This window comes from Lottia gigantea (assembly GCF_000327385.1).
Source record: "Lottia gigantea unplaced genomic scaffold LOTGIsca_75, whole genome shotgun sequence".
NCBI lineage: Eukaryota > Metazoa > Mollusca > Gastropoda > Lottiidae > Lottia > Lottia gigantea.
Genome location: NW_008710508.1, coordinates 434,006 through 578,184, shown reverse-complemented (window position 1 = coordinate 578,184; position 144,179 = coordinate 434,006). Strand labels below are relative to the sequence as shown.

Genomic DNA, 144,179 nt, shown 5'->3' with positions numbered 1-144,179 from the left:
ATAACTTTAAGGATAAAGTAAAAATTTGTCTTGAGAAGTAATCTATATTGTGATATTAGTTATTGCAGGTAAAAGCAAAATTTGATTCTCATTCTGAAAACACTACAAGTAACTGAAACAAAACTCTTTCAGATTATAAGATGAAACCTTAACTATCTGTTTAAATAATATATTTGGGAACAATGTGGATAATACAAACCCATTTTGCTGAATGTTTTTCTTCATACGTAGAAGATAGAGTACCACCAGCTGGAGTAACAGTTGGAACCCATGCTAAGTGATGTGTTAACACTGCTGATATCAATGTTGACACAAAACTGAAAGACAAAAATTCAAACATACAGTTATATTTCAAGCCATATTTTATCACTTATGGGTAATATATCATGTAGATATTGAATATATTACACAATAGTTAAGTATTCAATGAAATGTAAAGTTCTTGAGCAATATAGAATAGACTACTTACAATTTGGTATTTTTATTGTCATATTTAGCAGCTAAAGACATAAAGTCATTCATAAAATCTTTACATAAAGCATATCTATTGGTACTATAAGACATCATATTTAACCAGACTGGTTCTGACAGGCGTGGTGCCATGTATAAATCATATATACTGTTCCGTAACACTTCTAGTGCCTGAAACAAGATCAGATTACAGGATGTTTATCAGTGCATACATATCAGATGTCAACCTCAAGCTGTATTCAAACAATTTCATGACTTGCAAGGTATTATTATAGCAATATGGAAGACTTAGACTCACCAGTACCAATGAAAGTACACATTTGACACAAACAATTTTACAATTCTTTTTAACACTATATGGATGTCTAAATATTCTTACCTCCATCACCAATGGTACAAAATTTCTAGCATCAAAATAAGCCTTAGTAACCACACTCTGTAGTTTATTTATATGACTTTCAAATAAAGTAATATGGGAGAAGAAAAACTCTTGAAATAATCTGAAAAATAAAATGTTTACGTCAATATTTTGAATAAAGAAATAGTAGTATGATATATTTACAATATTTTCATTGTAAAGTCATTATATAAATCATTGTATAAAGCATACCTGTGAGCCTCTTCATCCTTTTCATCTGGTGTTTCTATAAGTACAGCTATTCCAACCTTACTTTTCTTTGTGACATGTAGATTTTTCTGATAAAAAAAAAGAGCATAAGTGAAGTTAATATCTATAATAAGCCTTTAGATTTCGTGAAGAATCCTGGATTGAGGTTGCTAGTCTTTTAAAAAGACATGGTTCACTAACCTTTTGACTGAACATACTCTACTCTAAGAAACATATTTTTTTGTGATAGTGCTCACAGTTCACCATTGAAATTTAAGCCTATAAATACATGTGTTTGAAAGTTAAAATCACGACACGTCTTTTTTTTAGATTGCCACATATAGTAAAGGCCTAAGCTCTTATATAGATATAGATAGTGAAATTCTTAGTTTGAGATATTTTTGAACGAATCTTGCAATTTCCGTACATTTCTAGTACCTCCGAAAACTATTTACTATTTACTAATTATCATTTCCTGAAAATGGCAAACCATGACCTTCAAATACTTATTTCCTTCAAAAAAAGTTATATCTTTAAACTGCTTTGAAACACAACAGACTGTTACTAACTAATTAACTGGATAAAAAGTAAATAAAAGTACTTACATCTAACATTTTATATTCTGTAGATTTTCTACCCAATGATGTAGTTTGTGTTCTCATCCAGCGCCTATGTAAGCTATTATAACTGCTTCCACTGTTGTTGCTAGGTGACGGGAAAGGAGCAGATAAACTTCCACTAGAAGTAACTATAGTAAACAATTGTACATGTTAATAATTATAAACATAAGCAATTGGTCTATACCAATTTTAGCCAAATCCACAATACTGCATTCTGAGTGCCTATTATTACGGCTGGGAGTCTAGGCCTTTTTAGTAAATAAGCACAAATGGAGAAATATGTTGATTAGCTCCTCATTAATATCCGAAGTTTTCGCAACTTTTTATAGGTTGCAGTATATATCATATAACTTACATGTAAGTTATATGATATATACTGCAAACTCAGTATCCTAATTATAAAAAAAAAGTATAAAACACTAGAATCTCGATGTAAGTTATATAATATTAACTACAAACTCAGTATCCTAATTATGAAAAACAGTATAAAACACTAGAATCTTGATGTAAGTTGTATAATATTAACTACAAACTCAGTATCCTAATTATGAAAAACAGTATAAAACACTAGAATCTCGATGTAAGTTGTATAATATTAACTACACACTCAGTATCCTAATTATGAAAAACAGTATAAAACACTAGAATCTCGATGTAAGTTGTATAATATTAACTACAAACTCAGTATCCTAATTATGAAAAACAGTATAAAACACTAGAATCTTGATGTAAGTTGTATAATATTAACTACAAACTCAGTATCCTAATTATGAAAAACAGTATAAAACACTAGAATCTCGATGTAAGTTGTATAATATTAACTACAAACTCAGTATCCTAATTTTGAAAAACAGTATAAAACACTAGAATCTTGATGTAAGTTGTATAATATTAACTACAAACTCAGTATCCTAATTTTGAAAAACAGTATAAAACACTAGAATCTCGATGTAAGTTGTATAATATTAACTACAAACTCAGTATCCTAATTATGAACAACAGTATAAAACACTAGAATCTTGATGTAAGTTGTATAATATTAACTACAAACTCAGTATCCTAATTTTGAAAAACAGTATAAAACACTAGAATTAGAATCTCGATGTAAGTTATATGATATATACTACAAACTCAGTATCCTAATTATAAAAAACAGTATAAAACACTAGAATCTCGATGTAAGTTGTATAATATTAACTACAAACTCAGTATTCTAATTATGAAAAACAGTATAAAACACTAGAATCTTGATGTAAGTTGTATAATATTAACTACAAACTCAGTATCCTAATTATGAAAAACAGTATAAAACACTAGAATCTTGATGTAAGTTGTATAATATTAACTACAAACTCAGTATCCTAATTATGAAAAACAGTATAAAACACTAGAATCTCGATGTAAGTTGTATAATATTAACTACAAACTCAGTATCCTAATTATGAAAAACAGTATAAAACACTAGAATCTTGATGTAAGTTGTATAATATTAACTACAAACTCAGTATTCTAATTTTGAAAAACAGTATAAAACACTAGAATTAGAATCTCGATGTAAGTTATATGATATATACTACAAACTCAGTATCCTAATTATGAAAAACAGTATAAAACACTAGAATCTCGATGTAAGTTGTATAATATTAACTACAAACTCAGTATTCTAATTATGTAAAACAGTATATAACACTAGAATCTCGATGTAAGTTATTTGGTATATACTATAACCAAAATATTTTAATTATGGAAAACAGTAAAAAAAAAACACGCCTTAAGACACTAAAGAGTTTAGTCAAGAACAGTAATCACTGCAACATTAGACTACAAAAAAATTCAGTCATCTTAATATTTGACCACAGAAATAACAAGTGGTTTCCTAGCAAGATACGCCCACTTTCCTGATACATTTTCAGTATATCAAGGGCGGTCACCTATCTGTGGCAAATCATACCAAAAATCTAATTTGTGCAAGATATTGTTGATTTAATCAAACACACAAAATCTAATAAAATTCTAGCATAAACTGTCACCTCTATCAAGTTCACAAGCCAACAAATTTTGCTGTCAAGGGTAATAATTCAAATTCTGTTGATCCAAAATTGTCCAATTCAAACTTGACCAAGATCTCATCATTAAATTTAAATGATCACACCAAATTTCATTTAGATAGGACAAAAACTGTACTCTTTATTGTGTTCACAAATAAATTTGTATGCTCATTTCCTTAGTAAATGGCAATAGCTCAAAAACCGTTCATCGAAAGATAGCCAAATTCAAACATTTTCCAAGATCTCATCATTAAAAATATTCACACCCAATTTCATTTAAATCGGATGAAAAGTGTAGTCTCCATTGTGTTCCACAAGCCAATTGCAGATGGACGGACAGATCGACAGACGACAATATGCAATATATAATGTTGGCGTATAAAAAACCACTTACATGATGCTAGACCACTATCTTCATCTAAAGTATCTAATGATGACCCATATATATCATTAGTAGAAGGTACATCAACTGGCATACTTTGAGCTGCAATTATCATGATCATCAGTTAGGCCATACAAAATAAATAGTCTGTTTTACAGGCCCAAAAATGACTGATTGTTGCCTTAATATTAATTGTACATTAAATTTGTGGTAATAAATAATAAATGCTTTCTCTCCCTCCGATTAATTCCAGTAGAAAATCTAAAAAAGCGCTTATAAATAATAAATTCGCCCTCTCGCTCAATTTTGGAAAAAAAAGGCCTGTAAAACAGACTATTTATTTTGTATGGCCTTAACATTTACAGACTTCATCCTATGACAATCATTGATATTGATTTTGCTGTATTAGCCATTGATGTCTTATTAGATTGACAAGTGGTTTTTGCAGACATTTCACAGTCGTTGAAGAATATATTGTTAATTAATAAAATCACACCATGTCCTTAAAGATGGGTTCCCTTATTTTCATTTATGAAAATGAAAATGCTTATTCTTATATGAATAGAAAGTAGAGATGTTCTAATGACTTGGAAAAATACCAGTCTCACTTCTCCACAATTCATTCATAAACAGATAAATTAGAAGAGAAACACCAGAATTCCAATGAGTGACCCATCAAGAAAGGTCAAAAAGTCTTTTTTTTTATCCAGACTGTACATTTCTGGACATTTATGATTGGCTTACGATAAATCATTAGTTTGTCTAATTTGACACTAAAAAATAAGGAAAACCATCTTTCAAGTATCAATATAACTAAATATAAGTTATCGGTATTTGAAAAAAAAAGGTTTGGAGTTTTAAGTCGTAAATATGTCTTAAAAGATGAATAATAGAAAACATTACCTATAGAAGTAGTTGATTTATGGGAAGATGAAATATGTTTAGGTGCTGAGAAATCACTTGTGTTGCTGGGTAAACTACTCGAATCATAGTCTAATTCACTGTAATTAATACAATTATATAGCTTAATTACATAAAATAACCTTCTGATACACAAAAATAACTACTACAGAACATCAGAAACAATACCACATCTTGGCATATTATAGTTCTTTTCAAACTTGTGATATTACTGTAATCTTACATATTCAGAGTTCACACTAATGGAATACAAGCAAATTTTAATCTAATGACAATGTAAATTATTGAAATACAAAAAGTACACAGTAGTATACAGTGTAAATGACCTCGATTATTTGATCTAAATCATTGTATTTAATTACAAAAAAAAATCTTACCATCCAGACTCCCTTTTAGGTTTTTCAGGGATATAAACTTTAGTCAACATCAGTTGTGATGGTGTCCTAAAATATATTGATTAACAAATAAAATTTCATTCTAGATAATATTATATGTTTGTCAAATTCTTTCTACAGTACATGTATCTAACATTACATCATTGAAAACTAGCTTGTTCAAAATTATTTGGAAAATACCTGATAAATGTTTAGTTACAGCACCGACTTCATCTGAAGATCACATAAATGGGCAAACAAAATTCACCCTTGACAATACCATACCTTATGTGATGAACTTTAAATAATGAACCTTTATAAGCCATAGCTACTGAACCAAACATCATTTCTTCAATAACTTTTACATCTGAACCCAATTTCTGTTATAGAAATATATGAATATATTAAGCATCATAAACTATATATTATATATCAGTTCCTGTTCATTATAGTGTAAATATTCAACATACAGTCAAGAAATATTAAACCTAAATTTATTTATAACCTTCACTCCCAATCCATTGATATAACTTTAGTTTAAATGCTTACTTAAAAGTATATAATAAGGGTATATGTATAAATCAATGTTTAGGGCTTACTTGATATTTCCATTTCTGTTCTGAATGTGGTTTTTGTATCAGTGAGGGATCTTTAGAAACTTTATGTCCATGATTAAAATAAGTTTTATTTGAAGAGATCCTTCTTGGTGGAACCTGAAATCAACACATAACAATAACTAAGTAAAAGATATTTTGTGGAGCTAATATCTAGTTACTCTAAGCTGAAACTCAATCAAGATATATTGGGTCTGTACACTATCAGCCTCTCAGTAGCAAAGATCAGGTGGAGATAAGTAGGAAATAAAACATCTATTAATTTCAAATGTTCATTGGGAATAATTGATATGCAGTAGCATTTCAACATGCTTTTCAGTTTAGTACATATACAGTCAAGTAACCTAATTTCGTGGAAACCTATTTTTCGTGGATTTCTGGAAAGGATTAATAATTTACATGTGTGACCTCCGCATTTGCTTGTTTTGTTAGACATGGGTTTTCTCTACAATATCAGCTTGTAGAATGAATCGAGTAGTTTCAAGCGAGGTAAAATGTATTAATGTATACTTTGACAAATACATAATGGCGGATTTCAGTTATTACCAAACGTCACCGAATTTCCTTATAATCCCAAGCAGTAATCGGAATTCCAGGTGTCGTCTGCTAGAATGTAGTCCAACAAATGAAGTCACGTGATCAACTAGCGGATTCCGTGTTAGCAGAAAATTTCTAATGGAACACAAAGTGGACCATATTCTTATGTTGTTTCAGTGACTTTTAGCAATATATCACGCTACGTATCTTATTTTGTCAGTCACTATTTTTTTTTAAAATCGTGGTTCGTTGAAGGAATTGTCACTAGTTATAATGAATTGATATTAAAGATAAATACTAAGAGAAGTTAATTATACCACTGGGTATCCATACAACGTGTTTTTCTAGACTTATTTATAGATCAAACATTGTACACGAAAATAGGTGACGCATTCTGCTGCCGTTGCCGAGTTGGTTGCTCATGAAATATTGGTCAAAGTGAAGGATTCATAAAGAAAATCTAAATAAACCAATTTTAATTATTTTGAGGAATATTTGAGGAAATACCAAAGGCATAAAAAAAAATTCCGTTTTTCTAACTTTGACGAAATTCGGTGTTGAATCCTTCTATCCACGAAAATAGGTTACACCACTGTACTATTTCAGGTCCAGACCGGTGTTTCATTATTTTTCGATTTGTTATAAATGGATAGAAAAGACGTCAATTTAATACCTATAATTGTGCAGCAGGAATTACTATCAATATCATCCTGCACTACATCTGGCTTTGAGAAAATATTGTCACAATAACCTATCATTACTTACTGGAGATACATCTTCTATAAGTTTTATACAGGTTGAGTCATATAACGGTGTTCTCCCTCTGTCTTCCTTATAAATCACTAACCTAATTTTCTCTTTATCAAATTTACAAAAGTCTTTCCTGAAAGTAATCAACCAACTTTGACTGAATATATAAAACCAACAAAACAATTCAGAAAAATCTATAATTATCAATTCCTCTATAGTGCAGTCTTCGCCTTTTCAAAATAACCCAAATTATTTCATTACATGTTGAATCGTATCTGAAAAGATAATGCAATGTAGGCCTATGTGATCATATCCTTACCCATTATTGTTCTTCCAAATATTCCATGATGCAAATATATTTTGATGCCCAAAATGAGAACTTAGAATCTGCACCATTCTGATCAGTAGACTTGTAGGATGTATGTACCAGTATCAGATCAAAAAGAGAGGTCTTAACTCAACCATATCATTAGTACTACACAAGTATAAACATAATCTATCACATGTCCTGCACCACCTTGTGATAAGGTGTCATAATCTGAACAATCATAGTAAAAAAAGGCGCGGTGACCCTTCATTACTACCTTTGAGAGGTATATTAATCAATTGATGAACTCGTGACACCACGTGCCGATCATATGAGAGTGAGTTAACTAAGCTACGGACTGTACGTCTGTCTCTGTGTAGAGTAGTAGTGTGATTAAATCAAAAGTTGATAGGCCTAATTCATGAGTCTAGATCTATCACAGAGAAACTAGTTACTACTACTATGAGTTACCTTGCGATTGCTAAATATCTTAAAAATAATCACCAAATCTTTATTATTTTATTCGAATAACATAAAATCAGACTTTGCCCTAATAAGTCATCTTTGTTTACATCGAAACTGTAATCACATGACCCTCGACCTCGTGATCACAATAACATGTTTACGTGTTTTTTTTAGAGTTTCTCCCACCGGTGTATTTTTCTTCATTAAAACAATCTCAAAACTTACTGAACAGATTGGTCTCCATTACTTCTACTTAAAAACGGGCTTCGGTTATTTTTCTTTCGATGAAATATTCGCTGTAGTAAAGCCATATTGACTCCATTGGCGTACAATCACATGACAAATGGCGTTAAAGGTTTGATTATCCAGACTCTCGTTACCTTTACTCTTTTTGAAATACCTTACATTCAAGACTACATATGTGTCGTGTTCGTTCCATGACCACATGTTAGGGGATATTTGATTGGATTGAAGACGTTGAATCAGCTAATTTCATTGGTTTGAACAATTAATTGGCTTCATGCCAAATTCCACATTTTCGCGCCATTATTAATGTGCTATATTTGTGTTAAAAGATGGGATTTCCAAAATTAAGATGTTTTTTTTGTGATTCATGAAATATACTTAACTGTCCTTTGAGAAAAATTAGAACATATATATGTAAATCATAGAGTTATACAATAGAAACTCTATGATGTAAATAGATCATGTACGCCTAGAATCTGTAATTAATGTAATAGAGATCGAGAAAAAAAATGTCGCTTTGATGTGGGAGGTTTTCATTTTTATACGCCCACACGTAAATATGGGCGTATATTGTAGTTGCCCCTGTCGGTCCACTCGTTCACATTTACCTCGTGCTTACTCTACAGGTTACAATTCTCCATGGATTCTTTTGATCTTTTGTATGTGTGTCAATATCATTATGAAGATGTGCACTGTTGAATTTGGTGATGATCCGATGATTTTCTTGAGAGATATCGCATAAAACTCGGATATCGCGTTCTTATTTTCTCTCTCTCACTTTTTTGCCTCGTGCTCACTCTACAGACTACAATTCTCCATGAATTCTTTTGATCTTTTGTATGTGTGTCAATATCATTATGAAGATGTGCAATATTGAATTTGGTGATGATTCGATGATTTTCTTGAGAGATATATCGCATAAAACTCGGATATCGCGTTCTTTTTTTTTCTCTCTCACTTTTTTGCCTCATGCTTACTGTACAGACTACAATTCTCTATTCATTCTTTTGATCTTTTGTATGTGTGTCAATATCATTATGAAGATGTGCAATATTGAATTTGGTGATGGTTCGATGATTTTCTTGAGAGATATTGCATAAAACTCTGATATCGCGTTTGTTGTTTTTTTTTTCTTCACTTTTTTGGCTCGTACTCACTCTACAGCCTACAATTCTCAATGGAATCTTTTGATCTTTTGTATGTGTGTCAATATCATTATGAAGATGTGCACTATTGAATTTGGTGGGGATCCGATGATTTTCTTGAGTGATATCGCATAAAACTCTGATATCGCGGTTTTTTTTTCACTTTTTGGCTCGTGCTCACTCTACAGGCTGCGATATAAGGTTTGTTTTACAGTTCACATTTAGCTCTTTATCAAGCTGCTGGTGGGCGTATTCGCCTATGTTTTCAGAATGATTTTCTACCTTTTAATCTGTTTTCCATCTGCATATATTAAGATGAAAACTAACAATGCATATCAAATCTTATAGCTATTTGGACTACGTTTGGCTGGTGTAGACGAAAAAAATAGGCCCTGTAAAATGGGGAGACTTTCCAAATCTTCAGATAATAATTGTCTTCTGATATGTCAAGATTGACGGAGATTGATCCATTCATCTTTCTTTAATCTGGAAGGGTTAAAATATCCAATTTTCATGACATGTTTGAAGAACAGTCAAAACATTTATAAAATTCAACTTTAAACTAAAGAGAAGGACTGTAACAATTCTTAAGAAATCAGTTTTTCATATTTTCATAACATGAAATAGACCCGTCAACGCCCTTAAATATGACTATCTTAAAGCATATTGCTGAACAGTCTACTAATGTACAAGAAAGTTCACTTTCAGTTAAAACAATGTTGCCACAACTTCAACGTATCACGAATACGGGTTTTGGTCTTATTTGAGGAAGTATTACGAATGGGGGTGTGGATTGGACACGATTCCATAACTTATGCTGGATATTACACAAAATTTTTCCTCAGTGGTTATAATGTATGAAAAAGGCACTTTTATTTTCTTATTCACCCTATTTAAAAGTAATAATATTTAACATACATGTATATTAAATGAAAATATTATATAAAAATTAAACATTTCTATGCTAATATCAAAAGTATTAACACACAAAACAGGTAACAAGACATGTCATTCCTGTCTTATTCTTCATTTATATCATGATAACAGTAAAGATGCATCTACCATTCCAGCATCACGTAAAGCCCTCTCTAAAATACTTCCTTTAGCTTGATGACCATCTCTTATTTTCCAATCTTTAAACATTTCTGAAACCTTCAATAAAAAAGTCATTTATAAATATTAAGGAACTCAAACACCCACACCAAACCTTTATTATGAATTTTTCAATTAATTGGTTTTAAGTTTTCCACATAACAAATTTGCATAGATTGTGGAATGTTCCATTTACCTGTTCTTTAGAATTTCCTGGATAGATCTTTCTGTAATTTTCTACATCTTTGGTATAAAAGCCTAATTTATTGGCCACCATATCCCAGTCCCTCCTATGAATTTTCTCAGCAATTTGTCTAAGGACAGAGTCTGTTGGTACTTGGCTCACAGGAGACATAGTGACAGGTCGATGACCTGATAATGGTGTTTGTATAGGTAATCTTGCAGTATTATTATTTTCTCCTTTAAACTGAAAAGAAATGGGCTTCATACAGCAGAAAATTATAAAGGGCAGTAACTCCTTAAAAAAACTTTAAATTTAATGAAATAGTCTTCCCATTCACATTCAAACAATTCTGATGTATTTTGGCTAAAACAAAGGTCAATTAAAAAATCATGAACCATTGGAAATCATGAATTCCAATTATTTGTCAGATACATGAAATTCAGTTTATAAAACCAAGCAATAATAATTAGGTTCTAACAACATGAACACTGTATTTCGCTCCATTTAAGCACTCATTATATCTAAGTTTTAGAATCCAAATTAGTCATTTGGAGCTAATTATTGCATATAAAAGTTTCTTTAGAACCAAATGTTTTCCAACAATATTACCTCTGGCAAATTCTTATAAACACCATCTCTTGTTTTTTCTGGTAATATATGGAAATTTAAGACTGATTCTACTGTATCTTTTGGTAATTTCAATACTCCAGCTACAAACTGATCTTCTTCAAGAACTCCTGCAAAATTATGACGTGCTTCATCAAATATAAAAAAAATTGTTCTACAGGGTAGTATTCATGAATTTAACATTATTCTGATTATTTAACTTAAAGTAATATCGAATAATTGTTATGTAAATTTGATAAGGTTATAAAAACATTTTGAATGCATCTACCTGTAGCATCAGCCCCCATCTGTTTATAAAAGATATCAGTTATTCTTTTAACATTTTCCTGAAATAAGATCAGTATCCTCTACATTTTCAAAACACTTCCCAAACTTTGTAAACGGAAAGACTGCTAAGGAAAAGTAGGACCGGGATGTTTTTGGTATGGTAAAGTTATGTTGAGTTATTTCAATCATTACTGAAGTATTTTACTTACTTGAGTATCATCTGTATATAATCTTTTAGCTATTTTAGAAAACATATCTTTGGTTATTGGACCACCATTATTCAACATTTTGAATATTGCTATAAAAAATATACATGTATATAAATACTGGAACACAAACATGCATTTCAAGTGTTCTAAAGATAGGAAGCGACAAACAACAATAATATATTTCCTCGTGATCCTGACAGTAAACCTCAGTCTTATAAGGAATGCTGGAATTGTTCTTATCTGCCGGTTCCCAATTGGAGGTGTACAATTTAATATAGAGTTTCATACTATAGAGACATGACAATTCATACTAACCTCTAATCTTAGTTTCTAAACCTTGAGATTCACACCATTTCAAGCCACGCAAAAATGTTTCAAAAGTCATTGAACCATCTTTACATTTAAAAGTTCTCAAAAACTAAAAATAACATTGTCATAAAATGGTGTTATTTGGTATTTATAGGTCAATATTTATCAAGACATCATTTGTAAATAGAAGTATTGTTAACTCAGCATCTCTTTATTCTCAAATATTTAATCAGCATTATATAAATCCAATGAATGTTAATTAGTTCTCAGTCAAAAATAATATAAACTTATATCATGACCTTACATTTCGTATAAAAGCATCATCATTTAATTTTGGTTCTTTTAGCGTGTCACTGGTCAAAATGCCATTAGAAGTACATCCTAACTGTTGAAAACGTAGCCATAGACGTTCCACTTCAGCTATAGTTACTGAAACAATACAGATTACATTTTAAACATTCAATTGGACTTCTCTTTATCTTATTTAAATTGAGTATTGTTTCATGTGTCATACCATATTTAAATCTAACAAGACATGTCTATCTAAACACAACCTGCTATAATTGCTGGAAATAAGGACAATCTAAGGTTACAGACTGTTACTATCATTGAATGACATTCTCTGCTATAGATATGTTGACCCACAAATTAACTTCATCAATAAATAATTATACACTGACCATTTACACTATAAAATATTAGACAACACATTAGTAGGCCTAATTGCAACAGCAAAAAAACTTACATTCAGTAGCAATGGCATGACTGGTAATCCAGTTAGCTTTCTGTGGATTGGTTGTTTTACTAACTGCATTCTCTCTTGATGGTTCAACAACAAAACTACTTGTATAAGCTCCCATTATTTTTCACTTTTTCATTTCATCTGTAAAACAAGATTTGCTCTCAGTAATACCCATATTAACAACTATAACAACTGATCAAAGCAACAAATAATCATATAATACTTCAATGATATAAAAATTAGCGATGACCCATTGTAATGGCAGCCAAGTCATTCAGGCGGTTGACAATGAGCTATCAAAAAATTAAATATTTTGAGAGTAACATTTTCATACTGCACAGCTTTTCAAAGACTCTTTTTTTAATTTTCAACAAGTTTCATCTAAATCAGTCAAGAATTTTGGCTTCTGGAGTTTAACGAGCTAAAGATTGAACAAATTTTTAATAACAAGGGTTTTCAATAAGGTTGGGTGATTCAACCAAGTTTCTTTAATATCTGTTGGGAATTGTGCCTTGAATGTGATTTCAAGAACAAGGGCAATAACTCATATTAAATACTTCTTAAGGTTTTTTTTTAATATCTAAATTGGGAAATAATTAATAATTTCACCACATTTTGCCTAAATCTGTCCAGAATTGTGCTTTCGAGACTACTCACAAGTTAAAAATTGAATTGGTTTTCAAGAACAAGGGCATTAACTCATATTAAATTCTGATTTTCAATAGGGTTCATCCTTAGGTGATAACAAACACCAAATTTTATCAAAATCCCTCAAGAAACCAGCTCACTATTGCAACCTCAACACATTTTCAATTAAAAATTGAATGTGTTTTCAAGAACAAGGGCAAGAACTCATATAAAAAAATTTTCAAATTGTCTGATTTTACAGGTTTCATCCTCAGGTGATAACAAAAATTGATACCAAATTTTATTAAAATCCATTAAGAAACCAGCTCTGTATCGTGTCCACAATAAATTTTCAAGAACAAGGGCAATAACTCATATTAAATATTTTTCAATTGGTCTGATTTTCAATACTGTTCATCCTTGGGTGATTACAAACACTCACACCAAGTTTCGTCAAAATCCATCAAGAAACCATTTCTTTATCGCGTCCACAACAATTAACGACAGACAGGGGCGCCGGCAATTTTATGAACTTAGACTCACTTTAGACATTCAGACAGACATAGGTGACAGCTATATACACAAACATTAATGTGTGGGCATATAAAAGAACACAAGAAATTAAAAATTTGGACATGATTTTATTAAGTATTTAGAAGAATTCTCATTTAAAATATGTCAATTAATAATCGATTATTGTTCAGTAGCATGCTGTTGATAATTGATCTCAATCGATACCCATCCTTAGTTTGTGATGAAAGCATCTTCATTATAACATGAGCCATCTTCACAATGTTAAGCTATTACGAACTTTGTACTTTTAGTTGACTGCAATAGTTATCCTTCTATCATGATGGGGTAAATGAGGGAATTTGATACAGACCAATACAGCCATTATGTTTACAGCCTTTCTTTCGAGGGCTCTGATTGGCTGTATTCGCTGTTGTAAAATCCAATCAAATCGCTGCATTTCGGGATACAAGAATAGTGATTTTTGCAGTCAAGGTAGAAGTACAAAGTTCATAATAGCTTGATATTGTGAAGATTGAAAGCATAACATAAATTTTTGTTACTAAACATGTAGACTCATCTTGTGTTTCCACTAGCTGTTAGTCTTGGAACGTCTTTGCATTAATGAAAATATAAACATGAGCATACTTAAATTTGTTTTTACAGAAGACAATTTTCTGCCAAAATTTAAGGTATTTTTGGGTTGAAATTTCTAGAGGGAAATGTGTTTCTTTTCAATATAAACTTAAAAAAAATTCTATTTTTATCAACGCAAATACGGTACATTCTAAAACAAACTTTTCAGAATTTATATTGTTGTAATTTCTCTATGAACGCAGTGCAGAACATTATAGTACCATTTCAATTTATTCTTTATTACTCAAATTGATAACTGATGTAAAAGAAGTATGTTCTCTTCTTGTGACCTCAGCCAGTGCTTCTATAGGAGAGAATTGTCTATAATACCCAACACTAACTAGTAACAGTACCATCTGACACTGACTGAGGCTGTTATTCCAAATCTAATTTGATACTACCGGTACCTCTTAGAATGAACATAAAATTTAAGTTCTGCAAAAGGTCAATATGATTTTATATTCATCAGTTAGCTTACCTGCTGTCATAAAGTTACAACAGAACCAATATTAGAAAAAAATATAAAAAAATTTTATTAACTTAGGTACATATAGATAGGTCAGGTTACAGGTTACTGATCTTTGGTCTATTATATTTTAAACATTATAATATATTACCAAATTAGGCAAATCGTTGTTAATGTAAGATTGACAAGTAACACGATTTACAACGTTTCCTGACACATTCTTTACTTTCGCTTTGTCAGGCTTCTGTAGCAACATGTTCTTTCGTCGTGATATGCAAACCAATCAGAATCACTGTATGAAACAGGTGCCCGACAGTCAGTGATTTGTTTATCAGAATTTGATTGGCTAGAAAATGTGACTTTGGATGACGTACTCCACCATTATCATTTCTACCCTCACGTCACGTTTACTCTTTAAAATCTAGAAAACATTTCTTCCTAATCTTAATTCGTGAGTAGCCTATTTATTTTTAATGTATGTTTATATATGCATGTACTTAAACTAGACACGTCCCAGCGTTTCCTTGTATTGAAATCTAGAAAATTCCGAGAACAGTCATTATTAATATAGCCTCGATTCCTTTTCTGGGATGTGGACGAGTTCATCTTGTAAAAAATTTGGTTGATTTGTGTTGAGTGAATTTCGTCTTCGGAGAACAAACGTACATACAATGATCAGAAAGGTGTTAGAAAGTTTCTGATTTTTTGGTACTATCTCTATTCAAAGGTTAATAAGTTTTTCGATAGTTTTGCTTGAGTATTTTTGGCAGCCTATGTCTCTTTCAGGAAGAGTTCATTGGTTTTCTCTTGTATAAATTCCATGAAATAACATTGTAACAGATTGTCAATATCTAATTATCTACAAATATTATTTCTCAGAATTATAGTTTTCTGTGGGTGGTTTTTATGCATTCTCTTTTAATTATATCATTTGTAATTCACAGAATTGAGTTTAACTATTATGTAGAGTTAAATCTGGAGAAACCACAACTTTTCAACTTCAGTTCAAGCCACTCTACTCCAACTAGGCTTTTTGTTATGTCTGCATAGTTGTCACTTTTGACAAAAAAATAATTTGAATCATATAATTTGTAAAATATATAGTTTATTATGTATTTGCTCTTAAGCTATAAAACCGTGTTTTACCCTTAAACCCGATATTTCTTGAATAGACTAGATCTATTCAGGCTACCTTTTGGTGAGATAATATGAACTTTTACAAACTACACCAAAGTAAACCAAATCAATTTCACCTACATCTTAAATTCCCAAATTTTTGAGAAATCATGACATCCATATGACATTTGAAATGGGTTGGTCAACCAAAGTATTTTTATGTAAATTTAAATGGTAGTTTATTGAAAATTAGTTAGTTGATATTTCAATATGCATAAAAATAGTAAGCAAAATGTTATTCTGACCACAGTGATTGTAGAGTAATTGGTTATTTTCCAAATTCTCAAGTCATTGATGAATGGGTTCTTGATAATGATGACTATGAAAGCGAACATTAATTTATTGGAAAAAAAATGTTGTCACCTTTATTTAGGTGATAACTGATAATTATATCATATATTTATTTCAGATTACAGCTACTGTATTATATAGAACTAACAAAATGGATTCCGATATAAATGATAAAATAGAACAGTTAGAAAAGGCTATCAAACAATTAGATGCTGTGAAACGTCATTTATTACATAATGCTACAGAGGTGAATATATATTTATCTATAGACCTAATAATATTATTATGTCACATCTGTCAACACAGTATGTTAACTAGGTGGTGGGAATAGTCATGTATGTATAAAATGTCTGTTTTCTATTTGTTTAATAACATTTATTCAATTACAGATTGATATAAATTGTGAACATTAGTGACTACTCTTTCTCCAATCACTATGTTCTATTCATGATGCAAACTTATAAATTAATTTTCTGGTTGCACCAGTTTCAGAAGAAAGATCTTGTTCAAATAAGAATAAATGAAATGAAATAAGATGTATCTTAAGAAAGTGAGATATAGAAAGAGAAATCAATTTCCTTTGTCTTCCATCATGGCATTAATCAATATTAATTAACTTATTACATGTTATATTTGGTTGTTCATCACAGATTAAAGGTCAAGTTCAAACTACAATGAGTCGTCATTTAGAATCATTAAGAAACCGTGAAGTTTGGTTGTTGAGTCAAGTTGATTTGGTTTTTAGTGCTAAAGAAGCAGTGTTACAGGCTCAACAAGCTAGATTAAACAAGATGTTAGGAGTATTACAGAGTACCATAGGTTTAACAGCTGATTCTAATTCGAACTCTAATTCTATCTTAGTAGAAACTCTCCAGAAGTAAGTATGATTTTAATAATCTTAATTTCTCTATCTTTTTGTATTATATATACTGGTACCAGTACATTTTTTATGAAAATTTCATCAGTTTGTTCTTAAGACAGAAAAATTATCACAAGCAGAATATTTTTCAATATGCAAATTTGATTGTTAAAATACTCCGTAGGTGTAATAAATTAATCTTGATCAGAGTTTATCACACTGATTGACTGTTTCCTTTTGATGGCTGCAATTTATTATCTTTATTTTGTATTTTATGAATTTATTGATATCTGTTTTAGGCTAGACATTAACCTCAATGATCTAAATCCAGAAGAAACAGCTTTCTTTACCTTTAGAGCTGATCCTAGTGATTTACGGAACACTATTCTAAATTATGGTCATGTTGATGCTAATGGTATGCCTTTAAGTGGTGCCTTCCATGAACCAGAATCACAGACATTGCCACGACATTTTGAGGATTATGAAGGTCCTGATCATCATATTTTCTATAAAACTGTCAGTGATAATAAACAGAATGAAGACTGTGGTGTAAGTAATTCAGTTAACCTTAGAAAATAAAGAGATGACCTAATGACATTATCTGGTAATTTTCGGGTTTGTCTTTGTGGTATTTCTTTTAGAGGGTCAATAAGAGTAATTATAGAGATTGGTATATTGGTTTCAAAGTGATTTTTTAAGAACACATTATGATATCATGTCTTTTTGGAATTCTTCAGGTATTCTCCTGACAGCCATTTTTACCTCTCCTAAATCCAAGATGCCAATGAACTGAAATGTCATGGTATCAAATGTTTGGAAACAGGACAAAAATTCATTTCTCATTCTTGTAGCAAAATTTTTGTCTTAAGGAAAGAGGTTATATAGGCGAAAGCCTGCTCCCCAATCCTTTTCATATTTATGTGAATAAAATATGGTTGAAAAAAACAAAAATTTTGTTTATTTTTACAATCAATAAAACATAAATGGTGATGTAACAATAGTGTAAATAAAAAACATGAAAATTGAATTTGAAAACAAAAATAAGAGTTTCAATTACAGGGACGGTTGCTGCATTTTTATACGCCCACATCTCTCTATGTGGACGTATATTGCCGGCATCTCTGTCCGTCCGTCAACATTTGCTTGTAAACGCTCTAAAAACTAGATTATTTTATGGAATCAAATGAAATTCGGTATGTGTATACACATTCATAAAACGAGGATCAAGTTCAAATTTGAGCTATTTTCGACCGTTTGAAGCAGGGTTATTGCCCTTGCCCCAAAATCTTGAATATACTATTACTCTCTTAGTTTTCAACCGATTTTGATGAAACTTAAAATGAATGTTTCGTTTTTACCATCCACATGCCGTGAAGGGTGAATATGACTGTGGTCCACTATCTTTGAGGGTTGACTTGAATGTTGAATAGTAAATAGTCTCCAGAAATATGAAGATGATCCCTATTGATTTTCATGATGATCAGATAATTTTTCACCGAAATATCGTGTCTGACTTGACGTTTTACTCTATTAGATATATTGTGCAACTCGAGCTTACTCTACAGGCTACAATTCTTTACAGATTCTTTTGATTTTGATTTTGTGTGTCAATGTCATTATGAAGATGATCCCTATCGATTTTCGTGATGATCGGATAATTTTTCACCGAAATATCATGTCTGACTTGACTTTTCACTGTATTAGCTATATTGTGAACACAATAGAGAGTACAGTTTCATGCAATTTAAATGAAATTTTGTGTTAATATTTTTAATGATGAAATCTTGGACAAGTTCAAATTTGGCTATCTTTCGAAGAACGGTTTTGGAGTTATTGCCCTTCACTTAGGAAAAACGCACAAAAGAGACCACAATTTTCATCCGATTTAAATGAAATTTGGTGTGATCAATCTTAGACATGTTTGAATTTGACAATCTTTCAATGAACGGTTTTGAGTTATTTATGATTTATGAAAAACGCGTCAAAATTTGTTTGTGAACACAATAGAGAGTACAGTTTCCATCTGTGGGTGTATCTTGCTAGGCAACCACTTGTTTTGTTTGATAAAATAAGATACACTTATTGACCAGTTGTACTTATTATTTACTTCCTGATAATAATATTTATCTTTCAAAAGAAATTATTCACCTAAACAAAATAACTACAAATGAATCAAACTGTGTTTAAGCTAATTTATATTGTTCTGAGAAGGAAGAGTTTATAATAATTATTATTTTACTACTTTAAAGATTTTGTGTGACCTTCCTCTAATTTAATTTCTAAATTACATTAAGTATATGGATTTACGGGGTATGTTCAAAATGGTAGGTTGTTGCCAATTTCTTAATACTTTTTCTTTGTATTAAACAATGTTTTTTCCCCATGCTATACATAGGTCATGTGTTTTGTAAATTATCTTTATGTTATAGATTCCTTAAAAAAATGTCTTTTAAGCAATATTAATTTTTAGTTATGTACCTAAAAACAAGTTTTATTCTTTTAATTGATATAAAACTTTTTTTAGGCTAGATAAAAGGACAGTAATCAGAGTTTTGCAAAAATTTCAAGTAATTCCTTCAAAAAGAGAATCCCTTATATTTGAATTTTACATTTTCAGATTTACGTGAATATACCAAAACTATCAACTAAAGCTGAGGATTGGTTGTTATATTCTACTAATACTACTACAACAACTACAAGTACAGATAGTACCCCAAGATTCTCTTTCCCTCCATTTAGTTCCAACTGGTTAGATTGGATACGTCAGAAATCTCCTAGTACACCGGGAATGTCTTCACCTACATTACGTACTATATCTAGTGATGCTAGTATTAAAGATTGGTTGTGTCAGATTAAACAGTATGCTGACCCAGAAGAAGAAGAAGATTTTGAAATTGTGGATAATTCTGGCCTAAGTACAGGTAAATAAGAACATTTTTTGTATTAACTATGTGTTGCTTAAGACATTTTTGACTAAAAATACTCCACTAAGGGGCTAGTGTTCACTCTCCCAATAAATTGAGCCCCAGCTTATTTAGAAAATAGAAATACCTTGACTGGTGTGGACCGTTATTTAAAGAAACTTGCATACCTTTAATGAAATCTGGCATCAACTTCAACCTTGTTGTATACTGTGTTTGACCTTTGTGGCGTGAATAAAAATTTAAAGTTGCGATGATTTGATATCAAGGTTTATTTTAACTTTCAGCATCCAGTGATAGTTATACTAGTATACCTGATAGTATACCAGTCAAACCAACAGTTACTAATCTAGATCTAATACATCTTGAGTTCCCTACTGCAGTACAATCATGGTTAAAAACTAACAGATCTACACCAGAAGATAAACCTTATGATTTTTTTCAACATGTACCATCTGATCCTGATGTATGGTTGATTCATCAAATAGAAAAGAAAAAGGTGAGATTTGTAATTCCATAATACAAAATATCCAGATTGTGTATAAACAATCCTGATCATTTGTAACAGATGTATCAAGTAGAGTCTATATTTTCTTATCAGCTGATTAAACAGTTAAAACTGATGAAGTCATAAAATCTGGATATTTATGATATTAATGGAAGAAATTTTAGAAAGTTGAAAAGATTTACAGAAAGTTAAAAGTTATCTGTAAGCTAGTATAGCAAACGATTGTGTCCCTTAAACAATGTGATCTCTGACTACAATATGCAGGATACTACCATATATCAGGATATGGCGATATTTCGTTATTTTTTTGTTCAATCAATATTACTACCCATATAAATTCCTATACGGTATTTTTTGTAAAAGCTATATATCTGTCAAAATGATTTTGTAGATCAAATTAAATTTAACATGGCCTTCATCAGTTAAAAATTTTAACATTAGGATTGTAGACTCTAATTGAATCATAGTTAATTTTATTAATAATGTGTGAACATCTATTTTGTAGGCATGTGAAGACTGTAAACCAGGATTAACAACTGATATAGAGAACCTTGGTGAGAGATTAAACAACCTTATATGTACAACTAATACATCTGGATATCAATCTTCTTGTTCAACAGAGGATAAACAACGTTGTTTACAATCAGAGACAGATTTGGAGATGCCACATGTTTTAGATGTTTGTAAGGCTAATGAGTTATGTGATGGTTTTGTAGATTGTGTTTGTAGCCCCCATTGTGGTTTTCAACATATTGGTATCACAGATAACAACCATTGGTTGATAACTAAAAACCAAGATGACAAAGACCCCTGCCAAAATAAAGCAATGGAAATTGATGAGAAATGGTTAAGTCCCAAAAAGGCACGTACTACCAATAACCAAGATTTCAAGGTGTCCTTTCCACTGTTCGAAGAAATCACCAGAGATCCCGAGTGTTGGTTAAATACAAATTGTATGGTTAAAGATATTAATTTTGAAGAAATTTTCAACAGTCAATGTTCCAATGATACCTGGTTAAAATCCCCAATGTTAAGAGAATGTAACGATAATGAGTCCAGAAGCTATGATATCAAAAACCATCATAAAGAAACAAATACATCTGATTGGTTACTTCAAACAAATTATGGCCAATCACATCCTAGTGATTCCAATAAACAGAAGTGGCTAATGAGCCATTGTTAGACCATAGTTATTGTTTGTAAGTTCTGATTAAAATAGATATCTTCTAATTTTGAAATTTTCTGTTGATCATATACAATTCTTATATAAATTAGGTTCAGCTGTACAGGACAAACACTGGCAAAGAGGATTGAATTGTAATCTCTTGAAATTTATCATTGCCGAGAATGTCTTTTATGATTCAGGGTCAGTGATTTCAGAGCAAAATTTGAATTTAAGATTGAATATGTTATTTGAATCAACATTTTTTAACAGATGTTTTATTTTTGTCTGTGAGGTGGTAATATAGGAAACTCTTATTAGACTGCAATATTTACAACTATCAAGGATGTTAGAGTGTTATTGATATTTTCTACTAAAGCACTGTTGATTTCTTATGTTTATGTATATCAAATCTTACCATTAAGAATATGTAAGATCACTTTTTACCTGCAAATATCACATGTGGATAAACATTTTACTCAGTGAAAATTTTCAAATTGTGCTGTTTCTTAGCTCAAAAATAAGACAATTTATAGACTAATTTTGACTAAATTTAGTTAAGTAAGAATAACTGAGTGCTTTTACAAGTATAAGTTTCAATGTCAGTTTCAACAGAAGATAAGAGTTATGTATACTATATAGCAGTGTTACATACAGGTTATATATATAATAGTGTTATAAAGTAACCTACTACTATTTTTACTACACAATGTATATAAAATATTATGTATGTAAGGACAAGAGAGACAATTAAATTTAATAGTATGCCCATCAATTGGAAGCTGGGAATTAAGTGCTTGTAGGTTTTGTTTTTATGTTGAAGTATTATGTCCATTATAATTTAATTTGGACTTTATTTATTATATAAGTTAAATTCAAATTTCAAGTTGCATGCAAATAGTTTTGGCTATGAAAATTCCTCAAATCTAAGTTAAATTTGAACGTTATAGACAAGCCTACTTCTACATTTAAAACATTAAAACATCTACGTTATTTATTTTTCATACCAGTCCAAGATGTTGAAAATATATGGGAATAGGCTTGACATGAGGGTTAAAATGGTGTTTGAGATAAAAGCTACCATATAAAACTGATGATAACAAACTGAGAACTAACTGATATACGTTGTAATAACATGACTGTGATAAAGCTATGTCAAAAACTTTAAATTTTAATTTTGATCCCAATAAATGGTTTTAAATCCACTTTTGTTTTAGCCTGAATATTAATGATTGATATCCTTATATTAGTGCACATTTACTTGAATGTTACCCAGATACAAAGGAATTATAGGGCAATTTATACACAATTCAAGAACAAGAGGTTCTTCTGTTACGGGTAACCCGCCAATCTACCATCATTCTGTATTCCTTTTAATCTATCATCATCTCATCTTCCATTTAATATATCATCCTCCAGTATTTCCTTAAATTCATCATCACCTTGTATTCTCTTTAATTCACCATTATCTTGTATTACCTTTAATACATCATCATCTTGTAGTTGTATTCACCTTAATCCATCATCGTCTTTTATTACTTGAAGTAAGTCATCATTTTGCATTCCCTTTAGTTCATCATTATCGCGTGGTCCCTTTTATTCTCCAGTGTCTTGTAGACAGTGGCTATTTACCGTAAGCGTAAGCGTACCCTTACAGCTATATACCACGGCGTGGTAACTTGTTAAATTAGGCCAATGTCACCATATTAGTCTATGGAGAAAAAATTTATTTAAATTTTTATTTGGTGGATTTTATCCAACTTTTTTTTAATATTTCAAAAAATCACACTGTTTAGGTTTCAAAAATATAAATATTGTGCACATTTCACATTGTTGGCACACTAAAATAAGTATTTTAATATCCGTAGCTAAGGAAAATATCCGCCATATTTAATATCGGTGACTGTGGTTTTCAGGCATACCGATACAGATATGGATAGTGTGTGACTGTTGTATGTAGTCGAGGTCAGTACTAATACAGATATTGATAGTGTTTGACTGTAGTATCTTGCTGAGGTGACTAATGATCATAGAGTTATATATAGAAACTATGCTAATGATACAGATATTAGTCAATTACTATCAAGATCTGTATCATTACTAAACTCTACTACAAACTACAGTTAAACACTATCAATATCTGTATCATTACTGGCCTAGACAACATGCTACAGTCAAATACTATCAATAGCTATATTTTACTGACTTTGACTACATAATAATCAAACAGTATCAATATCTGTATCATTACTAAACGTCTAAACTCTACTATATACTACAGTCCAACACTATCAAAATCTGTATTATTACTGACCTTTACTACAAACTACAGTCAAACACTATCAATATCTGTATCATTACTAACCTCTACTACATACTACAGTCCAACACTATCAATATCTGTATTATTACTGACCTCTACTACATACTACAGTCCAACACTGTCAATATCTGTATTATTACTGATCTCTTCTATATCATAATTTCCAACACGATAATTCTGGACACACGTGAGTTTGAAGGCTCAAATTTTGATTGTGAGCTGTGAACACTATTACTGATTGGCTTAGCCAAAAAAATCCCGTTTCTGAGACTAAAGTATGATTGGTTAAAAAATTGGCGTAACTGTCCCTTTAAAAAAAATTTATTTGTCCTGGTTGCAATAAAATTGTTCAATGCTGCATGAATCGAGTCGAAAAGTGGGCCATGTTTCCACTTTCTTGAGAATTTTAAGGAATTTTTGCGGTTTTTACATAATTCATTTCTTTGTTTCGAAGTTCATGTTAATATTGGACACTTCAAGGAATATAGAATCGTTTGGCGAAACAACATCTGTTAGTGAAGGCAAGTTTCTGGACGACAAATTGGAAATGGTTTGAATAAAAGACTAAAAGTCAGTATGTTTTTAAGTCACATGATAGCTTTTTTAATTCATAAGTGACAAACTTCGACAATATAACATATATAAACATTTTGTTCAAACCTTATGGATTATGGATTATTGTATCACAAAATATTGTGAAGCGAACGGACCCAGGGCGAATGAACTCGGGGCGAGCATTGCCTAGGCCTGCACTTTTATGAGATTTTTTTTCTCAAATCACCCTAACACCGATAGGACCCGACATTACAATTTTTATGGAAATATACATTATTTGGCTTAGCCAAGATTTCATTGACGGGGGTGAGGGGCACCTTTGTCCCCTTTTTGGGGCATTACCCTCTAAATATGCCACTGTAGTTACTTGAAAAAAAAGTAGTAATATAAGAAGACAAATTGGTTAAAATGCAGGAATTTATTTTCAAAAATTATTCTCAAACAAAATACCCTAAGGATCATTTGGGGAAGATAAGTACTGAATTGATTTTGAATAGATATACTTGTAATAAGCCTGCTTACCAATTCATTAACAAGGTTAAAAGTAAATTTTGACTAATTTGTAATTAAGATCTATTGCCGAAAGAGCAAATGAATGAACACTAAATTTCATACAACGCGGAACTTTTTAGATAGGTTTGAATTGAGAAGTATTAAGCCTTGAACCATGAACTCTTCAAAGCCGGCCTTGACATTTATTTGTAAACAATCACGACATTTTTTTTTCAAAAAGCCAATTTTTGATGAACATGATGAGTTTTTGAATTCGAAATTGTTATTTTGAATATTTAGGTAGTTTTAAGCAATTTTTGCAGAACGGAATATCAAATCATAACTAATTTTATTTAGCTGTAAGGGTACTTCAGGCTATTTACCACTCTTACCACGCTAGTGGTAAATAGCCACTGCCGTGTCTTGTATCATTATATTGTATTTCCTTTAATTCATTATCCTCTTGTATTTCTTTAGTTCATCATCACCTTGTATTCCTTTAATTCACCATCTTCTTATATTCTCTATTCTCTTTAATTCATCATTATCTTGTATACTCTTCAATCATCGTTTTGTATTCCCTTAATTCAACATCATCTTGTATTCCCTCTAATCTAGCATCATCTTTTATTCCTTTATAGTTTATCATCCTATGGAATTGAATTTAATGCATCATCGTCTTTTATTCTCTTTAATTTATCATCGTCTTGTAGATAACTTTAAGAGGGGAGATAATTTCATTCTAAGAAATAGACAGATTCATTGAAAAGTATAGAAAATAAAAGTGACTTGACTCACTGTGTTATTTTGATGCTAAACATTTCGTCTCAGATAATCGTATTTGTAAAATATTTTTTTAAAATTTAACATGGAAGATATATTTGATTTAAATCATCATCAACTCATTGGTCACTTAATAGTACTCCAACATGGCGGCCTCACCAAAAGGAAAAGGGGTAAGTAACTTCAAGAATCTTAGAACCAATGACTTACATGGAACCTATGTGCGTGAAGCTTTTAAATTCGAAAGCTTATCCAATCCGCATAATTCCCATTTACTTTGTAATAAAGTATTTTTAAAGAGGTATCTTGTATCAGGAGATACATGTAGCCTACGATTATATTATGTGTACAAAGTGTCGCTGGTTGAATCGATTCGTTTTGATCATAGATTTTCATACAATCTAACTTTATCTATAGCAACGTTAAACTTCAAAATCAAATTTTTTTTTCAAAATATAAAGAGATAAAGCCTCTTATGGAGTTTCAGCATTGTAGTCAAACTGCAGAACGGCCTTATAACCGGTAACGATAATCTTTAATACATGTCTTATAGTTATTATATTCCTGAATTAATTTTGAAGAAACTTAGAGCTTTGTTGAATATTATTTTTATCAATCATTATATTCTCTAGAACAAGTGAAATGATGATAATAACAACAAATCCAGATATTTAAGCATTCTCTTTTTCCAAATTATGACTCAAATATTTCTAAAGTTTTAACAATCTACATGGTAATCCAGGCAAAACTTTTCTACGAAAGATTTGTATTAGTTCTTTTCCTAGAAATTATATCATAGAAATTGAAAAAGAATTGACTTCTTGGAAGACCTACTACGCTTATGATGAAATCTCATTGATTTCTAGTTTAACAATCGTTGAGTTATGGTCCTTGGCGTAAATAATTTCGATGAATGAACGTTTATTACTCTTGACCAATTAGCCAAAATACGTCCAAATTGACATTTGAACGCAAAATATATTACAAATTTTTACAGAAATTACAGTTTTGATCGAATTCATTTATACAATTTATGTATTTTAGTGAGATCCTAAATTGGTTTGATTTTCCCGATTTTGAACTATTGCCTTGACATGTATTAAAATATACGTGAAAATTTTAGAAAGTGAATGCGATAGAGGCTGCATTTCAGCTCTTGATATCTCGAAAAAATTGGAAACAATTGGACTTAAACAGGATTTTTCATTTACCGTTAGCCTTTAATCCATCATAGTCTTGTATTTCCTTGAGTTCATTCACCATCATCTCGAATTATCTTATATACACCATCATCTTGAATTCTCTTAAATTCGCCATCATCTTGTATCCTCCTTATTTAATCATCGTCTTTTGAGTTCATTATCATCCTGTATTCCTTTTAATTCTACATCATCTTGTATTCATTTTAATTCTACATCATCTTGTATTTCTTTAATTCAACATCACCCTGTATCCCTTTAATTCAACATCATCTTGTATTCCTTTTAATTCAACATCATCTTTGTATTCCTTTAATTCTACATCATCTTGTATTTCTTTTAATTCTACATCACCCCGTATTCCTTTATTTCTACATCATCTTAGATTCCTTTTAATCCAACATCATCCCGTATTCCTTTAATTCTACATCATCTTGTATTCCTTTTAACTCAACATCATCCTGTATTCCTTTAATTCTACATCATCTTGTATTCCTTTTAATTCAACATCATCCTGTATTCCTTTAATTCTACATCATCTTGTATTCCTTTTAATTCAACATCATCTTGTATTCCTTTAATTCTACATCATCTTGTATTTCTTTTAATTCTACATCACCCCGTATTCCTTTATTTCTACATCATCTTGGATTTCTGTAATTCAACATCACCCTGTATTCCTTTAATTCAACATCATCCTGCATTCCTCTTATTCTACATCATCTTGTATTTCTTTAATTCAACATCACCCTGTATTCCTTTAATTCAACATCATCTTGTATTCCTTAATAATTCATCATCATCTTGTATTCCTTTAATTCGACATCATCTTGCATTCCTTTTAATTCAACATCATCCTGTATTCCTTTAATGCGACATCATCCTGTATTCTTATAATTCAACATCATCTTGTATTCTTTTTAATTCAACATTATCATATATTCCCTTAATTCAACATCATCTTGTATTCCTTTTAATTCATCATCATCTTGTATTACCTTCAAAATATCATAATCTTGTATTCCTCTAATTCAACATCATCTTGTATTCCTTTTAATTCAACATCATCTTGTATTTCTTTTAATTCTACATCATCTTGTATTCCTTTTAATTCTACATCATCTTGTATTCCTTTTAATCTATCATCGTCAGGTATTTCCTCAAATTCACCATCATTTTGCATTCTCTTTAATTCAACATCATCTTGTATTCCGTTTAATCCATCGGCATCCTGCATTCCTTTAATTCAACATCATCATGTATTCTCTTTAATTCACCATTATCTTGTATTCCCTTTAATTCACAATCATCTTGTATTACCTTTAATTCACCATCATTTTGTATCCTCCTTAATTCATCTTCACCTTGTATTTCCGTGTAGTTTATCATTATTTTCTATTCTCTTTAATTCTCTTTAATTCACCATTATCTTGCATTACCTTTCATTCATCTTCATCTTGTATTCCTTTTAATACATCATCATCTTGTATTCCTTTAATTCAACATCATAATGTACTATGTGTGTGAAGCTTTTAAATTGGTAAGGAAACGTGTTTATGATGAAGGTCGCTTTCATTATTTCTTACAGTATGTAAAAATATCTATAAACGATTGACAATGAGCTGTCAGGTTGGATGGTTGGTTGGTAGATTACAAGTTAACGTTCGCTTCCAGCGTTAGCTGATATTGCAAACTAGGTATTTGTTGGTATTTGGATGGTTCAATTGGATGGTTCTGTGCTGTTGGTTTGGTAATTCGAGATTTCTTGAGATTTGATCGGGTCGACAGGCGATGACATGGTGGGAGATTCGGCTCTGGTTAGTCGTCATGAATGTCGTAATTCAATACTTTAAATTTACTAATAAAACTATGATTCAGAAAAATATAATATAAAATATAAATTCTAAATATATTATTTCTGTAATGGTATGGTCAACATTAACTTAACTATTTTTGTCATAAACCTCCCAATCGAGCCAAATTCATAATCCAATGTTTGAATGTTGAATTCCACCTTGTAACCCTAATATGTACGTAAAGAAGAATTAAAATTTTGAAATGGACCTATACAAACTCTTGGTTAGCTTATTTGTATGTTCTGATGTTTATTTATTATATATATAATGATTGGCAAATGCAAATAATCATTCTCCTATTTTTAAATTAAATAAAATAAAATAAATAAGTAATGAATATTGTACGGGTTTTTTGACGTTGGGGGATTTGAATCGATTTTTTTTTAGATAGTAATTGACAAATTTCGAACCAAGCTAAAAGATTTCTGACTCGTACCTTTTATTTATTTATGCTGTGTAACATTAACTTAGCCTACATAAAAAAAGCGTTGTGTCATGTAGGTAATTCAGTTACGACGATTCTATATAGGATTATGTCTAATCAAGGCAAAATCTTTTTTGAATTTTTTGACCGATTTTTCTCGGGTTTTCTTTATTATTATATTGGAATAGAGGCCTCTTTGCGTTGATATAAATATTATTTTTTTTAATTCAATATTGGTAAGAAACACAAAATTTTGGCTGATGAAAATTGTCCTCTGTCCTGTTATGTTATAATTTCAACGTAAAGACATAAAAGACTAACTATTTTGAGGCTGCTATTCCAATCATCATCAAAATAATGGAAGCAAATCAGAAAACATTTTTACTTTGCTAAGACAATAGGCTTAAACATCTTGTATAAATTATAAAAACTTATTTATCTATTTCAAATATAGGCCTTGCTATTCATTCATTTTAAAACTTTACTTGATTAAAGTATTTATTCTTTCTATTTACTGGTATTTATTCATTCAATATATTATATTTTATCCACTGGACGCAGAGGTGTCTTAAAGAGGTGAGATACATGTAGCCTACGATTATATTATGTGTACAAAGTGTCGCTGGTTGAATCGATTCGTTTTGATCATAGATTTTCATACAATCTAACTTTATCTATAGCAACGTTAAACTTCAAAATCAAATTTTTTTTTCAAAATATAAAGACTCTTATGGAGTTTCAGTATTGTAGTCAAACTGCAGAACGGCCTTATAACCGGTAACGATAATCTTTAATACATGTCTTATAGTTATTATATTCCTGAATTAATTTTGAAGAAACTTAGAGCTTTGTTGAATATTATTTTTATCAATCATTATATTCTCTAGAACAAGTGAAATGATGATAATAACAACAAATCCAGATATTTAAGCATTCTCTTTTTCCAAATTATGACTCAAATATTTCTAAAGTTCTAACATTTAATTTCTAAATGTGAAATAATGATAATAACAACAAATTCCTATATTTAGGCATTTGCTTATACTCAATAATCTACTTGGTAATCCAGACAAAACTTTTTTTATAGGAAAGATTTTTATTTGTTTTTTTTTTTTTTTACGTTGAAATGATTTCGTAGAAAATAGAAAGACTATACTACGCATATGCCCATGCAATGTTTGAATTCTAGATTAACAGTCATTGAGTTCTTGGCTTTGACGTAAATAATTTCAATGAATGAATGTTTATTACTCATGACTTATTAGTGATAAACGTCCAAACGCACCATTTTGGGGACTTTGATTATGTAAATAGTCTTCAGTACTATAGAATTAATGTGTGAAATATTTCAAACTAGGAATTTTACTCACTATTTCTATAATATGTCTTTTCTATATATGACAAGTCGTCATTTTAAAATTCAAACGCGGATAATTCTGGACACACATGGATTTGAAGATGGATGGAGCTGTTACTGGTTGACTTAGCTAAAAAAAATCCCGTTTATTTAAAAAAAAAAACATAATAAAGCCAGCTGTGAATTTCGATGGAATTTGAATCTCTATAGAATTCTAGTGAGAACGCCACAATTTCGTCAAGAATATAACATATTGTGTTTATCATAGTCGTATTAAGCTTTTCTGACGAGTAAAGCTCAATTCAGCTATAATACATCCATGGAAGGATACATTGAATACTTTCGTCGACGTTTTTGTCTGACATATGGGACATTGGTGTACGTCCAACATCTTATTTTTCTTCTGAAATGCAAATTGAGTCAGATGTCATTGTGAATTATGTCTCTGGAAATTTCAGCGTCATCCCACATTGGGAATTCCAAATAGAATGGGAATTTTGCGTCTATAAATTACATCAATTAAGATAACTACGGTACTAGAATCTATCTCTGGAATTACCATTTCGTTAAGCAATGCAAAAAAACTTAAATCAAAGAATCCCTCCGAGTTTTAGAATGAAAATGTAATTTATGTAGCCTAAATAGGCCTTATATTCAATTGCGACTCAGTAACGTTTGAATAATTCATCAATAATTAAAGTTGCCTCCCCTACATAGTAATTCGTTACAATACCTACAATCAATTTTATAAGATTAGATGGTCACATTAGAAAAATGTTCTGCAATTAAATAGAACAATAATTCGTTGGACAAATGGGCCGAGGAATAGATTTAATATCTAGAATTTTATCCACCTCTTAGGCCTGTACTTGTACGCTACGGGGTTGGGTATAGCTAGGTTAGTCTGGCACATGCTTCTACTAGTACTAAATCCAATAAATACTAGTATACTTTCCATGTAAAAAATAGCCCTTAACTCAATACAATTTGACTCAATGTGTTTTAAACGAAGGACTTAATTTGTTGCATTTTCTCCGAAAAATTCTTTTTGCTCGCTTTACTCTTCAAGTTCGAGATGACCCAGTCTGTCTGTTGATAACAGTAGGTTGAGCTAAAAATAGCCTTCTTTGAAAGTTGGGTTTTCCAAGAAAGCTGGATTTCCCCTTAACGTCACGTGACAATAACTTTATAAAGGACCTAGCTGCTTACAAAGTCTGCAGATATTAAAATAATTAAAACTGCACTGAGCTGTGGATAAATTCAAAGTAAAACTAAAAGGCAATCTAGGAAGGTAGGCAAACTATGTCATTTACTGAAGAGTTAAAAGCAGTTTCAAACATTTTGCTTTCTTGCAGCATGGACCAATCGATGCTTGATAACTGATAAGTTGATGCAAGCAGCTCCGCAAACATATCTTCGTAGTTACTTGGAGCTATTACAGCTGGGGAGCTTTGTTTTGACTGGTCGATCGCGGTATAAATATACATATATATGGATATATTTACAAATATAACATTATAGTTTGCGATATCAGCATCCGCTGGAAGCGAACGTTAACTTGTCATCTACCTACCTACCTAATATAACATTATTTATATAGCTCCCTCGGTGACGATGTCTGCATTCTTAGACTAAGCTTAATTAATTGATAGGAGGAGACAGATAATAGATTGCCATTAATGCATTAAATTGAATCAAATTAATTACTAATCGATTTTTCAACGCTTTGGAAAAACGTCATAAATTTCATACAAATATATATATTGTGTTGTAGTCTTTGTAGACTGGAGAAAAGCGCTTTCAACTATATACATAATTGTCTCTTTAAACATGTCCAAAACTAAAACATATTTCTATTTATTAATAAGGCCTATGGTTAAAACGACCATGTACAGGAAGATGCGATATATTGCAATCATTATTTAGCAACATTATGACTCGTCTCACATGTCAAAAAGCTAAAGGGCATGTAATATATCATATAATAACACTCAGATAAAATATGGTTAGGCTAAAAATAAAAATGTTGAACCTCTTTGGAGATCTCATTAATCCACATGATAATCATTTAGTTCTATGACATAATGCATACCAAATTTATCCAAATCAGAGAAGAACTCCATCAGCATGCACAGAGCTATCTTTTTTATTTTTAGAAAATGGTTCAAAAACTATGTGAAAATGCCAACAGACGGGCTATAAGACCCATTGATAGAGAAAAGATGAGGCCTTGGTTAATGAAAAGATTAGATAAAAATTTGATAAAAGGTTTGGAATGGATTGATAGAAAAAATAAAATATTCCAAGTGACATGGCGACATGCTTCTCATCACGAGTATTCAGCCGACAGTGATTCTAGTATTTTCAAGTGCTGGGCTGAACATACAGGTATGCACTGAAATGAAACTGTTATGACATTATTGTTAAAAACCGCTTATGTCTAATATTATATCGGGATTCTACAAATCAAGTAATATTTGGCGAGAGTATAAACTATTGTTTATTGTAAATCATTCTGTTAACTATATTTTAAAATGATTGATAGTCTTAAACATAAACGATATAAATGTTAATGTTTATTATTAAAACTTAGCCTGTATCAACACAGTCACAATTCAATTTTCAATTCATATTTTCATTATGAATGCTGAAAGAACATGTTATTTATTTTAAAGGTAAATTTAAACCTGGTGATAAATGCAATGCCAAGAATTGGAAAGCTAATTTCAGATGTGCTTTAAATAGTCTGAAAAATGATATCATGGAATTAAAGGACCAAAGTGTCACAAAAGGTGGCAATGCTGTTAGAATTTACCAGTTTTTAGACGAGAAATATCAAGGTAGATTATTTGTATAAAAGTAATAATTATAAAATTATACATGGTTAAATTCACAAGAAATATTATGTATTAATCATAACAAATCATGTGATGCCAAATGGATGAGCTGTTCATGTAAAAAAAAAAAAAAAAACAAAAAAGCAAAAACAGTGAATTTAAGTCCAACAAAAGTGCATAAATCTTTTTTTCATTTTCAGATAAATCATCAAGAAGGTTAAGAATGAGAAATTCCTCATATCCTTCCTCAATTAAGGTTAGTGTCTAAATATAATCTTTCAGCTCATATTTGAAGCTTTTTTGAAACATTACCAATTAAGTTTAGTTGTCGTAAACATGTATTTCAAATCATACTTTTTTTTTGTATGCAGAAGGAAATCACCAGCGATGAAGATTCGTGTAGTTCAGGAGAAATGGATTATACAAGCTTTTCAAATGATATCAGTTCAAGATTTCCATATTCCATTCCAAATTTCAACATAATAGATTCAGGTATGTTACCAACATTTTAAAATTAGTCTATACCTGTATCATTGTCCTAATTAGGCACCTATGTTGATCTGAGTGTCATATACAAGGCAGCTGGTGCTGGTAGTTTACTCTGGCAGTCCTAAATTGTTAATCATTAAGTGTTAATCAAGGCTATTTTTTAAAAGTAGAAACAGAAGAAGCACAAAACAAAGTTTTAACACCCATTCCAGTACCAAATTTCAACCTTATAGCAAAAGCAAATTCAGAAGAAATTGATATTATTAACTTAGGTAAGCAAGGTTTTTTTGTTAGAACAATCCATAAAAATATCAACATTACAATTTATGCTCAGATATTATTTTTCTGCTCTAACAAAAATATTCTCACCAAAATTCAAAATCAAATGACAAAGATAAAAAAACACACTGAGCTTAATTATCAGCATTTTTTCTTTATAGGAATATATTATATAATAATGTTATTTTACAGATGGACCACAAGAAGGATGTATAGAAAAGGTTTTAACAGAGCCTATCAACATTAAGATGGATACACATACACACATACCAACACCCAATTTTGATTGTATTTTTGATGAAACCTGTGAAGATAGGGACGTAAAAATTAAGTCAGGTAACTTGATGTTTTTTATATGGCTGGAATCTATATAATGCACAAAGTGAAAGAGTTACTGAAATAACCTTCTTGTTGCAGGGTAGCATCATTTCATTCCAAAGCACTATCTTTTAATCACAATAGTACAAATTAAAAATGTATCAGGAAGATTTCCAACCAGTTGGTTTGATAGTATTTAGCATGTTTTTGAGAAAGTTATTACATATTATTAAAAAAAATATATCACAATATTAATGTTAATATTTTTAGCATCATTAACATAAATGAATCTTTTTTTCAGAATTTCCAGAAAGTCACTACTTTATGGACAGTTTGAGCAGAGAGGATGTCCAAGGTAAGAGAGGCTTCTCTTGTACATTCATGGCTTGTCTTGAACCTTTTACTTGATGTGGTGACATTTGAAGATTTTAGTTTCTTGTTTAATTTGGTGGCTGAATGAAGATCAAGAGTTCATCTTATGTTTATATTTATTATATTTCAACTATTTATGTTGTCTTTCATTTCAGAAGTTATCTGTACAACAACTTTAGATAATATATGTGATGAATTTTTAGTGGATGAGGACAACAATATAATTATGGTGTGTATTTACATTATCAATATATCAGACTTAAATCTCCTGTAGCACATGGTCATTCTTGACCATCTTTAAAGATCATTGATACCATTTCAAATTCATAGATCAATTTCAAGACCACACATACTGATGTTCTCAAGATAATGATTGATTTTTTGCAATATGCATAGAAGTTTGGATAAGTATTCATAATAATGCTGTCTTATGATTGTGATATTCCTTATATTCCTGGTATTGTGATTCTTACTTACCGACTTTGGTAAACAAGACATCAATTAGCTAGCAGATAGTACACCATTCTTAGAAAATGATGTATATATATATCAGCATTAATCACAAATCAAGTCAAATTATTATTATCTTTTTGCTACAGTTTAAATTATCTTTTCTTGTAGTCCACATTGGAGGAAGGACTTCTTTCACACACTACAAATTGAGCTAACATTTGATGCCATCATACTGGTGTGTGATGCCATATGATAAACTACAGTAATATCAGACAAGTTGATCATACTCAAGGATGTGAACAATGACAAAGTACTGAATATATGGAACATAGTTCCAGAAACAAACTGGATTATTTATAATTTATTTTTGTAGACAAAACTATAGTTGCTCCAAGTCTTTAAGAGGTTGTGATGAGTTTATGATATTGTTTGTGTGCAATCTGCTTTACTTAAATTGTCTGTTGCCTATTAATAAATGTGCACTACATGTAGTTTTTATTTTATTGATTAAGAATTTTTTTTTATCTATTATCTAACTGTTATGTTATGAATTTGAATATTCAGTAAACATTTTCTTATATTATTTTCTTCTCCAATATTGAACTTAAATGCTGTCCTGTTTTACAAAGTTGTAATGTGTACAGCAATTTTGTTTTGATGCATGTATTTTTCTTTCTGCCAAGGACTCAATCCACCATCCATGATAATCTTATACAGGCTAATATGAAAATTCTTGAAATGTATATCTCAATTTGAATATTAATCAGATAGTGTGTGAAATTTCATTTCTTTTGACTTTTCCTTTTATACAACTTGTAACTAGTAACTAAGCAATTTGAAAGATGAGTCATTTTCCAAAGAAACTGGAAATAAAAATCATAATCCAATGAAAGAAAGTATTTTTATTTCATTACTTTAAATTTTTTTTTAACCAAATTTAGTCCTTTTGGAACCGCCATGATCAGAAAACATTGGTTTTCTTTTGTATCCAAATCCACTGCTGCTACCACTACTTCCACGGAAATTATGTCTATTATTAGAATAGTTGTTAAAACCATTCCTACCACGATAACTCCCTCCTCCTCCTCCTCCACCCCAACTAGATCGTCCAATTGGTCTATTTTGTGTTTGTATTAAAGCTGGCATTTCACTAGCTTTAGATATTACTATACCATTACGTCCCTCATATTCATCACCTATTGTTGATTCAAATTCTGTTGGGATATCAAATGCACAGCCCTATAAAAACAATAAGAAAGATCATGTTATATTATTATCAAGTCAATTCACTATACAGCTAGTATATCTTTAAATGTCACGCTAATCACACAACAACTTGAAACATGACCCTGATAAATTGTCATCTGGCGGCATACTAAGTTTATCCTCAGGCTTGACATGTTATTTGATCCAGAAACAACTAGTTTAAAGATAAAAAAAAATAACATTTCTCACCAAAAAGATCTAGTTTGCTTACCATTTTATCTTTTAACAATGTCATTGATTGAGCTTTATCTTTCACTTCTGGAAAATTATCTTCTAAAAATCTCCAGATATAGCCTGGCCCAAATAATTCCACTGTGGTTCGACAAATATAAGTTGTATAGCCCTAAAATTATATATAACAATCACTGTAGTTATTATTTAATTATGTCTTTTCTGGAATGTGCATCTTATCAAGAACAGAAATTATAAGAACTAGCAACCACAAGTACCATGTACATTTTACATTTGAATTGCACTTTTTTAGCTGTTCATTAATGCTCTGTGGACAACCTATTTTGTAAAAACCAACAATATTGATATGATCTGCAATATTTGAAATGTAATTACATTCAGTCAAAATGAATATCAATTCTCATTTTATATTATCATGCAAAGTCAAATATCACAAAGTCTTAGGGCATTACATATTAAATAGTCAAATTTCATTGCATAATGAAGAATGATAAATCAACATTCTGGGAATGACACATGCAGCCTTCTTCTGTGTACCAGCTGTGGTGGAAATCTATTTATAGAATACTTGGAATTTCCAAGCCAATTATTATGCAATAATTTAAAGATATCAGACTATCACTGCTATGTGTTTCTTTATAAAATAAAACTAAATAAAGTTGATTTCTTATAAATTCAAATCAACAGAAGTTCTCATGAAGAAAGTTGACTTGAAAAAGCATTCAGTACAGAGATAGATATCTAATTTTGATTTGAAATTATAATACTGAAAATTTAACTAAAATGTTGTCAGTTTTCAGTCTATAGCAATTATTTATGCTAGAATATTATTCTCAATTACAGTATTTGAAAATATTGATCTAAATGTTATCTAAATGTTAGATGATATATATAATCAATGTTAAGTATAATATATCACGTGTACAGGGAAGTAAATAAATCTAGGTTACAGTATATAATATCATATCTATAAGTCCAGGTCTATTATACAAGCAGTAGGCAGTCAAGTTAACGCCCAGCAACCCAATTAATTTTCAATTTATCAAAGGCTGCCATCAATATCGCATAGTAGCCAAAATCTAACATGTCTACGATTTAGTGGATAATTTAATATAAACCTACACAGCAAATTTCCTATCATTATAACTGATAAACTTTTGCCTCAATCATATTCACAAACCACTTAGAAGTAATTTCAATGTATCAAGGATTGAAGCTTTGTTGTCATTTGTTAAATCATACCTAACTTCACAATGTCACAATATTACGAACTTCGTACTTGTACATTGTCTGCAATAGCTATAATCTTGTTAATATGATGGAATGCAGCCCTCTACAGAAAGACTGTAAACATTATGACTTTGTGTTCAGACTTTTTGTCTAGGCCCTTAATTAGCTGTATTCACTAATTTTATAATTGCAGTGTATCAAGGGTTGAAACTCAATCATTTGTTGTCGAATCATGATTACAAGATGAAGATCAAGAGCAATACCCTATTTCTGACAAGTCACATTTCATAGGCATTTGAAAAGAACAGGCTTAAGTCAATTTACCAATCTGAGTGCAAACACAGTAATGACTGACTATAAATATTTCCTTGGTTTCATAATAAACATTGGAGATATAACACATATAACACACTGTCTTCAGTCTAAGCCCACATATCACCAGAATCAATAACTTTAAGTAGTAACTAGAATTCACTTTATTGAGAAATGCATTCAAAATTGAACAAAGACAAAAATTAGCAAAACACAAGTCATTTTCCTTGAATTGAAATCTATTTGAATAACCTTAAAGGGATTGTAAAGAGGTTTTCAAGTCTTTGTATGTGTATCAGGTACACTTAGACTAACTTAGACTAAGACTCAAGCTTTCATTTGGCACTGATTCAAATTCTCTGAAAAAAGTATTTCTGAAGTAAGACACATATAAAGTTGCAATCCCATCAAGACTAATACCCTTTCAATTTCAGTGGGGCATTGGCAATGTTTACATCTACCCATATTGAAAAAAAAAACAATCCAAAACTATCCAAAAAAATGAACATTGATATTATCGTAATCAAATTAGAACCAATTTTAGACTAAATAATTATCTATTTATATGATGTATATGTAAGTAAAACTGAACTTGTAAATATTCCCTGCAAATTTCAGCCATGTGGCTTTGTGACATTTCAAGATAAAAATTTTGCAGGCTTCAAATAGTTGGTGTATAATTATTAGGAAAGGAAGAAAACTAGATTTTTTGGCGAAGTTGGGTATTGGTCAAAAATTATTTCCTATTCTATTTTTAGTTCTGTTTTTTCTGACATCTCTAGATAGTCTAGTTTCTTGACAATTTTTTATGTGTATCGGGGAACCCAATAGCATCAAGTTGCACCATTACAATTTTCAATCAGATATCTGTGGTTCCTACAAATCCACTAAAGCTAAGTTTTGATGACATCACTAATCGCATGTAACTAGTCATTTATTTTGCATTAAGTACTGTAATCAGACATTTAGTTTGCAATCCCTTTAAAGTCAATAGCGTTTCTATTTGAAGTTATTCAATGCATTGACACAAAGTTTAACTTCATATTGAAATTCCAGGAAATTTTTACTAATAACATTGACAAATGACAATGTGAGCATTTAAAATACAGGCTTAAAAAAGTTTTACATAATTTACAATTAAAATGTTATTGTACATGTACGTTATTTTATATTGTGTACAAGGTCAGGGACATCATAATATTATACAATGCAGTTCCTAGAAATTCAATTTCCTATCCTATATATCAACCCTACACCTTAGTTTCTCTTCATTTCAACTTGCAATGAACTATGTGATAGATGATTAAATATAACTTGTGCACTTATAATTATGTAGTGATGTCATCCTATTGTTGTGTTGTTAAATCTCTTTATATAAGATCATCCTTGGAAAATTGACAATAATATCCTTATAACAAGACCTACATTCCAACAAGACAACTATAAAGGTCTAGCTCACTGGTCGGTGGCTGAAGGCTCAATAAGCCCCTCTTTGTCAGAAATGTCTTTTCTGTAAAATCTAATGGACATAAAACACTAATGATTAGATCAAGATATTGCCAAATATTCTGCAATGTCCTTGTAACCCACATGGTGCCATAAATAAAGTCACTTTTTTTTCACCAGCTAGTACAACTCAGTAAATTAAGTCTACCCCTCGACTGTATTTTGGTAGCGTGTGGGGCACAGGGATATTGTAGAATATGAAGCAATCATTTCTTCTAGGAAAGATTGTTATTTAACTGAATTTCTGACCGTTAATATTGATAACAGAAGTCAAAGTCACCTGGGAATGTACAAAAAAATTTCAAATGTCCATCCCAATTTTTGGAGTTATTACAAGACTTGAGCAATGTCTTGATGGTCTCATTAATGGTTCAGCTTTTTACAGATACCAAAAGTTTTGCCAAATTGGGCTTTTGTTACGGTGAAAACTCTTAGTAACTAGCAACCCAAAAATTGGTCAAAGCAAACCCCATAAAAATTTGACATTATATGTCTTGTCCTTAACCCAGTTCCGATATTCTATATGAATATGAATATCAGGGGAACTGGGTAGGGCCCTCATTTGTCTGGCTAGTCCATATAAAGTATTATGGGTATACAAGACAGCTTGCCACGTAAGGTAATATACACCCACTGGCAGCTTTGATTTTGAATAAAAATATTTGACAGTACAGTAACAATCACCAGTAAGAAATATTCAATCTTAAGTCATACACTTCTTCTGATCTTTAAGGGTTGATAATGAACACTATTACCTAATTTCGTCAAAATCCATCTTCTAATTGTGCCTTCCAGAGTGTTTACGAGCAATTGGTGACTGACCAGCATAATATATGTTCCACATTTAAGTTGATTATTTACATCCTCTACATATATTCAATGAAAACCAAACAAAGTTTTGCCAATAAAAAAGGATGTAACTTTTTTGGAAGATTTAATTTTCTGATCTAGGAGATAAGGTCATGAAATAGCAAGAGTTTGTTCTACAATATTTCATAAAAATGATAAATAGCTTACCTTCTTTGCTGTTAATAGTGATCTTCTTTCTATAGATGTATTATTAGAAATGACTGCTAGGGCTGCAGCTAATGCTTCACAAGCACCCTTTTCTTCAATCAAGCTTTCTGCTTTTTCCATAAAATGTTGAATTGTTTCTTTAGGTACATCATCTAATGCTCTAAAATAAAAACAATATGTATTGTAAGATATTTCAAGTATTTTCAAGGATTTGGCATCACTTAAACACAATGACATTTGATTGAAATATTTGACAGATGTCAAATATCATCATGAATGTAAATAAAATCGATAATCACAACCTGTAAAATACAATTTTTCGAAAATGGCGACTTTACTAAAAAAAGATTTTTCTCCCATCAAATGAATTCAGACCAGACTAATTTCTCAAATGACGGTTCAGGTAGATATCTTCAATGTTATGTTAAGTGATGAGAAACTTGAATTTGTCATATTTATTCCTGTGACATTGAATCTAAATTTTCATGGTCGCACGGGTATGATGGGAAAAGCTAACCGATAATAGTTTAATCTGGGAGTTGCGGTATTTCCTACGACAATGGATATTTAAAAGTTGGTCAAATATTTTGTTACAAATAGGGATATTATATATCGATCGTTAAATGATGAGGCATTAGTTATTGCCAGTATATATTTCTCAAAAAGGTCATATCCATGCTATTCTAATCTACATCACCAGATATGTCGTCTACTATCACCTCCTTATGATATTCCTTATTCAGCAAAATCTGTAACTACGGTACTATTTATAGTAACAAACACGCCTCCTATGATTCTGTGCTGAATCTGATCCTCCAGATATTCAATAAAAAGTGTGACAAATCAAAGAGATCTCAGTATTTTAGGTACCAAAATTACATAACCATCTATCGCTTGAGTTTTGAAATGTTATTAATTGATAGAGACGTATATATACTGGAGACATGCATCCTAACTCGTCATAACATGTAGCCTATTGGAATTTCAAAAATTACCTTTTAACTACAGAATGGAATCGTCCATATATAAACAGATGTGCCAAATGGGGACAGTCCATCTTAAAAATAGGAATAATCTTCCCAACGCATTACTTAAATCAAAAACGAAATCATGCATTTTTGAACTTATCAAATGATTCTAAAATAAAACTTTCAGCTTTAAAAAAACAAAGGATTTTCAAGAATATTTCTCAAAATTGCGCTATTCAAGAATATTCCAGGCCTTGAAAACCCATTTTCATATTCCATGATAATCCAGGAATTTCAAGGACTGCGGGAACCATGTTAGACTAAGACATAAATATTTCAAAATGTGAAATGCAAATCGGCACAAACTGTCATAAAGAAATGTTTATAAGATTTACCTGTATGCATCATCAGATGCTGCTTTTATAATGTCTTCTGGTGTAGGTGGTCCTGTTCTTTTGAATTTTATACCCTACAAGATGAATTGATTTGTTTACTGTGTATAATTGAACATACTATGAGCACTTTAATTAAGTCTGATGAGATTCAAATTGACCCTTTCAGAGCCTAAGCCTAAGCAAGCCTAATATACATGTATTTTGTGGAACACAGGCAAGTATTCAAATATTTTTCCTCCTTGGTTAATTAATCAGAACCAGGTGAAAAATTCTATTCCTGATGGTAATTTTGCAATTCTACTACTATAAGTTCATTTAAAATGATACATTTTCTAAATGAAGATTCCACAGCTTATAAATGGAAGTATGAATGGTAAATATTGGGGCCTACAATTTACTTTTACATACACAGATGTTGGTATATAAATATCATCACAACTTACAGCTTTATATTCTAGGGCTCGTAATGAATGTTCTTCTCTGGCACTATATAAACATACACATACACCTGATCTACCTGCTCGACCTGTTCTACCAGATCTATGAATGTAAGCATCAGCATACTGAAATAAATATAAACAAAATAATTACAGGGATAATAAAACGATTCTTAAGCAAATCATTTTGTTTCACAGCAAGTATATAATCTTTTAATGGCATTTAGTAAAGGTGTTGGAAATAATAAAACAATTCTTATGGATTACTATTACGAACTTTATTTGAGCGACGTTTCAACCAGCATTCTCTGGTCTTTATCAAACAATTAAAAATATTATAAAGGTTAACAAGTATATATAGTAGTTTCACCAGAAACAAAGAAATGGAAAATGTCTGCTTCATATTTTTTTTTTGCTGTCCATTTCAGAGTTAAGTTTTTACTGATATTGACTGAAGGTCAATGAAATAAAGAAAGATTAGGCAACAAGAAACCTTGAAAATTATAACCTCTCAATGGCTTCATATTCATATTTCCAAAAAAAATTTAGAATACATATTTCTTACCTTTGAAGGTTCACATTGTATAACTATATCCACTTCAGGTATATCTAATCCTCTAGCAGCAACATCAGTTGTTATTAACACTTTATATTTACCTTCTCTAAATCCCTGGTGATCAATAATATTCAATATTATATAATGCTATCTAAGATAATCACTTTATGTACAAATCAAATGCATCAGCTGCCTCCTTGAGTGTTTATAAACTTGATAAGACAGGCATGATCAACTCCCAATTTCAAATGGGACAAACTCTTCATCAATTAGGGAGTCCAAAGTCTACTTGTTATTTGGCTTAGATTAATAAGAATAATTTGCTGAATATAACTTGTCTATAAGGGGGTATATTTTGAATAAGTACATTTACATCGTCAGGGTTCATACAGCACTTTGCCTCAAAAATTCAAAAGTTATTCAAGGACTCCGAGCTTTGAAATTTAAGGACTTTTCAAAGAAATTAGTCTGACAGAATACACATGTACCCAACTTCTGAACTGTGAAATTAATAAAGATAGTTAATTCCCATTTCGCATTGGGCCCAGCTCTGAAACATTACTTTTTTTTGAACAGGTCATTCTGCCAAATTAGCGAAAAAATTCACTAAAATTCTCGTATAATTGGGAACTGATCAAATACAGTAAAAAATAAAAGCATGTTATTAATCTAAGTTGACAGACATCGCGAGACGTGACCTTATAATTTATATAAAGTAACATAATAGTCACTGACTCGATCATCGTGGTGTGTGGAAATGAAATGAATGGAGTTTTACGTCCTATTCTTCTGCACCATGGTGTGTGGAGAGAGTAGATATTATAGATGGCAACCCTACGATGTAATCTATATTGAATACTTCCAAGTCAACGTTTATTATTTTCAGTATTGGCTAGTCTGTTGATAAATCTTACTCAGACAAAAATGTTCACTTATTAAATTGTTAAAAGTATACTCAATTTCACTCAACTCAAAATTCAAGGACTTTTCAAGAGAAAATAGGTTTTTTATGTTGTTTTCAAAGACTTTTTTGATATCAAGGTTTTTAAAAGCAACGGACGGAATTCAAGGGTTTTTCAAGACTGTGCGAACCCTGATCATATACATAAAAATAGGTGAATAAAATACCTTTAACACAGATTCTCTTTTCTCTTGGGCAATATCACCGTGTAACACATGACCTTCTACTTTTATACAAGGACTTATAGCAAGTTCATCGGCTTCCTTTTTAGTTTGACAGAAAATCATTGCTCGTCCATGATTACCACTATATACAGATACAATATCACCTAATATAGATGCCCTCTCACTGTGATTACATTTGATAGCTAAATGCTGGAAATTAAAGCACATTTAGGAAGATTCTTTAAACATCATTACTTTTAAGATATGAAGCAGAAGCCTACATCCAGTCAAGGTTGCTTCACATACAGTAAAACTTTTACTTTTTGTACTAATTTAGATATTAATCCAAAGATAAAACAATAATTTCAAAAAATATTCTTATGTATTAAACTTGCCTCAACTGTTTTAGAAGTTTTATTAAAATCTTTGCCAATTAAATCTATAGTTTTGACATCTTCTCTCATATATTTATTAGCTGTTTTTCTGACCCATGGTGGTAGAGTAGCAGTAAATAACATAGTTTGAGGTTTCTCATCTCTCTCTGAAATTATAGCATGAACTGTTATTTCTTTATCTATTAAGGCTTGGTGTAGTCATTTCATGAAGAATAAGACAAGTATGACATACTTACGGATTGAAATATATATAGCTCAGTGAACATCATTTGAAAACACACAAATTTTAATATTTGGAGAAATGATCTTTGGGGAAAATATTTGCATAGATAGCTCTCAAAAGTCAAGGCTTGAAATAACTCCAGATTGCGCCAGACATTTTGTCAGTCACAATTCAATTTGTATTGGTCATTTGAAATTTTGTACCAGACAGAAAAAAATACAATATTTTAAATTAAATCGGAAGTAGTAAGATGTCTATTTATATCATACAATGAATTTATTACTTTCTTTAATTTTCTACTTTCGGTTTTAAGAATCCTCGTGCTTATCATAACATTCGGCGGTGTTTATTTAACATGGTGCTTGAAAATTTTCTTCGGCTCAGAGACAAAAAACTTTTTTTGAGAACACACAACTCTGACTTCTGTTCGCAATATCGGCCAAAACAGCTGATAATTCATGATCTTTTCAACAAGAAAAACATATTTTTTTATGAAATTTGGTACATGACAAAAATGTCCAGCACAAACTAGATTGTTTGGGACATTTCCCGAAACCGTACCGGACAATGTCCGTGTCCAGACGCTTATTTCAAGCCTTGCAATAAATATATGTAATAAGAAAACTTAATGCTTAAACCAAGATAAAACAAAGTTTTCAGCGTACCAACTATCTGGAATGCCACCTTCTCCATCACACTCCATACTAATTCTATCCATATAATACTGTACCAAAGTACTAACCTTTGTAAGCATAAGCTAGAATCTGTTCCACAATCTCCACAAAACCCATATCTAACATATTGTCAACCTCATCTAGTATAACATGTTTAATCTGTGAAAGATTAATATTGCCTTTCTCTATATGATCATTGATACGTCCTGGTGTACCAACTATAACATCTACACCAGATCTTAATACTCGCTCTGAAATAAACAATCACATAACACTTTTATATCAACTATATTGACTTGACAAAAAGGGATCCTCAGCAGATAAACCCAAACAAATCAATAAAATGGTAGTTGTTCACAAGATAATATAAGATACTGCACAAAACAAATCCCTTTCTGGCACATATATTACTGTAATATGGTAATTTCATCTGTAGGAAAATTGCTAATACCTTGAGGACCATAGGGTGTTCCACCATAAATACACAGTACAACTAGTGATGATGAGTAGGATTCAAAATCTTCACAGACTTGTTTAGCTAATTCTCTTGTTGGTGCCATGACCAGTACCTGCAACCAATATCAATATCATCAATCAACATTACAAAACAGAACTTATCACACAACAGTACAGTTCTCAGGTTCATAACACGAATTCATAAAAACTGGTAGCACAGATTAATAACTATGCAAAGAAGGTCATGTATTCATGCACCAAGTAACCAGAACAACTATCATTCCGTGAGGTATAAAAGAACCAAAGAAATTAAAGGTGAAGGGCATGAAATTCTTCCTAACAACATAACTTTCAGTTCCATTCAATTCACTTGATCTAGATCTTATCAAGGACATTTTGCAAAAAGGTAGTCCTAAAAAGGAAGGCTCTATACAGAAAACATGCAAGGAATTAAAGGAAAACATGAATTCATTGACAGATGTGTGTTTAATAGAATATTTCGCTAAGATCCTCTATACAACTTATCTGTAAGCTTAATTCAAATGGTTATTTTATGTGAAGAAAGTAACAAGTATTTACCTTTGGAGGCCGTCCTCTTTGTGGTGGTGATTTATCTAACTGTAATTTCTCAATTATAGGCAGTGAAAAGGCCAACTAAAGAAAAGAATTGCAATTGAAACAATTGGTTGCCTAGCAAGATGCGCCCACTTTCCCCGATACATTTTCAGTATATCAAGGGCTGTGTCAAATCATACCAAAAATCTAATTTGTGCAAAATATTGTTGATTTAATCAAACACACAAAATCTAATAAAATTCTAGCATAAACTGTCACCTCTATCGCATTAACAAGCCAACAAATTTTTATGCATTTTTACTAACTCAAATTCCATTGATCGAAAAATCATCAAATTTAATCTTGACTAAGATCTCATCATTATAAATACATTATAATGTGGGCGTATAAAAACAATTGAAATAAAGCTAATCTATATAAAATGGTGACAATAATGCTTAGATATTTCATTAAAGCCTATAAAGTCTATTAGTGCATGATTACATGAGCAATTGTGGCTGCCGAATTTCATTAATGTACAAAAGAATAATTGTAAATATACTTACAGTTTTTCCTGTTCCAGTTCCTGTAAAGAGACAAATCACAGGATTAAATACACTTTCAGAACGAATTGAGCAAAATTAGAATGTTACTGGTATCATAACACCTATTAAATAGTATATAAGTTGTAATGCTAAATACTTACTGGCTTGTGTGATAATATCAGATCCACTATAAACAATATCAAAGGTTTCTGATTGAACTGGAAATAAATATGTAATCCCATTTTCTGAAATAAAAAACAACTTAGTTACAATGCGAAATTTACTACAGACTGTGAGGCCAAATGGACTCAACACTCAATACCCTTTATAACAACATTTGATTCTACAGCTACCAAAGCCTCCATAATAGTCAAACGCCATTACTCGGAACTTCAGAACAAATTTCCCCATGTATACACAAAACGTTTGGTTGTAGCTTACAAAAGAAATCAGAATCTTAGCAATTTCCTCTTTCTCGGTAGACTTGAACCATTGAACAATGCCCATTCATCCTAGGAGCAGACATTTCTTCATGTTATATCAATAGATTAATCAATATCAGGGAATACTTATTTCAGGATTGGTGCCATGGCTATATACAGTAAATTATATAACATGCAGTGTATGTTTGTGTGTGTGTCATTACCCTTTTTAACTAAAATCATACTAATGACTAACTAATTTTCACATAATTAATAATAATAACAGACTTATCTATTGCTCTGTAATCTAGGCCAGTGCTTTCAGTGCTTTCTTAATACACCCTAACACCAAAAACTGTTACCTTCATTATATCTGACACCAACAATTTGTTACAAAAAAATTTTGGTAGAATCGGTATACAAAACATAAGTCTATAAGTATAGTAAAGCATTATCCATCCTTTGATAAAGTAAAACATATTTCCCCTAAGACTTACTTTGTAGTTTTTTGACAGTGTTTGGGCTAATTCTGAAGTTTGAAAATGCCCCAGCCTTTTGTTGTGGTGACAATTCTTCCTCTTGTTTCCCATTGGAAATGATCTCTCCATTTGTTTCTGATTTTAAACCATTTGTTTCAGCTTTAGCTCCATTTACTTTAGATTTTTTCTCCTTTTTATCTTTTCTCTCAACATTACTTGGTGTTTCAGCTTCTTCTATCTTTACTTTTTTCTCTTTTTTCAATTTCTTCCCTGGCTCCTCAGTGTCTTTAGATTTCTTTTCTTTTTTCTTTTTTATTTTGACTGGAGTTTCTTCTTCTTCAACCTAAAATTACAAGTCAATATAATAAAAAGCAACTACTGTCTGCAATAATATTACCCCAAATATTTTTCATTGTATTAAAGGGACAGATAGGCCATTCTTTTTGACCAATTATACTTTAATAACCAAAGTTTAGTCAAAGAGAACTGAATTACTTTAGCGGAGCTAATCAGTAATAGTGTTCACAGCTCACCGTCGAAATTTGAGCCTTCAGGTCTAGGATTATCTGCGTCTGAATTCTAAAATGACGACTCATCAAGTCAAGATACTCTGTGTTTTGTTAGAAAACTGCGGTACGGATTTAAGTACAATAAATGCCTACTTGTAGAGAAATATGTCTCCTACGTGTTCTGGAGGTTTCAACTATTAATATCGAGCCATTACAAAGGCAAACACCAACGCTAGGTCAAAGTGGAATGCCCCTTTACAGGAATTATGTGATTTTCGTACATTTCTAGTACTTCTGATGACTATTTACATATATTCAAGACTAAAATCAACTCCCATAATGTCACACCTGGCCATCAAGTTCCTTGAGAATCTAGAACAAACCCCAAAGAAGACCTGGCCCAAAATGCTAAAGGAACTTAAAAACCTTGTTTAAAAATATTTTTGGCGTTAAAAAAACAAATGGATCTTTCTAGTTAAAAACTTTCAGATATGTTAAAGGGCACATTTTTCTAGATGAATACCAGTTAAGCCCAACGCAGACGAGGAACATTTTAAGCGAACAATCGTAATAATTTTGTTTCGATCATTTTTTTCACCGTCTGCGGATTACAGAAACACGAACAAAAATGTGAGAATTGTTCGTGAAATCAAACATGTTTGATTTTTTAAAATTGTTCGCATCCCGAACAATTCTTTGTTCGTCATTGACGCAGACGGCGAACAAAGAATTGTTCGGGAGGCGAACAATTTTTAAAAATCTGCGTCTGCGTTAACGACGAATATTAGCACTGAACATTCATCGACGAAAGACCAATCAGCAATCGAAGCCAGACCACATGACACTCAAACTGGCGACATCCTGTGAATCCACCAACACAAAATTTTGGACTATGGAGAAGGAGCAGATTTTAGTAGATATGTGGTCGCAATCTGCCTGTTTGTTTATGATTTATTCGCCGGACTATTCCTGCGATGCAAGAAATAGCACAAGCCCTGGAAACAACCGGTAACTTTACCTCCTTTCGTCCGTCCTCGTGTGACTGTAGTGTATTCTGTGCCAACATCGATATAAACTTAAAATCTTTAGACTTCCAATAAAGGGAGATATTTTTCAATAACGCAATTTTATATTTTCTTCTGGACGTCGCCATTTTGAGGTCATGTGATTTTCCGTTGCACTGTTGCGTATTGTTCGAGCTAATGTTTCTGTAATGTAATCTGCGGATAACGGAAAACAAATATATTTGTTCGATGTTTTTGTTCGTCGACAGAAATGTTCCTCGTCTGCGTTGGGCTTTAAATCTAAAACGGTACAATGTCAAAATGGTAACGTTGTGTATAGTTTTCACTATTTTCGTCTGAAAATTCCCCTCTTTGTGTAAAATCATATTTACAATTAATAACTTTTCCAACCCAATGGTTTACATTTTCAACAACTCAAAGACAATCTAAGCCTCTCTGTAGTATTTTCAAAGTTGATATTTAAAATCATATTGAAATGATAGTCAAATTTCAATTCCGTAAACATTGTAGTATTTGTTGTCACAGAGTAGGAGAGGCCTAATATGCCTATTGCAGTATTGACAATCACACTGAATATTGAAACAGACTAGACTTACTTCTTCAACTTCATTCTTGATCTTTTTCTTCTTTTCAATCTTCATTTTCTTTGTCGCTGGATCCACGGATGATTCTTGTAACTTCATATTGAGATTTCGATGTCAATAAATAAATAATTCATTAAATGAATAAAAAATTTGTAGAGATCATTTCCCTAAACACGTGTTTTGGTGTAAGGGATTTACTGAAAAGGAAGTGCGTCATAGAATTCGGTCAAACATCTCTTTTGTCCAGTCTCTTTAACACACAAACAATTCATACTGGAAATTCTGACTACAAATTTATTAGCTAGTCGAACTTTTCCAGTGCACGTTATATTATTGAAGCTTGATAATCGAGTTTGTTTTGTAAACATTGCACAATCAACATTACCCACGGTTTGTAAAATTACAAATTCCACCAATTTAACAACCTTTGCTGTTCTGTAAGTTTAACTGACACCAGTGAGTTAACTCACACAACTAATCATTACATCGAGGATTAGGAAATACTGACTAATTATGCATGAAATATATTTTAGTTCCGGTCAAATAGTAGCCATGAATAAAATATAAATACATGCCTACTTTTTTTTATAAAGAAGGAATTTCTTTATGCCTTTTTAAATTATGATCTGTGTTCTTCCAGGATTCCAAATGATCCAAAAGAATAACCTTGATCTTGAGCTTAAAGGGACAGATGCACAGATTAAACGGCATGAAGTGGTTTCGTCCCTAGTGGTTTTTCCCCCAGTGCCACCTCTTTTTAATCCTAGTGGTTTCCTCCCCTAATTAATTTGTAATAAACTCATTGAAAGCATGTTAATCTTTGTTATTCTATGGGAGGAAATTTTCAAGCGGGGAAACCACTGTAAGCCGATTAAATATAGCTTCAGAAGTACTAGAAATATACTAATTCCTTTTAAAATATCTCAAAGTAGTAATTTCTTTTCATATTTCTGTATAATTATGTCTTTTCTACACATTGCAGTGTCTCAAAAAGAGACGACTCATCTTTTTAACTTTCAAACACAGATAATTCTGGATACACATGGATCAAATTTCGACGGTGAGCTGTAAACACTATTACTGATTGGTTTAGCTAAAAAAATTTTAAATAGTTTCTGTGAGTGATAAATGACTATAGTCTGTATTATTAGGTAATCGTCAAATTATATAGATTTATTTCAGCAATACCGGTATATACTGATCCAGAATGCCAAAGAGGAAGGTTTTAAAAGATACAGGAGATGGGAGTCTAGTGAAGCAATCCAAATCATCAGAAATACAGACAAGTAAATATTTCTCACCAAAATGTTTAGATAAAAGTTTCTATAATCAGCCTGGAGAAGATTTAGCTAAAGCCCTACTTGGTAAAAAGTTAGTGAGAATGCAGGATGGTAAAAGATTATCTGCAATGATTGTTGAAACAGAAGCTTACTTAGGACTGACAGATAAAGCAGCACATTCTTATAAAAATAAACGCACAGAGAGAACAGAAGCTATGTTTATGAAACCTGGAACAGCCTATGTTTATCATATTTATGGTTTATATTGTTGTATGAATATTTCAAGTCAAGGTAAGATTAGTGGATACATTATGATATATCAAATATTGTTATGATTTTGTACCATGGTTTATGTTAAAAAAATCTCTCTGGAAATGCACATATCTTTGCTCCACTACACCCATAGCAACTGGATTTGGATCAAATGTTCATTATGGGTTAAACCCTATATCCAACTGCCCTATCAAACCCAACAATTGTTCACATACTAGGCCAAGTTGAATTATTCACTGAGTTTACATGTAAAGTTAAGTCTCATTTTATTTATTCAGGGGAAGGATGTGCTGTATTATTACGAGCTGTTGAACCAATAGATGGTAAAGACACAATGAATTTATTAAGGTGGAAAAAAGGTGACGTACCAACAATAGATACTGGTAAAACTAAATTAACCAAGAAAGAAAGGGATATAACTAATGGACCATCTAAGATGTGTCAAGCCTTAGATATTACCAAAAAAGATATCAATAAAGTTGATTTAACTGACAATAAAAATATTTGGTTAGAAGATGGAAACTCAATACCAGATTCTCAAATTGTTACAAGTAAAAGAATTAACATAGCGTATGCTGAGGATTGGACTGATAAACCTTTACGTTTCTATATCTTAAATAATCCTTTTGTTAGTGTTCGAGATAAAGAGGCAGAAAAATAATTTATTATTACCTTTATTCAATTTGTTGGCAAATTTTATTCATGTAAAAATTTTAATGATTTTTAACAAAGGAAATAAAGATATTGCACATTTTTTTCTCTTAAAGGCTTTTTTCCAATCTCTGCATAGCACATTCACATACATTTGTTTAAAGGTATCTTTTATCTGACTTTCATTGGGCTACTTATTATTTTATCTGTACAGAACATAACATGCTATTTCCATTACATTTGGTAATTAACAGATATGTCAAGCTTACAATTCAGTTTTTCATATCTGTACAGCTCCCAATACAAATAAAGAGTCATAATTCCACACATTCTGACATTTTACTTTCAATCACAGTATGTCAATTACTTATTAATAATTTATATAAAGAAAGTTGTAGCAGGATCTTCATGAGTACATAGTAATAATATATCTTTAAATTTATCTAGTACAGTTGTTATTTGTGACCGTGATAAATTCTCATAAAACATAATTTCTTCTATATGACAATTACCATTAAAATAAGGACATAATCTGAAAAAGAACACATCCATATTTAAATGACTGTTTCAAATCTGTTAAATATTATTTTTTGAATTATTTCAAATGATCAAAAAAAGTGGACTTTAAAAGAATAAGCAGTAAGTACCTTAAAAAGAAATTGAGATCCTCAGTATTACTAGCTGACGGTGACATTTTAATAGCCCTTCTTATTTCTGGTGTCAGTTCTGACATCACTGAGGAATTCCACTGTAACTTACTATCTTCAGAAACCATATAATCTGAATGTAATAAATGGAAGGAAGGTGACAATATAAGATATACCGTATATTTCCGAATATAATGCGCATCCCCTCCTTTTCCCATTAAAATCGGGTAAAATCCATTTACCCGTATATAATGCGCACCCCTTGTTTACGAAAAATTTGAAGTCAGACTTGGCACATCACAGACACCATTATCATCCCGTATATTTGACACGATGTCATCTATAATATAAACGCATTTGTTTGTACAATTGAGTCGTTGGCCTATAGAGAATTGAGAAGTGATGTTGTTTTAAAAGGCTAAACAAATCGATAAATATAAAAACACACTTTCATTGAAGGTATCGCATTATTCAATTACGGTAGGTTAACTCAAACTCAAAGATTGACAGAGCTCAATGATATATATAGCAAGGGTTAGAATACATACGATCGTCCTCACATTCTTATTTGATTTCTAAGTCACACACGTATGAATCTCGATTCATTAGACAAAACTAACCATTAAATGATTGAGGTTTAGATATATTTATATGTTAAATAATCAAAAACTGTATTTACATAAATTAATATTTCTGTCTTCTTTTTATTACGATTCCGTTAAAAAAAGTGTTGTATTTCTATCTTCAAATGATGAAGTGTTAAAATTCTCAAAGGAATGTCGTCAATAAATATGGTCCAGATCAAGTAAGAACACAGGCACTTGTTTCTATCATTGGTACTCAATGGCAATGTCTGTTATATTAAGCAGAACTTAATATGGATAGAAACAAGTGCCTGTGATCCATCCAATTCACCATTCACTGATCACGTGGACAACAGGTGATCATAGTATTCTTTTATCTTTCTTTGATCTCAATGCCTCTTGTTTCCATTCAGAATGTACTTATAACATTAATCAGTGATGTTAAAATTAACTCGATCTTGTTGTTTTTAGACACCTAATCTTATAATAAGTTTATTCAAGTAGGTTTGGATTACTGTGAATAATAGATTTACAAAAACTCTACTGCTGTCCTCAATTCTGTGTTCAGAACTTTTTCCCGCTCAATTATATAGGCGCGAAAATACCACATGGATTCTGTAAGCTATTGTGAGAGTATTAAAAGTATTGGTTTTTACAAACTACATTACAGTCTATTAAGTTGTTATAACTCCCGAAACGATCTTAAAAACATAACAACATGGCATTGAAGGAAGACAAACTGGCGGATCCTCAATATCGATTCGCGGTATTTTCGAAGGGGAAAAAAACTCAAAAATTATTTAACCATGTATAGTGCGCACCCCTTCTGTGTGTATCCCTTTTCAGGGTAAAAACCTGCGCATTATACACGGAAATATACGGTAATATATAATAAGCATTCAATTATTGGCAAGGATGTGGCAAGAATTACACACAAATTTATTGAATATTTGACATAATTAAATCTCATTCCTGAATACAAGAATACAAGAAATTATTAGCAGGCCTCTCTGATTGATGTATATCAAAATTTGACAAAACTTTTTTATTGTGGCATCAGGTGTTCCTGGAAGGTCAGGATACCCTCAGTAACTTGCACAACAGTGGTAAATGAACATTTTTTTGATTTTGAAGTAAAAAATTTAAGGTTTGAGAGAGAAACAATTCATATTATTGGATTGTATTAAGCTGCAATAACATACCTGAAGTTATATCTGTAAAACTTGGTGATTTAACTAAATCATGTGGTACTAGGTGGTATAAAATATCATCATCTGTTGTTGGTGGTATTATTGATATATATTGATGTAGTTGCATTAATAACTGATGTTGTAATAACCATATTACCATCTTTATTCTATGATTCTATTATATCAAAACATTTCAATATAGATCAACCTAGATTCTTAAAGTTTCTTACCTAGTCGTTTATTAGACACTCTTAAGAGTGTTAGTTGGTTGTTGGTTGTTAGTAGCCTTTAAATACAATCTTTGATTTTATATTCTATATGGAGTTTGGATGATTATTTTGAAATATGTATAATTAGATTAAAGGGATTCAGCTATTGTATGTGTATCTGTAATATCTCTTGTTTCTATTTGCACTGTTTAGATATCCCATCTAACACCTACTAACAGTTTTTGTAATTCCAAATATGGTAAAAAAAAAACAACACACATTTGATTGGTGGGTATAAATAATAGACACTACATTGTCTGATAAAGTTTGACATTAAAATAAATATCTCTTGAGGTAATGTCTTGAATGCTGCAAACATAAACTAGTACCTGTTGATATTTCTGCTCAAATATACTACCATCATGTAACTGTTTTGGTAATGAAAATTCAGCTAATTCTACATGAAGATTTTTACCTGGATATTCTACAACAAATTCTTGAACTAGGGGAGAATTCCTAAAATAATAATAAGCTAAGCGATTATGAGATGTCACTAACTACTAGTTTAACTAACCCTTTGAACCCTGAGTGTAAATGAAATACAACGTCATATACCCTGAACTCCAAGTAATAAAAGTAAAAGCGTATGACGTTACTTAGCAACAGTCAGTATATCGGCTGCTCGGACATATATTGCGTTAGTGTGTCGCCGATAAACTGGCCGCTAGGGTTGAAAGGGTTAAGTTCTTATGTCTTAAAAGGACATTCTACTTTTTTTGTAAAATGTTTTCATAATGAAAAGCCTTGTATATCATACCTGAAAATATTTCTGAAATATGCTATTTATATCTATGTATCTTGGTCAAAGTGAATTTGTGAAGGGTTAATAAAAAATGGGAGTACTAATTGTTAATTAAGCAGTTTAATCTAGTTTTGGAGTTATATTTAGTTGAAACCATTAGAATCCGAGACACGTTTCTTTACAACTAGATGTTTATTTTACTCAAATTCTTACATTAGTTTTCTAAGTGCTTCCAAAAAGCATAACAAACGGCTGGATTTTTTTAGTTTAAAGTTTCAAATATGTTAAAGGTCTACAGTTTTCATAAATTTGAGCCAAAAAATTTCGACCTACAAAAAAGTGGAATGTACCTTTAAGTATCTGACTCATATCTTTCCCCCTTTCATAATTTTATATAATTTAAGCTACAAATGCTATTATTTGTACATGAAAGGGAAAACATGTATCATTTATGATGTTTTACCCATACTGACAAGGATAAAATTTTAAACTTACACAAATAGATTAGCATGTGGTGATATAATATAGGTATTCATTTCACATAGTGGATAAATTATTACAGCTTTAGCCCAATATACTAAATGACATACCAGTTGAAATACCTGCCAATAAACCATTGAAAGCAGTTTGTGAAAGAGATATATTTCTCTCAGCATATGATGTTTACCTTTGTGAAATTTAATATCTCATTATGTTTTTCAGGTCAGAATGTAGCAAAGGTTAGAGCATGGGAATGACATCATGTTCTTGGTTATGTCAAACAAACAAATGATGGTTATGGGTTCTAATCTTGGTTGGAATATAAAGTCTGATGACCTTGATTCAGTCATTCCTCATTATTCCAACCTGTTATTCTTGTTATCAATAGTCTTATAGGAAACTACATGATTCTAACATGGAATAACACACACGAATATAGTTCACAACCATTTCAAATCTCTTCCTTGACTCATTTGGTGGAATTTTTAAAAAAGTCTTAATATTTCAACCAAGCCTTTAAAACACATTTAATGTTAATGTTTAATGCATTGTTGAAATATAAGATCCTTTTTAAAAGTTGTGAAGTACATTTATGTGTGTTATTTTCAAGTAAAAACCATACGTACTTTCATATGAAATAGTCTTTCTCTCTTTGTTTATCAAAATTTGGTTACTTGAAGATTTATATTTCAAAACACCATTCTGACCGCAAAGAAAAACAAATATTTTGCACTGCATGTAAATCAGTAAATTTACCTGAGAAAGACTGAGATCTGCATCCAGTGCTAATGTTTGTATATTTTTTAAGGGACTAGCAACTTTAATTAGCCTGGTTAGTGCAGGTGTACTATCCATTGGTAATGAATCAAACAGAACTTGTTCATCTTCCTTCAACAACATACCATGATAGGGCCTGGAATAACCAACAATAGAGAAACAAGTCTTACATAAAAATGTTTTAACCAAAATCAGATATAAGAATATTAATAAAACAAGCAAGATACACTCACTTTGATAACAAAGTCTGTAGTGGTTTAATATGGTTTAAACCAATCATCCTATTTTTACTAATTTCAAGCTTTACTGAGATCTCATACCAAGTTTCATCAAGATCGGATAAAATATGTAGTCTCTATCATGCTTACAAGTTAAACTAGACACATTGAATCAATTCAAGGGCACTAACTCCAAAACAGTTCATCCAATTGTTACCAATTTCGAATGTCATTGAGATCATCAATATATACATGCATACCAAGTTTCATTGAGATCAGATAAAAACTGCACCTGTATCATGATTACAAGCCAAATTTGAAGCGTTTTTACTAAGTCAAGGGCAATAACTCCAAAACCATTCATCCGATTAAGACCAAATTCAAACTTGACCGAGATCTCATCAATATATTTTCAAGTTTCATCAAGATCTGATAAAAACTGTAGTCTATAGAATGCCTACAAGCCAAATTTGACCTGCTTTTTACTAAGTCAAGGGCAATATAATCCTGAAATAGATCATCCAATTATTACCAATTTCAAACTTGTCCAAAATCTCATCATTATATACATGTATACTAAGTTTCATCAAGATGGGATCAAATTAGTAGCCTTTATCGGGCATACAAGGCAAATTTAACTCATTTTTACTAAGTCAAGGGCAATAACTCTGAAATTGTTCATCCGATTATTACCAATATCGAATTTGACTGAGTCAAATATCTACAAGCATACTAAGTTTCATCAAGATCAGATAAAAATTTTAGCCTTTAGCATGCATACAAGCCAAAATTAAAGTGTTTTTGCTAAGTCAAGGGCGATAACTCTTATTACAAATTTCGAATTTGACCGAGATCTTATCAATACATACATGCATACCAAGTTTCATCAAGATCAGATAAAAGCTGTAGCCTCTATCGAGTATACAACAAATTGGATGGATGGATGGACGGACGGACAGGGGCCACGACAATATACGTCCACATTTCCATGTGGGCGTAAAAAATGGACCATTGAGAAATAGTTTGTGTGTCTTTTATTTTATTGAACACTTTCTTAAACCTTCTTAGTTTAGGCTATTGAACGATCATTATTTTTTACCATGAGAGGAATGTTGAAATGTCACTTAGCTCCTACCATGGAAAGTGACATCATGGAACTTCAACTGACATTTCATGTGTGTCTGTCTCTGAGGAAGGGGGCCTCTGTGTTCATGAACCAAGGACTTTAGGACTAATAAGTTTTCCTATGCAAATTATTTTTTTTTTGAATGTTTACACATTATAATGTGGGCATATAAAAATTGACTTGAAACCTGGACTGAAGTTTTAAATCTACTTACCGTAAAGATGATAGACATTTCTCTATTGCTGCATACTGCAAAAAATAGTTATCAAGTTTATCAATTGTACTTTTAAAGATTGATTAATTTGATCTCTTAAAAGCTAAAAAAAATTTATGGAGAAAATCTATGGAACAAATGATTCAGTCCAGATACTAGAGCTCTAGTGAACATCATAAAAATTATAAAACATATTTAGTAATCAATAGAGAGCCTCTATCTATGATAGATTATGACTACTGTGTTGGAAGAGTCACTATTTTATTGTGTAGAAATACTCACATTATTTTTAGCTGAAGACGAAGGTAGAAAATCTTTATATATACTTGGTAAACAAACATTAATTTCTATCCAATTATTGATATACAATAATATTGCACCAGATTTACATAAACTACAAAATAATCATACAAATTTGGTGATATATAGAACTTATATTGACAGTTATGTATTGTACTAACTGTAATGCTAAAATTTCAGGTAAAATAGCATGCAATTAGTATTTATGGCAGAGCTGCAAGACCATAACAATTGATTTGTAGATAAAAACAAATTAATTATTCCATTCTCATCCTACCTTTCATATACTTGTTTCAATTCACTAGCTAACTGACTTTTCTGCAGAATAAGTTTATAGGGTGATTCTATACAGTCTACAAAGAAATAAAAGAAACAAAACCAAAATGTATTTCAATTGTGAATCAATGTATTTATTTTTGAATGTTTTAAGCAGTTTTACTAGAACTTCAATTTGCCTATCAAATATAGCCAATCAGCCATATTCACAATATATGGACCAGTTATTATACAAGTGCAGGCCACAAAAAACTGAACAGGACAATTTTGGCATCATTAGTGTATGAAGTAGGTCAAAAAATATTGAGCTCATCTCATGATTAGGTAACTTAATCTACCATATTATATTTATACTTTAAGAATGTGAACTGATAATAAAAACAATAACAATACTTTACAGTTAAAGAGAATAATTTTTGAAAAATATACCTTCCGTTCTTGTAGTCATTTCATCCTGGGCACCCATCATTATTTTAGCTTGTATAGATAGGTACTGACATCTTCTTTCTTCATGTTGTATAGCTATAGTAATCTGTTTACATATTGTATAATATCTTTCTTTTATACAGTTTTCAATATTAGCCTGTAAAATATAATGATTCACAATTCCCCTTATCTATGTCAAAAAAAGCAATTCATTTTCATGTCACCAAAGTGCCATTTAAATTGAAGTGTATATAATAGATGTATTACTAGAGTATCATGTAACACTTTCAAAATAAGATTCTACAATGCAACAAAAACATACCATGAAGGTGTAGAGAGTTGACAATGCCACAACCAAGATATTATTACCACTATCATTCCGTATTAAGAGTGGAGAAGTTCATAAAAACTCCCATGTAAAGCACTGGCAGAGGTCACAAATAAAGAGATCTGCTAAAAAATAGGTGACGTTACAGTTAACATAGTTAGTATTCATAAAACATAAAATTGTAGTGTAATTTCTATTAAGCAGAACTGACCTTTAAAGTAAAGACAACATTAACAGTAGTTATTCTGTGACCAGTTTGTTTACCAGTAGTAACAGGAACATGTAATATAACTGGAAACCCAATAAATCGAACATCATCAATTTTCAAATCAAAATTCTGGTTACATAGAGAAGACTTGGCAGCAAGTAAAGTAGCTAGTGTACTGTTGCTGATTCTAGAAAACACAATTATACAAAATATTATTATTTATTTTGTTGTAGCTCAATGTTTAGACTATTAAATACCAATTCAAAACCAACAAACATAATTTGGCATAGATAAAAATAGAAGTTGAAGAACACTCTGTTTTCAATACCACTTACAATAAAGTGTTAATATTTTGAATGATATCTAGGCTTATCAATATATTTGAGTGATTAAACTTTCTAGTTCATACTTACTTATATTTATCTGTAGCTGTAATATCTTCTCCATACCTTTTACAGAAGAATTAAATATAGAACAGTAGATTGTATTATATAAAAGAGGGTATGTACATCCTTTTCAATTCCAGTAACTTTAGTTACAGATATGCCAATTTGCTTGTTAGATCATATATTTTCATTATCATGATTCTGACAAAAATTTTTCTACTTGGCAACTTGTTTCAGAAAATAACACATTATATTTTTTGGAGAATTTCTTTTAATAATATATATCAATAATATTTGGAATCCACTATGTATTTTGTATAAAGTTAATGACAATTTATAGCTAATGCTTTTTACTTTTATAGAACATTCTCAGGCTTACATAACATAATATCAACAAGGTAATAAGAATAATTTTACCTATAACAAATTAAATAATTTTACCTATGACTTTTAATATCCTCAGCTATTTTGATTGCATATGGGTTTCTATTTCTACCTAAAAAAGAAAATCATTTAAATATGGGTTCCCTTATTTTCATTTATGAAAATGAAAATGCTAATACCTATATCAATAGAAAGTAGAGGTGTTCTAATGACTTGAAAAAATACCAGTTTGTTTCAAATGTCCATAATTAATTCATAATTAGCTCAATTAGTGGAAAATTACTACCAGAATTCCAATGTGTGACCGATTAAAAAAGGTCAAAAAGTATTTTTGAATTTAGTTTCATCAACTGATTGAATATAATCAACACTATTCATTACCTCTAGCACATTTCAAATTCTTTTCATCTGATTCATATGGATATCTAAACAAAAGTCGTTCCCCTCTTGTACCAGATGTCACCAGGATTATTTCTAATGGATTCATAATTCTACTCTCAGAAAGTCAGCAACTGTAATAATAAAACTTGAAGCTCAGATCTACTAAATATCCCGTAGCTGACATTAAAATGGATAACAAAAAACTTTCTTACAAATCTATATTTGAAATTTTTGAAAAATAAAATCATTTCTAGATAGCCAACACATTTAGAGTTTCCCTGTAAAAATGTACTACCTATTACTGGACTACTAGACCTATTGTCTGAGCAAAGTAAAAAAAATGTTTTTTAAGTTTCTCATTTTTTTGCATTATTTTTATGAGATTTTGAATAGCAGCCTCCAAATTGTAAACTACTGTTAGTCATTGTATTAATAAAAATATTACTATGAAGTATGAGCGCATGTTTGGCCTTTGTCTCCAAATTAGATTTTAAACAGGAAAATTTTCAGCCAAAATTTCAGACTTTTTTGGTTAACATTTATAGAAATGAAATGAAATGAATGAATGGAGTTTTACGTCCTACTTTTCAGCACCATGTGGGCTAATGAAGACGGGCAACGCTTTGCAAAGAGAATACTGGTAGGCCTACTTCTAATAATGTTTTAGGCAAGACGGCAAACTACATCTACCTCATGTAAAAAAAAAAACAACTAAGAATAGCTTAGTGTTATTAGTAAGAAGGTATGTTTTACTTTTCTTGACTTTGCAGGCAGGCCTGTTAAAACTTCATCGTGTGCGTTTTTAATACGAACACTATATTATACGATTATGTATATAATGTGTAATGCAGGTTTTCATTAAGGACTTTTTGTTGATACAGCCCGACAGCTTCGGGTGGTATAAAACTTGTTAATAGACTGATCAACTAGCAGATTTCAATTTTTATTGTTTAAATTATGCAGGCTACTAATACAAGCCATTCTTTCACAATATTATTCACAAATAAATATTCAATAAAGACTCTTCCTTCGAGAAATTGAATTAATACCTCACACAATAAAATAATATAGTCCTACTGGTACTCCAAATCCAGATTTTCTATGTCTATAGTCTATGGTATTTTTTCTTCCAGACGTAAAGTTGATATGAAGGCATGCCAATCTCGTCTATAGAAAAAACAAAGTAGATGTCGAAGTCTTTTATGATGAAATCGATGCTGGTTGATTTCAATACTATTGGGATATTGTGAGCAATATTTCTACTTATAAAAGTTGTCATCTTCAAAATCTTTTATACAACCTAATCTTCCGGTAGAAAGAAAGACGATATATTTGACAACTAAGTTTACTAAGGTGGGTGTGATATGATAAAAGTGTTTACATTTGGAAATATTATACAGTCAAATAATCTAATTTCGTGCTAACCTATTTTTCGTGCATCTCCGGAAATGGTTAATAATTTACATTTGCGACCTTTCGTGACCTCCGCATTTGCTTGTTTTGATAAACACGTGTTATCTGTACAATATCAGCTAGTAGAATGATTCCAGTAGTTTCAAGCAAGGTAAAATGTATTAATGTATACTTTGACAAATACAAAATGGCGGATTTCAGTTATTACCAAACGTCGCAATTTTTTATCAGCCAAATTTCCTTATAATCCGTAGCTGTAATCGGAATTCCAAGTGTCGTCTGCTAGAATGTTTTCCTACGAATGAAGCCACGTGATCAACTAGCAGATTCCGTGTCAGCAGAAAAATTCTATGGAACACAATATGGGCCATATTCTTACTGTTTCATTTTTTATCATCTTTTCTTTATGAATCTCTCACTTTGACCCATATTTCATGATTAACCAACTCGACAACGGCGGCAAAATGTGTCGCCTACTTTCGTGTACAATGTTTGATCTATAGTCAGGAAAAACACGTTGTTTAGTGGTATAAATATCATTTCTGAGTACATGTATTTATCTTTTATATCAATTCATTATAACTAATGAATTTCCTTCAAACATTAAAAATATATATTGACGGACAAAATAAGATTAGAGTGATTTATTACTAAAAGTCATTGAAACAACATAAGAATATGGCCCACATTGTGTTCCATAGGATTTTTCTGCTGACACAAAATCTGCTAGTTTGTCTGATGTTGTACACTGGAATATATTCTAGAAAATGACGCTTGGAATTCCGATTACAGCTTGGGATTATAAGGAAATTCGGCCTATAAAAAATTGTGATAATTGGTAATAACTGAAATCTGCCATTTTGATTATATCAAAGTATACATTAATACATGATACTACTGGATTCATTCTATTAGCTGACATTGTACAGACAACTCATGTTTATCAAAACAAACAAATGCCTAGGTCACATGAGGTCGCGCATGTAAATTAGTAATCTTTTCCAGATATGCACAAAAAATAGGTTAGCACAAAATTAGTTACTTGACTGTATATTTGTAGTTTTAACGTTTCTACCAGTAATTATTAACTATTAACTTACTTTCAGATGGAGGGTTTATCAAATACAGGAAGAGGCAATGATAGTTGGACAGTTTTTATAAATCATAAACTAGTGGATGATAATGCTAATGGTTATCTATATGGAACAGTGAACAATGTAAATAATTCAATCTGTGTTCTAGTTCTAAAACAATCAAGAAAAATAAATCCAAATGACCTTAAACTAGTTGGAACATGGAAATCATTAAACAGGGAAAATGTCACAGACTTGACACTACTAGAATTAAGTGATATAGGTGTTGAATTAAAATTATCAACTTGTAATGATGATTCTATTAAATGTGAATTACTTATTCATAACGACCCAGTAGATTGTACATGTGTTTTATACAGTCCATCAGATTTTCAACAATCTTATATTTTTATGCAGAAAGCAATTGAAAATCAAATTAAAGAAGGAAGCTCTGTTTTACAACATGTTTATAAGTCTCTCGCCTACATTCCTAAACCAAAGCCGAATCTGTTATCCTGTATATTCCATGTGATATTTTCTGTGATATTGTTATGTCTAAAACTAACTGGTGTTATATTTCTATCTGATTTGTTTGTCGGTGCATCAAAGTATTTATTAAAAAAGTAAGTCAAATACTGGTACTTTTTATGAAGTATATTATTTGTTATTAAGCTTGAATTTCATCAAAAATGCATTAGTTTGAATGAACAAAATTAATGAGTATTATACTGGTATTGTATAATGTTATATTTTATCTTCATTTCAGAAGTCCCTGGTTACATAAATATCTACAGAATGTTGCTTGTTTATCACAGCTTTATGAAAGAATGGATTTTATTATATCTGTAAAAAATTATAATCAGCTGAATCCTTTAGAGAAATTAAGGTAACAATTGATTAACATAAGTAATGTATACTAGTATTTTGAAATTTTCATGGAATATTTCTTATTGCAATATTTTATCTATCTGCTTTATAAGTTCTAAAACTTTTGGATATACACAGAACAAAGTCTGAGACCACCTTGACATGATTTACAATTGATTTATTTTGTAGATGTCAGAATAGAATATGGAGTCAGATATCAGATTGTGTATTTGGTGTGTTATTTCTATTATTATTTTGGTATTATGATGTTCATAATCAACTCTTGGTGTTCACGGTTTATTGGACAAGTGTAAGTTAATTAGATTTGCCCCTTCAAAAAGGTTATTGTAGGATTCCTGATTTTATTTAGAAAAAGCCAAATAATTGAGCATCATAAAGGCAAAGAAATGCAAATATAAAATGCTTTTCACTTTCATATAATTATAACTGTGAAAATCTTAGAAAATAGTTCTCCAAATATCTAAAATGGATGCTCATAGCTATAGAAAACTGTCAAATTGAAGTCAATCACTTTTATTATAAAAAAATTACATTACTTATTACATTATTGTGATGTATAATTGTAGGATATTGCAACCAAGTTAACTGAATTGATTAATTTGTTAATGGGAGCACCAGCTGGATTAAAGCTCAACTATCTTCTAACACAGTTTTTAGGACAGTTTTTTTTATATCATGTTTATATTTGGACAGGTAAGGTATTTTTTATGATACATTGTAATGTGTGTCCAACTTGAAATCTATGGTTATTTTGTTTTTAAGGGATTGTAAAGAGGTTTTATATATGTACAGCAGCGATATGCACCATTTCACGTTTCAGTCTGGTGCCTGTGATTCTTGCATTTCCATTAAAATGTAGTATTTTTGACATCCCTATCACAAAAGCTGCAATATTTAAGGATCTTTGCAAAAAAGAAATCGTAAAATACTTCAACCTCTTCCAATCCCTTAAAAAAGAGTCATTGTTGACAGCTTTGTAATGAGTAAGTAATGGGAAAATGTCCTGTTGGTCAACAAAAAGATATATTTTATGACTATATGTATGAGTATATATATAACATAATGTGTTCCTTTTATATTACAGGATATGTGCAACTAATACAACCATTATTATCATGGATAGTATATTTATCATTACCAATCAGTATACTGGGTTTATCATTTCAAATCAGTTTATTACAAGATCTTTTATTCTTATTAACTATACATATTTATTGTTTTTATGTCTATGCAGCAAGGTACGTTCATTTTCATTATTACTTCTTCTGCTTATCTTTTAATTTGATCATTAATGCAATATACGAAGGTCTATATTATATTTTGAATGAAATCCATGAATTTTATCATTAAAATATTATGTTTCGCATTATATCAGTTTATACAATCTTATTTTATGAACAATGGACATGTATATTTGATATATATTTTGCTGACTAATTAAAGGTAGTATTTATTAATATGCAAATTCCAGATTTCACTTTGAGCTTATTGTAATTTAAAAAATTATTATTCTTTATTTTAGAGTCTACAATTTGGAGGTATCAACATTAGCAGCCCTATGGCGATTATTTCGTGGTAAAAAATGGAATGTACTAAGAGAACGTGTTGATACAGCAGCCTATGATATTGATCAGTTATTTTTTGGAACTCTTATATTTACTATTTTATTGTTTTTATTACCAACAATTTTATTATATTATACAGTATTTGTTTTAGTAAGTGACTAATTATTCTCTAGTTTGACAGAAATTCAAAATAAAAACAGTATAACCAATGGTTTGAATAAAACAGATTAAGACTGGTATGGTTAATCAATATGACTAGCTATACATATAATCCTGATATAACAAGAAAACAGTGTTCAGAATGCATGTCATTCTTATAATCCTAATGTCTTAAATTAGATTTGTTAATTTCAGTTTCGCATTATAATACTGGGAGTGCAAGGAATACTATCTTGGCTGGTCAATCTTATCAACACAGTACAGATCTTTTCCATAGCTGGCTGGTTGATCAAATCTAACATTGTAGCAGGTGAGATGCCCAATTTAGAACCTACAAGTTTATTGAGACACAATTAAATAGTTAAATTCTCAGAATTTTAAATTTGGACATTTTTGGCAGTACTATGTTTGGCATTAAAGGCAGTGGTAAATCTAAATTCTTACAACTTTAAGACTTTGAATGTATGAATAGAAGAGAATAAAAACGTGATTCAGTGTCATATTCCTGTTGAAACTTAATTTTGTTACTCTTTGGTCACAAACAATGATTCATACAAGTTAAGTTTCATCTTTTCTATTTTCCAGGTGATGTTTTATTCGATGTGGTGCCTGAAAAAGCAAATAAAAACTATCTTCTAGTCACCTTACAGGTAAATCAAGTAAATCGCAGTCTGCTGTGAGATAATCAGTAAACTGATGTGGTCTCGCTATCATTTAATTTCTGTAGTTACCCCCCTTGATGTGTTTATTTTTAATAGAGCCAAGTTACGTTTCCTTGTATTAGAAATATTAAAACAACTTGAATCATGTTTGTTACGCAATTTCTATGCGATCTTCGGTGAATCTCTGAGTAACAACATGATTCAAGTTCTGTTCTAATATTTCTATATCGCTCTACAATTGATGAATTGAGCACTATTATAAGAGTGAAAATATATTATTATTGTCAGTTACGCATCATAATTCTTTCATGTTGCTTTTTCATCTATTTCAGGCTTCACATTTACCATTAAGATCGTTATTTGATGTTCTGAAATCAAATACTGAAGACGAATTGAACAATTTCGAGCTGTCAATGTTTTTATCAAAAATATTTTATGGCAATCTTTTATATCCATGGATATCTCCGTCTCAATTGAAAACAAATTTTGTCTGATTTAACATTGATGAACATATTGAACAGAACTCAACATTTTGAATAACTTTTAATAACAATTCTCCATCACATTTTAGTTGACACTTTGTCGTAAGATTTCACAGAACAGATCTGTTGCTTTGAGTTTATGCTGAATCTGGATTTAAAATATAGATTTCTTTGATACACATGGATTGATTGCTCAATTCCACAATTCATGACCAAGTTTAATTGGTAATTAGAAAAGATCAATTGCATAGATAATTATCTGAACATATTTTCACTAGAAGCGTTCGATTTTCCGACTTGCCGATATTGCAATTTGCAGTTGCCACTCACTAAATGCTCAAAATTAATATCAGACCATCTGAAATCCGTTCACTTCCAGGGGGCCTCTGGCATAACTGTGTATGTTTTAATCAATTGATAATATATAATAATGGGCATATGAATTCATTAAATTCTCTCAAAATTGTACCTGTGTTGCTGACCTTACCTTACATCCATACAACGGCAAACAACGTTACAGATGAATAATTTTCACAAATTGTAATCAATTAATCAAAACTTTACTGTTTTGCCCTCTTTAATTCAAACCTTCACAAAGAGTAGATATAGATATTAATCAAGGCATTATCAAGATACATAGAATCTTTAACGAAAGGCTTTGTACTCTCCGTTTTATCACCCCTTTTAAAACAAATTCAGGTTGATCAAGTGTTTACATATAATTAAATACATATTTCAGAAGTTTTTTCATGTAGGCTTTTGATTTATAATGTTTCGATGTAAGCTACACACTGCAGTTTATTGCCGTTGACTGGAATAAATCACGTCAAAATTGCAATATAACCCTTTATTCGGTAGCGTACACAGTCCAATCAAATCGCTGTATTTACAAACTTCCGAAATGCAAGAAGGTGGCTATTGCAATCAAGTTTGTAATACCTTGATATTTTGTTTGGCTGAAGATATAAGCAACGTATAATACAATATGTTTGAAATCGATACTTTCTAAACTGCTGTCTCATTTATTTAATACATAAGAATAATATGAGTTATGTTACCCTGACTTGGATGCTATAACGTGTGTCGTCTTCGCATTTCGAATTTTTCGATATATTGAACTCTTGAGCACCAGAGAGACTTGCTAAATGAAGTATGTCACTCGGCTAAATCAATGGTGGTTGAATAATACCTATTTCACATAATCATGTTCATATGGGATATATGAATAAATAAATGAATGAATAATATATAAATAAAGAGAAGGAAGATTAAAACAGTTTTAACAAGGATACCGGTAGTAACTTACAGGGACAGATTCAACATCCGTTCGATCAATTGTACGGGAATTTTTTTGGCTAAGCTTATCAGTAATATAAACTCACCGTCGAATTTAATAGCATGTGTCGAGAATTAACCCGTTTGAATGACAAAATGACGACTCGTCATTTCGTAAGACTCTTGCCATATATGGAAAAGGCATATTTATAGAAATAGATTGTACATTTGTAGTATTTTTGAAGTTTATTAACAAATTACAAATTATTCAAGACCCATATCAAACCCTGATTATTAGTAATGTAGAACTTGACCGAGATCTCATCAATATATACATGCATACCAAGTTTCATCAAGATCGGATCAAAACTGTAGCCTCTATCGTATGGAAGGGGTTTTAGGTCTGAATACGATGATATGCTAATTTGTCTAATCAATTGTTGAAATGTTCAGAATGTCAAAATACTTATTATGATACCGTCAACTTTGTCATATTGCTTTAGTAGATTGTGATAAAACAAATGTGTTTTGTCATTTCCTCACTAATTACACGTTTACAGATCATTTTGGTATTATCATTTTAAACATATCATTTGGTATCATTTTGGTATTATCATTTTAAACATATCATTTTGGTATTATCATTTTAAACATATCATTTTCGACATATCATTTTGGTATTATCATTTTCGACATATCATTTTCAACATTTCTCTTAGCAATATGCAAATGAGGTCAAAAGGCGTGGCTTCCAGAAAAAAAATGTTTTCACACACACTAATGCAAAGTTTCCGTGGTAAATAGCCTTAAGAATTTGCCACGCAGTGTAGTAATGTTGTAGACGTGCCGTCTCTTGTCACTCTTGAACATTATATGCAGAACATTATAGTATACTCACCTCTAGAGCAGAGCTTTACTGTTGTTTGTTTGTTTGTTTTTTTTTTTGCTGAAAATGTATGACGATGAGCGGTTAATACCGAGTTATCTTTCCTTGGGAGGTTTTAGCGTGTGTTAAAACTTTTTTTTTTGGAAGCCACGCCTTTTGACCTCATTTGCATATTGCTAAGAGATGATAATACCAAAATGATATGTAGAAAATGATATGTTTAAAATGATAATACCAAAATGACCTGTAAACGTGTAATTAGTGAGGAAATGACAAAACACATTTGTTTTAACACAATTTACTAAAGCAATATGACAAAGTTTCCAAACGTATGAGTCAAAAATCAGCTGAAAGTTTCCAGACGTTAACTGTCACATACAGCTCTAAGTTTAATATGTTTACGTAAACAGCTAGGCCACTTAGCGCGTGCTTCAAGGATAACATTGGATTATCAAAGCTGTATTTTGAATGGCCCAATAAGTTTTATACACCAATCAGTGATAATTTAACATTCTTCCGTACCGAAATCGGGTAAATAATTAAAATCAACCTTTGCATCAGTATTTTTCATTTTTATTTTACCGAACTTTGTAAGCATTATGGAGGGCCTTAAGAAACGTTTACGACAAAGAAGGGTTACTGAATCTATGAATAAGAGTAAGATGAAACACTATATGCGTGGATACAGGGCCAAAAAGAAAGCAGAAACGATTTGTATTGGTGAAGAAATGATGAGATGGCAAGCGTTCAGACGTAATTATAATTGCAGTGATGACGAAGAAGCTGTTCAATTATTGCTCGATTTTATTGATAGGTAAGTTGTAATATTAAAAATATACAAATGTAGTTGTAAATAAAACCTTTTGAGCATGTCAGTCTCGAAATTCCTTTTCCGGGATGAAACTATATTGTATAGAAGCCAGGCCTATACATTATGTGTTTATAAAACGTTTAAACCTTTTTCACCCGACTATCACTTTTAAATGTTGCCTATCTAGCCAATACTTTATAATCCACAAAATCACAAAAGCTATATGTCAATACTATTCTTCGTGAATAATTATGCGCGTTCAATCATCGTTTTCTCTAGTGTCTATATACTTAACAAAAACTATAGTAGATCGATCTATGTAGGCCAGCAATTACGTGTGCACAATATTGCGATATTTTCTAGTTTAAAAATAGCTCAACCACATAGCTTGTTGACTTGGACTATTCTAAAAGTGTGTTAAATTGTATGGTGGCTAAATATTGACATGATAAACACAAGCCTTATTGATAAAATTTAGGGTTTCAAACCGAGGCTTACATACTGATTTCGATGTACAGGTATGCAAGTTCAAATTCAACTGTCACTAAAATTATAAGTATATCTTAAACGGTCTTGAAATGCTGGCAATTTGTTATATATAGTTAAAAGAGTGACAATTCATAGGCCTATTTATTATGGACCAGTCCATTTTCTATCTTAGATGTTGGCCTAATCGTCCTAATCGTCTGGAAAAAAATTGTGGTAAACCAAATTGAGATGGATGAAGATAGGGTTAGGGGTACCAAGCAATTTAATGTGATAGGGAAAATTTAATACCGCTATATATTTCTTTTTAAAAAAAGGCTGATGAGATAATTAACTACAAAACAGCAGACGATGAAAAAATTACAATAGCATAGCCATGAGTCATATTTTACAATGATCACGTGATCAGAAAAGGCCAATGTGTAAAGTCTGGAAAAGCACGTATTTACTATGGATGTAACATTAGTTCTTTTTAAAAGTGAGGGATATGCGAGTCTCTGTGGCTTCGAATAAACAGTCGAAACCAAAGTCCTTTGGTGGAATATTCGATGCAACTTCTTTTTTACTGTTCTTGCTGCAGGCCCGTCACGCCAGCTTTTAGTCGTAAACTCATAATCCACATCTTTCCCAAACAAAAAATATTGAACAGGCCAAAGTAGGCAAACGTTTTTTTTTTTGCTAAGAAAGTAGGTAAGACAGCCAATCAGGGTTCTTCTCATTTACATAATGCTATTTTGGGGCATGCGCAGCTCCGATGTGATGAGGCGGCCATTTTGTTTACCAAAATTATGTTAACGTCTTGTTATAAAATCCATCCAAAAAACTGAACTCATGTATTCAAAAGTAAGTAATATTCAAGATATTTGTCAATCTAACTGTTATTTGAAGCGTCACGAACAATTGTCATGTTGATTGAACCGTAAATTCTTCTCCACAACGCCACCCTTTGTTTGCTTCGAACTGAACAGGACTTTGTGGAGATAGCAATTTTAGCTTTGTTGTTGCTTCGACTTTTATTATAGAGAGTGTGATTTACAACTAATTATGATCTTACTTGACTAACACCTTTGGTTTAAACAAGAAATAACCAATTTCGTTGAAGTTAATATCACCAACAAAGACATCCAAATTTTACATTTTGTTATTTTGAGCCGACCCCTTCAATTATCTTTGTCTGTTACAGTTATCACGTGATCGGGTAGTGAGCTTATGGTTATTAAGTGGTGTGCGATGATAGCCGAGTTGTTTGCGTATCTGCGAATCTAGTTTGCGAATCGATACGGTGGTAAATCATAACAAATTGAACTTTTTATCCAATTTCTTTGAAAATTTTACTCTCAGTTGGCATTCAAGTAGTGTATTTAAGGTTCAGAAGTTTTTGAAAATGATAGATATTATATTTTATACATGTATGAATATGAGTATTTACGTTGTAGAAGTACACTTTATAGCGGATAGTTTGTGTTGAGGCATTGCAATTCAGTAGATAATACGGCTATTATTATAACGGCCACGGTCTAGTATTCTTCTTCCGTTATAGAGTAGTCTACCAATTACTTTCATATTACGATTACGTGAGTATTGAATGCCCGAATGGATTTTTGTCCTTTCTCAAGCCGAATAAGGTATTCGCTTTAGACTGTTTACAGTGCTCGTGTAAAGCTCATCCTTCATCAATTCTATGCCTGTACTATACGTCTATAGGTCCTGACTATTGCTTCTAGATACTTGTATGAATGTCTAGATTAGAATATTCATGCTTCTCCGATAAACTTATTAAAGACATTTCTCTTATGTTCAATTCACGAAGATCGATATTTTATTTTTTTCAGACATCTAACTTTAACTTAAATTAGATGTCAAATTCGTGTTCACTGAAAAATTTAGGTCAAGGACATAATGGCAGAGTGTTAATTTACAACCAGTTATTCTGAAATCTTCCCCATGGAAATGCTAAGCATGACCTGCACATTGTGTTCTTTCTCATTAACCGATCAAAGTTTGCAATTTAATCAACTTAGAACGACATGGGCGTGGAAATCGCCCCTATATACTAAAACAATTTAAATCATTGTTCTTTGTCAGGTTCGAGTTGGCCAGGTTGTAGGCCTAGTGAACTGATCTCGTGCTCTTCGTCTTCAATCTATTTATAGCATTTCCCCATTGTCTATAGTCGATGTCCAGACAGTAGATGTAGGCCTCTATAAAATTCAGATATTTTTTATCTTGCCTGATTAAAGATACAAAATCTTATTAGTACAAGTTTTCTTTCATGCAAGCCTGAAACATAAATGTTTGAATGTGTGATTTTCGACCTTGAACTTGCTCTAGTTGTTGCGCTGAAGCACTGACGATTAAGGGGAGACAACAAAATTTTTCTCTGGGGAAACCAACAACAACTATTTCAATAACTAAGGCGTTCAAAAGAAGTACAAAATTATTTTCTTTCCTTTTTAGACAGTTTCTAAGTCAAGTCGGTATGCCAGTGGTGGAGAAAGAAGGTATGCAATGTAAGTAGGCCCAGTATCTAATCAATTTGTTTGCTTTCCGTGGATCAATAAGTCTGAAGGATGAATTGATAGATTGAAAAGGAAACATCTTGGACATGATTGAGTTTGATCAGATAGACCAAAGTAGGCCCCTTGAGACCTTGTCTCCAGCCTGTAAGAATTTTTATAGTACATATCCTCTCAGACATCATTTACAGTAATTAGTATTTTCATCTTTTCAGCAAAAATTAAAAATGTTGCTAAAAAATCCACAACAAAAAGGCCACACTCACAGTTCAGGAACTATACAGGTATTCGATATTTGAAAGAAAGGGACACATCAACAGTTGCAATTGACGCCATGGATTCAACAGATACTACAAATGTTTATGAAGAAACTCTGGACAATTTAAAGTCATTGAATGGTGCTTCGGTGAAGGAAACTTGGGACAATAGTGATACAGAATTAAAAATATTGAGTACAGAAAGTGTACAGGACAATGGCTTATTGGATAAAATTCCTTCAGAAGATGCTGTAGAACATGTTTCAACTGATGAGGAAGATAATCTTCTTAATCTATCAGATGCAGAATCACAAGACAATAATTTGAATAATGATCAAAATATGGAAAAAAATACTGACTCAGCCTCCCATCAATTTGCTATCGGTGTTCAAGTGAGAAACTCTGTCAGAGATATTATGTCCAAACTTGTTAAAGATGGAAGCCCAGAGGTTAATAAGATCTTAGCAAAGCCAAAAGGAGATGATAGCTCAAGAACAAATTCACCAAAAACTATAAAACCGTATTGTGAAAACAAATCTGATTTAAATGCCGGTAGCAAAATAGTAAAGGGGAATTTATTTGAGATTATGTCAGCTGAATCTGTAACGGACGATGCGATTCTAGACTCAAGTTCTAAACCATCCAACAGTAAGTACTTATTGCTGTGGTTCACCTATGTACACATGTTGACACAAGATTTCTTCATAATTTTTGTTCATTGAGGAATGAGCATGCTAGTTATTCAACTGTAGTTAAAAGCTATTTTTCATGGCACAAGATTTCTACTTTGGTTACATTCTTGGCTATTTTATGTGCCATCTATTGGCATTTTTTTATTCTGAATGATAATTGGTCTTCATCTTGAAGAAACATTGAAAGTAACATACATCAAGAAAACTCAATTACTATTGAAATTTTTTGTATTACTGTAATTAACTCTCAGAGAAATTCTTGGAGAAAATTCCAAATTTTCGTTCTGAATGCTATAATTTATAGATAACCCCTGAACTGCAAAAATCGCTTAATCCTTTCAAATATACTCCAAACTAGAAATTGATTGCACTTTCTTTTTACGGTATATATAATGTCTTTTCGTATATGGTGATGTTTCAAGTAAAGACCACTCGTCCTTTTAATTTATCAAATACAGATAATTCTGTACACACCTGACACATTGATTCAAAGGTATCAAACATTGAAGGTAAGCTGTGAACGATAATATTTACTGATTAGCTTAGCTTAAAAAAAATTCTGTTTATGAGACTAAGTATGATTTTTCAAACGAATTTAAAACATGTCCTTTTAAGCTTAACTTTTCTTGGATGCTCTTTCATATTGACTAGGTTGGCTACCACATTATGTACCGATAAACAATGCTCCATAGTTTGTTGCAAGATTATTTAATTTCTTCAACCTGCACTGACTTTCCTTCCTAGCTTTAATAAGCTTATATGTATGCTAATGTCTTGTGTGTATATTTTGCTTGTGTTGTGTTATTTTTTCTTTTCTTTTTTTCTAGCTTTATTTGGCTTTTGCACAGCTGATAAAACAATTTTATTTGTTTGATGAAATTATCTCCCCTTTTAAAAAATAAAACTAATCTTCAAATCAACTTTTATTTATGCTTTCTTAACTTATTAACTGGCTTTACCACTTTATTCAAGATATGCTTTGGAATTTAATGGGAGATTTTTTCTTATTTTAGTTTTAAGTGTGGAAGTGGGTGAAGATACCAACAATTTTTCTGTTTCCATCAAAACTAAACCACAATCCAATACAAACACACAAGACAATACCATCTCATCACTGTTTTTATCTGATCAAATTTCTGTGATTAATAGTGCTGTTGGTGCTCTAAGTGCTGATAATTCTGATATTATCAATAATTCAGTCAGTGCTACAAATTCTATAGGCAGTTTAGATTCTTCAGACAAAGTCTCTTATATTCTGGAGTCTGTTAATGAGGATTGTTCCAATTTAAGTACACTTCAGAAATTAGAAAGTAATCAGGATAAGGTATTAAATAGAACGAATAGAGAAAATTCACATGAGAATAAGACTTCAAATTTAAGACATTCTAACCTTTTCTCCAATTTTGAAACTCCTTCAGATAACCTTATTTCAAACACAAACATTAATAAATCAAATATAATTGAATTTTCGGAAAATAAATTAAAATTTGCTGAAAATGTAGAAAGAAATAATTTGGAGACAGTTGATATGGATGTCTCTAATGATATAGAGCAATGGGATAGAATAGAAAATTCAGACAGTTTTAAAGATGAAGTTTGTGAAATTCCCCTTAAAACTGTTCAGCCTTATGATGATATCTCTGATTCCAATGATAGTGGTAATAATAAACCAGGCAGCTTACAATTAGTATCAAAACAAGGCACTTACTCTGATAATGATATTTTAGATTTGAATGAAAACTTAGATTCCCCTAAACCGGAATATTCTAAACCTGTAGATGTCAAAGTAGGTAAGGTCTTAAATGAAAAGGACAACCCTAAAATATTTTCTGAGGAGAAAACAGATTTTAAATCTAATTCTTTTGACAATAAGGAAGACACAATAAAGGTAGACAGTAATAAAAGTGTGAATCCATTCCAGTTCTCTGTGGATGATGATGATAATAATAGTAATAGTAATATATTTGCTAAAATTAATATTGATGAAATATGTGATAATTTGCTAATGGATGAACCAAAACCTGATGTTTCAGTGAGTAATAAAGGTAAAGATGATAAAGTGCAGGATGAAAAAGGCGGCAATGACAGTAACCTGATGAAGAAATCAAAAGATGTTGGTGTTGGAATGAAGATTGAATCATTAGACATGGCATCAAATGAAAAAGTAGAATCCTTAAAAGAACCTAACACCATTGGAGTTTCTGATGAAGAAAAAATTAACAAGACAGACCTCAACTTAGATGATGGTAAGATTCAGAAACCTGAGGGTATGGATATTGACGATACCATTGTTGATAAGCCAGAAAGTGAAAGCAATGTTGAAAGTCACATAGAATCAAATTGCAGCACCTCTTCAAAGCTTCAAAGCATGGATATTGACAACTCCAATGACTTTAAATCAGAAATAAAGACTGAAATGAAAAAAGTAGTTAAAATCGATTTTAGCTGTAGATCTGATGAAAAATGTAACATAGACCAAGATAACAAGGTGAAACAAGATGACAAATCTGATATTAAGGTTGATTTGGACAAAAAGAAAAGTGTGAAAGATGAAAAGACTGAATCCATGGGCATGGATAATGACAATATCAGATTTAATTCTTTGTCAAAAATTGACCCCCCTACTACTTTTAGAAACATAGATAGTAAATCTATTATGAATCTGGATATAGAAACCAAGATTGAAGAAAATATTGACAAAAAGTCAGAAATTGTTGCTGAAAGAAAACGGTCTGGAGAAAGTCCAAACACTGAAAGCCAGGCACCACCAAAACGATCTAGATTAGACATCATGATTGGTAAATTAGGTAGTCAGATTGGTATAGCTCCTGAATCTGTGCCAGATCCAATAGATTGTGACACTCTATCTGACTCAGAAACAGAATCTAAAGAAGGTAGTGAGGATGCTAAGTCAGAAGATGAAGAATCAAAATCCATGATGGAAGATGATGATGCAAAGACAATATATGAAGAGATGAAGAAGAAAGACTGTTTAGAAGATTCTACAGATGGAGCAACAGTAAAAGAAAAGGCAAGCACAGTGAAGACAGTCAAAGATGAGAAAGATAAACAAGAAGCTAGAAAAGAGATGATAAAAGAATCTGAACCTGCAATATCAGAACCAAAGAAGATTGAATCTTTAAAAGAGCCAGAAGAAGTGAACTATTCAGCTACCACTATCAGCGATGATGAAGATGATGATGTAAAAGTTATTGAGGAGCCAATAAAATCATCTGATACCATTCAGTCACTTAAGAACCAAGATATATCATATGACTCGGTAAGATTGTTTTCGTAATATTAATTGACATTAATTAAATATTTTTTGCTTTATTATTTTTTTGTAATCAAGGAGTAAACAGCTAAAGATGCCTGGTCCTGCTCTAAGTCAAACACTAGCAAATAACACAGAGAACTTTGTTTGGCATAATTGTAGCTGACTGTGCTGCTTGTTTTTGAGGTTCTGAAGTACAGTCAGAGTGTTGGTTCTTTACATGCTGTGGATTCTAATCCTGTGTTATAGTCATCTTCACTCATAATTCCAGTCGACCAAGTGTATTGATAATCCAGGAAAAATCAATGCCAAAATGTTTGGCAAAGGACCAGCTGGTGGAAAGGATCCATAATTGTGAACCTAATTTGTTATCCTTGTAAAATATATATGTTATTTTCTCTTTCTTTCTCTATATTTATTAAGATCACAAATAATCTATTTATAACTTATTTTATGTATGGTAATAGGAAGTAAATCTAGACCAAGTCATCAGAAAGAGAGTGTTGCAACTAATAAAATCTTATAGAGATGAAACTATAGCAGCTTTACAAACCAAAGTTAATTTTTTAACAAAAACAACCGAACAATGGAAGAACACTTCTAAAGAATTACAAAAACAAGTGGTAGATTTAACTATAGTACAACAACGATTAGATAAACGTAAAGCTGCTACTGCTGCCCTCAAGGTATTTTTTACTTTAGATTAGTAAAGTCCATATGAACAATCTTGTCTAAATGAAAATATCAATCCTTATTCCTTTTCAATAGCTGTCTTCCAAAAAAGCTTGAATATACTATGTAACATAACTAGGGATACTATAGGTCTAAACAACACTTTGTCATTTAAGTTGTTTACTCTACATGTATTCTATCATTTAAGAGTATAACAAGTCGCTCCATAGGATGTCAAGTCGATACCACTAAAGTAAGTACAAGTTACAATGTCCCATACTATCTCATTGCATTTCATTTACATCTTTATGTAAGGTACACAATGTAGACAGTAGATTTGTGAAATAGAAGGATGTCAAAGAACAGATACTTGCAGCATACATTTTTTAGAATTTGTTTGATGTGATCTGGTTATTGTAGCAGTTGAATTTATTTCTTCAAACACATTCAATTTCAAGGTTGTTTTTATACACCCACATGAATTGGGGGGCAAATATGGTTGTCACCCTTGTCCGTCCGTCTATTGGTCTGTCAGTCCGTTTGTCCACAATTGCTTGTAAATACTCTACAAGACACAATTCTTAACTGATTTCGACAAAACTTGGTTTGGTTGTTTGTTATCACCCAAGGATGAACCCTTTTTAAAATCAGAAAGATCAAAAAATAATAAGTAGGCCTATGAGTTATTGTTCGCGTTCAATTTTAGCTTGTAAACACTCTAGTAGGCACAATTCTGGACGGATTTTGACGAAACTTGGTGTGTGTGTGTGTGTAATCATAAGGATAAACCCCACTAAAAATCAGAAAAATTAAAAAATATTAAGTATGAGTTATTGCCCTTGTTCTTGAAACTGCATTCAATTTTTAGCTCGTAAACATTCCAGAAGGCACAAATTTAGACGGATTTTGATCAAACTTGGTATAAGTGTTAGTAATCACCCAAGGATGAATCCTATTGAAAATCACAATAATCGAAAAATAATTAGTATAAGTTATTGCCCTTGTTTTTGAAAACACGTTCAATTTTTAGCTCATAAACGCTTTAGATGGTTCAATTATTGACAGATTTTGGCGAAACTTGTTGCGAGTGTTTGTTGTCATCTAAGGATGAACCCTAACGAAAGTCAGAAAAATCAAAAAATATTATTGCAGTTGTTCTTAAAAATGCGTTTAAGTTTTAGTCTGTAAACACTCTACAAGGTTCAATTCTTGACAGATTTTGATGAAACTTGGATATTATTCAGTATCACCTAAAAAAGTTCAAAAGAAGTTTATAACTGAAGGTTGAATATTTCATATATCATATTGTTACTGTACTGCCAAATATTTTATTTTAAAAATGGGCGTATATTACCTTGCCTGGCAAGCTATCTTTTAGCAAGAAGGCACAATTCTTGACAGATTGAAGAAACCTGGTCAGTGGTCAAATTTATTTCATACTGGAGATTGATACTGTTCTGCCAAATACTCATAAGCCTATGTCCACTGTAAAATAAAATCTATGAAATATTTGTCTAAAACATAATAATTTTTCCAAGCTACAAAATGGAAGTGATATGCTTAAATCTCCACCTAAACCTGTTAAATATACATCATATACTACTGTACCTCCCAATACTGGTCAAAATATGGTTTCTATGATAAAACAACAACCACGTCCAACACCATCAGTTACTACTCCTGTTGTAAATAACATGTCTCAGGTAAGCTTTTAACTCATAGAAAGTCTGTGATTAAAATTATAAACTATGTAAGGATTGGTACATACCTCCATAAAGAAAGGGAATTCTGAAATAATTTTGTGTATGTTTTGTTGTTGAATAGGAATTTTTCATGAATGGATATGCAATCCAAGACCTACAATGATATTTTACAGTACAAATTTCAATTTTAACAGTAAAATGTTAATCTACCAGTGGTTTTAGTTTTAACTTTAAAGGCAATTCTTGTTATTTTTGTTCTTGAAACAATTCATGACTCATTAAGAATTCAAAAGTAATTTGAATGACTTAGTTGTCTAATTTTTAAAATATCTTTTTTAGTTATTATCAGCGACAGCAGAATCAAGAAATACCAACATAAATAATGTAAGACAGGGAGCTGGTGTGAGTTCTGTAAGAAATCTACTAGAAACAACAGGACGTGCCAATATTACTCAAACTTCTTTGAGCACTTCTGCTAAGAATGTGTCATATTCAGGAAAAGTGATTGACTTAACTGCTGATGAAGAAAATACAAAAAAACTTTCCAATTCTCAGGTTAAACCTCCAATTATGGTACCAGTGTCGAATATACCTATAGGTTCAAGTCAATTGCCGGGTCTTCCTCCTGGTGCTTCAATTTTACTCAGTGGACCTTCTGGTACTCAAATAGTGAACCATCAATTTAACAAAATGAGTGGTGCATTACAAGTAGTGACAGTAAGTTCTGGAAGTCAGATACGACCTGGACAATTTTTAACAGTCTTGCCATCAACTGCTGTAACTAGTGGTAATATACGACCACAACCTGTTACCATGACAACAACAGTTCCCTCAGTTACCTCAATCGGTACAACGCCTGTCCGTCAAGCGCCACCTACCAGTACACCTGCACCCACAGTCAAAAAGGTAAGTAAAGGATATGTAGTGAAATAGTTATTTACATTGTTCAATAAAATACATGCATAATTGTTTTATCTAAGTCTTCAAAAATAGATCAGATAAAATCTGTATCATTGAATTTACAGAATGCTTTCTTGGCTTTTGCCAACTTCAATTCAATAATTCACATTGAGTCTGTTTTAGAATTAATGTTTGTTTTTTACTAAATCCTTGTTACACAAACGCAATAGATTTATATTGAGTCTAAGACCAAGGAAGCAAAAAATATGTTACAGTGGCCATTGCTTTTGTAAAAACTATGTCACACATTGCGTACATTTTATTGGAAATTGTCAAATGAGTAAACATTTTGATATATTTTAGACATTAGCATCTAATCATCCAGCCCCCCTACCCCCACAACCTATCAATAGAACACCTAATGGTGGTGTGAAAGGACTAGTACCACCTAAACCAGATCTAAAAATATCTCGAGTTAGTCAGGGTAAGAAAATATGTACATAAATTAAAGTTTACGGATTCACAGCTTTTATTTGAAAAAGGTGAAATTAATTCACAAAATAAGCAATAGACTCATAGATTGCTTTACAATGGCAGGAAAGATTTTGTGACAGAAAAAGTGCAAAGTTTGATTTATGTCATGGGAGGGGAGATAAATCATTCTCTTGGCAAACCTAATTCTTTTCTGCGATTTTGTCAATTCCAACTTCATAGCTAATATTGCTTGTTCGGTATAGGCCAATGACTGTTTGTGGGCAAACATTCCTGGAGGTCATCCTATTGGCTTTAAGGTCTTGAGTCCCTATACATTATATTGGTTTGTTCCAGTGCTATATTCTTTATGGCATGTATAGTTTCTATTACAATCTTTTTAACTTAAACACGGTAGTCATGAAAAAGTTTGTCCATCTTTACATCAAGTCTAAAACTGATCATGTTTATTGTAGGTATTGTTCTATCATGGACTATCACACAAAATTTAAGTTTATATTCTGAAATAGCTTCATATCAACTGTTTGCTTATCAAGAAGGTTCAACACCACCACACTCAAATCTGTGGAAAAAGGTATGTTTTATATCTAATGTTTAGGCATCTCCTCCTCAGGAATAAAAATATTTTTTTCCACTTTGTAGACAAATAAGAGGCATACATGTTCATCAAAATATTTAGCGATAAGAATAAGGCATATTACTTTTACCTCTCTTATTATATAAATACTATATTTTTTATAGGTTGGAGATGTAAAAGCCTTACCCTTACCAATGGCTTGCACATTAACACAGTTTCAAGAAGGAAATAAATACCATTTTGCTGTTCGTGCTATAGATGTTTATCAAAGAATCAGTGATTTTAGTGAACCAAGCTCTATTCATCTATTTGCTCTGTAATTTGTGTCCCTACTCATTTCTATGAAGCTTATGTTTGTCATCATATATTCAAGGACCAAAGAAGGCATTTAGGTATTATCGTTTTCAGTTAGAGTTACTTTATCATTATGAACAAATCAGTTATTTAAAGGACAACAGTCCGGAAATTTCATCATAGTGTAAGATATTATTTTGGGTCTAAATCTTCAATTGTAAAGTTTTCATGGAGAGTACACCAGCAAAACATATTGCCATTGAATATGGGACAGCAATGGTTGTTGAAGGTTATTTTATTACTTATGTTAAATGTCTAAACGGTTTTCTGAAATTATAGAGGTTGATTTTAACAAAAAATCAAGAATTGTAATTTTATGATATTATTTGCTTCATTTCATGAGATTGGTGCATTAAGTTACTGTCATAATCATATAATTGCAGTGAAATGCTTGGCCGGTAAAAAGTCATAAAAGGGCATTATTCCATTATGATTCATGATGTGTTTCTAGTTCAGTATATGTTTCAAGTTCATGTTGAAAATGTTTCAAAAGTTATGTGCTATTATTTTTGTTGAAATGTGTATTTGTTGTACATTATTGAACACATATTATTCAAGTAAATTAACAATTTTTATAATGTTCATGTATGCTCATTGTGTGAGGTAAACTCTCTTATATGTATGTCAGCTGGGATAACAGACATCGTACATGAAAGACACACTGAATATGTTCATCAAAACAAGACTGTAGTCAGTAAATTATAGATAAGACAATTTTGTCTATTGTCTTAAAAACTCCATCACCACTACCCCACACAATGCTTTACTTATTCAGTGATTCATGTAATACTGAAACTAGTTCCACAAGCAAACTGTCCAGAACAATTAAACCTTTCTCTGTAGCTCGTAAACCTCTGTAAAGATAAAAGAACACAAGATCTTTTGAAATATCTTACATGCAAGGACATTTGTAGGCATATGAATCTTTTACATAAATTTTAATATCAACAAATAAATGTTTTAATGAAGGGACGTAATTATTCACTAAATTACTAAAATTACCCTTTAAAATAGTCTACACTACTGAATTAATTTATAGCAGTTTAATAACACACCAATACTGGTAAGACAATTAAAAAACTTCATAATAATTAAGCTCTAAAATTATAAATATTGTCTCTATTGTTGATTGTCAAAGAAAATATCTTCTGAACCACCTTATGACAACCTGTGATTAAGTATGTTAACTTTGCATGATTACTCTATATATTACCTTTTATCTAAGATTAATAAATCTGAAGATTGTAGCAGATTGATAGTATCTGATGATCCAAACAATTTACTTAAACCAATAGGATTCACTTTCCTCCAGTTCTATAATGAATTTCAATTGAATTTGTTATTCAACAATGTGACACATTTCCATTTTTCATGGCATCAAAATCAGCATTCAATAGCAGACCACAATAGATCATCCCCTTATGTGAACCAACAAGTTAAAAAACTATTTCATATCTTATAAGTTTTACTTACTGGATGTGATATTCCCCATTTTGTTCTTAAACTACTTGAAAGTGTCTCTACACACCTAGAATTAAAACATTACAAATTTTACCATATATCTCTGTTGTGAGGTCTAAGTCCAGTTATCTTCAGAGACGTTTTTGTAGGCCAATTCTATATGATAGACAAGCTATTTTGTGCATTTATGAGCCAAGAAGTTTAGGCTAATTGGTACATATGTGAGAAAGTTTACCTGAACTGATAATCATCCTAATCGTCCCAGGGGGTTGTTAAGCGATTAGATGGTGTCATGTGGAAGTTCACCAATAATAATAATCAAAATTATTGACTAATTGATCCTGAAGATTATGTATTATAAATTTCAATAAATAATATTAAATTATACCTATCATAAATACCCTGTTTAACACTTCTTGTAGTACCATGACCATATTTCTCTACTGCGTACATCCAGTTATATGGTTCTAATGTTTGAGTTCTAGCCTCCCTTATATATTTTCCATTATCTTTAACTGTTAATCTACCATGAGCTCCTAGTGACAAAAAAATATACCAACGATAAAAAGATATTTCTGAGGGCACAGGGTCAGCTGATGGTAAAGAAAGTTTCAATCAGGTTTAATTTGCTTGAGCGCCAACCTTGAATTTCTCAGACCTTATCCACTAAACCATTAGAGGTAAATATTGAGGTTGCTAAAATAACATACCTGGACCAATACCTATATAATCACCTCCAGTCCAATATGTTAAATTATGGTGACTGTAACACGCCTGAAAATATATCATATAGATAGAGAAAATAACCTCAAAAAAATACACCTCACTTGGTAACAGATCTGTAGATAAAAAAAAGTTGGATCTGGAAAAAAGTTACTTTCATTAATATCATTCAGTTCCAGCGTTTTTTGTATGTAAATCAAAATGTTGGGAAGTTACTTTGTTTCCATGAGCTGAATATTGAAAGGAACGTGAAGTTATGAGCTGAGCCATGTATACTTACATCTTTTGCATAGTTAGAAACTTCATAATGCTCAAAACCTCTTCCTTCCAATAACTAAAAATAGAACAAAGGTAGTTATGTGTTTAAGATAGTAATCACCGAATGATTTGAAATAACAATTACTATGGTACAAATGAATAAGTTAATGAACCCAAATACTTAATAGGCGTGCCAAAAATATTGTTGCCATAGGTCCGAACAATGTACGGTATATACACATAGAGAGGTGTTAAACAGATAGAAATAAATAGTTACCTTTACAGCACATTTATATAGATTAGCCATTTCATTATTAGATGGTAATAGCTAAAACAAAGACATTCAGCTAAATTACATTACATTACAACTGCAATTAAATTTTCTTATAGTAATATAAGATTCTAACACGAAAAAAGTATTGGTGAAAAAAGGCAGTAAAACTCTTCAATATTCATCAAATTTAAGACATTAAGACCATATAAAATGTGATACATACCACTTTATCTGATTTAACTTGTTTATATAGTTCAGTACCACGTTCTACAGTTAACTGATACAAAGATATATGGTTGTCACAAACTGATAGTAACTGAAAGTACAGAAAATAGTATTAGAAGTATAAATTTCATTATAGCAATAACTAAATGATGAATAGATCTCATTTTAAACTGGAGTGGAAAATTTCATTGTGCTCATAAACTAATTCTTTTGCAGAAAATAATACGGATCATGGTTAAAATTGAAATTTTCTGTAATGTCATTACAACAATTAAAAGAATTCAACATTAATATAAGCATACAAAGTTACAAAGAAATCTATCACATCCTCATGCCTAAAATTCACCATGCAGATAAAGATAAAGTCTAGCTACTAAGACACAATAAAAGATAGAACTAACAAACCTGTTCCAGTTCTTCAACCCATTGTGCCATTGTTTGATTTGGTCGACCAAACATTATGTCAACAGATACTTGTCCTGGTAGTAAGGATCTTGCTTCTGATAAACACCTAGAAAATCAGAAGACATAGTTGTCTACAAGTTGTCATTCCTTACACTACAACAAGTAAGTAAGTAAATCAGGAATATCTATTCAGTATTAAGCATCTAATTCTCACAAAATCATACTCCTTTATTTTAAATCCAAAATGGTTGCACAATGATAAAATTTTATTGAAAGCTTAACAGTCAAGATTAAATAAAAAAATTGACTATTTATAGGTAATGGAAAATGTAGAAACCATACCTCAAACCATCCTCAACACTGTGATCTCTTCCCAGAAATATCAAATCTCTTAAATTTAAACTCTGCAAATATATTGATAAGTCATCAGTTTCATATAATTTATATATAATAGCATTTATATCTTATTAGATCTATTCCAAAAAGACCAAAAATATCAAAAAATATAAAATTGGAAAAATAGCTGACCTGTAATCCAATTGACATTCTATTGATACCAGCATCTTTAAACTCTCTACAATTAATAGTAATTAAAAACAATCAACAATACTGTAAGATCAGTGACAGTTATGAATATTTGGGTGAGGAGGGCAAGAAGGAGCCACAGCATCGTTAATAGGGGCTCAAAGTCAATTATTTCAGTTATGTAGTGATAAAAAGCTTCTTTTCTGGGGGAACCTGACATTATTGCTATTGTCAGGAAATCTGTAGGACAGGGGTTTTTTCAATTTTTTCTTTATCTTTATACTCACTTCAACTTCTTAGCCTCTATTTCTGTAGGGTTGACTTCTATAGTTATTTCAGCTGAAGAAGTTAGGTTCCCAACACTTTTGGCTTTTTCTATTACACTATTTATAGTGTTTGGACTAGCTAGACTTGGTGTGCCTATCAATTATCACACAAATGCTAACATAAGGGAAGTACTGTATATATTATAACAAAATGTATTTTCCTTTTTTTATTTTCTAACAATATGCAATAATTGTCATGTTCAAAAACCTGTTTTCCCAATTGGTGACTCCAGGACTCCATTTTTGAAAAAACAATCTACTGAACTTATGTCATGCACAATTTGGAAGACATATCCAGTCCATATCAATTGAGTTATTGGATGAATTTTTGTTATTTGGATGGGTTTTTCAATTATACCAATGAATTGATTTGATAATTTGATAAATATCACCAAGGTTATCAATCGTTATTTAATCATTATAGCGTTTTAATTGAACATACAAAGTTAACTTAAAGACATGTTATTTAAATACTAAACTTAAACTATCCATCACAAAAACACCAATGAACTATATAGACCTAATACATAAAAGATTTATTATATTGAAAACAATTCTATTAACTATAATAACTTTTATCAACCTACCTCCACCAAAAAATAACGTTGTTATGTTTTCAACACAACTTTTATGTACCAAAGTCTCTAATTCTTGAATCAAACATTTTTTCATTCTTTCTTCATCAACTTCTTTACTGTCAACAATAAATAATATGTTATTTATTGCAATCTTAAATTCAAATTAGAATATTATGTTTACAGAAAACAAATAATATAACTATCAGTACTCACCATATATATTTATTATAATTACAATATGGACATCTTCTCTTGCAGTATGGCCACTGAAATAATTTTTTTAAAAAAATGCCATTTAGTAGAAGTTCAGACATCCACAAAATCTATCATTGGGTTTAAGTTTCTGCATACTTTTTAATTAACACAAGGATAACATTAAATTTGAATTGTATGATGTATTAAACTTGAACGGATTGTAAAGAGACTTTTAAAAAAAAAATTATGTGTATCTGAGACACTGATAACATAGATTTGCAACATTCCATTTTGAAATTCTACTAAAACTATCACTATCACAAAAGCTACTAATAGTCATAATATCTAAGGGCCTTTGCAATAGTGATGTCATAAAATTCTTAGTTTTAGTGAAACTGGGCAATAACCACATGCAATTATTTATCTGAAAATCATCACAAATACTTTATCACTTACATGAACATAGAGAGCAGCATTTTGATCTCCTTCAGCTTTTGGAACTGTGTCAATGTGGTATAAGGTCTTATATCTAACACTTTTATACCATTGATTTATAACGCTTCTTTTCACAGCTCTTAAACTAAGCATTTTACTGGAACTTTAGCATACACTATCTAATGTGATCCACTAGGCCGGTCAACTAAATATGAACAAGGTTATGTGACTATTTAGGCCAGTATATTTCAAATACCGGTAAGATCAAAATTTTGTCCAATACTAATTAGACTCTGTGTAAGCCTACTGTTTTTTCACTTTCATTGAAAAAAAAACAATTGTACAAATGTCCAATGTGAATTTAATATCAGCTTCAAAATAGTATTGAAGTCTTACAATAACTCTGCATTGACAAAAATATCAAAATGGGCACATACTATTGCTTTGAACGTTGTTGTTTTGTTTGCATAGAGCAATTTCTGCCAAAATTTTGAACCTAGAAAATTTTCACAGGCAGTCAGGAAAGTAAATTTTCTAGCATGGCATACATATACTTTACTTATATATGTACATATATAGTGGTGTAACCTATATTCATGCATATAAGGATTCAACACCGAATTTCGTCAAAATTAAAAAACGCACATTTTTTTTTTATGTCTTTGATGTTTCCTCAGATATTCTATAAAATAATTAAAATTGTTTTTCTTCGATTTTCTTTATGAATATCTCACCTTGACCCATATTTCATGAGCAATCAACTCTGCCAAATGCTTCACCTATTTTCGTGTACAATGTTTGATCTATAATTAAGTCAGGAAAAACATGTATTACAGTGGTGTAACCTATTTTCGTGGATATAAGGATTCAACACCGAATTTCGTCAAAGATAAAAAAAAATTTTTTTATGTCTTAGATGTTTCCTCAGATATTCTACAAAATAATTAAAACTAGATCCACAGGCTTCGCGAGGTTCTGATGCAGTGCGTAACAGTTTTGATTTTACGCTTAAAACTGTACCGCAAAGTATCGTAACATAATTAACTGGATATAGATCGCCCAAACGCAAAGCATATTCGACAGATCGCTTCAACTCACATTGCATTCAACAACAGTTGAAGGGAGCAAACTACCTTTATCGTTTAGACCACAAAAAAAACTTACAAGCGGAAAACCGACAAAATCGGAAGTAAACACCGTACAATAAACGTTAATATACCATTGGAAAGATCTCGTCGAAAGCTATCAAAATTGTTCTGGTCACATGATCACCAAAGGTCAAGGTCACAATATACGACCCTTTAAAGTATTCATATTTTTCAACCGGAAATAAATAAAAAGCAAAATCAAAATTCAAAAATCGGTTCTCAAATATTATTTAGCAATCGATATTAGATACCATAAATATCAAATTTACACAAATTGGATTACACCCTGAGGCCTCATTTCCATATATTGAAAATTACGCACAGTTACTATAGAAGAAAGTACAAAATTTTTAAATATTAAAAAGCGCAATTTTGATTGAAATATCTAGTGTTATATATCATTACAAAGGGCAGATGAACACTAGTAAGATTCAATAAGAATTTTTGGTGTATGTAAATTAGGTCACATGTCAGAGCTCTTTGAAGATAAAAATCGTAATTTTCAATCCGCTATAAAACCGGAAGTAAACATTGCACAGCACAAATGAGCATATCACTGGATAGATATCATCAAGAGCAACAAATTTTGTTCAGGCCACAAGGTAACCAAAGCCTTTGAAGTTTTGGACATTACCGAAGAAATTTAACCGGAAATAAAAGAAAAGATTTATTTTCGCAATCGATTGTGATATCCAGATATACCAAAATTATGAAAAGGGGCTCAATACCCTGAGGCCCCATTTTGAATTTTACAGAAGTTTGACATATCAATATGGCGGCTACTCTGTTTTTTGATTTGAAGTTTTTTGTATGGCTATTTGTAACATATTGCAAAAAGAATTTTTGAAATATCTTCAAAATTCCGGAAGTTGAATTTTATATTTTAGAAGCGAATAGCATCAAAACCGGAAGTGATATCAAAATTTTGAAAATTAGTTTATATTCGCAATGAAAGTGTCTATCACTCTGTAAGTTTTCAGATTGATCGAAATAGAATTGCAGAAGTTAGAAAAAAGGTTAAAAAACTCAAAAATTGGAACTCAAAAAGTCAGCGACAAAAGTCAAAATTGTCAATTTTTTCAATTGCTATCTTGTAGTCATTAGCGCGTAGTAATAAACAGTAAAGTTTGAGCAAATTCAGCATATAATAAAGCTGATTAATGGAAAAAATTGAAAAAGAGCCATTGTCCACGGCTCATTTCCGGTTGGTCAAAATGGTGCCAATTTACATTTAAAAAATAATTGTCCACTATTTTGACCAGAAAACAACAACAGACAGTCTGTGGCATGTTGCCTTCTTAGAAAACAAACATTTGCAAAACAAAGCAAAGAACGCACTGCAAAAAAAATAGTCATTTGCAAAACAACGCACTGCAATTGGTTTATTTCGATTTCCTTTATGAATCCTTCACTTTGACCCATATTTCATGAGCAACCAACTCAGCAACGGCGGCAAAATGCTTCACCTATTTTCGTGTACAATGTTTGATTTATAATTAAGTCAAGAAAAACATGTTGTATGGATACCCAGTATTATAATTAAATTCTCTTAGACGATTCCTTAAACGAAATTGGTAATAATTGAAATCAGCCATTTTTTATTTGTCAAAGTAAACATCAATACATTTTACCATGCTTGAAACTACTGGATTCATTCTACTAGCTGACATTAACCCATGTTTATCAAAACAAGCAAATACAGAGGTCACACATGTAAATTATTAATCATTTCCGGAGATGCACGAAAAATAGGTTAGCACGAAATTAGGTTACATGACTGTACACAAAATGATGAGTGATGTTAAAAGATTAAAATCGATGTTCTAATTGACAAAATTTGTTCGGTATTCAATTACTCTCTACTCCACTACAATGATTTCTGAATTTAATTTTGCCAATCATTTTGGAATTTGACTACAAAATACTACTGAGAGTCTTTGGGTTGATGAAAATGTTAACCAATGGAAAAATTATTATTTGTAAACATGATTTTACAGAGTGAAATTTTCGAAAAGTAGGTCATTCAAGTGAATTTAAAATTGTAAAATCACTGAGCCTTATAATTCTATGGACATGAAGACATTTATTGACAAATGGCATACAATTGAACATTTTCTTTTAAATATTTATGAAATGAGAGAAGAAATTCAATTCAGTCTCAGAGCTCAATCAATATAGTAACTAGTAAGGGAGTAGGTCTATTTTATTTACAAAATGGTCCGACTTTGTTTCGGTCGGATTTCTGTGCCAATATTTTCATCAATTTTCACAAATATTCATTAACGTTTGGATTGTCTGTTACTACCAATATACAATGACAACTTTCCACAATAAGGATTCTCAAAGTCTATTCATCTATCTTCGCAGTTTTGTTTACTTTTTTCTCCACACGGAGTTACTTCCCTTGAAAAATGGAACCAGACCACCAATATAACTCATTGATAGATGTATAATAATGATCAGAACATAGATATATCTTGGATTTATAACTCTATGGATATATCCTATCATATATAAGGATCAGAACATAAGAATTATATCTCCTATAGGATGGGGTCTGGGGCCAATTCGTCATAATTGGTACTCACGATTGTTGATTAAAAGAAATCTACCGACCAAGCTAACGGCTTCGTTCCATTTGGGTATAGGTGATCATAATTTGATCAGATCTGTTTAACTTAAATATCTTTTTAGTGTGTTACCGTTTTGGCAGATCTGTTACCGTTTTGACTTGTTACTGTTATAACTGGTATTCTGCCCACAGTGGTCTTCAGAATTTAGATGGGTTGAGATGAATTTTGAGCATTACTACCATAGGCAGGTGGCAGTTTTCGTTCAGCTATAGAGCGCTAGCGGAACTTTCACGGAAGACCCAACTCTCTCATTATTATTCGACAATCCTCGAAGAATGAAGAAGCTGAATCTGCCTCGAAAATAAATGGTAGCCTAGATTTCGTTAAATCATCTGGGTTGAAACTCTTTGCTTCTGGCTTTTGTCAATGATATGTCAAGTGATCTGTGTGGTGCCAATATAGCTTTATTCATTTAAACGACTGTCATTCATTACCGTGATTATATGTTGCAGAACAAGCGGAACTTTCGCGATAGATGGCGTCTCTCAAAAGGCGGTGATAGGGCCTATCAAATTTTCATTTTCTTTCAAATAAGAAAAATACATGTAGCGTACATGAAGGCTTAGTTAGTTTAAGTCTAATATTTATAACCTTTATATAAAATATCGACCGATTTTGTCTGGCGTAGTGATATCACTGAAGTCGTTTTAGCCTAACCATGTCCGTTTCTTTGCCTAACATTATAAAATGTTTGATGATTCCGTAAGTTTATGTAGGCCCTATAGCAAGTAAGCCATTTTCCCAATAACACAGAAATATAACGAGCAAAATTTACCTTTTCAATTGCCCTTTTTTGGATGAGAGAGCAAGGGTTTGTGTGAGTGCTGACAGAGGTTTCCATTTCAAATTTGATATGTATATTAAATGAAATGTCATTACCATAAGTATCATTTTACACAAAAATAAATAAATTGCGACGATTTGTAGCGGTCTGTTTTCTGATTTGTCAATGTGACGTATCACTCGATGACTGCTGTTCCGGATCTCGATCTGACACGATCACTACGATATATCTTGGAAATCGTGTTAACGTCGTTTTACACTCTTCTCTAAAAGGGTATTTCGGGCAGGATGTATAACATCCTCTTCAACATTTATCAGATTTTGAGTGTTTCTCTCATGCGTCAAGCAAGGCTGTACACTTAGCCCATGGCTCAATGGTATGTATACTAATGAACTGGTACTTCAAATCTAAATGCTATTCTGGCATGTTCAAGCAATTCGTGACATTTTCCTTTTGTTGTTTGCGGATGACTGATCGTTAGTGGTAGACTCTGAAGATGGTTTACAGGATAGACTTATTGTTTTAGATGAATACTTCCTAAAATGGAACATGAAAGTGAATCTCGAGAAAACAAAAGTAATGGTATTCAAGAATGGTGGTGTGCTGTCAAAACGGTAGAAATGGTATTATAGGGGGAAGTTTTCAGTCATTATAAATACCTAGATGTGTTTTTTTTTCTTACAGACTGAATTGTTGCAAAAATCTAATACTTCAGGCAATAAGGCACTCAACTGCATTAAGGCTTGATTAGTGAAACTTGAGCAAAGAAATGTTAAAATGACTTTTAAATTATCAGACTATGGTGGTACCTATACTGAACTATAGTGCAGAGGTGTGGGGCACTATGTTTAAACCTGGCATAGAGAATGTCCAGAATAAATTCTGTAAGTGACTTCTCTGCACTGGAACCAAAACAACAAATTCGATAGCGATAGCAGAATGTGGAAGACTTGAGCTCTGTACAAATTATTACTAAAAACCCGTTTCATACTCCTTAAGAATTCAAAATATGCATAAAGCTAGGTTACCTAAACTATGGTTTCGAACGTTATTTGAACAAGGCATAAATGGAAGCTCAAACTGGTGCACATCAATCAAATCAATATTGTTTAATTATGGATTTGATCATGTCTGGCTAAACCAGGGAGTAGGTGATATTCCACAGTTTTTATCCTGCTTCAAACAACGTCTAAGAGATATCAATTTACAGACTTGGAATACCCTAGTTTCAAACTCTACATTTATTGTAAGAATTATCTCAATAGTCCTCTGTCGCATAAGCTGCGCTTTTATTTGGCTAATTTGCGATGCTCAACGCACCTTCTCTACATCGAACAAGGTCGACGTTCAAAAATCCCCACAGAACAACGAATTTGAAGAATAGCAATCAAGTTGAAGATGAGATGCATTTCATCCTGTACTGTCCGATTCTTGCAGATCTCAGACGAAATTTTCTACCGTCCTGGTTTGATAATATTATCCCAACGAAAGAGGTTAGAAAAGGTTATCTTATTATATCAGTGTGACGAACCCTTTATTACACGCTCATTATCACTGATATAATTAAGGCGATGAAAATTTTAAAAATCTGTTATAATCACAGGTTAATCTAATTGAATAATTTTATTGTCATTGTATTTATTGTACATTGTATTTATATTGTGTAGATTTATTTTGTATATACGTATGTTTATAATACTGTAGGCTAAAGCCTTATAGTTCTGAATAAATGAATTGAATTGAATTAAATAGAATCGTTTGAAACGATTCAAAAATTTTATAACACGATCAATTAATTGTCGATTCTATATCAACTTCAAGCGACCCGTAATATGACTTATCAGACAAGACAACTGTTAGGTTGTCGTGCGATCCGATTTGCCATTTGTAGCAGATCCCCATAGATACGAAAACATACGTGTCGATTACTTTGATGTTTGGTGTTTTTCTTGTCTTTCCTACCATCTCGATCATTGCGATTTTTAGGCACGATTAGATCAGTCGCGCTATATTACGAGTCACGATGTAATACGATCTTATACCCATGATCCCTTTTGATCGAGTTGAGTTTAGGAAAAATGTGAATTGTTTCTACTATTTAAACGATTACCAAACTATCTGGTGATTCTAATTGTGATGCTAAGCGTGATAGTGGGAACCTAGCATTACCTGTAACTCACTGTCCTATGTTAAAACGTTTTGACTGGTGTGCTTGTGAGACAATGCTTTGTGGTGCAGAGGATAAGGGGGTTATTATTATTTCAATATCAATGTTGACGTTTTACACTTTAAGACAAAGAATTACAAATCAAAAAGAACTGTACATATGTTATATTGAAAATTATATAAGTTTGCAGGGTCGTAACTAGGGTCTTTGGTCTATGAGGCAAAAATCCTGTTGTCTTTTGAGACAGTTATGTTTTCATAGCAACGCTTCCGATAGATTTCAAACAGTACCCACTTTCACTGTAAATAACCAATAGGCGATATCTTTAGTGGATATCATATTTGTATTTATAATTTTTTTTAAAAATCTATTCTTGTCAAATTCTGCAAGAGGCAGCTGCCTCATTTGCCCTGATGTAGTTACGACCCTGGTTTGAATACATCATTTAAAGAGATATACAATCAAAAAGCATTCGAGCTTTATTCAGATTTACGGAAACCCAAGAATACCTTAACGCAAATTGATTTTGCCATTTTAATGCTTCCATCATTCAAGTTTGTTGCCCTATTCTGGCTATACGCCTATCTCGATGCAATTCAACCAGAGGCAGATTGATGATATTATTACACTAGCAAAGCGCTTGAAGGTTGTAGCTTTCGATTTCACCCTGTATGTATTGTGGTCGTTAACGTTGTCCTAGCAAGTCTCCACCCGAGACACAAAGTCATTATTTTAGACCTGCTTCACTGACAGGCAAAATCCGTTCAGAACCAAATATTTATCTGAGAGGATTGAACGACCGAGCATTCTGGCTTTGGGAAAAGAGCGCTGAGTATCGCTGATTATTCACCACTGAATTATGAAATTCATTTTATTCTCAAATAATTTTGTGTTTGTCATTGAATGACTTGGGGTTCATAGAAAAATACGCAAAATTACTAATGTATTTGAATGAAAATCTTCAGAGACAAATTTTTCAAATCAATTGATTATCTTTAATTTTTTTTTAAGTGGTTACGATTATCAATTATGCCCCTTTTACCACACGTATTTACCATGACATGTGCAAAGAGGGTGTAACGTATAATACCCAAGATATAATATGATTATATGCATGAATGTAAAGTATAATTATATAATATATAATATTGTGTATCTATGTTTATTGTATAAGATATGCCTTATATAGACAGCATTTAAGAATGCACTATTAGGGAAGTAAATTATTTGGTCACATGATCAGGATGTCCGGAAACTTGTATGACTAGGAATAGATAAGGCTATCGTTACTTAACACATTTGAGCAGAGAACAGAGAATAGACGAGGTTTGTCTTGCTTTTTTTTAATTCCTTGGATTTTTCATAATTTAACACGTATTTAATGCATTATAATATAGACCTTTCGTCTATTGTAACAGGAAGTGTGAAGGTATCGTTATATTCGTTTGCATATATTAATATTCATACTTTTATTTTAAGAGTTCTAAAGTTATTTGGATTTTGTTATAAATTAGTCCCCAAAGAAACACACTTTTAAACGAATTGAATATTTTTAGTATATATTCATTCTTAGATATATAGGAAGCCTTCATAAAGTTGTAGCTGCATGATGTGTGTTATACAGAGACTTGGCTATTAGGGAGGAAGGTGGTGGGAACGGTGGGTGTGTGTGTATGTGGGGGGTAGTATAAAAGTAGGGGAAGGGGAGTCTGTTCTTACAATAGTTACTTATTTTGAATAAGCTATGCAAACGGGAAGGATATTAAAAAGGCGTTGACACAATTATTTAACTTCCTGTTTGATTTAATACGAAGACGATTCGTGAGACCAATAGAGATACAAGGCAAGTGAGAACAAGTACGCAATTGAATCAGAATGCGATATTGTTAGTGTTAGTGTCATATCGACATTTTCACGTTCAAGTTAGGAATTCTATTCAGTGTCAAGGTATAATTTATATTGGAGCAGCACGATACGATTTATTGCTATTTATTTAAGATAGTTCTGTGCATTTTTTATAACAATCCTTTCTAGACATTGTTTTGAACATACAAATTTATTTTCAGATCAAATATGGGGCTGTATACAGCGTTTCGTACAAATGGAGCTCCGACATTCTACGAACCAAATAAAACACCATTTAAAGCTGATCTTGTGGAATCAGGATTAATTTTCTGTATTGTGATATTACTTGTGTCGTTTTTGGCCATCTTGCCCGGTATAAGAGGAAAAGAGGTATACATATAGCCTGTTTTATTGAAAAGCTATATTATATAATAATGAATGATTTCAGGTTAAATTCTGTCAATACTTATACCTCAAGAGTTCACGTTTCCAAAGAATGCATTGTATAAAAATCGTTGAAATTTTGTTTTATTGCGAACCATAACATAAATCCGGCGTTTAATGGATTAGAGGGTATATAGTATCCCCCATATTACAATTATTACAATTTTTCGATATTTTTTCCAGAAATTATTTACATTTATTCGTTTGATGGTTAGTTTATATATTGGATCAGTCATACTGTGTAAGTATTGCTGTTTTTTAGGGGTTTGATTTTATATATTAGTCTAAATAATATAATACGTTAATACACCATTTATTACAATAATCAAAATTCTCCTTTAAAATAATATTTTCTGATTTATAATTTTTAAAGTATGCTGTTATTCCATTTCAGTGACCAATTTTGCTCAAACTTGGGAAGTAGCCAGTGTCCATACAGAAACAAAATATAAAGCTGGTACAGGGAAAGAGATTACTGCTGATATTACGGTGGATATTGGACTAAGAGGAATCAACATTACTTTGAAAGGTTTGCACATGACAACCTTTTTGATAAGTTTTTAGCAAAGTATGTAAATACAATGGTGTGAAACTACTTGCTGAACGCTGAAAGCCAGATGGGTTGCCGTTGGCATTGAACTTGTACTTCTGCAATATATAATAGTATTATATCTGTGTATCACAAGTTAGCTACTGCACGAGCGTGTTTGAAAACCGAGAATTTTCTGTTTAAGAAACACTGAGTATGTATATATATATATATGCTATGCTATCCTATTGGGAAATCCTTTTAACACAAGTTTTTTCCTGCCAGGTGTACCAGAACAGCAACTGAATGAAACCATAAATTACAACGAACATTTCAGTTGGAGATGGAGGCAGGGACGATTGGGATTTGGTCCATTCGGTAAATATAAGCCCCGAGTTCTATTTTAGATAAGCTTTGTCAATTTCAATTATTTGAAATATTTTTACAGGCTTGCTCATACACGTTTATTTATGTGCCCTGTGGTGGTCTTTTATATCTATTCGACTGTATTTCAGCTGGTAGATTCAGTCAGGAGTATAGAGCGGCCCAGTTTCGTGGATTACCACTACCTATTTTATGGATTGCTGAATATTTTACTTTTGATGGTGAAGGTATTCGTTGGGGAAGACATTATAGACAAGCAGGATGGTACAGTCATATAGCCTTATGGTAAATAGTCGTAAATATTTAAATTGTAATTCTATGTTTTGGTTTGGCAAATCTACATACATATTTATGACAAAAAAAAATACCTTTAGCCTTGATTGTCATCTGAAAGGCTCAAAGGTAACATAGTACTTATGATGAAAATTGAATATATTTCAGGTTGGCTTTCCCCATGTGGATATTGGCTAATGTGTTGTTCTTTGTATTGTTACGATATGGTGCCTATTTCCTGGGAATGACCGGCATGTGTATGATAGGATCGAATATCATCTGGGCTTCCATTAGAAACTTCAATGATCCGCTGATAATACCATTCACAGACCAAAACAAATTAGTTTTTACATTTGGCCCTTCGTATTGGGTTTGCTTAATCACGGGTAAGATGGAATATAAATTGTAAAACTTTTAAATAGTATGAATTTTAAAATTGTAAATCGTAACAGATTTGAAACTAAACTAAAATTTTAAGTCATTGGACTCAGTTCGTGGTTTCAATTAGAATTATACTACCAAATTTTTATTTATTTTTTAGGTATAATCTGTGTTATTTTAGCAATAATAATATTCATACTGGACTTAAGATTTCCTGCAGCAATTGCTACATTCTTTAATGTTGATGTTCTTCAAGATTCGGAGGATATTCAGGTGGAAGGTTAGATTCAATTTTGTATATATTCTAAAGGCGTTTTGTTATGTGTATTTATCAATTTGTAGTTAACTTAACAATATAATTTAAAGTGTCCATCAAAGTCCAAATTGTTGGAAACTCTGACCAAAAACAACATGAAGATACTGTATTTGTTTATTCTATTTAAGATGATGATCAAGTTATTGAAGATAAAAAAGCGGAAAGTGATGATGAAAACGAGGCAGGACCTTCAACTGAAAAACGAAACAATGGAGCAACGTCAGAACCGCGACCTGAATCTGCTGTCGATGAAGAAATTTACGAAGTTCAAGTAGGTTTTCTTTTTTGGTTAAAATTGTTTCTATACAATTTAGGTATTACCCACACGTACAAAATAATAGGCTTCCTATAGACTGTTTCCTTGTTGCTGGCGACTTCCTGTGGTAAGATTTCTTAAAGATATTTTAACGTTTCTTTGACATGACACTGCATGGGAATCTCTTTGCCAGTTTCAGTTAATCTTTGAGCAGATAGCTAGGAAATTAATTTAAAGTTCTGTTTTTAAAAATCCTTCTCCAATAGCCTATATCATTTGTTTTTTTTTTAATTATCTCAGATGCCGAAACAAACCAAGAGAAGTGAAAGAAGATTCACTCAGAAATTCCAGAAGAAACGACGGCACGGAAATCGTCCACCACCACCGCCAACACCAGCAGTTGATGAAGAAGACTATGAGAATGCTGATCACATTAGGTAAGCTATCGTCCTGGATCTCTTCATAGTTATTTGTCCTGTCTTTTCCATAATTTTCATACTGGCCCAGTTGAATGTATAGATGTTTTTTGATACAGGTAACTACCATTTTTCGAGCACAGTTTGCACACCAGCTTCTGCTATAAATAATACGTGTATCATAATGCATGCAATAAGTGTCTCTTAACTGTATAATGCATTCTTATGTCACCGACTTACATTCTACATTTAAATTATTTATATTTCTGTCTTTTCAGAAATCTACGTGATATACAGCTGAATCCCATGTAAACTTCCTTTTGTCTTCACTGTATATTTCACTTATGTACTTTCATTTATACTAATAAACTTAGCCATCATCAGCATAGCCTAATTATTATGACAAATGAATACATAAGCTAAAGTTACCGTAACACTTTCACAATTTTGTATCCAATCATTAGATATTGTAAATTTATATTTCAGTTTGTAAATTACATATGAAATAGAAGAAAATGTAAATAAAGATATATCACATCAAACCAAGGTGATCTAAATCCCTTCCCAATTTGCTAAGCTTTTTTACATCTATTATTCACATATAGGATTAAAGATGAAACGAAATTCAGTTCTATAACTCCAGTGCACTACAAGGCAAATTATTAGCGATTTAAAAATTTGCTTTACCAGAACCCCCCAAGCTGAAAAAGCACAGCTTATCTATCTTTAAATCACTCATTGAAAATGAACTTAAAACCATTTGTGATAGGAACATCTATGAAACCAAAGTGTTTTTCAAAAGCAAAGGATATTAATCAATTACTAGCAAATTGCTGACCATCGTATGTCTTTTGTGTAAAATTTTACCAAAGGAGCACTTTTCTGACCAACTAGACAAGATAAATTCTGGCAGTTTTCAAGTAATTTTTGCATCTTTTTCTGAATAATATAGGCTAAAATTCACCTATCAATTTGCAAATTTTAGTTTACTAGATTCTATAGGCCTACGCGCGTATAAATAGTGATAATTAGGACCTAAATCAAAATTGTTCCATAGAGCTTCTCATCGGAAAACTTTGAACAACTAGATGACCTTGCATGGACTCGGTGCCATTTCGATAGGATGTCAGATTATCATCCATAAGGTTTTGTGTTACTGGTAATATAGAAACCTCTCCAGTGCGCATGTGCATAGAGATCATTCCCGGTTGAGAGGGCAATACGAACGAATATTGGTTATACAAATAGAATGTATGGATGAAGAGACAAGAGGCAAGATTTTCCTGATCTGACAATTTAGACAGTGACATGTAGATGTGCTTTGTTACAATACGGTATCTGTGAGTCGATTCCTTTTTGTTGGTTAAACGCAGAATGATGGAAAACATGGCTAGTATGAGATTTGCGAGTGGCTTTTTTTCCTATTAAAGGGAAGCAACTCCGTTTTTTTATCATATCAGACTACAATTGTATAATGATTAATTCATGCTGTGCTTCCCTTGAAAAATACATTTTAAACATAAAGTGCAGAAATTCTGGTCGTATCAGAAAAATTATTTGTGTTCCACAGTCATACCTGTAACCTAATTGGTTTGATTGATTGATGCTGGTTATGATATGAATGAATAAATTGGATTAACTGATGATCTTCGAACGGTATTTACCTTGACTGCAATATCCACCTTTTATGGAAGTTTGTAAATGATGCAATTTGATCAGATTCTACATCAGTGAATACAGTTAATTAGAGACAGAGGCCTTGACAGAGAGTCTGTGAACACAAAGCCATAATGTTTACAGCCTTTGTGTTGATAGATCTGATTTTGCTGGCATACAATCGAATCAAATCGCTGCATTCCGTAGTAAAAGAAAGGTGGCTTTTGATGCTTTTGCAGTCAAGGTATAAGTACGAAGTTGGTAACACCTTGATATTGTGAAGATGAGGTCCTGTGTGCTACAGTTTGTGAATGATACAGGTCCTTTCAAAAAAAAATAAATAAATACACTACATGGTGGCAAGTGCTGAAGGCATTTTAGACTAGTCTGCTTGGCTAATCTACTGGAAGTGGCATTGTACTCTCATAGTTTATTTCTTACCTGAAAGTAATCATAGTATTAAATATAGTTAATGAAATATGAAATATAACATTGACATTGTAATTTTTTCCATTATTTAAATGATAAATCAATACATTCGTTAGTTATAATGTTGAAATGTTAGATGAAGTGTTTAAAACATTAATATGAGGCAAGTTTGTAGGTAAACGTTCCAGTTTATCTTATTGATGACTTACTTCTGCTTTCATTGTTATAATGACATCAATTCCTTTAGAATGTTTCTGTTGTCAATTCTTCTTGGTATTTTGTTTAAAAATATACATATACCTATACTTAAACTATTGATTAATGGCCAGTAGATTAAGATTATCATTTTGAAATTCCAGTTGACTTATTGACCCTTTGATGTATTGAAACTTTTAGTTTAGTTAGAAAATATTATAACTCAGTTTGACACATTGAAACTTCAGTTTGACATGTTGAAACCTCAGTTTGACATGTTCAAACCTCAGTTTGACATGTTGAAAACTCAGTTGAACATGTTGAAAACTCAGTTTGACATTTTGAAACCTCAGTTTGACAAGTTTAAACCTCAGTTTGACAAGTTTAAACTCCAGACACTGTTTGTGAAGTATTGAAACATAATTTGCAGTCAGAGATCAAAACCAGTTGATTCCTTATAAGTTTGAGCCAAATACATGTAACCTTTAGGTTGTTTAATGCTTTTCTGTTGTAAAAATTTGCTGAATAAGTAAACTAGTCAAAAGAATAATGTTACATAAAGCAGCTATGTAGGTTGGTTACTTTAATATTGATTTGATCTATATTATGAAATATATTTTGTGTTGATAATAAAATAAGGTTAGTTCCGATATTGATATTGTTTGTGTCTTATCATTCTTGTCTAATCATTGTTGATTGATTCAAGTAGTCTGAACATAGATTTTTTATCATTATAATTATTATTCAATGTCCTTTATCATCATTGAACTCTCTTCAGTATAATAACCTTGACAGCATTTTACTGCACATTGGAAATGTCAAGTGTGATACAAGTAATTAAAAGTTATTATGATTGCCATTGTTAATTATTTTGTGGTTTAAATAATATTTCTTATTGTTATATTATTATGACTAAATATCAATTAAATATGAATTATATAATGTAATGAATGTCAATGTCAATTGATGACAATTTCGTTACAATGATAGTTTTGAATTCTATACACAATACCATGACTGACCATAAATATGATTGTTTACTGTATTATAACATTTTCCAAGTACTTCTACTAAAGAACTGGATTCCAAATGCTTTTGTAGGTTGATATAATCTGAATACAAGAATTATTCATAAGTACGCCAAAGAGATAACTTTTAATAATTTTACTAATGTGGGGACACATCTTTAGAGATGCTGGTGATAAACCTTGTTTTTATATGCCCACATGGAATTGTGGACATATAGTACCACTGCCCCTGTTCATCCGTCTGCCCATATTTCTTGTAGATATGAAAGAGACTACAGATTTTATCTGATCTTGATGAAGTTCGAAATTGACATGATAGGTTTTATCTTATCTTGATGAAACTTGGTATGCTTGTATATATTGATGAGATCACGGTCAAGTTTGAAATGGACAAAATTGGATAAACGGTTTCATGGGTATTGCCATTTTGTGTATGTCATGGTTGAATTTGATGATAATTTGATCAACTGTTTTGAAAATTCATTATTAAAGGGACAGGTGCGTCATTTTGGGAGGTTGATTGTAATCTTGAATATATGTAAAAAGTCTTCAGAAGTACTAGAATTGTGTGAAAATCACATAATTCCTTTAAAACGTCTTCAAAATAAGAATTTTACTCCCTTTTCCTATGTACGTCTTTCTATATATCATAGAGTATCTTGATGAGTTGTCATTTTAACATTTTATTTTAACATTTTAATCTGGACACAAGTATTTGAAAGTTCAATTTTCGACGGTAAGCATTGAACACTACAACTGATCCCGTTTCTGAGACTAAAGTATGATTGGTGACAAAAATGGCCTACCTGTCCCTCTGAAGACTTTGTTATCCTTTCTGACAGCTGGAAGTAGGCGTATGTTACCTTGTGTGGCAAGTATCTATATATCTTACTTTTAAAGATGTATGGCATGTAGAGTCAAATCAGACCTAATCAGCAAAACTTTTAGTTTAAGATTACTTTTTAACCTTGAGATCTTTTGTTTTTGCATGATTGCATGTCTTGTTAATCAGTTACAAGATGTAGCAATATTTAAAGGTAGTTTGTTGTTAGATCTAGGGAAGTTCTATTGATTTTTGTCCATTAAATGAGAGACCTGTCATCAACATATCAGTTAATTAAACTACATACTTCAAGTACAAATAGCCACTCAATGGTCCTGCGTCTTTCTTCTCTTCACACTTCTTGTCAACCAAATTGAAGTAACAGTAATTTACAAATAGTATTATAAATAGCTAACGAACTTAGTTTAATGAAATCTAATGGAAGTTTATGAGTTTCGTAATACTCTTCACTCAATCACAGCTAAGAGGTTTGTTTAGTTAGTGTTAGTGGAATAGATTAATGGAACCAATCTTATCTGGTTTCTACAGACTTTAGCTTAGATTTCTTATTACCAATAATATAATAGGTGGGACATTATTCATTTTGTAAAGAAACTATAATATATGGTACTTTAACTGGCTGTTCAATTACAATTTTCACATGTCGTCATTAGAGTATGTGAGCAAGTTTTGTTTGTAAAATGTATAGTATGTGAATATGTAAAATGTTGTTTGTATGATTAATAATCAGCTTGTAGACTACCCACATCACAATATGTGTTTTAATTAGCTAATTTGAGATGGCTGACATATTAGTAGAGCACTGAAAACAGTGGTGGTGGCAGGGGAGTAAATTACCTATATTACTTTGAGATGGGGTGATGCAGGCAAGCAGTGCCTGTGAGATTGAAGAGAGGTTTGAGGTTTGTCAAGTTAAAAATTATGTTTGACTTGAAAGTCAGTTCCTGGTTTTGTCTTATTTGTGTGTTGGTGAAATTTGTATTGATCTATTATGAGGTGTGGTCTGCTATTATGATGACTGATTATTTTAAAGGATTGTTTTTAGTATTCTTCTGAATGAGACCCCCTGTGAAGTTGTAATTGACTTGTATAAGATTGGTGTTGACAGATTATTGAATATTAAGACTAAAGAAGAAAAGTTTTTTATATTTTGTCTAATTGTCAATGAATCAATAGTAATATAGTGTAGAAAGGTGGAATGATTGAAAATATAGATTTTCAAATATTATCTATACTTATTCTTTATAAACTACGTACTTGCTAACATTCAATATTATTATAAAGTATTGAATGATGTTATGATTATTTCCCCTTCAAGCTATAACATAGAAAGTTCAATTGACAGAGAACAATGGATTAATTAATATTTCTTATTCTACTTATAGTCTATAAAAACTTAAATAGAGTATATAATATAGAGTAGGAGGTACAAAAAATAACTTTCTTTCAATAACAAATTCTGATTTTTATCTTCAAAGAAACTATGGGAGCTGCAGTGGCTCAGTTAGTCAAACGCTTGCATAGGCATAGGTTGAGATGATACCTTTGGACTTTTCAACCCGGTTTCCCCATGTCAGTGATGCAGGACATAAAACTACATTCATTTCATTTCAAAGATACTGTGGCTTTATGGGTTATCCACTTTCCTAGTCTGCCATTATGACTTACTCTCAATTGGTTGCTACAAATGTAAAAATTGGATGACTGAGGCTTGGGTCAGTGGGTGTACTATGTCCTAAATCATACCTGATTCTTTATTGTTCATTGTTTATGGATGAAATAATATAAATTAGTACATCAAAAATTTGTTTCTATTTTGTCTATAAATCCTTTGCCGATCCCCCTTCCCCCACTATGAAATATCTTATCATTGAGTTCTTAAAGGACAGGTATTATTTTGATCTGATTTAGGTGTCAAGTCTTCTGAACATTAACAAGTGCAAAGAGCACATGAAAACATGTTGGTTTACAGTGTCCAAAGAAAAATAAAGTTAAAGTTTTATAATGAATGTAAGTGAGCACACTTATCACAACCTGGTTTATTGTGGCCTGGTGTAAAAGAGGCTTAAGAAATATGTATACAAGTATCCAAAACTGATTAAGATGATATATATGTTTGATGTTTCTATGTTTTTATAACTGTTAGTTAAAGATGAAACGTTTGAATTCTTCATTTATTTCTTGTTTGTGTCCATTTTGATCAAGACATGAGACAAGTCTATCAGCTTCTCCAATTCAATAATGTGTTTGATCATCAATAGTTAGTCAATCGATACAGAAACCTGTTTCACTAATGGTATTTACCAGATGGCGGAATAGCCTTATATAATACTATTGTCTGTTAGTACTCTATAGTACTAGGTGTTATTCCTCTCAGTTCTACAGATTATCAGGAATATTATATCAGATAGGTAGTGTTTTTCACTTTTTTTATTTCATCATTTTACAAGTTCAACAATTAGACTGTTTTACCCATTTGTTTTGCATAGTCTGATAATTGAATGAGCAATAGGTGCAAAGTAAATAAATGGTTGAATTCTATACAGTCAAGTAACCTAATTTCGTGGAAACCTATTATTCGTAGATTTCCGGAAATAATTAATAATTTACATGAGCGACCTCACGCGACCTCCGCATTAGTTTTTTTTGATAAACATGGGTTTTCTGTACAATATCAGCTAGTAGAATGAATCCAGTAATTTCAAGCAAGGTAAAATGTATTAATGTATACTTTGACAAATACAAAATGGCGGATTTCAGTTATTACCAAACGTCACCATTTTTTATCGGCCGAATTTCCTAATAATCACAAGCGGTAATCGGAATTGCCGTGTTGGTTGCTCATGAAATATGGGTTAAAGTGAAGGATTCATAAAGCAAATCGAAATAAACCAATTTTAATTATTTTGTAGAATATCTGAGGAGACATCTTTTTTTAACTTTGACGAAATTCGGTGTTGAATCCTTATATCCACGAAAATAGGTTACACCACTGTACATGTTTATATGTAAATTTAACTTTTGATTTTAAGGTCTGTATATTGTGTATTTATCACAGTAATTCTTCCTTTAGGAGACTCTATATTTTGTAACTTAAAATAATTTGTAAATGTTATAGTAAGCATTAGAATTAGAATGTTTGGACTAATTGATATGGTGTTAAATTTTGGAAAATGTGTGATTATTTTAGAAAATAGAGAAATGTTGAAAACTGTTATAATGTAAATAAGGTTTTTTATTCCAGTCAAATGATTTTTGAATTTTTGGCAACATGTATGACACATAACAAAGCTAATAAAATAACAGCCTACATTTTGTTCAACCTATTATTACAAAGTGGATTGCTGCCATACCCCTCAAACTAAAGTTCAGTTTTGACGCTCAGTTATGGAAATAGAAAGGGATCATTTTTACTGACATCAGGCTTTTCATTGAGAACAGAGTGTGGCATTGCCATAGAGTAATATAGAGAAACTAGAGTGTACACTTGTCACATGACTGCATGCCGATACTGAGCCTTGTCAGCCATCATGACGTTATACATAGTGATTGGTCCGATAATTGGTGATTTCTCTGGTGTTTTAAGAATAAAAAGGATGGAAATAGCTTAGCATTGTAAACATTTTGCTACTCTTCTCACACAGAATAGGGTTAACAAGCGCAGTAAACTAGGTCTAGTGAGTTCTGTACGGTAGTCTGTAGCGATGATTGATGTGTTTGAGTTTAAGGAGATCTGCATGGTTTTTAAAAGTAAATTTTTTTTAAAGAGAAACAAATAAAATTTGACATATTCATGCCCTAGATAATAATTCAAAAAACCTTGAGTAGCTTTTATAACAACCCTTTTCAGTAACTTGGACATGTAGATCTACTATAGTCTATAGGCCCTAGCCATCATTATAGTATCCCAAAATGCAACCCTAAGACAGATGAAACAGTTTTGACATCCTCCGAACATGAGTTCCCCCCCAACAATCACCAACAATTAAAAAGACAATACAGTATTTGAAATTGTTATATTCATGGGAGCATACATTAGGCTATGCCATGTGGGTGTTAAATTTAGTTTTAAATCAGATACCCACTGTCTATCACTCAACTAAAGCCCAAAACTTTATTTTTCCTTAATTGATATTATTCAAAAGTCCGTGTGCAGCCCTGTTCAAATTCCGAACTCAACTCTGAAGGCCTAGATGTAGACACACATTGAACGTACACAGAGCTGGAATTTTCGAGTTTAGCTCAAACAGAATCTGTTCAAACAAACCTATTGTTTATTTATTTTATATGGTCAAATGGGTCACAAATATTATTCTCAAACAAACTCTTCTAGGTTTTTTTTTTTTAATCAAATAGGCCCATCATTAATATCATTATCAGCTGTAATATTATGCCTAAGCCTATCTAGCATACGGCTGACTTGCCAAGATTTAGTTTTATACATTAACTTAAAATGAATAATCAGCTTTGCACATCAAAAATATGGAATTATGTAACTCAACATCATTCTTTTTATGTCGAAAAGGGTTTAGACGCAAAATAAGTTTGTGTCATTGTTAACAAATATTCACTGTAAAACTCCTCGGAATGGCTGACGTTTCTCCATTCCTGCACAAATCTTTAACGTTGATCCAATAGGAGTCACGTGACAAGTTTGGACCCAGTTCTATATATAACTCTGTGGGCATTGCCTGTCTTCTTTTATCCATGACATCGTAGGATATAGTAGAAAGCAAAACTCCAATCCATTTCAAAAGCTTGTTGAAAGAATTTCATCTTAGTTGTATTTTAGTTGTATTTATTGATTTCTTAAGTTGGTGTCCAATCTTTTCCCCTATATCATTGTAGTAACTGTATTCAGTTTGTGTTATTCAGCAAAATAGGTTGTTTACAGGATGTTAGCATGTAATGTTTTTGTTGACTATATACAAGTGTAAGCTAGTAATTATCATTTACTGGTAATACATGTTTATAGTTGTTGTCATTACCATTTAAAAACAGAATCAATGGTTCCTACTTCGATAACATCCCTTTAACATTGCATTTTGTATACTTACAGAGAACATTTTTTTCTATTTGGATGTATATATGGTCAACACACATATCCATCTGTCTATGTCTTTGTGTGTCTGTTCACTTTTCGAAGTTTGAATTTATGCACTTTCTGAACACTCAGTGATATTGACCTCTGTGATGTCATGTATTAAAACTAAGATAACACCTTCAGCTTTCAACTCATTTTCCAAAAAAAGTGATATTTATTATGTATGAGCATGTTTTTTTCATGAATAAACATTCAAGAAGCAATCTGATTTTCATGTCATTAATTTTGAATGAATTGGCTATATAAAGGTAGTGTCAAAGGAGGTAATTAGGCATGAATAACAGGCATATTGAATTCAGCAGGTAACACTGAACAGTATAGTGAGAAAGTAAGGGGCATCATCTCTGATGTGGACTCTTACGTCAGCAAGTATCTGTGCTAGAGTTAGTCCTTACAGTTTCAGGACCTTGAACAGTGCCATGCAGATTTTTGTCCATGTTTTGTTAATGATCTTGTACAAAGACATCAATTGCAGTTCTTATGTTCTATGATTGAAATTGATGGTGGTAAAAGGTTGTTTCAATCTGATTAAGATGTTGTATCCCACTTTGGCTTAGAACCTTAATGCTAACCCTTGTATATATGTGATACGAAAATATATTAAGTCAAATAAAAGCTTTAACAGTTTGTGTCAGTCTAGAATTATAACCCTTGTGTAAACCCTATTTTGAAAAAACACAATATTTTTTTGCTTTTCAACTGATTTCTTGAAAGTAGATTGTTGCATCAATTCGATACTTATATTTGATTGTATTCTATTTTATATTATCTATTTGTCTGTTCAAAAAACGATAATCTTTATGTACAAAAATATAACCATTGCTATTCATTTAACATCAGGTTCTAGCAAACATGTTTTCTACATTTTTGACATTTAAGAGAATGAGTAATACTGAGTAGACAGAAAGGTGATGATTTCTTCACTGATTTCTTTCTCATTAACCTCAGGTAAAATGATGTACAGTTTAATAGTTTTTTCTCTAGAGTAAAAGATTTCTCTTGTCATTCCTGCGATAATGCTCTATCAAGGTCTATTGTGATAGGTGTTACCATGATAATAACATCTTTTGATCTATCATACAGTCATTCTCAATTACCATGTAACCACTGTCAGCAAATTTATTTGAAAATGTCTTTTGACACTTAACTTTTATTGCATCATTCATATTGTTCATGTCCTATTTCAACTTACTTCAGGCTGTAGGTCATCTTTTTCCAAGTTTTTTTTATGTAGTGATGAATCTGAAGTATTACATAACAAGTCAACAGTACAGAAAAGTTTAGGAATATATCCGTCTGGTAAATTGTAATCCAAAAGAATTTCACTATATTATATGTTACAAAAATTTTCATTAACGTTATGCTGGAACTGTTTTGGTTTGATTTTGTTAAGGTGGGTTTCTAGGATTTGTGTGGTTTTTTCTGATGTTATTTATGGAAAGGTGACTTTGAAATAAGATCTTTGTGGGTAATTGTGAAGTTAAAAGATTTTGGGCAGACTTTCAATATATCTTATAGGCAAATTAAAGGTCAACAAAATACTATTGATTTATTTTTGATTATTTTGCCTTTTGGCATATCTCAAATAGTTGGGGCGTTGTTTACAGTAAAAAATATAGGCATTGATGTCATAATTCATAACTACACCTACTCACTAATAATTTCTAAGTTCAAATCAACTATAGAGTTGCTGGCAATCAGAGAACTGGAACCATGGAACAAAAGCTTATTCATTTCACACAATTGTATTATGAGAGGTTTTGTAGCACAGAACTTTGAAAATGATGTCATTCTAAAAAGTTTGGCCAAGGACCAGCTGGTATAAAGGATCATTAGTGAAGCTAAGTTGTATAAAATGGTTGTTTCTTTCTTTTTTAACCTTTCACAATATAGGACTACCACAGAATCAAATTATAATCAGTTGCTCAAGAAATGTTACAGTAATTTTCTCAGAGTTAAATTTTATTTTAGTTTTTAATGCTAGTTTGATATGTTTAAAACAACAAAGATTGCAGCATAATAGACCCAGCAAATAGTTATTTCATCATACTTGGTACAGTTCCAATGAATGATTAGACTAATGTAGATAACTTTTGATAAAACTTTAAGTTTATCCACCAGACACCTAATTAAGTAAATATATGACTGTTATTGAATGTAACTTATTAGTTCCTCCTGTCTGGTACTCAGGTGAAATTTATCCATGCTCTCATTGCCAATAATTTCTTGAAAAGGTAATTTAACTCAGATTATTTATCATATAGGTTTTATACCCAAGTACAAGTAATCTGTACATAGAGAGTTATTTAAAGTTTTTATCATAGGTTGCTTTGATTGTTGAAGGGATTGAGGGTATTCTACACTAACCATTCTATGAACCACATTAGTGCTGGCTTGGTGTCTGTTTAAGTACATTGATGACGTCATGTTTTGACGGCTGGCTAATATTTTCTTCACCAAATAATTTAGAATAACTTGGCACTTGTTGTGTTTTGGTGATAGAAATTCAAATTCAAGTTATATGAAGTATGTTTTCAAAGGTTTTAATTAAATTGTTGTTAGAATGAAAAAAAATGGTTGCATTTTGAGGAGTTTAAATTATGCCATTTAAAAGATATTGACAAATAGTAATGACTCTTTTAATGGTTCAGAAAGAAAATTATCATGAAAATGAAAACTCTACTTCTTGTTTTTATAAGGTTGGAATGTAAGATAGTAAAAATGAAAAGGTGTTACTTTTAAATTAACTATTTCCCTTCTAGTGTTAATTATTTTATCTGATTTCTATAAGGCTTTGTCTTTTTAATTCATGTGAAAAGTCTCTGGAATGCTGCTGATTGTTATGCTTTTACAACAAAATTTCTGAAAGTCATAGTTGATCAGTTAATTTTGCCGAAGAGGTTTCTGAAAGGAGAGTTGATCAATATAGCTTTGACAAGGAGGTTTCTGAAAGTGGTGGTTTATCATCATTGTTTTACTAGAAAGTTTCTAAAAAAGTTATATATCATTATAGCTCTACTTAGTGTTGAAACGGTTAGTGAATTATACGAACTGGGTAATCGTCGGCAATAACCGTTTGTTACCCGGTTAATAATTACTAACTCATCGTTACCTAAACTAGAGAAAGTGTAAATGAGATTTTGGCTAGTTCCCGTGAATTGTCGGTACAAATCGACAGATACCAAACAACCCATTGAAGCGTCTGCTTCAATGTAAGATTACGAGCGGGCCTGACAGAGTTCAGACAGATTGGTACCGTTGTCACTCATTGCTACAGTCTCTAACAGATCAAAGGTTTTTATACCAGTTATTGTGGGGTCAGTGTAATGAGTGTATCTCATTGAAGTCGCTGTGAATCAGTGTACTGGTTCCACAACTGGTATAAAACTATTGTCTCAATGAACCCGTACTCATGAATATTAATAAGCTTGAAGCTGATTGACAGGCAAAAAGAGACAAATAGCCAATTAGAGGAGAGTTATAAAAAGTAATACGATCTTTATAACTGTTTTATTCTAAGCAACTCATAAGCGATTTTAACTTAATAAAAACACTAGAACATGCTTAAAAAACACTGTGTTACATTTCAGCAATACAAGAAAAATAATAACAAAATTCAACGAACTGTGGCGCGTGCCGAACGTCTGATACTGATTACAGTGCTGCAGTGCTTATTTGTTTAACCTAATTAACATAATGGTCCGCACGGCGACTGTCGACAGCCTATGACCATCATGACATGATTATCCAGTACGAGTTATTAGTTGAATTTATATCAAAAAAGAGGCTTGAAAATCTTGACCATAATTCTTACAACTCGTTAGTGTTTTGATAATTGATACCCTATCTTGATTCATTAATCTCAATTATTCAATTAATAAAGATGTTTTTTTACTAAAGAAAACAGCTTAAAGACTCGTACAGACAGAATTTTCTGTCAAAATTGCTCTCTTTTTACTTCTTATAAAATTGGTGGTTAACCGATAATCTCAAATCAGACCCGGATAACCGAAGTCAGTTGGCTGGTTAACCATTTCAACACTAGCTCTACTAGGTAATTTTGAAAGGGATAATGATCAGTATAATTTTGTTAGAGAGTTTCTGAAAGGGGAGTTGATCATTATATTTCGGGGAAGGGAGGGTTTGATTCTCCCAAATGTACAGGCCTAGGGTGGGGCAGACACTTTATTTAGAAATTAGGATTAAGGGTCTTGATATTGGGTTTTCTTCTGTTCTTATTCTGTTCTTATTCTGATCTGAAATTAGAAAGGGGAGTTGATCATTATAGTTTTACTAGAGAGTTTCTGAAAGGGGAGTTGATCATTATAGTTTTACTAGAGAGTTTCTGAAAGGGGAGTTGATCATTATAATTTTACTAGAGAGTTTCTGAAAGGGGAGTTGATCATTATAGTTTTACTAGAGAGTTTCTGAAAGGGGAGTTGATCATTATAGTTTTACTAGAGAGATTCTGAAAGGGGAGTTGATCATTATAATTTTAACTAGAGAGATTTTGAAAGGGGAGTTGATCAGTATAATTTTAACTAGAGAGATTTTGAAAGGGGAGTTGATCAGTATAATTTTAACTAGAGAGATTTTGAAAGGGGAGTTGATCAGTATAATTTTTACTAGGAAGTTTCTGAAAGTTTATCATTATAATTTCAACTAATAAATTGATCAGTTTAATTTTGGCAAGACATTTTCTGAGAGGGTAATTGATTAGGAAGTTTCTGAAAGTTTAGGAAAAATTCTGAAAGTGGGGGTTGATCAGTATAATTTTACTAGGAAAGTTCTTAAGTGGTAGTTGATCAGTATAATTTTGCAAAAAAGTTTCTGAAGTGGTGGTTTATAAGTATAATTTTATTAGTAAGTTTCTGAAAGTGGTTTTGATCAGTATTATTTTGCCAGGAAGTTTCTGAAAGTGGGGGTTGATCAGTATAATTTTGCCAGGAAGTTTCTGAAGTAGTGGTTGATCAGTATAATTTTTCCAGAAAGTTTCTGAAAGTAGTGGTTGATCAGTATAGTTTTTCCAGAAAGTTTCTGAAAGTGGGGTTTGATCAGTATAGTTTTACCAGGAAGTTTCTGAAGTAGTTGTTGATCAGTATTATTTTTCCAGGAAGTTTCTGAAAGTGGGGGTTGATCAGTATAATTTTTCCAGGAAGTTTCTGAAAGTGGTTGTTGATCAGTATTATTTTACAAGGAATTTGCTGAAGTGGGGGTTAAAGATCCCAAGAAGTTTCTGAAGTGGGGGTTGATCAGTATAATTTTGCCAGGAAGTTTCTGAAGTGGTGGTTGATCAGTATAATTTTACCAGGAAGTTTCTGAAAGTGGTTGTTGATCAGTATTATTTTTCCAGGAAGTTTCTGAAAGTGGGGGTTGATCAGTATAATTTTGCCAGGAAGTTTCTGAAGTAGTGGTTGATCAGTATAATTTTACCAGGAAGTTTCTGAAAGTGGTTGTTGATCAGTATTATTTTTCCAGGAAGTTTCTGAAAGTGGGGGTTGATCAGTATAATTTTTCCAGGAAGTTTCTGAAAGTGGTTGTTGATCAGTATTATTTTTCCAGGAAGTTTCTGAAAGTGGGGGTTGATCAGTATAATTTTTCCAGGAAGTTTCTGAAAGTGGTTGTTGATCAGTATTATTTTACCAGGAAGTTGCTGAAGTGGGGGTTTAAGATCAGTATAATTTTACCAGGAAATTTCTGAAGTAGGGGTTGATCAATATCATTTTACTAGAGAGTTTCTGAAGTGGTGGTTGAGCAGTATAATTTTACTAGTAAGTTTCTTAAGTGAGGGTTAATCAGTATAATTTTGCCAGGAAGTTTCTGAAGTAGTGGTTGATCAGTATAATTTTTCCAGGAAGTTTCTGAAAGTGGGAGTTGATCAGCATAATTTTACCAGGAAGTTTCTGAAAGTGGTTTTGATCAGTATGATTTTGCCAGGAAGTTTCTGAAAGTGGGGGTTGATCAGTATTATTTTACCAGGAAGATTCTGAAAGTGGGGGTTGATCAGTATAATTTTACCAGGAAGTTTCTGAAAGTGGTGGTTGATCAGTATAATTTTACCAGGCAGTTTCTGAAGTGGGGTTGATCTTAATCTTCTTTTGGAGTTAATCAATTTACTAAGTTTCCGAAAATGTGGTTTATCAATATCATAATTTTAATAGAAAGTTTCTGAAAGATGGTTGATGTCTGAATAGTATGTAGCTTGTGATGGCTTTAAATCTAAGATTATGCCAACCTATGGTTTATTTATATTGATATTATAGTTTCTGGTTGATTCTAAAATTAATGTTATGAACAATTTGAGATCTGCTAAAGAAAGTGAAGTAGGATTGATCAGCAGGTGTCATCTTATTTAGAGTGTTATAAGGACATATAAGTATTATCATATGAATTTTGCTTTGTTGTAAATTTTTATCTTAAATGATCTTAATCTTAAATGAAGTTTGTAGAGTAAATTTCTTTAGAAATTTTGAACAGGATCAAGTTTGTCTGGGAAACCAATTAAATTTGGAACCGAAATAATTACACAATTTACTATGGTAAATGATGATAAAAATGATACTTGGGCGGTAAGACTACAAGGCTAAGTTATAATATTGCTAATAGATCTAATAGTTCTTCCATTTAAAACATGTAGAAAACACCTGCTACTTGAATAAAACACCTAAAATCCAATCAATTTCTTATTAGTAGTAACATATATTTTCAATTGAATATAGCTACAACAAATTCCAGTTTAATGTTATTGGATGTGCTTCAAGAAGTAGTCTCTCAACTGGTTTAATCAAACTAATGGTGAGGGCACACAGATGGTTTTTGTCTCTAAGTTTGTTGCAGACTAGATTCTTTTCCAGAGTTTCACCGACTGACTCTCAGCACACAAGAAGAGAGAAAATCTCAAGTCAGTTGTTTTCAAAGATCACATGATGATTGATTAATAGATTTATATAATATTCAACAGTTGTTTTGGGCTATAATTTGTATAATTGAAATAGATTACTAAAAGGTTTATAATAGCTCTTACACTATCAAAACAACTCTTAAATATTATCTATATTATATTTTGTATACTTGATACAACCAGTGGAATTTTGTCAATTGTTTAATAAATAAAGTGATTGTTATCCATAAAGACTCATTTACTATTCATGTTGATCACTTAATGCCTATCAAACAGTATATACATGACCATTGACTGGTAGATTGGGAGTTTGTGTTTGGTATCTGACAAATGTGATAGCTGACCATTAACTGATAGATTAGGAGTTTGTGTTCGCTATCTGACAAATGTGATATTTGACCATTAACTGATAGAATGGGATGTTTTGTTGATATCTGACCATTGACTCTTAGATTGGAATTTTTTGACAAATGTGATATCTGACCATTAACTGTTAGTATGGTTAAATAGGGAGTTTGCGTTGGATGTCTGATTTTCTGTAACAAATGTGATATCTTATCATCAACTGCTTCAAACTAAAGTTACTATTAAGTGATTTAACAAATTAAGGAATAAGTTATAAAACTTACTTACTAGTGTAAAGTTAATTTAAGTGGGTGGAAAATTTGCATTAAAAGCATGATAACCTAAAATTCTGTTTGAAAAGAACCTGAGTCAGACTGACAAGCCTAATAAATAGTTCTGTTTGTGATTTTCACTTCTGTTTCAAGGTTAATTAAAAGCTATTCTCTAATATCCATAGCTTCAAGTCGAAACATCTTCAAAGGTAATTAACTCTATTTGTAACTTTGTTTCTAAATTATGTCCATCCTTTTTTCTAAATGATTTTAAGTATTCAAAAGTTACAGAGGGCTATAAATACAAATGTTCAAGTGTTTATATTTTTCGTACCAATGCAACTGTATACATACATACCTATTTGTCAGATTTGACAACTGTTTTTTTTTTTTTTACATGGATAACAACTTGAGTTGTCAAGATCCTGTCTATTAGCTATTACTTGGTTCCATCCCTAATATTCCTCATACTAAAATTGTTAAAGTACTGATAATGTACTCTCCTAGTTTATATTTTCTATATTTAAGTGTTTTATTATGCTAGAGAAAGTGGTAGATCAAATGTATTCAAAGTTGTTGACAAGGTGTTCAATTAGAAACTACCTGTAATCAAATTGTGTAGAAAGTGGAATGATTTGTCATGAACATGTCATTATATTTACATTAATCTCATAGGCAGATTGAAAATCAACACATTTCTAATCAATATTCCATTCATAATCTACATTTTCACTTGCAATTGTTCTGTTTAGGGAGGAATTTAACCTTTGATATTTGTCTAGAAATTTGTGTTAATCATCATTGCTCATATGCATCTCTACAAATTTAAAAGTGAATGTTCTATATTCATATTAAATGATTATAAAGGAAATGTCAATCAAATTCACCACAATATTTCTTGATTGACATGTAATTAAGGATGATAAAGACTCCATCACTAAGGTGATTATTCTTTAATGTTTCTCTTTAACACCATTCTGTTATACAGTATATGATTGGTCTACATGATATTCTGAACTATCAATATTGAAATATAAATGTGCTTTGATGATATGTTCATGGAAAGAACAAAATATCAGAAAATTTCATCAATCAAGTAATAAGCAAGAGTGAATAGTCAAGGGTAAATAATTTCATGATCATATCCATTTAATAGTTATAATGAGAAAATTGATTTCAAATGAAGGTTAAAGTATAGGTAATTGGCCTGCCAATAAATGTAGTTCTGAATATTTTTTTATGACATTATGTTATTTTACTGCATTAACAGGTCAAATGCTTTATTGAATTGAGCAAATTGGAAATATATAAGCGACACTATATGCTGAAATGGTTTTTTTTTTACTCGCCCACATGTAAGTATGGGCATATGTTGTAGTTGCCCTTGTCGGTCCGCCTGTTCACATCAACCTCGTGCTCACTCTACAGGGTACAATTCTCCATGGATCTTTTGTATGTGTGTCAATATCATTATGAAGATGTGCACTATTGAATTACGGCGAGGATCCATTGATTTTGTTCAGAGATATCGCATAAAATTCTGATATCGCGTTTTTTCACCTTTTCGTGCACACTCTACAGGCTATGATATAGAGTTTGTTTTACAGTTCACACATTTAGCTGTTTATCTAGCTGCTGGTGGGCATATTGGCTTGCGAGCCATGCCACAAGCCTATGTTTGGTCTAGTCAGAGCATTAACGGTCAGTGAAAATTTACTTTTCTTGTTTATTGAGAAATTTATGGAGAAGTCTAAGATAACTATGAAAGAGGTATAAAATAGAAGAAATTTGACCAATAACAATCTCTCAATAATAAGCTATCTCTTAAGTTTCTGAAATAAAGTCTGTACCTATAGTGTAATGTCTATTATCAACGAGTACCATACTAACAGACCTAGATTGTTTCTGACCCTAAACTACACCAGTAAACCTTTATGGTTCAAATTAACCAGACTCCTGTTTTCAGGTGAATAAAGATGGTCTCAATGAAATTCTGGTGTTAATATTATGATCCTGCCTTTGATCTTATAATAGCTTGATCACATATCCTCATGGCTGAGTTCAGTTCTAGTCTTTCTACTGTTCTACACATTGATTTCTCATTATTATCAATTTTCTACCCAATTTGTATTTCTATTTCTAGCTCAGTACTTTTACAGTCATGATTACTTCAAAATGAGTGGGGGTTTAAAGGAAAGTAATTCAACTTTATCATGGTTGACTCAGTTTTGAAGTGTTCAAAGTGCTTAAAGGAATAGTATTAGTTGATAATTCTAGACCATTTTTGTACAGACACATGATAGTGCATATATTGCTGTCACTATATACACCCATCTGTCAGTTGGTCTTCCCACAATTGCTCGTAAACAATCTAAAAAAGACCCTGAAAATTGTGAACTATTATATACATTGATTATTTTGCAGGATTGGTGATTTTTTTTTATTATTTCTTTAGTTATATACTGTGGAACTGTTTAAAAATGCTTTTTTTAAACCTAAATGTGTCAAATAGCTCCTCTGCATTATAATGTTATGGCAAAGATGTAAACTAGTGTCTGTAATTTAACTGAAATATAGGTTCAATTGAAAATCATTAGAGAACATAATATATGTAGTCTTTCTGATCCGTTCAAGAGACCTGTGGTGGCTCATTGGGTACGGTGCTTCCTTGTTAAACATGAGGCCATCTGTTCAATCCCCTGTTGGTAAAAGATTATCAAGATTTCCCAATCCATCTCCCTATATCAGGGGCGCAGACAAGGAGTAGCACCTGTTGTGCTGTATTAGTAGGTATGATAAAGTATCCAGGACAAGGTTAGAACTGATGTAATTGATAATCTCAGTATGGTATTAAATTTTATAACATTTAATGCTGTCAGTAATTTGTTTTATCCTTTTAAGAATCACTTGATTTAAATCAATGATATTTTCAGTCCTCTGAAATTTACAGGAATTATTAGTATTGAGACTAATATATAAACTACTTTATCATTGAATAGTTAAATACCTTATATTAACCTTTTTGTTTAATTTGTATTTTTTATTTAAATCGCTTCATATAAATGAACCAACTCTGCTATTGTGTATGACATCATGAACAATGTGTGGAATAAAATGATATTATTCAGTTAGTACAGAAATGTAGGTGTTGAAGTGGTAAAGAAAACACCATTCTCAGAATATTGAATCATTTTAAACTATTTATAATTCATGTCTTGAACCTTTCAGACTAAGAAATGATACCAGACATTGTAATGTTCATAATAAAAAAAAAAATAAAGGAGGGTTATTAAGTGCTTGTTACTGTTTTTAATATGATTATTTTATTGTATAAAATTGATATGATATAGATCATTAATTAGAGATATATTATACCTGATTATTTATTTATAAAGTGTCTATTGAGATATTAACTGGCCTTTCAAATGTATAATCCTGTATATTGCTAGTGGAAGACAAGAAAACAATTGTTATATCTCGCCTTGAGATCAGCCTGTCTGTGATGCAAATGAAGTGAATGTAAAAAGCTTAATACTATTAAATTCTATCAACAGCTGTGTTCATCAATTTTGGATGTTATCTCAGGGCATCACAATGATATTTTGCTACCTTGAGCAGAAGAGAAGGTAGTAAAACTTTTAAATTTCATAAATCCCCATAATCTGTATCAGCTGTGCATTGTCCACTTCAAAATCAGAATTCCCACATTAAATTTTCTTTTCATGGAAGCATAATCTTGATGATACTCTTAAATTATACAACCACTTCCTCCACTGTCAACCAGGATATCTAATAAAATTACTCTAAAAAATTCAATGTTTTATAGCAACAGTTTGATAGACGTATGGCTATTGAATGACATAAAAATAGATTTTATAATCGAATTGGGAAATGTCATATGAATAAATTGTGTGGAAATATCAATACAGGTTATATATAGATCAAATTTATTTACAAAACAATATATTGTGTTTGTTACCAGATGTTGACAGAAGAAACAGATGGAATAGAGACAGATCATTTGTAGGTTTTTGTCAATGGAGTATCCACAGTTTTGATAATTTACAGATATTATTAATTATGGTTTGTTGTTAAAAGTAGTTGGGTATGATAATAATATTTACATATTTTCTACTGGAGTGCTCATCTCTCAGCATCATTGCTTAAATTAATGATCCATCGTTCACTTGTCTGCCTATTTGTTTGTGTGAAATACCTGAATGTTTTGAAAATATGTCATAATTATGTCAACATTCAGATACATCACCATTGGGGTGTATTCTTACAATTGAATAACCCACTAACCAACCTATTTAAGTGGGAATGCATAAATCTTATATAACCTTATTTTATGACAACACTTCAAAGACTCTGAAAAGATGATTAATTTATATTTGTGGTCCTGAAACCATTAGATTAGGTTAATTCATGAACATGATGGCAGTTATATTGAATCATCAAAATCCAGAATTATTTTTCCATATTTGCATATTTGGGAAGGAAAATATCCAGTTTACATGAGAAATTGTCAAATGTTTTTAGTAACCTTGTCAAAAATTACAGTTGTTTTAAACAAAACAATTTATTCAGGTTTAATCTGGTCTCTGATAGGATTCACCAATTAGGTACAAAAGAGTTGGATGTTAAACTTAATTTCATTTTCTCATATGATTATGATTCAGTGTTAAAATTTATCAAATGTCATGTACAGTTACGTATATTCAAATGCCAATGCATAGCTGCTGAGGCTAATTTAATTTCCCAATTATGTTCTTTACATAATAAATTGTACAGTATTTGTCCATTATGTACATCTACATGTATGTAATATTTTGTCAGACCTACATATCTCTATATACATTAAAAGCATACATGTAGTTATATTTACTATTACAGATGTGTAAATCTGACATTTGTATTATAGATGTGTAAATTTGACATTTGTATTATAGATGTGTAAATTTGACATTGGTATTATAGATGTGTAAATTTGACATTTGTATTAGAAATGTATTAACCCGATATTTGTATGATAAATGTGTTAACCTGTTATATCTATATAAAAAATGTAATTCTGACATTTGTATTGTAAATGTGTAATCCTGACATTTGTATTAAACATATGTTAACCTGATATGGATGTATAAACCTGCAGTAGTAAAACTATATATTCACATGATGGAATATATATTCAGGCTACAATCTATTTTAAGAAATAATGAACACCTAAATTTTCCACTTTAGATTTCACAATGCACTTCTTTAATAAAATTACGTAAGAAAGCAAGAATATATTTTGGGTAAGTAATTGGAAAATTACTGTAATATTTTCTATAAACTTTAGAAGAAGTTGTGAAATAATTTTAAAGCTATTTAAAAAATAGTTTTCTATGCAGCTGTATAATGATTGAAGACAGGCAATTTGAAAATAAAAACCTTTGAACAGTGCAAAATGTTTTTACTAAAATAATTGTATATTGGACTGAGTTGAAGCTAATTGAAAATTGAATAAGTAATGAACTGAAATGTGTGAAATTTAATCCAGTTGAAACACTATTTTAAAGATTTTTCTATTCAACTGTTAAAATAGAATCGTTAAATAGCTAGAGGTTATGTTTTGTTTTCTAATGATTTAAGTGTAAAATTTAGGAAATTAGTCTAAAGGCCTGAAAGGAATGATAATCATGTCAGTTAGAACTGTCATATATTATAAAGTCTCTTGTAGCAGAGTAACTGATTAAACTAAAAACTGTAAGCATGATTATTTATATGATATATATATATTAGGTATATTAACCATACTTTTGAGAGTTTCGAGGGAATATTATGTATTTTAACATGTTAATCAATGTTTTACTATATGTATGATCATAGAAGTATTAAAACAGAACCTATAAAAACATGTTGTTACTCATGTTTTATTAGGTTTGAATATTTCCATATATCGTTGTACAATGGTTGTATTGAGCATCATTTCAACATTGTATGTATGATCATATGTGAAGAATTATTTTTCCATTAAAATTGCTCTATGACCTTATCTGATCTTAACACTCTTGCAAGATGTGACTGTTGTGAGCTAGTCAATGATCTGCTCTAATTTGATGACTTCTGAATATGATGATATTGACATTGGAAGTAGATCAATGTCTTCAGAGAATGATATTTGTGTTGCTTTCTACCCTACATACTCCATTGTCATAACAAATTATACATATACATATGAGATGTGTATCTATTATGTAATCATTGTTATCAAATATTATTGTATTATGAAAGAAAATATACAGTGAAAAACCATTATTTATATTGTGATGTTGTTTATTTAATAATAAGAAATAATAACAGGATATTTTGATTATATCATTTAAATTGATTGTTATTTCATCTTTATTATTGAAGAATTAATTTACCAATAATCTGTTTTACTTGACAAATATTTCTCAGTACTAGTGGTAGTTAGAGGTAGATTGATTATCTGGTCATAAGAGATTAGGTTTATCTCTCAAAAGCACTATGAAACTGAATGGCTAGCAACGACAAGTGGAGCATCTTTCTGCCCTCATGTTTTAGATTTTTTCCATGCAAACTAGTATAAGAAATATAAAACTCTTGAACTTTTTTCAAAAAAAATTTATGAACTGCAGCTGCAAATGCACTTATATGATTTTGGTTCCAGGTATTATAGGAGATACCCAGCTGTAGATGCACTGGTCTTTCTGAACCATCATACATAAATAAGTTTCTATCCTCAATATTTGAGGAACAAGAGCTTATACCGCCAAAGTCCTATCTAAAAAATCTAATGGACATTCTCTTTAAGAAGATTATTTCATGTTCAGTCAGTGTTTAGAGGTTAACAATATATCACGCCTGACTGGTTATAATATATTATATTTGCATAGAGTAATAATTTACTGACTGTCAACTGAATATTCACAGAAGAAAGATGTAAGGTTGTAGGTCAGAAATTATTCATTGTTATTCAAAGAAAGAACCTATAGAATTTTAAAATTGGTACTTGATTTCTGTACACTGATTTTGTGTGTTTTTTAATCTGTATTAATCTAGAATAGGTAAGTTATTTTTTGGACTAAGTTTGTATTTTATTTATATCATGATACTACATTTATAATATTAATCTAGAATATTCTTATTACGTACTAACTAGTTTCTCATATAGTTTATCTGTAGTTTTATGTTAATATATAGAATGAGGAGATAAAATACTGTAGGAACCATTGTAAGGGAGTCAGGGTTGACTTGGTGTATTGACTGATTCTTGCTCTCTACCTAAGCTTCTGGGGTTTGATCCTGACATGGAAAGAAACTTCTTGCAGTTACTGATTGAGGTCAGATACATCATGTGTGCTGCACAGGATAATCTGTATTTATTTGATATAAATTGTCATGATAAGACTTGTTAGATTATACTTTGAAATTATGATTTTATCATTATATTCATTGAAATTTTGAACTGGTTTGTTATTTTGATATGATCTTCCTATTGTCTGATTTACATTGTATATCTCTTTATTGCTCTTCTATAGTGAAGAATTCTTTTACACTCACGTCTATTTTAGTTTTACCAGATCATTTGGCATATGTTTTCATATAGAACGCCACATGGAGTGGTGTCCAAAACAGAATGCTAAGTGTTCTACTGGCTATATATGTTTAAGATCCCTTGACAGATAAAAAGAAATAGAGATGGGCTAGAATGCAGCAGAACATCTTTCATTGCACACTGCAAGGTGTTTCTGTGTGTTATTTTTGATTTGATTAATGTTTCTGTTGTGTAGTTGTTCACAGATAATTGTTTCAGTGTGTGGTGTTAGATTGTATGGCACTAGATAGAAAACCATTGTATTTGACTCTTTTACACTTATCTATCTTATTATTTGAATATTAAATGGTTGATATTTTTATGGCCTAGTGTAGAAAGTATGATCTATATCAATCTATTTAATTGATATTGATGATGATAATGGTTGTTGATAAATAACAGACATTATAGAAATACAACTTTCATGCATTATTAACCAATTTTTACACTGTATACTACTGTCAGGAATTCTATTGTTTATTGTCAAATGTTACTAGGGCACAGAGGCTCATGTTGGTCACAAGAAACAAGATAACTTACCACTTATGGTGTTTTGTTTTGATAATTAGATGTATTGTTGACATGCATTTAGATATTGGGTGTTTTCCCTAAAAAATATCTTGCTAGCAATTATTATTTTCTCTGATTTCCTTGATAATTAAATTAAGTAATGGTAATTATGGGTAATGTCATTTAATGGTTTTATGTTTCCTTATAATATTTTAAAAAGAGAGTATCCTTGTTCAATTTCAAACAAATAGCAGTGAATATTTCATTAAATTTTTGTAAGTATACATTTTCCTATAATAAATTATCTTAAAATTTGAATAATTTACATTGCTCATGTTTCTATTATAATTTGTTATATCTTTATAAAAGTTTATTCACATTGGTCACAAAGAAAAATGATCGATGATGTATATCCATATCATGAATTGAATATATCTTACAAGGATGACAATAGTTATTTATATTAACTACTCTGAATTGTTATTTTACAGAGGGTCTATCAAAAATTCTATCCCTTGAAGTAGAGATATATATAAAAAATATTAAATAGAAGATCCCTTGTTTAGCATATACTGAACAATAGGTTTTTGAATAATCTTTATAATTATATGTAAAGAGAGTCAATGACTTGTGAATAAAATCATTTAATCATATTCACAATATTTTAATATATGATAATTAATTATTGTTGACAAAGACATTGAATATCATGAAATGAACAAATTCTGTATATTTCTTAAATGAAAATCCCCTATTTGTCAGAACGCTAGTCTTAAAACTGCTAGTAAGTAATTGTGACATAGAATGCATGTTGATTCAGTATGAGTGAATAGAGTGACATAGTTTAGTAAAATCGCTTAGCATTAAGTAATGACATTGATTAATATATATATATATGAAAGGTATTGTCTGCTAAATATTGACTGAATCAGCTAATTATGCTCAATTTCAACTTTTCATGCATAGTACTTTTCAGCAGGCCCGTAGCAAAGGGGGGGGGATGGGGGGGCTTTGCCCCACCTAAATCAAATCTTGCCCCCCCCCTAGAAAAATGTACCGGTCACTTTTTTAAAATACACCTTTTCTTTTTCCTGAGTCAATAGGAGCAGCAGGTATCTGAGTCTGAGTGAATAGCAAAAAGTGGTCATTCTGGTCAGGCATTTTATGGTGGAGTAATTGCACAAGTCAGCTGCTATATTTTGATTATACGTAACGAAAAATAAGGTTATGGCTTTCAGGGCTGCGTTATTCGAAATGGTTCAGCAAAGTACTAAGTATTCCTATCTGTAGGCCTAGAACTGTTTTTAAATATCTTTCTGTTTATTCTTAACTGAGGATGAAACCAGACATCATAGCTTTTTAAATTTAATTACATTAGAATAGAATTAGATTTAGTTGAAAATCATAAAAAGTCTGTAGTAAAGCGTCATTGGTAACAAAATTAGTGGTCTGATACTGGATTGTAATCTGTCCCGTCTCAAAATTCAAAAGATTTGAATGGTTGATTATAAATACTAACTAATAGACATATATTATCCTAAATTGTATTCATATGAATCAAACAACCAAACGTAGGAAAAATGGATAAATATTTGATCAAAAAAGACAAATTGCTTGATGGTTCCGACACTACTACGACTGACACTGGTATCAAAACCACAGCGGGCAACACAACGGATGTAGTACCAAGATGCTCTGAAAAGACAGGAGTACCAGGTGACATTGGAAAAGAAGACGTTCCAAAGCAACCGAGAATAAAATTTCCATCGCAGTCTGGGCGCCATTTTAGTAACAGCTGGTATGATCGATTTCCATGGCTGGAGTATTCAGTGTCAAGGGACGCCCCTTTTTGATTTCCATGTCGGGTGTTTCACAATACATCTGCGGGTGCATAAAAATTCATCACTGAAGGCTACACAGATTGGAAGCATGCTGTAGGTGATACTGGAAAGGGCCTCGAGAAGCATAACAATTGAGGTGTCAAAACAATTTCTCCAAGATAACGTTGTCAAGACAGAAAAGCAGCACTCCTTGTTCTTCAAAAACTATACGAGCAGAAATTGGTTTCCCTAAATTATATGCACTGGCTGCAAGCGTTGCCACATTCGGTTCTAGTACCGCTGTGTGTGAAAGCAGCTTTTCAACTCTTACTCGCGTTGACTCACCACAACGACGATCTATGACTCAGCTTCGCCAGCGCAATCTTGTTCCTCTTGCCTTCAACAGGAAGCGTACCCAGAAAATAAACTTGGACGTATTTGTTCAACGCTTTGCCATAAAACATACCCGACTACGTTTAAACTAAAACGGCAATAAAAATGTAACGTTTTATAACTTGTGTGTTTTAACAAAAATCTAAAAATCTAAAATACTCCATGAAAGTCCGTTTCCCGACGTTTAATCGTCTGTCAAGGTGCTTTGCTAAATTGCACCCTCGATTGCACATTTGCCCCCCCCAGGGGTACTGGTCAGGCTACGGGTCTGCTTTTCAGAATTTAAATTGGATGGTTGTTCTCTTATTAGCTAAAGCGATGAGATGGTTAATTCTATGCCACTTTATTAAAGAAGTTAATACCTAATAAAAATGTGTAAAATAAGCTTGCCAGGCAAGGTAATATACGCCCAGCCCACTGGCAGCTTTGATTTTGAATGAAAATAATTGACAGTACAGTAACAATCACCAGTATGAAATATTCAACCTTCAGTCATACACTTCTTTTGAACTCTAGGGCAATACTGAATGATATTGAGTATGAGTTATTGCCCTTGTTCTTGAAAACGTGTTCAACTTTTAGCTCATGAAAACTAGAAGACAAATATTCAATCTTCAGCGCGGTACTGAATAATAAAACCAAGTTTTGTCAAAAATCCGGAAAGTATCATGCCTTTGTTTAAAAGCTAAAATTTGCAAGCGTTTTCAAGAACGAGGTCAATAACTCCTATAAAACATTTTTCGATTTTTTATACGCCTTATATTATAATTTGGTCATATATTGTTGTCGCCCCTGTCCGTCCATCGGCCCGTCCACAATTAGCTTGTGAACGCAATAGAGACAACCTTTTTTATCTGATTTGAATGAAATTTATTATGATCATTTATGTCATTGAGATCTTGGACAAGTTCGAATTTGATAATCTTTCTTTTTTGAGTTATTGTTCTTGATTTATGAAAAACGCGTCAAAATGAACACAATAGTGAACACAATAGAGAGTAGGCCTACAATTTTCATCCGATTTCAATGAAATTTGGTATGATCATTTATGATGATGAGATCTTATTCAAGATTGAATTTGACAATTTTTTCGATCAACAGAATTTGAGTTATTACCGTTGACTTAGTAAAAATGCATCAAAATTTGTTGGGGATAGAGGTGACAGTTTATGTCAGAATTTTATTAAATAATGTGTCTTTGTTTAAATCAACAATATCTTGCACAAATTAGATTTTGGTATGATTTGACACAGATAGATGACCGCCCGTAATATACTGAAAATGTTTCAGGAAAGTTGGCGTATCTTGCTAGGCAACCACTTGTTTGATTTTCGATAGGGTTCATCCTTCTAGGCTTGAGCCTTCTAGAATGTTTACGACCTAAAAATTGAACACATTCTGAAGAACAGGGGAAATAACTGATACTAAATGTTTTTCATAGTCCAGTATGTAAATGCTATTTTATTTACCTTCGGCATCATTACTTATTTGTTTTTCATTTATGGCACTCCTTTCATGTACCCTAGTTTCGACCTTTTTTTATACTCTTTCATCTTGTTCACTTGTTATTCTCTTTTGTTTCCATGACCTACATCTTTTTAGTTTATTATCTCCCTTGAAAAATTATTTTCTTGTTCATCAAACGAAGCTGAATGTGCCATTTTTTTCGGTCAGATTAGTGTTTGTAGAGATAGCACCTTTCTCGCCTACTTTGATTTTTGTTTATTTCGTTTGATAAAGGGATTAGTCCTGAATTGTAGCTACATTTACTCTAATTGTACTGATTTTTTACCTCCTATCTGCATGTTATTGTGTGATTTATTTTTCCTTCATAGATTTACCATCATACATACATGGTTTTTTGGATGATATCAGCAAGTATGAACGAATCAAAAGCCTGATCAACTATATAAAGTTTAGCTGACTAAATGGTGTTTTGTTCTAGGTATTTGTCATGGTATATTGTCCTGTTTCACAGCCAATAAACTATATACCAGAAATTTATAGTAGACACTAGAGAACTAGACTAGTTTACTGGAAATAAACACTGGCAAGAATCAAGATATATTACTCTTCTTCTCTATTTGTTGATAGACATGTACTGATCTGTAATGAGAATCTCAGCCATTTCCCAAGACATGCTATCAGGTGTTTATATAATGACAGGTGAATAGGGCACTACAATTAGTCCAGTAATTAGTGGTCATTAATGATGTATTTTGTTATACCATGGACTATTTTGAGCCTCTCTTATTGTATTCTGTGAAGTAATACTTGTTTTTCTCAAGTTAATGACATAGTCATGTATTGATGCAAATAGGTGTTACTACAAATCAGTCACCTTTATTGGAAGTGCCCTCTACCAGCCTATCAGCAGTTTAATAACTATACATAAAGTACTTCTTCTTTTCTTCAAGTGAATTCTGAATTTAACAGTTGACAAGATTATTGTTCTATTTACATTATTTACATGCACCAATAAAATAAAACTGATTATAAGATTGTTTTGATGGACATAAAGTGTGATAATATCTCAAACTAGACATAATAAATGGTCCAGTTATCCATACAGATATGATGCCCTCTATCTTGTGTAAATAATTTCATTACGGACTGATGAATATCATGACAATTAATTTGAATTGTGTATTAAGAAATCACATTGTTTAGAATGATATTATAGAATTAAAACAAGTTGTATGAAGACTATGTGGTTAGATATAGGTGAGTGATAATAGATTGAATACTAGACAGCCAGCAGATTACTAGCCGTATGATTCATATTGAATATCTTCATTGGTCTATACCATTCTAACCATACTCTGCTGCAGCCGCGTGGTTGGCTCTATGGACCTTTCTATGTGGGCATTATGCCAAAGAGTTAAACTACAATTGGTAGTGAAAGATAGAAACTATAAAGTTGATAAAGTAAGGTGAAATGTGTTCTAGGTATATTTATGATTTATTATCACCAATCTCTAATAGTTCTATGTTATATCATGATTTTAGTGACAAGTGACATATTGACGTAATGACAAGTGTGATCTATTGTTAGATTGTGACATGTCACGGTGCGACAAGGTTGAATATGCTAAGTAGTATATGGTAAAATGTTGGTATCAGTAGAATTATACTAGTCAAATTAGATATCATGGTATTTGTGAGGTGAATGGAGAATTATAATCAGATTGTCTATAGCTGTAAGGTTAATGCTCCAAATGGACATCTATCAGACTAAGCTCTCTATGAATGGACTATTTCTATATTCTAACTATGGATTCTCGGACAGGATCTTATCAATGTGAGTAAATAATTTTTTCTCTTAACATTTGTTTTTATTTAATACTATATAACTGATTATTATGCAAAATCAAACATCAGAAATAGAATAGCCCATCATATATAAATTCTTGTTAACAAAAATAAGTATGTCACTTATAATGCAGTTATTACATATGTTTCTAAATGGACCATTAAACATTTCCATGAAATCTTAAACAATGTGTCAAAAAGAAGTAGTGAATTACATTTTTTTATACATTATAAAGACTGTGCATTAATGAATAATATTTTTAATTTCATAAGTTGCTATATTTCCAATGTGCTTATAGTATTCTCCTCTATTTTCGTATTGATTGCAATCCTCTGAACAGAGAGCGCTTTCTCTTTCAGCAGACACTTGGCTTAGTCTTATATTTTCATCTACCATTATGGTTCTTTGACTAATGACTTTGTTGACTTATGGATTTTGATTTATGAATTGAGATTGGTTTCCTTATTACTTAGTTAAATATTAAAAAAATTACTCATAGTTGGACTTGTGATTTGGTTTTGTGATGCATGTTTTGGCAATTGACATTTTTAATTCACAATATTTTCAATTTGAAATTTCTTCTTGTAAAATATTTTTCTGATGTCAGCTTAGAAGCTAAACGCAATTTGTGTTAAAGTGTTGTGAAAGTATTGGCATGAAGCTGATTGTATTGAACTTCCTACTAAATTTATACCACAGTATTACATCATCATAGTATTGGCTGAGAAACGTGTTGTAATAATTGTTTTTCTTGAATAAAACAAATAGTACGTGATGAGAATGGAATATCCAGACTGTTGTCGTCATTATTTATTACATTATAATATATATTGTGACGTATAACATTTTGTTTATGAGATATTGTATAACTTGTAAAAAGATTGTGTATATACTTGTGTAGAAGACTTATAAATTTGTGATCAAAATTTAATACTAAATGGATCAAGAGATTTAACATGTAAGGTATCATCCTGTACTTTCGTTTTAATTCTGTAATTTGTTATTTTTTCACTGCAATTTTTTTGTAATAAGTGTCAATTTATTTTTTCAATTCTGTAGAAATATTTTTGATATTAAGACGTATTGTGAAAAGAAACCTACAGCTTTATTATATTATTTATTATTTGAGTAGGTAATAAAACAGGTGCCAAATATCTATTACTCAATTATGGTGACTAATCTAATGAAGAGCCATTTAGTTAGAGGCAGAAGATATTGTAGTTTATTAATTTAAAGTTGTGAAATTTAATTATCAATTCAGTAAGAAAAACCTGTGTCAAATATAAAAATAAGGCCAGACCAATTTATTTTCTTGTTTTATGGATTTTTTCTTAATCTGTTGAATAATCTGTAAAGGCAGGTGGAGAAAAAAGAAAAAAAAAGGATGAAATTGATGTAAAGGACAAGAGAAAGAAAAAACCTTACTAATGTCAGGATTGACCTGGTTTTCCTTACTTTCTCAGTAATTATTTAATCAAAAATCATGTTTTATTTTTAATGGGAGTTTCTCATGATGATTTTTTTTGTTATCAGGAATGAAGGGTGGTTCTTATTTTACAGCACAGCTGATATTTTTCTTTTTAATATCTGTCAAATTGAGGTAGGAGGATCTATAAAACAAGAAAATCAGTCTAAAATGTCTGTGATCAGTTAGCATGAGTTGTGTCAATAGGTCCTATATTATCAATAAAACAAAATTTATTTTGCAGTATTTGATTAAAAGTGTAGCCTGATATTAAAAAGGAAAGTCTATCTACAGAATAGTTCAAATATAAGTTTTTAGTGTTGAAGGACACCATCTCTCTTTTTCCAGGAAGTTAAAAATAACAACTGGACATTTTCAAGGATATGGCTGAGAACTGTTGTTAGAATAATTGACAGCCTGATAACTCCTTGTAATTTTACTGTCAGTTGAGGTGGTAAGAAAAATAAAAGTCAATGTAATGTCTGATAATAATTGAGATATAAACGGTGTTAGATTGTGAATCAGAAAGATTATCTATATTCTGTCAATTTACATGTCTGTATCTGTTTTTATACTCAACATTATTTAATTGTTTTTATATCATTGCTTCATCAGCTCTTATACATTTAGAACTAAAGGAGGTAAAATGTCATTGTTTGAAGGATGAACACTTCTTAATCAGGTTTTTCTTAACTTGTTTTAATCTCAGATGATGTTATTACCAAGTGCAACAGTAATCTACAAAACTAAATTCAAAACCTGAAATAAAAATTTAGGGTTTGTTAAAGCACCTTCAGATTGTGGATTTAGTATTTGAAAGTATGCTTGATTAGCTAAGGTCCAGGTGTTGTGAACTAGAATAATCTGATCAATATTTACTGCAGGGTAGTATATTGTAATATTGTTACATAACATGGCTACTGCTCATTAGTTAGGTTTCTTTACCCTCTATTATTACCAATATTACAATCATCCTAAATCAATCTAGATTTCTTAATTGACAGTAAGACATAGTTTGTCTTTCTTATATAATTAATAAAAAATCTAAGCTGAAATGGCATAAGGGCATCGCAGATTATAGGATATATATTAATATGTCACAATCAGGTGATATATTGAATTACAAGATATTATGATACATTTGGGTACAAGATATTATGATACGTTGGAGTATAAGATATTATGATACATTTGGATACAAGATATTATGATACTTTGGGGTACAAGATATTATAATACATTAAGATACAAGATATTATAATACATTGAGATACAAGATATTATAATACATTGAGATACAAGATATTATGATACATTGAGATACAAGATATTATGATACATTTGAGTTCAAGAGATTTTGATACATTGAGGTACAAGATATTATGATACGTTGGGGTACTAGATATATGATGCATTAGGGTACTAGATATATGATGTTTTAGGGTACTAGATATATGATACCGCTGGGTACAAGATATTATGATACATTAGGGTACTAAATATTATGATACACTGTGGTGGATACAAGATATATTAGGGTACTAAATATTATGATACATTGTTGTGGATATTATGATACATTAGGTTACTAGATATCATGGTACTTTGTGATGGATATAATAATGTAGTACTAGATATAATGATACATTAGGGTACTAGATATTATGATACATTAGGGTATTAAATATCATGATACATTGTGATGGATATAATAATGTAGTACTAGATGTAATGATACATTAGGGTACTAGATATCATGGTACATTGTGATGGATATAATAATGTAGTACGGTACTAGATATAATGATACATTAGGGTACTAGATATTATGATACATTAGGGTATTAAATATCATGATACATTGTGATGGATATAATAATGTAGTACTAGATGTAATGATACATTAGGGTACTAGATATTATGGTACATTGTGATGGATATAATAATGTAGTCCTAGTTATTATCATTGTGATGGATTTGATAATAAATGTATGTAACAGTACTATATATCATGATACATTGTGATGGATGTTATATCACATAGGGTTATAGATACAGCTATTGATTTTTGTTAATACTTGATAAAATGATTTGAAAGTAATACAAATTCTCTTGGTAAAGGTTATGTGGAACGTAATGGTGTTGAAGGTATTAAAGGATATATCATAATGCCGAAATTTAATTTTTATACCCCCACATGGAAATGTGGACGTATATTGCCGTCGCCCCTGTCTGTCCGTCCGTTTACATTTCTTGTATACGCAATTGAGGCTACAGTTTTTATCCGATCTTGATGAAACTTGGTATGCATGTTGATGCCATCTCGGTCAAGTTGGAAATTGGTAATAATTGGATGACTGGTTTCAGAGTTATTGCCCCTGACTTAGTAAAAACGTGTCAAATTTGGCTTGTAGGCACTATAGAGACTACAGTTTTTATCTGATTGTGATGAAACTTGGTATGCATGTATATATTGATAAGATCTCAGTCAAGTTTGAAATGCGTAATTATCGGATGAATGGTTTTTGAGTTATTGCCCTTGCCTTAGAAAAAAAGCGTCAAATTTGCTTTGTAGGCGCGATAGAGGCTACAATTTTCATCCTATCTTGGTGAAACTTGGTATGCATATATATATTGATGAGATCTTGGTCAAGTTCGAAATCGGTAATAATCGGATGAACGGTTTGCATGTATATATTGATGAGATCTCAAGTTTTGGAGATATGACCTTTGAATTAATTCAGTACGTCTTATTTGGCTTGTAGGCCTGATAGAGACTATATTTTTTATTTGTTTTTTTGATGAAACTTGGTATGAAACCTGAGTTAAGCTTGAAATTAGTAACAATCGGATGATTGGTTTCACATATTAAACCACTGTAGACTTTGTTATCATTTCTAACAGCTGTTAGTGGGCGAATGTTACCTTGCCTGGCAAACTATCTTTTACTATTATATATTAAGTCAATTATGCACAAAATATTATTGTTCAATTTTTACGATAATTCAATAGAGATTATCCTGCACATTGTTGTAGAATTTATAAACAAGTTATATACCAACATGAGGTTATTAACCGATATATACTATAGTAAATTAATATTGTGTATGATTATTGATTATTATAGGAGGAATTAACATAGTTCATAATTAGAATAATTATACTACTAACATGTGAGTTATGTTTCAGAGACAATTAGGCATGGCTATATTGAATTTAATGGATTGAAATCATTAGAATAAAAATCAATTTACAATGTTGTTACAATCTCAATGTTGTTGATCATAACACATGAAAGAATAGGCTTATGTATATTTCCCTTTTAGAAAACCAAACAGCATAGCCCTTCTTCATTAGCCCAACAGATGCTAGTAAGTTATTCTGCCATTCCGATGCTTTTCATTTCTTTCCTTTTGTCAAGGTGTTAGGTTTGTAAGATAATAAGTTATTAAGGAAATGAAACCTAATTTTACAATGTTAAACTTGTGTTCTTGTAGTCAGAATAACCTATTTACATTGATAGAGTTGCTAGACTACTCATTTATTACATTTATTTCATGCTTGAATTTATTTAACTTCTCATGACTTTGACGTCAGATTATCCTGTAATTCCTCTTGAAATAAAGATACCTCAAATTAGAAAGTGTTTGACAACAAAGAATTTGAAGAAAGGTTTTTAAAATCCATGTTACAAATATTTCATAACAGCACTAAATTTTACAAGAATTGAAAAGATAGCTTGCGTTGCAAGATAACATACGCCCACCGGCCGCTGTCAGAAATAATAAAACAGTCTTTAGTGACTAAAGTACAAATTTTCTCATATTGAAGAAATTATTTATGCTGAATAATTCCACAAAAAAATTTTTAAAATCAATATCAATAACCCAAATACAACAAACAATTAAATCACACAGCTCTAATCAAGGGCAAAAAACAACTTTTGATGCGTGTTTACTAAGTCAAGGGCAATAACTCAAAAAATGTTCATCAAAAATATCACTTGTTAGAACTTGTCAGATCTTATCAATTCCAATGATCACATCAAGTTTCATCAAAATCGGTTGAAAACTGTAGTGTCAATCCTGCTCACAAACTATTTTTAACAAATTTCAACACGTTTTAACAAAGTCAAGGGCAATAACTCAAAAACCGTTCATCAAAAATGCGCCAAGTTAGAACTTGTCCGAGATCTTATCAATTCCAATGATCCCACCAAGTTTCATCAGAATCAGTTGAAAACTGCAGCTTCAATCCTGCTCACGAACTATTTTTAACAAATTTTCGACGTGTTTTAACAAAGTCAAGGGCAATAAATCAAAAACCGTTCATCGAAAATGCATCAAGTTAGAATTTGTCCGAGATCTTATCAATTCCAATGATCACACCAAGTTTCATCAGAACCGGTTGAAAACTGTAGCTTCAATCCTGCTCACGAACTATTTTGAGCAAATTTCAACTCGTTTTAACTAAGTCAAGGGCAATTACTCAAAAACCGTTCATCGAAAATGCGTCAAGTTAGAACTTGACCGAGATCTTATGAATTCCAATGATCACACCAAGTTTCATCAGAATCGGATGAAAACTGTAGCTTCAATCCTGCGCACAGAAAAGTAGGACGTAAAACTCCATTCATTTCATTTCATTTCAATCCTGCGCACGAACTATTTTTAACAAATTTCAAGGCGTTCTAAGTCAAGGGCAATATCTCAAAAACTATGTCAAATTCGAACTTGACCGAGATCTTATCAATCTAAAGCATCACACCAAGTTTTATCAAAATCAGATAAAAACTGTAGTCTCTATAGTGCTCACAAGAAATGTTGACGGACGGACCGATGGACAGGGGCGACGACAATATACGACCACATTCATGTGGGCGTATAAAAAAGTGTTTATCTTTAAGGAAGGAGGTATAACAAATCTGTTAAATAAAACAAGAGATATTCCAAAATTTCTTATTGAATTAGAAGAAAGGTTTGTGTCAGTAAAGGACCATTCTATATATCATTTTAACAGAACTTCATTTCATATACCAAACTAACTAACACAATTTCATGAAAAAGATTTGTCATATTTAAGATAATCTTATCTTTATCAAGCACTGATAGAACATTGACACTACCTGCTATTTAATAATAAAACTTCCTGGTTTGACTGAACTGGCTACAGGCAATAATTGAAATGAAATGACTAAAAATGTTATTTATATTAGTATTTTGTCCTATTTTTCTGCATCTATTGGACAATCAACATAAGACGAGTTTGAGAATTCGAACTCTACTTCAGCTAATGTATATTCCTAGATGGTTAGTATTTTTGAAATAGCATTGAAGTATTGATAGTATATATAAGCAGTATTGTGCTTTGTTTATTAATGTAGTAGTTCAGTGTAGAGAAGACGGATGTGAAATGAGTTAAAGCAGGTGGTTTCATGTATTATTACAGGTTGTGATGAGAACAGGTTTATTTGATGCTGAACTTTCTACCTATACTTACTAATAGGTTAATAGGTTAATTAAAGGTTTAGGAATGGTTGGGTTGCTGCTGTGATCTTGGCAATCGTTATGTCTGACTCAAGGTAATGACAAATAATAAGGTTCATGCTATCTTCAAACTCTTAGTGGTTTATCAGGTGCATAGTTTAACAGTGTATTTGATGCAAACTAATGTTTTATGTGGGGAATGAATTTAGATTGCCAGGCCAACTCAAAGGTAGTACACTGTATGAAGTGGCTTTAGCTGTTGTTTGTCAATGCATTTAAAAAACATCAAGTTTGCACAATGCCATTGCATTCTTCTAATCATCTCTCCAAGTGTTTTGTTATGTTTTGTATCAAAATTACTTTTGCTAGATATGCATCAACTAAAATTGACAAGTTTTTTGCAAGCATAAGAAAGAATTGATTATTTAATATAATGGTTTAGGTTGAAAAATATAGGGAATTTTTATGAAAAGTTACATAAAGCTTATCTTGATCCATATTTCAGATATTTCAATAATGACAACTAATTATTGATAATTAGAACTAGCTTCATAATTATTGTACTTAAAAAGAAAATTATTGTGTTCCTTCCTTGAACCATATTGAATTTAGTTAGCAAGATGGAGCCAAATTTTTCATATCATTCTATAATTCTGGATAATTCTCTCTTAGTTATGTATATTTAACAGATGACCCACTGAAATGAAAACATCAAAGATTGAATATTAAATATTGAATTTAAGGATGTTAAAAGTTTATGTTAGTAACATAGTTCTATGTTTGAGATCAGGCTTTTACATGGTTTTAGGTCACAGAGTACAAGTAATCTATTGTGATCTTCACATTTTACAATACATGGACAAAACTCTCATATCAACATCAGGTTGAATAGGCTTCTTAAGAAGGAACCAACACAGCAAATGTGATATGTTTAGGAGTCTGTTACTGTTGCAACATCTGATGCTACTGTATGGTTATATAAATAATGCATTCAAATAAAAGATTTTATTCTATATGGAATAGTTTTAGCTATACAGTGTCACGCACCTTTCTAAGCCACTCATACAAAATGATTTCTGTCATTATGTTTCAAGGGGAACAGTTGGCATTTTCGGGGATTGATTTAGGTCTTGTAGGTGCTTTTAAGAGTCGTAAGAAGTACTAAAACACACGGAAATTGCGTAATCCCTTCAGATATACCTCAAATTAGAAATTTCACTGTCTATTCCTATATATTTGTTTTCTATGTATGGCATAGTCTCACTAAAATTCGAGTCAAATTTTTAACTTTCAAACGTGAATACACATGGATTTGAACGCTCAAATTTCGACGTAGAGCTATGAACTCTTATACTGATCATGTAAGCTTAAAAATTCTTGTTTATGAAACTAAGGTATGATTGTTTGAACAGATAGTGAAGTTATTCCTTTAAGCTTCCCCAAAGAATGATTATACATCATAATATGATTTAGAGGACTTTAACCTTAAAAGGAGGTGTTATTTGGACAATTGTCAACTTTTGCCCATACTTGTTCCAGCACTATGGCCACACATGTTATTGACCTTATATTTAAGATATTTTTGGCATGTCATTGATTTAAGGTCATGGTAAAATACAAGGATAATTAAGAAAGACCAACCTGCAATTCAGAAAAGGGGATTCAATGTTACTGGTGAATTGTAACAGTTGGTAGTTGTTGGACTGTTAAACTAATGTTATGAGTATCAAGGTAACACAGACTCGTCAGGTCATGTGCATGTGTAACAACTGTGTTTGTCTTAAAAAAAAAGAAAACAGTAAAGGGTAATTTTGTTTCTACTCAAGTTTAGGCTTTGTGTGTCTTTGAAACCTCAAAATTAAAGACTAAAGGTGTCAAATGCATGAAGAAAGGCTTTACATAAGATCTTTGTACCCCAGTATTATACAATATCATGATAATATTATTAGATAATCCATTATTAAATAACCATACATGTAAAGATTATCAAAATCTGTCTGTCTGATATTTGTATAAGTTGATATAATTCAGGTTTAGTGTTCTTATTATATCTTTCTCAAAACACTAACTACACTATTAAATTGTTGAATTGTACTGACAACATCAAGTGGTACTTGTAGAATTTTATTTGGGTACTGTAAAACTGTTATCATTTTAAGTTATAAAAAACTAAGTTACCATACTATTCAAGGTTGTATCAGGGATAATAATTTGTACATTTAAGCTTACTAAGGTTTTCATGTTTTTACAGTTTTTTGATTGTTGATGCTTTGTGAATCAACAAAAATTATCCCTATTTCATTTGTCCTTTGTGTAAATTGGCTTGTTTCAGCAAAGGATTTTTAGGAATTACATTTTTCCAGATTTTCCAGATTTATATGCAGATGGTTTTTATGTATATGGGAACTCGATGGCACTTTTTTGTAGAAAATTTGTTAAAATATTTTAAGCCATTAACATTATATCTATAAAGAAATTTGTCATTGCATTTGTGTTCCACCATTGTTTTAGTTCATTAAACATCTTTTACTCTGAAGTCTTTTTACTGTATTTTAAAGAATTGAATTATGTTTGGCTAGCTGTTATTAAAGAATACCTGTGGTTGTATATATAGCTTTATCTCAATCTTGGAAATGGAAAAAATTATTAATAATAGTGATGCAATTCATTTATTAATTCATTCACTGTAACAGCTGGTAATGGAACCTTACTAGAAAGTTTGATATAATCTAACCCTTTATGTGTTACAAATCTATTAACATATTTCTCCTTGTCTACCTGATTTATTGTCTATTTATGGAAGGAGTTGCAGGTGTCATGACATCTTAGTTTTGTAAAGTAAAAATGAATTTGTAATTCATCATCAGTTTAGTTATTGGTATTGGTATAAATTTATATACATTAATTATATATATTATAATTTATCATCTATTTAAATATTGATATTATTATATATTTTAGAAAGAAGTATGAATGATGTTTGTTGATATAGACATCCTACAAACACAGTGAATACTCTACTACTGTAAAATGATGGTGTGATTGTGGGACAAAATGCAGACCGTTATCATGGATGCCAGCTATGGCAATGGAATGAATGGTCCAGCGGCTGTTTTGCCAGATCCGGATTTATTGGAAAATGGAAAACATGAAAATAGACGCTGTTCACAGGATTCTTTTATGGAATATGCCTCAAGGAATATAAGACAAACTAATACAAATAATGCTCAGTTAAATCGCAGAGCTGATCGTCATCATTCAAAACGAATGAGGCGAAGATTAGTGTATAAAAATGGTGATGTAAATATTACACAAACTAATATACGAAAACGCAGACGAAGATATTTAGCCGATATTTTTACTACTTTAGTTGATATTAAATGGAGATATAATCTAATGTTATTTGCCTTAGCTTTTACATTAAGTTGGTTAATATTTGGATTAATTTGGTGGTTAGTGTGCTTTTCACATGGTGATTTAGAACATTCTGAAGATACAGAATGGAAGCCTTGTGTTAAAGAAATATATTCTTTTACTTCTGCTTTATTATTCTCTATAGAAACACAACATACAATAGGATATGGTTCTCGTCATACAACAGAAGAATGTCCTGAAGCCATTGTTCTAATGATGTTTCAGTCATGTTTTGGTGTCATATGTCAAGCCTTAATGACTGGTATTGTGTTTGCGAAATTATCAAGGCCTAAAAAACGAGCTGAAACTCTGATGTTTAGTAAAAATGCATGTATATGTAGACAGGATGGTGATATGTGTTTATTATTTAGGGTAGGAGATATGAGAAAGTCTCAGATTGTTGAAGCACATATTAGAGCAGTATTAATAAAAAAGAAAATAACTAAAGAAGGTGAAGTGTTACCACTGTATCAATTTGATGTTGATTTAGGTTTCGATGAAGGTCGTGATCGTTTATTTTTAGTTTGGCCTGTGATAATTGTCCATAAAATAACCGAAAACAGTCCATTTTGGGAATTATCCCCTGAAGATTTACATCGAGAACAATTTGAACTTATTGTCATACTAGAGGGTATTGTGGAATCAACCGGTATGACAACACAAGCTAGAAGTTCTTACCTGCCAGGCGAGGTTTTGTGGGGACATCGATTCGAACGTTTAGTTACTTTTCAAAAAGAAGATGGCCAATACCAAATAGATTTTTCACGTTTCCATAACACCATTCCAATTGATACCCCTTCATGTAGTGCCAAAGAACTGGCTGAAATGACCTCTCATGGAAATTGTCCTGAAAGTACTTTTATAGATGAGGATGAAAATACATCTATTGTGTCCAAATCCGAACGCTTCCCCAGTCCATATATAGTTAAACGACATGGTGTAGCTCAAACTGATTTTTATGATGATGAATTAGACTCGCCTCAGAATTCGTCACTACAGAGAAGTGTGAGTACTGATTTGGGCTCCAGAGATGAGTCAGAGACTCTTCTGTGACTATTTTAAGGGTAAGTGTTGTAAAATTATCAAATTTTCATATACTTGCAACTAGATTGTTAAAGTCAAGCAAAGATATTTTTATTCATCCTGTCTCTATTCAAAACATAAACACAATCAGTCCACTTTATTTTTGGGTAAAATTGTTTGTAATAGAAAAGATACATCTTGCCTTTCATTATGTTAATTACCACTTAAACTACATAAATATGAAGTGCTCTGCTCGTGTTTTTGTTTTGAATGGGACCTGGATGAGAAGAAATATCTTTCTTCGACTATACTATAGGTTGATTAATAACTGACCTGAAATCTACGATGTCTATTAATGTCTGCACATGTACAGTATTTATGGAAAACTGGACAAAAAAATTGATTTGTGCTCAATTTTGATAATATTGTACAAGTTGTTGATTTTATAGAAATATATATTTATAATATATACTTCATAAAATCAGGTTTTATTTGATATGCTGGTTTTCCTTCAGACTGTCAAAGGAAAAATATTGAATATATTTAGCAGCCAATTGTAAGGTTTCGTATATCTTATGATTCATTATCAGTATTAGCGAATTATGTCCATTTGACAAGTAGCTAAGAGCATTACCTTAGGTTCTATTAACTTGACATATATGGAATCCTGGTGTTACTGATATATTAATCAGGGTTTAATACATCATATCTACATATTTAGCCTTGAGATTCACTGATTTCAAATTAGCTTTACAGGTCAAGGAATTGGACAAAACAATTGGCTGTTGAAACCAGTTATTTTAGGCTTAAAGGAATTGTTTGTCAAAAATATCACAAGATAATTCATGTATTAAATTCTTATATTACCATCCTTGCCAGAAAAAACCAGGAAGCCATAAATATTGTCATTAAAAAGTCAGTCTTCATCTTCTTCTCAGAACAGTTGTCAGAACTGAACAGATGAATTTTGTGCAATGTGAATGGGCAAGCATTCTGAGAACTATTCTAAATTCAAACCTCGAGGAGGTGGTCTCCAAACAGTTCCCAGAATGGACTTGATAATTTAGTGTAATGTAGACGATAAACGTTCTCAGACAAATTTACTGAACATGCCTGACAGTTCATTACTCAGTGTTAGTGCTGTTGGAAATAATCAATATATCGATAACGATCTGTGTGTATCAATATCGATGAAATTTTTAATCTACTTTCACTTTTCATATGCCAGTTCCTGATTATGGTTGAAAATTAATGTTATTTTTGCTTAGAATAATATTTTACGCATAACTATCGTTTTTATATTAAACCTATGCTTAAATAATTGAATATGACGTTAGTTTTAGTTTTGATTACATTTACCACAATCAAAAACTATCGTAAACAAGTTCGACCGCTTCTAAAATTTTAGTTTGTAATTAAAAAAGAAAAACGACAATGTGGAAAAACTAGTTTAATAAAACTGAATATGGGGCAATCCATGGTGAATTTATATTTTTCTTTATGGTTTTGTCTTAACAGAACAGATCAACAAAGAAATTTGTATAATAATATTTATTTTGATATTTTATGATTTAATGTTAAGTAAAGATTATTTCTCACATACTTTGTTTTTAATTAAGTTTAAATAGGATGGAATGCATATCAAACCTAAGTTGCTCACAAATTTGAAAATATCAACTCAATGACATTTCACAATATATCGCAATACATGTTGCAATACACGAAGGTGTATCGTAATATATTGCAATACGAGTTTTAGTTACAATATACACCCCTACTCAGTGTAATTGTAGTTTACAAGGACTAAATTCAACTTCTTTATAATTCCACAGACAAGCATGCTGAGAATAGTTTCCATTTAAACTACAATTGAAGAACCATACTCAGACCACTTGAATTTACTGTTATGTAAATGGGCACATTCTATCTTAATGTAAAGTTTGTTATAGCATCCTAATGTAAAATAGGCTATGTTTAGTATTTGGAACATGTTTGTTGATGTTGTTTTATTTTCTAATCAGGATTTCAGGTAGTTTAGTCAGCTAGTTAGGAGAATATTGAATCTAAAATAATAAAATGGCCACTTTAGATATTTTGTAACTGTTTTAAATGTTGACAAATAGTAATACTAGGGTGCATCTATTTATAATTTTATTACTGAAGAATGTGTTGGAACTAAATGGTTATTAAGTAATTATATTATTGTTTATAGCTGTTAATATCATTATTGTCTAGTTAGCAAGAATTCCCCACATTTTCTACATCTTTCATGTATAGTTCTATAATTTATTAGAGTGTCTTCTGAACTGGTGTTATATCTAAAAATTTTGACCTAGATTGCCAAAATAAAGGTTTTTATAATTCACTTTTTAATAAATTCTATAAAAGCAACTAGTGCCACATGATGTTATAATGTAATCATGGGAGTCCATCGCT

At 31.3% G+C, this 144,179-nt stretch overlaps 12 protein-coding genes across 12 annotated transcripts in view; 6 read left to right on the top strand and 6 right to left on the bottom strand.

The window, feature by feature from the left end:
• Window positions 1-8,425, bottom strand: part of LOTGIDRAFT_236112 (hypothetical protein) — a 12,514-nt gene extending 4,089 nt beyond the window's left edge. The window contains exons 1-12 of the mRNA XM_009066310.1: window positions 8,322-8,425; window positions 7,340-7,457; window positions 6,023-6,136; window positions 5,709-5,803; window positions 5,427-5,492; window positions 5,032-5,129; window positions 4,141-4,230; window positions 1,684-1,826; window positions 1,082-1,167; window positions 851-971; window positions 470-642; window positions 200-317 (exon numbers count right to left, since the gene is read on the bottom strand). Coding sequence (XP_009064558.1) covers window positions 200-317; window positions 470-642; window positions 851-971; window positions 1,082-1,167; window positions 1,684-1,826; window positions 4,141-4,230; window positions 5,032-5,129; window positions 5,427-5,492; window positions 5,709-5,803; window positions 6,023-6,136; window positions 7,340-7,457; window positions 8,322-8,407 — 1,308 coding nt within the window. The 5' untranslated portion in view covers window positions 8,408-8,425. The remainder of the gene's footprint in view (window positions 1-199; window positions 318-469; window positions 643-850; window positions 972-1,081; window positions 1,168-1,683; window positions 1,827-4,140; window positions 4,231-5,031; window positions 5,130-5,426; window positions 5,493-5,708; window positions 5,804-6,022; window positions 6,137-7,339; window positions 7,458-8,321) is intronic.
• Window positions 8,426-10,329: 1,904 nt separating this feature from the next.
• On the bottom strand, window positions 10,330-15,392 carry LOTGIDRAFT_236111 (hypothetical protein). Its single transcript, XM_009066309.1, has 9 exons — window positions 15,308-15,392; window positions 12,921-13,058; window positions 12,480-12,604; window positions 12,182-12,284; window positions 11,867-11,955; window positions 11,659-11,716; window positions 11,373-11,500; window positions 10,776-11,006; window positions 10,330-10,639 (listed from the first exon to the last, which is right to left on the bottom strand). Exons 2-9 carry the CDS (start codon window positions 13,033-13,035, stop codon window positions 10,523-10,525), a joined length of 966 nt encoding a protein of 321 aa, XP_009064557.1. The 5' UTR covers window positions 13,036-13,058; window positions 15,308-15,392; the 3' UTR covers window positions 10,330-10,522.
• A 137-nt stretch (window positions 15,393-15,529) lies between these two features.
• Window positions 15,530-23,277, top strand: LOTGIDRAFT_150991 (hypothetical protein). Its single transcript, XM_009066308.1, has 7 exons — window positions 15,530-15,607; window positions 16,742-16,870; window positions 17,274-17,500; window positions 17,782-18,031; window positions 20,100-20,403; window positions 20,691-20,902; window positions 21,417-23,277. Exons 2-7 carry the CDS (start codon window positions 16,775-16,777, stop codon window positions 22,092-22,094), a joined length of 1,767 nt encoding a protein of 588 aa, XP_009064556.1. The 5' UTR covers window positions 15,530-15,607; window positions 16,742-16,774; the 3' UTR covers window positions 22,095-23,277.
• A 5,148-nt stretch (window positions 23,278-28,425) lies between these two features.
• LOTGIDRAFT_168421 (hypothetical protein) lies at window positions 28,426-28,814 on the bottom strand (the record flags this gene model as incomplete). Its single annotated transcript, XM_009066307.1, has 2 exons — window positions 28,426-28,664; window positions 28,703-28,814. The coding sequence occupies 2 exons, from the start codon at window positions 28,812-28,814 to the stop codon at window positions 28,426-28,428; spliced, it is 351 nt and encodes a 116-aa protein (XP_009064555.1).
• A 4,407-nt stretch (window positions 28,815-33,221) lies between these two features.
• LOTGIDRAFT_131646 (hypothetical protein) lies at window positions 33,222-33,919 on the top strand (the record flags this gene model as incomplete). Its single annotated transcript, XM_009066306.1, has 2 exons — window positions 33,222-33,450; window positions 33,738-33,919. The coding sequence occupies 2 exons, from the start codon at window positions 33,222-33,224 to the stop codon at window positions 33,917-33,919; spliced, it is 411 nt and encodes a 136-aa protein (XP_009064554.1).
• Window positions 33,920-36,693: 2,774 nt separating this feature from the next.
• LOTGIDRAFT_221850 (hypothetical protein) lies at window positions 36,694-50,873 on the bottom strand. The gene is made up of 15 exons (XM_009066305.1): window positions 50,694-50,873; window positions 48,582-48,906; window positions 47,824-47,907; window positions 47,684-47,703; window positions 47,142-47,216; window positions 46,558-46,675; window positions 46,175-46,357; window positions 45,216-45,373; window positions 44,818-45,024; window positions 43,699-43,803; window positions 43,140-43,259; window positions 42,697-42,770; window positions 41,334-41,493; window positions 37,288-37,419; window positions 36,694-37,049 (listed from the first exon to the last, which is right to left on the bottom strand). The coding sequence occupies exons 1-15, from the start codon at window positions 50,778-50,780 to the stop codon at window positions 36,738-36,740; spliced, it is 2,160 nt and encodes a 719-aa protein (XP_009064553.1). The 5' UTR covers window positions 50,781-50,873; the 3' UTR covers window positions 36,694-36,737.
• Window positions 50,874-52,663: 1,790 nt separating this feature from the next.
• On the bottom strand, window positions 52,664-62,698 carry LOTGIDRAFT_207231 (hypothetical protein). Its single transcript, XM_009066304.1, has 15 exons — window positions 62,575-62,698; window positions 61,822-61,952; window positions 61,498-61,552; window positions 61,084-61,119; window positions 60,674-60,857; window positions 60,138-60,291; window positions 59,710-59,785; window positions 59,415-59,526; window positions 59,106-59,110; window positions 57,554-57,710; window positions 56,813-56,919; window positions 55,905-56,031; window positions 55,319-55,481; window positions 53,533-53,665; window positions 52,664-53,417 (listed from the first exon to the last, which is right to left on the bottom strand). Exons 2-15 carry the CDS (start codon window positions 61,925-61,927, stop codon window positions 53,264-53,266), a joined length of 1,569 nt encoding a protein of 522 aa, XP_009064552.1. The 5' UTR covers window positions 61,928-61,952; window positions 62,575-62,698; the 3' UTR covers window positions 52,664-53,263.
• A 295-nt stretch (window positions 62,699-62,993) lies between these two features.
• Window positions 62,994-68,529, top strand: LOTGIDRAFT_236105 (hypothetical protein). The gene is made up of 10 exons (XM_009066303.1): window positions 62,994-63,174; window positions 64,341-64,930; window positions 65,074-65,193; window positions 65,364-65,484; window positions 65,762-65,888; window positions 66,280-66,433; window positions 66,718-66,910; window positions 67,115-67,229; window positions 67,505-67,569; window positions 67,914-68,529. Exons 2-10 carry the CDS (start codon window positions 64,341-64,343, stop codon window positions 68,073-68,075), a joined length of 1,647 nt encoding a protein of 548 aa, XP_009064551.1. The 5' UTR covers window positions 62,994-63,174; the 3' UTR covers window positions 68,076-68,529.
• Window positions 68,530-82,457: 13,928 nt separating this feature from the next.
• Window positions 82,458-82,924, top strand: LOTGIDRAFT_131610 (hypothetical protein; the record flags this gene model as incomplete). Its single annotated transcript, XM_009066302.1, has 2 exons — window positions 82,458-82,601; window positions 82,769-82,924. Coding segments are annotated over 2 exons (300 nt in total), but the record flags the coding sequence as incomplete, so codon positions are not given.
• Window positions 82,925-83,721: 797 nt separating this feature from the next.
• On the bottom strand, window positions 83,722-88,047 carry LOTGIDRAFT_131730 (hypothetical protein; the record flags this gene model as incomplete). Its single annotated transcript, XM_009066301.1, has 14 exons — window positions 83,722-83,812; window positions 84,172-84,272; window positions 84,432-84,486; window positions 84,808-84,955; window positions 85,130-85,193; window positions 85,423-85,476; window positions 85,678-85,728; window positions 85,898-85,990; window positions 86,305-86,410; window positions 86,647-86,708; window positions 86,833-86,878; window positions 87,117-87,249; window positions 87,743-87,849; window positions 87,947-88,047. The coding sequence occupies 14 exons, from the start codon at window positions 88,045-88,047 to the stop codon at window positions 83,722-83,724; spliced, it is 1,212 nt and encodes a 403-aa protein (XP_009064549.1).
• Window positions 88,048-97,168: 9,121 nt separating this feature from the next.
• Window positions 97,169-98,979, top strand: LOTGIDRAFT_131685 (hypothetical protein; the record flags this gene model as incomplete). Its single annotated transcript, XM_009066300.1, has 6 exons — window positions 97,169-97,330; window positions 97,568-97,625; window positions 97,779-97,913; window positions 98,199-98,282; window positions 98,429-98,582; window positions 98,739-98,979. 6 exons carry the CDS (start codon window positions 97,169-97,171, stop codon window positions 98,977-98,979), a joined length of 834 nt encoding a protein of 277 aa, XP_009064548.1.
• A 41,507-nt stretch (window positions 98,980-140,486) lies between these two features.
• LOTGIDRAFT_131645 (hypothetical protein) lies at window positions 140,487-141,773 on the top strand (the record flags this gene model as incomplete). Its single annotated transcript, XM_009066299.1, has 1 exon — window positions 140,487-141,773. One exon carries the CDS (start codon window positions 140,487-140,489, stop codon window positions 141,771-141,773), a length of 1,287 nt encoding a protein of 428 aa, XP_009064547.1.
• Between the last annotated feature and the right edge of the window lie 2,406 nt (window positions 141,774-144,179).

Bases quoted from the DNA above. Each gene is read 5' to 3' on its own strand.
- LOTGIDRAFT_236111 (XM_009066309.1), bottom strand. From the start codon at position 13,035: ATGGGAGCTTATACAAGTAGTTTTGTTGTTGAACCATCAAGAGAGAAT. The intron at 12,285-12,479 runs GTAAGGTCATGA...TGTTATTTTTAG, and splicing joins ATGATGCTTTTATACGAAAT to TTTTTGAGAACTTTTAAATG. The intron at 11,501-11,658 runs GTAGATGCATTC...ATAATTTTGCAG, and splicing joins GATGGGGGCTGATGCTACAG to GAGTTCTTGAAGAAGATCAG.
- LOTGIDRAFT_150991 (XM_009066308.1), top strand. From the start codon at position 16,775: ATGGATTCCGATATAAATGATAAAATAGAACAGTTAGAAAAGGCTATC. The intron at 17,501-17,781 runs GTAAGTATGATT...TATCTGTTTTAG, and splicing joins TTAGTAGAAACTCTCCAGAA to GCTAGACATTAACCTCAATG. The intron at 18,032-20,099 runs GTAAGTAATTCA...TTACATTTTCAG, and splicing joins AACAGAATGAAGACTGTGGT to ATTTACGTGAATATACCAAA.
- LOTGIDRAFT_221850 (XM_009066305.1), bottom strand. From the start codon at position 50,780: ATGAAGTTACAAGAATCATCCGTGGATCCAGCGACAAAGAAAATGAAG. The intron at 48,907-50,693 runs GTAAGTCTAGTC...TTGTAATTTTAG, and splicing joins TCAAGAATGAAGTTGAAGAA to GTTGAAGAAGAAGAAACTCC. The intron at 45,025-45,215 runs GTTGAGGCAAGT...TTTAATTTCCAG, and splicing joins TTAATAAAACTTCTAAAACA to CATTTAGCTATCAAATGTAA.
- LOTGIDRAFT_207231 (XM_009066304.1), bottom strand. From the start codon at position 61,927: ATGAATCCATTAGAAATAATCCTGGTGACATCTGGTACAAGAGGGGAA. The intron at 60,292-60,673 runs GTCAGTTCTGCT...TATATTTTACAG, and splicing joins ATGTTGTCTTTACTTTAAAG to GCTAATATTGAAAACTGTAT. The intron at 56,032-56,812 runs GTAAGTTTAAAA...TTATTATTTTAG, and splicing joins CCACATGCTAATCTATTTGT to GAATTCTCCCCTAGTTCAAG.
- LOTGIDRAFT_236105 (XM_009066303.1), top strand. From the start codon at position 64,341: ATGGAGGGTTTATCAAATACAGGAAGAGGCAATGATAGTTGGACAGTT. The intron at 64,931-65,073 runs GTAAGTCAAATA...TCTTCATTTCAG, and splicing joins TCAAAGTATTTATTAAAAAA to AAGTCCCTGGTTACATAAAT. The intron at 65,889-66,279 runs GTAAGGTATTTT...TTTATATTACAG, and splicing joins TCATGTTTATATTTGGACAG to GATATGTGCAACTAATACAA.